This window comes from Giraffa tippelskirchi, chromosome 7 (genome assembly GCF_054371585.1).
Source record: "Giraffa tippelskirchi isolate mGirTip1 chromosome 7, T2T-mGirTip1v1.2.pri, whole genome shotgun sequence".
Lineage (NCBI taxonomy): Eukaryota > Metazoa > Chordata > Mammalia > Artiodactyla > Giraffidae > Giraffa > Giraffa tippelskirchi.
Window position 1 is genome coordinate 142,478,928 of NC_137281.1, and position 123,315 is coordinate 142,602,242.

The following is a 123,315-nucleotide window of genomic DNA, read 5'->3' on the forward strand; positions in this document are numbered from 1 at the left end:
AGAGCAACCGAGGTGTGGGAGTGGTTAGTTTTTATGGTCTTAGAAATTTCATAGGCTAGTAAGTGGGAGGAATGTTCTATCTTGGAGAAGGGGCAGGGATTTCTGGAATTGGGGCACCGCCCACTTTTTGGCCTTTTATGGTCGGCCTCAGAACTGTGGGGGCTTCCCTGGTGGCTCAGAAGGTAAAGAATCCACCTGCAATGCGGGAGATCTGGGTTCAATCCCTGGGTTGGGAAGATCCCCTGGAGAAGGGAACGGCTACCCACTCCAGTATTCTTGCCTGGAGAATTCCATGGACAGAGGAGCCTGGCAGGCTACAGTCTAAGGGGTTGCAAAGAGTCGGACACAACTGAGCAACTTTCACTTTTTCAGAACTGTCATGGCACCTGTGGGTGTGCCACTTAGTATGCTGATGTATTACATTGCTTATAACGAGGCTCCAGCTGCACTGGAAGTTGCATCTTCTGCCATCTTGGATCTAGTAGGTGCTAATCAGTTTTTATCATATTCTGTTCTTCTTAACGATGGTGTCATTCTTTGATGGTTTTGCCCTGCCCCCTTCCTTCTAGTCTCAGCACCAAGTTATATTTGGTCTTCCTACTGGTGCCATCACCTCAATATGCCCAAACTGGATTATCTATCAATTCCCTCCATCTTCTCCACCATGACACAGTATCTTCCCAACACACACACATACACACATTCCTTCTTCTCTAAAGATCCTTACCTCAGTAAACTTTATCACCATCCCCCCAAAACTAAACTCCCTTACTCCTACATCCACTTCCCAAATCCCACCAAGCTTTACCTTCTTAATACTTCTTTTCATCACCTTTTCTACCAGTTGACTTTAGTCCACTGTCATCTCTCACTTAGATTACTGAAAACAACCTTCTTTCCAGGCTCCCTACCTTTAATCCACTCTCTCCTCTTCAATCAACTCTTTATTTCTAAAACATAAATATAATGATACCACTCCCCTGATTAAGATCTTTTAGGGACTTACCTAAAAACTGCAAATTCCTTAGTCTGGCAAAAGAAGTTATAGAAAAAACTGCAAATTCCTTAGTCTGGCAAAAGAAGTTTTAGAAAAAACTGCAAATTCCTAGTCTGGCAAAAGAATTTCTTCATGTTCTGGGCCCTTCTATATTCAGATTCATCTCTCACCCATCCCCCTCAACACGATTACATTACTTTATTACATTACATTATCCTATTACATTACTTACAGTTTCCCAAAGACTTCTATACTCTGCTTCAGCCTCCAGCTTTTACACACATTTTTCACTCTGTCTGGACTCCTTTTCTTTCTTTTCTTCTCCTGGCCAATTCTTATTCATATTTTAGGTCTCAGTTCAGATATTTCTTCCTTCAAGAAGTTTGATCATCATTTGAGAAACATCTCTGTCTGCAAACCCTTTTCCAGGAACCAGCCTCCTCTCCCACCCTTCGCACGCAATAACAGCCTCCCTGGCGAATTCCATTTCCTAACCCCTGAGATCTCTGGTCCTTTGTTTATGTCTTTGTTAAAGCATTTATCACACTGTAATTGATTTTTGCACTCCTGTCTCCCCTTCTCATCAGCAAGCTCCTTGAGGACAGAGGCTGTGTCTGATTTCCATGCTAGAAATCTGCTTGTCCTTCCAGATCCCCACTCTGCTCTTCTCTGCCCTGCTGTGAACCCCAAGAAGCTGACTCATACTGACCACATCAATCAGTTGTCCAAGGAGACATATGTGCTGACTAAGCAAGACTTTACTGGGAAGGGGCACCTGGGTGGGGAGCAGCAAGGTAAGGGCACCCAGGAGGCTTGCTGTGCCACGTGGCTTGCAGTCTCGGGTTTTATGGTGATGGGGTTAGTTTCCAGGTTTTTTCTGGCCAATCACTCTGACTCAAGGTCCTTCCTGGTGGCCCACGCATTGCTCAGCCAAGTTGGATTTTAGAGAGAAGGATTCTGGGAGGTTGGCAGGACATATGGACTGGCATCTCCTCTCTCCTTTTGATCTTCCCCAAATTCTTCCTGTTGGTGGTAGCTTGTTAGTTCCACATTCCTTACAAGGACTTCCTGTTATAATTCATGCAAGCAGTTACTGACTTGCCTGGCCAGGGCAGGTGGTTTTGGTCAGTGATTTCCCTAACAGAGGGAAGTGAGGGACATCAAGGTTTTCATTTCACCAATGAGATGAGTCCTTCAACCTAAGGTCACATACAGCTCCTGCCAGGTGGCCCTCTCCACAGGAGTCTCTCCTGCTGGATTCTGGAAACATTCTCTCCTTTTATCCCTTCAGCCCAGGGTTGATAATACCATCCTGATGTTTCCAGTTCCAGGGAACTACAGTATCCGCTGTTTTCCTATACTCTATCCACCTTTGAAAATATCTCTCTATTCAGTTTAGTTCAGTTCAGTTGCTCAATTGTGTCCAACTGTTTGCGACCCCGTGGACTGCAGCATGCCAATCTTCCCTGTCCATCACCAACTCCTGGAGCTTACTCAAACTCATGTCCATCGAGTCGGGGATGCCATCCAACCATCTCATCCTCTGTTGTCCCCTTCTCCTCCTGCCTTCAATCTTTCCCAGTAACAGGGGCTTTTCCAATGAGTCAGTTCTTCCCATCAGGTGGCCAAAGGTTTGGAGCTTCTGTTTCAGCATCAGTCCTTCCAATGAATATTCAGGATTGACTTCCTTTAGGATGGACTGGTTAGATCTCCTTGCAGTCCAAGGGACTCTCAAGAGTCTTCTCCAACACCACAGTTCAAAAGCATCAATTCTTTCTTTATAGTCCAACTCTCACATCCATACATGACCACTGGAAAAACCATAGCTTTGACTAGATAAACCTTTGTGAGCCAAGTAATGTCTCTGCTTTTTAATATGCTGTCTAGTTTGGTCATAGCTTTTCTTCCAAGGAGCAAGCATCTTTTAATTTCATGGCTGCAGTCACCATCTGCAGTGATTTTGGAGCCCCCCAAAATAAAGTTGTCACTGTTTCCATTATTTCCCCATCTCTCTATTAACTCTCCTCAAATGACATGACCAATTACCCAATTTAAGTTTGCCAGGACTTGACTAGTTTCCTCTTTGAATCCCTTGCATCTAGGATGTAAATGTCGAATGAATGAATGAGTAAGTGAATGATTCAGTAAGGAAAACAACCTAAAACATTGACTAGCTTGGCTTAATCAACCTCCAGCTCATTTCTATTTTATAAGGAGAAGGGGGTGGAAATTCCAGTTGAGAATTTGGAACCAAAGTGAGAAAGTTTTAGGGTTGGCAAATAAGGAGATATGGGAGCCTATGGGCAGGAGGTGTGGTGGATAATTGGTAAGGAGCAGTTGGGCAGATAGATGTGCTTTTACAAGCAGCCCCCAAGCTCTTTTGCAGGGTTTTCAGGGGATTGGGTACATCCCCACTGTGAGCCCCCAAGAGAAGTCCATGTCCTGCGGTGACTTTGTCCCAGGCAGTGCCTATGGGTGGGAAGGGCTCTCAAGCCTTCTTTTCTTCCTCTTGGTCTCACCCCTAGAGAAGTGCTTAGAAAATCACTAGATGCTTCACTTCCTCCATCCTCCCACTCAAATCCAGCAGCCAGAAATTCAAACTCCAAAGGTGTGGGAGGGGAAAGTTCAGCCATTGTCAAAACAGGATAGACTGTACTATTGGGGACAGTGGGGTTAAGGCCACAGCCTGGGGCAGGATCTTCTCACGTGATTCATGCACCACACAACCCAGAGATGTCCTCCCACTGTCCTGAGGGCTGTGGCTGGGAGAGATCTCAGTGCTCATCAAACCAGTGGAACCTGGGACCCAGGAAGGGGAAGCAATTGCCCAAGATCACACAGTGGGTTAGTGGCAAAGGAGGAGCCAGAACCTAGGTCTCCCAACCAACAGACCTACCATCTCCCTGCTAAATACACCACGCTGCCTCCTGAGGGCAGGGGATGCCCCCAAGGTGTCAGGTCTCAGTGGGAGGGACAGGTTCACAATAGAAGGGGGGCAGAGGGGCCACAAGGGTCTTACACTGTGTGACTTGGGGAAGGGAATTAGCCCCGGTTGAGGCCTGGCTACACCCCAAGCCCTGTGCATGGTGCTGTCAGGGTTAAGAGCACTGGCTCTGGGCTCAAACAAATATGGATCTGAATTATGTGTGACCCTAGATAGATGAGTCAACTTTTCTAAGCCTCAAGTTCCTCTTCTGTAAAATGAAGATGAAAAGAATACCTCATAGGATTTGGGGGAGGATGAAACAAAATAATCCCCAGTAAGCACTTAGCACATTTGAAAAATGACACTGATTAAGCCAGCATGCAATATATGTTGGCTATTATTTTCATCTACAACAGTTGTCTTAATTCTCACTCCATCCTTTAGGGAGAGAGGACATAGGATCAGAAAAGATGTGACTTGCTCAAATTTATGTATCCATTTATATCTGTTAAGTTCCTACCAAGAGCCAGACACTGTTCCAAATACTGGGGGTGAAGCAATGAACAAAGCTGATGAAAATCCTTGCCCTCATGGAGCTTCCGTTGTAGTTGGGGAAGACAGACAATAAATAAGAAATAGAGCTGAATTGTAAAATATGCCAGAGGGTGGTGATAAATGCTGTGGGAAAGCAAAGCAAAGAAGGGGATGGAATGAGGGCATGAAAGACTGCAATTTTATTTTAATTTGATTATTATTTTTTAATTGGAGTATAGTTGCTTTACAATGTTGTGTTAGTTTCTGCTATACAGCAAAGTGAATCAGCACATGTATTCATATGTCCCCTCTTCCTTGGAGTTTCTTCCCCTTTAGGTCAGCATAGAGCATTGTGTAGAGTCCCCTGTGCTATATGAGGACTGCAGTTTTAAAGTGATTATGAAAGGCCTCCACCTGATCACACTGATCAAAGGCTTGAAGGAGGCAGAGGTGTAGTCATGTGTGTCTCGGGGGGGTGGGGGGGAAGCATTCCAGAGAAAGGAAAGCACATGTACAAAGGCCCTGAGGCAGGCAGCAGTGATTAGGAGGATAACCCGGGGGCTAATGCTCTGAAACAGCCTTAGAAAAATATTGTCGACTATGATTCTGGAAGCTTGGGTTTGAACCCAGAACTAATTCCCAAACCCAGGCTCACAAACACACTCCACCTTGCTCGGCCACAACACAGGCTCCCTAGATTATCAGCTGGTGTGATTGTGGGGTGGGGGGAGAGTCGATTCTGTTCTTTGTGTGGTTCAAAGTCAGATACCAGGAAGGGGGTGAAGAATTCCACTTCCAAATATGTGTAATATCTCTATCTTCAGAACCCCAAACCAGAATATAAATTCCAGTAAGTATAAATACAGAATATTTGAAATCAGGACATCTGGGACATGGTCACTATAAATAAGCAAAAATGCTTTTCAGTCCCGAAGATCCTCAGCTATTTCTCCTTTATCCACCCCTAATAAGCAGCACCTGAGAAACTTCTTTACTTGGCCCGAGGAAAGAGAAATTGGGGAAAGGGGAAACTTCCCAATCCTCTATATGCTGTGGTAGCAGCAAGGTCCAAGTAGATAGCACTCAGGAAGGGTGGCCAGGAGCCCCAGAGACCCAGGCCTGACTTCTGGTCCCTCTCAAGACCTTCTGCATTGCCTCCCTTTTCATCCTCTAGGAAGAAGCCCCTGGCCCCCACACCTCTGAGGGTATTGCTAGGAAGGATCAAAGAGAACCTCTTGAAAGGGCTGGTTCCCATTCCAGATAATTGCCAGGTAAACACTCAGTGTCCTTATGATGTAATGGGCCTGTGCTGGCAGAGCTGAAATTGCTCACTTTGGGGAGGGGCAGGAACTCTTCCAGCCATTACGGTCCACTAAGTAAGTTGCCTTTGCCAAGGTGAAATGGTTCCCTCGTGACTTGAAAACTGAGCTGTCATCTACCGTTTCATAAAGCATTTCAGTTCCCTGGGCCATGACCTTCCTCTTCCCTCTTCATGAAACATCTGCAGCAGGGCTGCCATACTTCGGGCCAAAAGACTAGGAGAACAGCAGTATTTCAGGAGGGTGGGAGTTCATGCCGAAGGAGGTTGGGGCAAGGGGAAGGTGGAGAAGAGATAGCCTGGAGCTACAGGAGGGGCCTCAGGGTTAAGACAGAAAGGACCCTGGGCCCTGGTTCCAGTCTGGGCATTTCTTGATTCCAGCCATCCACTGAACCACCTGTATCCAGCTCACAATTCTGGCCCTTGGATTTCTCATATACAAAGTGAGAAGGTAATTGCCAAGTTCATAGTCAGCTCTAAAACACCATGATGATAATCAGAAGAAGAAACTGCGTGAGGGTTTTTGTAATGGCTGGGATGGCTCACGGCTGGGCCGAGATGATCTGCCTTTGTTTCCAATCTGGAAGCCCCCTCAGCTGACATTATCGCCGCAGGATAGACCAAGACCTAGATGAGGTTTTCATCCAGGCGGCAAAAGCGAAACAAATGAAGCAGGCTGGTTGTTTTTACGTGGAGCTTGGAGGCCCAGGGGGAAAAGGTACAAAGAGGAGAGGGACACACACACCCTTAATCCCTGAAATTTTAATATCAGAAGATCATAAGTTGCAACAACAACCTGGTATCCCAGTTGGTGCCAACAAAACCCTCTCGCTTAATTACATGCCTAGAGCACTACAATTTAAAATCCTAGCAACGGTGTTCTATGCAATTAAAAACAAACTAACAAACAGGCCTTCCTTGAGCCCTAGTATTGTTAGTTTGTTCGTGCTGTTCTCCCATATCCCTGGTAACACTTAATGCTTTTCACTAAACAGCCTCCCTGCCCTGTTCCTCCAATGCCCACCCATCACTCTCTGACTTCAGACCAGAGACTCATGCTCAGCTATGGTTTACTGCCATGAACAATAGTTTTGTTTACTCCCAGCCCCAGCTGCCAGGTCACTGTGTTTCCATTTTTCCTCATTAAGGAGTAAGATCTTTGGTCTGAGTTGAGGATGCTGAGTGGATTTTGCATTATCACTGGCTTTGAAAGTGAGGCTTGAGCATCTAGCTTTGATTAGCCTCCTAGTCATTAAGCAGCTCTGTTTTTTCTGCCTTTCCAGGTTTTTGAGCAGAAATCTTGAGTGCCAAAGAGCTCCTGTCCATCAGCCAGAATCACAGGGGACAAAGAACTCTGAACCCAGCACACACAGTTCCAGACATCATTCCAACCAAATGTTAACCCCAACTACATATTCTCTTGAGAGCTATGAACAAGCAGCTATTGGGTTGGGCTTGAAGCTTAACATTTCCCCAACCTCCCCACCCCCTCCCACCCCAGCAAATGCTTCCATTTCACCAGGGAGCAAAGGAGGCCCCGTGAGGCTACCCTTAGCGATGGAATCTCCACATCAAATCCATCAGTAAGACCTGGGTGTTCTCCTTTTTTTCACCTAAGGTTAGTTAGTTAGTTCAGTTGCTCGGTCATGTCTGACTCTTTGCAACCCCATGGACTGCAGCATGCCAGTCTTCCCTGTCCATCACCAACTCCCAGAGCTTACTCAAACTCATATTCATCAAGTCAGTGATGCCATCCAACCATCTCATCCTCTGCCGCCCCCTTTTCTTTTTGCCTTCAATCTTTCCCAGCATGAGGGTCTTTTCAAATGAGTCAGTTCTTCGTATCAGGTGGTCAAAGTACTGGAGTTTCAGCTTCAGCCTCAGTCCTTCCAATGAATATTCAGGATTGATTTCCTTTAGGATGGACTGATTGGATCTCCTTGCAGTCCAAGGGACTCTCAAGAGTCTTCTCCAACACCACAGTTCAAAAGCATCAATTCTTCGGCACTCAGCTTTCTTTATAGTCCAACTCTCACATCCATACATGACCACTGGAAAAATCATAGCTTTGACTAGACAGACCTTTGTGGGCCAAGTAATGTCTCTGCTTTTTAATATGCTGTCTAGGTTGGTCATAGCTTTTCTCCCAAGGAACAAGCGTCTTTTGATTTCATGGCTGCAGTCACCATCTGCAGTGATTTTGGAGCCCCCCAAAATAAAGTCTCTCACTGTTTCCATTATTTCCCCATCTATTTGCCATGAAGTGATGGGACTGGATGCTGTGATCTTAGTTTTCTGAAAGTTGAATTTTAAGCCAAGTTTTTTACTCTCCTCTTTCACTTTCATCAAGAGGCACCTAAGGTGCCACGGCCTACTCTAGGCTGCCATCCTTTCCTGGGCGTTGGGCAGACAACTTCTACAACAGCCTCTGTTGACAGCCATGACTTTCTCTGCTATCCTAGTTAATCCACCCTTCACTCCACAGCCTAAAGAAGCATTTCAAAATTCAGAGTGGATGATGTCACCCATGATTGAAAACAATGATTTCTTTCTACTTAGGATGAAATCCAAACGCTTTACTATGGCCTCAAAGACCCCCATTGCAATCCTCTTTGGGTGGGTTCCTCATCTTTCAAATCCTGGCTTCAATCAGCGGTTCTCAATCAGGAACAAGTTTGGTCCTGAGGGACATTTAATAATGTCTGGAGTCATTTGTTTTTTTGTTCTTATAAATGGGGGTGGAAGGTGCAGCTAATGGCATCTAGTGGGCAGAGGCCAGGGATGCTGCCAAACATTCTACAACATGCAAAATAGTCACCAAAACAAAGAAATGTCTGGCCTAAAATGTCAGTGGTGCTGAGGCTGAGAAACCTTGGCTTAAATTCCTTTCCTCAGAGAGGCCTGCCCTGACCATCTTTATCTCAAGCTGGTTCCAACCCCATTGTCCTTCACATCACTAACCACAATCTGTCAATATGTTTTTGTTGTTTACATACTTGGATGCTCCGCCAGGTTAGAGACCAAGCTAGACAAGACATCTCACTTAGTAGATGCTCAATAAATATTCATGGAAAAAGAAGCACAGGAAGGAAGAAAGAAAGAAGAAAGGGCAACCAAGATTAAATAGCATCCCTTCCTACAGTTTCTGAGTCTCTTGTATTGTCATGCCCACCTTCATCTTTATATAGAAAATCTTCCAGTCAACTTGACCAATTGCACTGATGGTTTACTAGAGAATAAGCTTAGCGGATTTTGAAACATTTTTAAAAGTCTATGCTGGGTAGTGGCATGAAGATATGTAGATTTCTTCAGTATTGACTTGTTTTTTTCAAATAAGCCCCCCTAAGGGTAGGAACCACATCTGTTTCAGGCTCCACTGTAGACAAAGCACGTTGCATAAGGCCTGGCACATGGACAGTAGGTTCCAAACGATGTTTATGAATGAGTGAATGAATGAGTAAATACCAGAGGAGGGGACAGATAGATAAACTCCCAATCTAGAGGGTGGGGAGAGCTGATACCACCCTGCATCCATTTCTCTAGCAGCTCGTAGGCCCATTCAGAGAGCCAGCTCCCAGTTTAGACTCTAGTTCCTCCTCTTGGTGACCTTTAAAAGAGCATTGCCAATAAGCACTTCACCTCTGGAAGAGAATTCTGTCCTTCGTCAGCTGTTTCAGACTGGTCTTAAAGGAAAAATAAATTTGGCTTGAAGTTTTCCCAACGCCTATTTGTAGTCCATCACACAAAACCCAGACATTTATACTATTTTGTCATCCAGAAGCCTGCTAACTCTCTCAAAGGTGACCTTCTCTCCACCCCCACCCAAATAACTCCAACTCAGTCACCTCCTCCCCCACCGGGGGCTTCCAGGACCTGTGGGAAGGAGCTGCTTGCTGTGAGGTTACTACAATGCACTCCTTACTGGAATGAATCTGCCTACATTTCACTCCTAAACCCCAGAGATTAATGTTATCTTATTAACAACACAAAATGCAAAAAAGACTGAGCTCTTTTGGTTTAATCTGCTTAGTTTCCAAGACTTCAGGGAGCTTCTCCAAGGAATGTGCTTGGCTTTTGTTAGAAGAAGTAAAAAAAAAAAAAAAATCCAATATATTATTTGGCATAAATCTGCCTATTTAATTTAGATTGTGAAAACCCACTGATTAAGTCCCGGGCCTGTCACTTACTTACCTCTGAGTCTACAAATATCAATGCTATTAGGAAATCTCATACCATAAAACTACTGCAAAGCCCACTTTTATTCTGTCTCTCATTACTCACACACAGAGTCTGCTCTTTATTCTCATCAGCGCCATCTGGTGGTCACTCAAATCCTCTAGGACTTGTAAAAATACTGACGCCCCCAAAGAGTGCCTGTTTATATATGTGCTTTATATTTACTGTATTCGAAACTAAAACTGAAAAAAAATTTTAATTTATTGATTCATTTAAAAATGACAATAATAAACATATTAAGTTGTAAACACAAATTATCAATGAACATAACCATATTTTTTTAAAAATTTTATGAAAAGAGAGTCATTATTTTACATTTTTGCACATGTCTCTAATGTCTGGATTAATAAAAGGCAGCCAAGCTCTATATCTGCTTCTGCCTTCAGTCTGTTTCAGCATCTTGTTTTGGTTTAAACATACGAAAAAAATCTTGCCTCACACCAATATGTATTTGGAAGAAAGGGGCTTATTTTAATAGTCTTTCGGATAATTGTGGGTATTCTTCTCTGATACTATACCAAAACTCAACAAGCTATAGTTTCTTAAATGCCAGTTGGAATGTGGAATTTGAAACCACAAGCACGAACTTTTTATACTATGCTGTATTAGAGTCCATTGGTCTATCTTGGGTTTTGCATGGATTTCTGAATGCTTGATTTTATAACTTCATTCACTGTCATATGGAAAATATTGATTCACTGAGTTATGCAGAACTTCTAAGTGTTGACACATTTCATTATATGACATAAAAGAAATTACACTCATTAACATCACTACCAATCACATCAGAAAAATCTCCTAAGTATCAGCAGGCTGTCAAGCTCATGACAGACTCAAAATTTTCCAAAATCCTAATTTTTACTTGAAAGTTTGAATTTTATCATTGCAAACAAATACTGTCAGTTGTTTTCCTTGAAGTAACAGTCTCACTTTATTCATTTTCAAGAAAATATCTACCAAATACTCAAGCCTGAATAACTATAGTTGTCTTGATGATCATTCTCTTGAGTAAAACTGGCGTCCTATGAAAAAAAAAAAGAGGAAGCAGCCAGCCCAGCTGGCCACCCAATCATGTGTGTGCTTTCCCTTGAGACAACCCTTGTGTGTCTACAGGCAGCAGATATGCCTTTATGTGAACTTCACATGTCATCACATAGAAAGCTAAAAAGATGACTTCACAGTCAAGATGTCATTAAGTTAGTGATGTCCACTGTTTTATCACGGATGTTCTTCAGTGGACCTGACATCCCCGTTACTGTGAGTATGTGGTGGTGAAGAATACAGGGATTTCTGTCCAGTTTGGTATCACTGCCATGACAGGTGCTAAAAGATGCCGGCAATTTTACCCATTATTGTTTAAAGTCAACATTCAAAAAACTAAGATCATATGGTCCCATCACTGCCTGGCAAATAGATGGGGAAACAATGGCAACAGTGACAGAATTTATTTTCTTGGGCTCCAAAATCAGTGCAGATGGTGACTGCAGCCATGAAAGAAAAGCTATGACAAACCTAGACAGTGTGTTAAAAAGCAGAGACATTACTTTGCCAACAAATGTCCATCTAGTCAAAGCTATGGTTTTTCCAGTAGTCATGTATGGATGTGAGAGTTGGACCATAAAGAGGCCGAGTGCTAAAGAATTGATGCTTTCAAACTGTAGTGCTAGAGAAGACTCTTTAAAAAAAAATTTTTTTTTTTGTTTGGTTTTGATTGAAGGGTAATTGCTTTACAGAATTTTGTTGTTTTCTGTCAAACTTCAACATGAATCAGCCATAGGTATACATATGTCCCCTCCCCCTTGAACCTCTCTCCCATCTCCCACCCCATCCCACCCCTCTAGATTGTTACAGAGCCCCTGTTTGTGTTCCCTGAGACATACAGCAAATTCCCATTGGCCGTCTGTTTTACATATGATAATGTAAGTTTCCATGTTACTCTCTCCATATATCTCCATCCTCTCCTCCCCTCTCCGCATGTCCATAAGTCCATGTTCTCTATGTTTGTTTCTCCATTGCTGCCCTGAAAATAAATTCTTCGGTACCATCTTTCTAGATTCTACATATATGCGTTAGTATACAATATATTTATCTTTCTGACTTACTTCGTCCTAGGTTCATCCACCTCATTAGAACTGACTCAAATGCATTCCTTTTTATGGCTGAGTAATATTCCATTGTGTATATGTACTGTCAACTACAAATTGGAACTTACCAAGAGCATTGTTAACGACTGAACAACAAAGGCATTTGCCATGTGCCTCTACGGAGATTGAACCCTGCTGCTATAGCTGTTGACCTTCAACAGTCCCTGAGGGAGTTCAGGGTGGAGTGGGGCACTCTGTGCTCCAGGGAATCTGGTGTGACAGGCCTTTAGATAGTTGGATGTTTTTAGAAACATGATATGATATCAATCCTTGCATCTCCTCATATCTAGTTCAGTTCAGTTCAGTCACTCAGTCGTGTCCGACTCTTTGGGACCCCATGAATCGCAGCACGCCAGGCCTCCCTGTCCATCACCAACTCCCGGAGTCTACCCAAACCCATGTCCATCAAGTCGGTGATGCCATCCAGCCATCCCATCCTCTGTCGTCCCCTTCTCCTCCTGCCCCCACTCCCTCCCAGCCTTAGGGTCTTTTCCAATGAGTCCACTCTTTGCATGAGGTGGCCAAAGTATTGGAGTTTCAGCTTCAACATCAGTCCTTCCAATGAACACCCAGGACTGATCTCCTTTAGGATGGACTGGTTGGATCTCCTTGCAGTCCAAGGGACTCTCAAGAGTCTTCTCCAACACCACAGTTCAAAACCATCAATTCTGCGGCGCTCAGCTTTCTTCACTGTCCAACTCTCACATCCATACATAACCACTGGAAAAACCATAGCCTTGACTAGATGGACCTTTGTTGGCAAAGTAATGTCTCTGCTTTTAAATATGCTATTTAGGTTGGTCATAACCTTCCTTCCAAGGAGCAAGCATCTTTTAATTTCATGGCTGCAATCACCATCTGCAGGTATTTTGGAGCCCCCAAAAATAAAGTCTGACACTGTTGCCACTGTTTCCCCATCTATTTCCCGTGAAGTGATGGGACTGGATGCCATGATCTTAGTTTTCTGAATGTTGAGCTTTAAGCCAACTTTTTCAATCTCCTCTTTCACTCTCATATCTAGAGAAGCACTAAATCCCTTCATGGTGACATCAGACTCTCATGACTAACAAAAAACCTTTTGTAAACTGAGTGCTTCATGGTATTGAACTCCCCCTTCACCAGAACCTTATATATTGACTTTCCCTGACCGCTGCTTTGGAGCAGTCTCTCAGAGATATCTGAGATGCTGCCTCCTGCGCTGCAATCTTCATTTTGCCCCAAATAAAACTTAACTCACAACTCTCAAGTTGTACATCTTTTTTTAGTCGACAGTACCACAGCTTCTTTATCCATTCATCTGTCATTGGACATCTAGGTTGCTTTCATGTTCTAGCTATTGTAAATAGTGCTGCAATGAACATTGGGGTACATGTGTCTGTTTCAATTTTGGTTTCCTCAGGGTATATGCATAGGAGTGAGATTGCTGGGTCATATGTTGGGTTTGTTCCTAGTTTTTTAAGGAATCTCCATACTGTCTTCCAGAGTGGCTGTATCAATTTACATTCCCACCAAGAGTGCAAGAGGGTTCCATTATCTCTACACCCTCTCCAGAATTTACTGTTTGTAGACTTTTTGATGATGGCCATTTTGACCGATGTGAGGTGGTATCTCATTGCAGTTTTGATTTGCATTTTGGAGAAGACTCTTGAAAGTCCACTTGGACTGCAAGGAGTTCAAACCAGTCAATCCTAAAGGAAATCAGTCCTGAATAGTCATTGGAAGGACTGATGCTGAAGCTGAAGCTCCAATCCTTTGGCCACCTGATGCAAAGAGCCCTGATTAGAAAAGGCCCCGATGCTGGGAAAGATTGAAGGCGGGAGGAGAAGGGGACAATGGAGGATGAGATGGTTGGATGGTATCACGGACTCAATGGACATGAGTTTGAGCAAGCTCCAGGAGATGGTGATGGACAGGGAAGCCTGGCATGCTGCAGTCCAGCAGGTTGCAAAGAGTCAGACACGACTGCGTGACTGAACAACAAAATTGTTTTTGCACCTCTGGTGCAAAAAGGCACAGCAAAAAGGCACGTTCAATATTATTGGGAAAAGTTTTGATCTCAGACACCTGGAGTCAATGGACCACACTTTGAAAACCATTGCTCCATAGGCTGTGGGAGAAAGGCAGGAGGGACTGTTATATTCCTTCTCCAGGAGATCTTCCTGACCCAGTGATCGAACCCTGGTCTCCTGCTTTGCAGGCAGAGTCTTTTACCATCTGAACCACCAAGGAAGCCCAACATTATTTCCTCAGAGATGGGGTCAAGGGAAAAAAAAAAGCCCTGTGCCTAGAACTTATCTCCTAAAACCCTCACCCTAATGTTATTCTATAAAGTCTCCTTGTGGATGCACGCATGCTCAGTTGTGTCTGATTCTTTACGACCGTATGGACCTCAGCCAGGTTCCTCTGTCCACAGGATTCTCCAGGGAGGAATACTGGAGTGGGTTGTCCTGCCTTCCTCCAGGGAATCTGCCTGACCCAGGGATAGAACCCGAGTCCCTTATATCTCCTGCATTGGCAGGCAGGTCCTTTACCACTAGCACCACCTGGGAAGCCCCTTCTTTACTCCAGGGCAGACCAAATAGCACAGGAGGAACCCAGCTGGAGGCACCCATTCAACAGCCCCATCTCAGCACCAGGCTAAAATGTATCTTTTCATTTTCCCTCCCAGTTATCACCTAACCTTAATGAGGATGATAAAGAAAAGGTGACAAGAACAAAGAACCCTATGAGGCAGGAATGCTATTATAAGCAGTCTGGGAGAAGATAAAAATGACTTCCCTGGTGGCTCAGATGGTAAAGCATCTGCCTACAATGCAGGAGACCTGGGTTCAATCCCTGGGTTAGGAAGATCCCCTGGAGAAAGAAATGGCAACCCACTCTAGCATTCTTGCCTTGAAAATTCTGCAGACAGAGGAGCCTAGTAGGCTACAGTCCATGAGGTCACAAAGAGTTGGACACGACTGAGCAACTTCACTTTACATGGGCTGCCAGTAATCTTGGAATCTCCTTACCTTCCTTAACCAGTAACTATTTCAGTCTTACTCATCTTTCAAGTCTCAACTTAGACATCACTTCCCATCTCTCCTTCTCCATATATCCGATTCATGTGACCCTATGGACTGTCTGACTCTTTGCAACCCAGACTCCTCTGTCCATTGGATTCTCTAGGCAAAAATACTGGAGTGGGTGGCCATTTCCTGCTCCAGGGGATCTTCCCACCCCAGGGATGGAACACACGTCTCTTATGTCTCCTGCATTTTGGGCAGGCAGGTTCTTTATCACTAGCGCCACCTGGGAAGCCCCTTCCCCACTAGATGGTAAACTCCAAAATGGGAGAAGTCATTCACTCTCATGGGATTTAAAACACAGATGGGACATGTTTAACACATTGCATTTTTAAAAAGCGGTTGCCTTTAGACAGGTCTTGCCTCTCATTTGTCACAGTTCCTCACCCCTACCCCCGACTGCCTCTTTTTTGTCCTAAGAATGCAGCATTCATTGACCTGCCTGGCCCTGAACAGAATTGAAATCTGCCAGTCATCCTGCAAACCAGATTAGAGGGGGAGATCGATAAGTATTTATCAGAGGGATGATTGTTTTCTCTTCAAGTTGGGTAAAGCACAGAACAAGATGGGAGTCAGTGTTTCTTTAACTGCCTCCCTCCCTACTAGCCATGAACCTCAGGACTGGCCTGTCTTTATCTGTAGGAGTCCCATTGAATGCTTCTTCAGTGCATCCTGGCACATTTGGTGTCACCACAGAGACTGTGAGCTTCTAGGGGGCAGAATCCAGCCTCTCTTCCTTTCTTCCCTTTTCCTCCTCTCTAGCTCAATTCTCACTTGCCTCCCCCTTCTCCAACCCAAATTTGACCACTTAATTTGTCAGCCACTTAATTAAATTACAGTCAACTTCAACACCTGGGTAGGTGGCAGAGAGTCTGCTTGAAACAGGAGGAAAGGGGGCAGGATACAACCTTTAAAAGAATGACAGAACCATAGGACATGACAAAAATTGATTAGAGCCAAGTAGATCCAAGATCCAACTTCCAGTGAACCTGGAATCTCATTTTATGCAATACAGTATCATGCTAAATGCCACACCCACAGATACCATGACAATTGTGAGTCCCACCATAAAAGGTCAAAAAGTGGGCCGTGGCCCAATTTCTGAAAATCTCCACCCCTTCTCCAAAATAGTTGGGATAATTCTCCCATTCATTAGCCTATGAAATTACCGAGCCCATAAAAATGAACCACACTGTATTTTGGGGCCTCTCTCCTGAGATGGCCCACCCTCTGTCTGTGGAGTGTGTTTCTGCTTTGGCTGCTCTCACTCCATACCCTGGGGCTGCTCTTGCCTTTTTTTTTTCTTAAGTATTTATTTACTTTTCTGCACTGGTTCTTAATTGCAGTACGCAAGATCTTCAGTCTTGCTTGTGGCATGCGGGATCTTTAGTTGTAGTGTGCAAACTCTTTGTTGTAGCATGTTCTAGTTCTCTGACCAGAGATTGAACTTGGGCCCCTGCATTGGGAGTGCAGAGTCTTAACCATTGGACCACCACATAAGCCCCCGCTCTTGCCTTTGAGATGGACTGCATTCTGTCTATGGAACTCTAAATAAATCCATTTCTTACCTATCGCTTTGTCTCTCTTTTGCAGCGAGACATCAAGAACCTGTTGTTCAGTCACTCAGTCGCGTCTGACTTTGTGATCCCATGGACTGCAGCACGCCAGGCTTCCCTGTCCTTCACTATGTCCCAGAGTTTGCTCAAACTCACGTCCAGTGATTCGATAATGCTGCCCAACCATTTTATCCTCTCATCCTTCTCTTCCTGCCCAGCATCAGGGTCTTTTCCAATGAGTTGGCTCTTCACATCAGGTGGCCAAAGGATTGGAGCTTCAGCTTCAGAGTCAGTTTTTCCAATGAATATTCAGGGTTGATTTCCTTTAGGATTCATTGGTTTTGAAACCATTTACTTCAGATTAGGACTTGAACCCATGTGACTGGGACTCAAACCCAGCCAAAACTCATGGTACCTGGTTTCAGAACCTACTGAAGCTCAGGTTCTTGATGTCTCATCCAAGAAAGAATTCAGTGAGAGAAAAAGTGATAGGTAAGAAATGGATTTATTTAGATTCAGAGAGAAGCGCACTCCACAGACAGAGTGTGGGCCATCGCAGAGGGCAAATGCAGCCACGGAATGTGGTGCAGTTAGTTTTTATAGGCTGGGTAATTCCATATGTTAATGAGTGGGAGGATCATTCCAACTATTTTTGGGAAGGGGTTGTCAACTACAAATTGGCACTTACCAAGAGCATTGCCAACGACTGAACAACAAAGGCATTTGCCATCTGCCTCTATTGAGATTGAACCTCATGCTGCTATAGCTGTTGACCTTCAACAATCCCTGAGGGAGTCCAGGGTGGAGTGAGGCATTCTGTGCTCCAGGGAATCTGGTGGGACAGGTCTTTAGATAGTTGGATGTTTTTAGGAGCAGGTTTTATAAACTCAATCCTTGCATCTCCTCATATCTAGAGAAGCACTAAATCCCTTCATGGTGACATCAGACCCTGACTAGCAAAAAACCTTTTGTAAATTGAGTGCTTCATGGTATTGAACTCCCCCTTTAGCAAAACGTTATATATTGACTTTCTGCCACTGCTGCTTTGGAGCAGTCTCCCAGAGCTATCTGAGATGCTGCCTCCTGCGGTGCAGTCTTCATTTTGCCCCAAATAAAACTTAACTCACAATTCCCAAGCTGTACATCTTTTTCTAGTCGACAGGGTGAAGATTTCCAGGAATCGGGCCACTGTCCACTCCTTGATCTTTTGACAGTGCCTTGGAACTGTCATGGCGCCTCTGGGTGTGTCATTGAGCTTGTTAACTGAGGATCAAGGTCTTATCAAAGTTGACTTGTCTGCCATCTTAAACCCATTTAATTCTAATCAGTTTATGTTGCATCCTTGGGCTATGTTATTCTTTCAAAAGTTGTGCCCTGCCCCTTTCCCTCCTGTTACAATTTGATCTCCTTGCTTTCCAAGGGATTCTCAAGAGTCTTCTCCAGCACCACAGTTCAAAAATATCAATTCTTTGCTGCTTAACTTTATTTAAGGTCTAACTCTCACATCCGTATATGACTGCTGGAAAAACCATAGCTTTGACTAGATGGACTCTTGTCAGCAAAGTGATGTCTCCACTTTTTAACATGCTGTCTATGCTTATCCTAGCTTTTCTTCCAAGGAGCAAGCGTCTTTTAATTTCATGGCTGTAGTCACCATCTGCAGAGATTTTGGATCCCAAGAAAATAAAGTCTGTCACTGTTTCCATTTTTCCCCCATCGGTTTCCCATGAAGTGATGGGAAGAGATGCCATGATCTTAGTTTTTTGAATGTTGGGTTTTAAGCCAAGAACCTGAGCTAATCATTAAGTCCTGAGGCCAAGTGTGTGGTTGCAATTAGAAGACAGTGGGTTCAAGTCCCAATCTGAGTTCTGGCCAGGTTGGAGTTCTGGCCCATGGGTTCAAGTCCTGTTTGAGTTGTGTGGTTTCATGCTCATAAAAAAAAAGAATGGTTTTCCAACAGGAGGTCTCTGTTCCTGGAAGATCAAGTCTTACAGGTAGCAGAGAAGGGTAGCGTCTTAGGTGTGGGGATGGTCTGGGGCAGGGACAGTGTGGTAGGAGTTTGGGAAGGTAGATTGGGACCAGATGGTGAAAGGCCCTCAAGGCCATGCTAAAGAATGTGAATCTTCTCCTACAGACCTTAGGGTGTAACATGATCAAACCTGAGCATGTTTGCTAGAGCTGATCTATTGTCCTAACCCTCCCCCTTTCCCCCTTTCACAAAGACATCTCCAGTGCCACCATTGAGACTGCACAAGAGACCCTCCCAGTTGGGTGGCTGCAGTGTGAGCAGCCTCTGAGAGGAGGGGCAGGGCAGAGTGCAGAAGCCCACTCTTCACCATCACCACCCCACACCCCTACCTCCAACTTGAGCTGGTCAGACTAGATCGGGTGGGGACTGGAGGGCTCAGAGGATTAGCACATCCCAGCCTTGAATGAAGCACATTCCATCATCAACTAAACAGGGTGTGGTGTACCTTGGCCCAGCCCAGCTCCTTTCATGGAGGGGTGTGTCTATGTGTTGCAAACCTAAGAGGACATGACTGGCCCATCCACAACCAGACATTCCTAACCGGCTATGCCCTGTAGAAGACCTCCATGTACCTCCTCTCTTAGAACTTTCTTCGTGTCTCCTCACCAGGTTTTGTTTGCATTCTGTGGAGGAATTGATGAGGAAAGGGGTGAGGAAGAAAAGAGATTCCATTTGGAATGGGAAGCTGGCCCTGGCCCCAGCACAAATTTCATCTTCCAAGAGCAGGGCTTCTGCAGTTACCTTGCTGTGTTACTTGGCACAGGGGGGTCACCCTCAAAGTAAGGCTGTGGAAACCTGTGGAACATCTGCAGAGACCCCTGGGATCATGAGGAAGTACCCCCAAACTACTATAGTCATCATTGTTTTGCTGACTGTAAAACGAACATATACTCTTTGAAAAAGGCCTTAAAAGTTTTGAAAGTAAAGAACATTTTTAGGTTATCCATAATACCTCTCCATAGAGACATCAATAACTGACTATCTTTCCATCTGTTACTTACGCTTATCAAAGGGAATTTTTTTTTAAAGATGGAAAGGAAAGGAAGTATATTTTCTGTATTGGGATCAAGTTATTTTTGAAGTTTTTGCTATCCTGCCTTTTAACTTTTGAATGTTTCCCTATTTTCTTAATTATTCTTGAACAATCTGATTTTAATGGCTATATGACCTCACATATGGTTGAATCGTAAAATCAGAACCTAGTGTGAGGTATCACCTGGGGTCACTTTCCCACAAGAAACAGACAGGTGTGTACTGCTTGCTGTGAGAGGAAGCCATCTCATGCCTTTGTGCTCCACCATCCCTTAAGACTCAACTCAGATGTCACCACCTTGGTGAGGTCTGTGAAGCCCCAGCTCAGGCTAAGGCCAATTCATGGTGCTCCTGTAGCACCATCATAACACTGACCACCTTAAACAGGTGTCTATATATTTCAATCTCTTCCAGCAGACCATGAAGTCTTGCAGAATTGCCTTGTATCTGAACAAGCTGTAAATCTCCAGTGTCCAGCTGGCACCTGGCACAAAGATATTCAATAAATGCCTTGCAGAGATGGAAAGTTTAAGCAACCCCCTGTTGCCAGGCATTTAGACTGTTTTTAATTTGTAATTAGAAACATGCTCTCATATTCTTAGATTCCATGTTGACTGAGGAAGAGGGTAGAAGTAGACCCCCAAAATCTTGTTTGGGTCATTTGTAGTCACTAGAAGCCTCCTGTAAATAACACTGAGATGACTTGTAAACAAGTCTTTGCCTGCATCTGACTCATTCTTGTGATATGAAAGCAGAGGCTAGAATCAGACAAAGCCCAGCTGCACTGTTTGATAGTTCTGTGGCCTTGGGCCTGTTCCTTGACTTCAGTCTTCATTTTTCTCAGTATAAAATGGAGAGAATAATGGGATCTACTCTTAGGATGCTAAGATGTTGTAAATGAGATAATGCAGGTCAAGACAGTGCGAGGCTTGGCGCACTGTAGCTAGTTGCTACTAAATGAAATTTCTGAGTCCATGTTATAGAATTAATGCCACAAGATCAAACTGCTCTGCAGAAACATGGAGCAATTTATATACATACGTCTCTCATAGCATTTTTTTGAACAAGGAGTTGAGTCAATTTTTCATCTTTGTCCAGTCAGCCTGACAAAGGTCATATGGCCCTGGTCAAACCAACTTTGGAGTTCAACACAAGGTCATCTTTCTCCTCACAGTCTAAGCATCTAGCACCCACCCCAGACACCCTCCCCAGGTAGCAGAGAAAGGGTCTAAGAGGTATGGAGTGAGTGAAGGTTGAGGTGTTAAAGCATGAGCGGGTCAACATGGAAGTTCAGAAGCCACTTTTCCACATGCAGCTGAGTGATGAGAAACAGTGGACTAAAGAATGGCCCCAAACAAGATTCTTCTGTCTCTTTTCACCCTCAGCCTCACCCAATGCACAGTCACGGAAAGTGAGAACAAAGGCTGCTTTGTGGTGAGCTTGCTCCAGAAGAGACCCAGGAGGATTAAGTGGCTTGCCCAAGGTCACACAGCTGGCAAGTGCCATTCAGAGTATCAAGACCACAAGGAACCCATGACTCACAGCTGGCAAACCTTGTCCACAAGTGCACGGCTCCACTGGTGTTTGTCCTCTCAGTCGCACTCCCAGCTTTGCCAGGAACGTCAGGGTGGACGCTGATAGTGGGTGAGAGAGCACATCCTTGCTAGGAGTTCTGAAAGCCACAATTCACTAGGCTGGGCAAAGTCAGTTGTGCAAAGAGACTGAACTGCTTGGGTAGGCACCTGTTGGTGGGCCTCCATGGTCCAGTTGAGGGTCTCTAGAATCTTCAAGGAGGTTCCTCACCTACCTCCTCTTTCCTGCACCATATCTACCCCTCTCTCCAATTATTTTATCCCTACATATGGCAGTCCTTAAGAAATAGTTACTTGGACATCTTGTGTACTTATGAAGAAAAGAGGGGAAAGTTTACAAAGCACCACGGCAAACCAAAAGTCATGATTGTAACAGTTTTATTCAAGTCTGTGTGTGCTCTGGTGGTGAGACCAGGCTGAGATCAGCCTTACGCTGTAATACGATAAGAGGTTTAGCCATTGAACCAAGCCTGCTTGGCACCCCTAGTTAACAATTTACAGTACCTTGAAAAAAAAAAAAGCCTAAGAAAAGAACCTGGTAAGTTTCCTTCAGGACTTTTCTATTTTTAAATATTGTTGACAAATTACAATAACTTAAATCCCAAGCAAAATGGGAATTCAAGGACACAGGGTCAGCACACATGGACAGGACACCGGAGGAGCAGGGAAGGCCTGGGAATGAAAATTAGGAGCCACACACAAAGGAACAAAACCAGTGGGGTATGTGAACTTCCACTTTACCCAGACTCAAAGGCTCTAACGGGGAGGAAAATCCCAAAGAAAGGTTTTCTGTGAGTTAAATAAAACCCATCTCCAGCTCCTTTCCTTAACCTCCCTAGAAAATACTGATACAGTCTCAGACTAAATCTGTGTGTATGTGTGTGTGAGTGTGAGAGTGTGACTGTGTGAGCATGAGTGTGTGTGTTTAGTGTGGATCGTGAGGAAGATTAGAGAAAGAAGTGGACAAGTTCATCACCTTCCTTCTTTGCCACAACTGGGTAACAAGGGCATGTGATTTGATACAATAAAAAGACAAAAGCCTGATTTCAAGTTCCCAAGAGGCGCTACAATAAGGCTTCCAAACTTGAGAGGCCCAGAGGGATGTGGGTGGAAGCTGCAGTAAAGAGCGGTCAGTCATGGGGCAACTGTGGGCTGGAAAGAGAAACGAGAGCCCACAGGCCCTCGGTGATCCTGGGAGAAGAGCTGTGCAATTGACACATTCAACACCCCCTGAACAATCATGATGAGGAAACGATGGAGAAGGAAGTAGCAGGCACAGAGAGGAGGTCGGCTGAGCTCCAGGGAGATTGCAAGCCCTGTTGGGTGTCTCCAGTCTCAGAGGCTGGTGGTAGATTAGTCACAAGACAACTCCTCCTTGGATAGAGAACCATCTCAGAGCCTCGGCAGACCTAAGCTAGGCTGACTTTACCCCAGAGTGTCTAGACAGTGGCCTAAAATGTGATCAGGGGAAAACAAGAGATGACTTTGGAGCCAATAGATCAGCAACACTCCTTCCTAGGCCTGACCTTGGGCCTATAACCATCTGAATCTCGGTTTCCACATTCTTAGCTGGATATATAATATACTCCCACCCCACCCCCAGGGCAACTGCGTAAAAAAGAAAGAAAAGAAAAGAATATACACTTTCAGGACAGTACCACTCACCTAGAAGAAATATAATGGTTTCATATAATTTATTGTTAGTCCTCATACCCAGACCAGGATGAACCCATGCCTCATTCTGACAGTGATGAAGCAAAGAGCCATAGCCAGCATGGCCTCTGGAACTGGAGCGAAAGATAAATGCTGAGAGTAAAATAAAGATGACAGAGACTAATAACAGTAGCGGAAAGGATACCGATGGAGGTGACGTGATGGCTGACATTATGAAGGTCACTGAGGGCCAGGCAATAGAGTGCCTGTGGAAGGGAGTGAAAACGCCTCTGTCCATTTTGGTCCTTTCTGGAACTGGGAAAATGGTTTATTCACTTCTCTGCACATTCAGAGATGTCCCAGAGTTTTCAGATGAAGACTCTAAAGCATCCTTCCCGCTATAATCCCTTCCCTTTACACATGCACTCCTCTAAGCGGCCTCAGGGTTTCAGAGAGGCTGACAGGCAGCTGGGGGACATGCAGGAAAAGTCACCCCAGTCACAGGTCCAAGGTTGAAAATTGCCCTCGGTGTTTCACTGCTGTTAAGTCAACACATTCCTATGCAAACACTTCCAGAGTCACCACCCGACTCAGAACCTCAAAGGAAGGAAGACCAGAAAAGACCTAAGCCCACCGCACAGTTCTACCCTCAGAGTGTTCAGGTGAGGGACAGGAAGAGCTGAGACTAGGATAGGGGGAGGCACTCGCCTTGGATGTAAAATTTAAGGGGTCACAAAAAACACCAAAAAACCCCTCTGCTATCCAGATGAATCATATTTCAAAGCAATACTTTAAAAAATTGAAATTAATGAAAAATTCATGAACACAAAATCAAAATTTTTTAAAATGTCAGGATCTCTCAAAGCAAGTAGTTAGATGTGAAGGATTTCAGGAACACAGGCAACAGGTTATTGGACTGGCCAGAAAGTTCATTCACATTTTCTGTATTTTACAGAAACACCCTAACTAACTTTTTGGCCAACCCAATACTTATGAAACTTGGTCTTAGACTTCAGGAAGTGTAGAGAAAGACCACTATATCCGTGGGGCTATCATCCATCAGGACCCCTCTAGATAAACCAATCTGACCTCTGGGTTCTGATTTCCTGGACATCCACCCAACACAATTCAACAGGAAAGGCCTGTCTCTGAACCTCTGGCACTGTAGTCTGGTGTCCGTTGTGAGATTCCTATCTAGTTGTCAGGTTCATGCCTGCCCATCAGGCAGGTAAAACTAGATTGTGGGTGTTTGCGGGGAGGGTGGATCAGACCAGTCAGGAGGGAGACTGGGTCAGGGGACAGGCAAGTCTGTCTCCAAAAGAAACAAAGAGAGGAGTAGACAACCTCCTGGCTCTGCCAACAGCTGGGCCCTGAGACGCTTCTCTATTTCCAGCTGTGGTCATGAGTGAAAGACCCAAAGCCAGGCCACGGGCAGGAGATGCAGAGAACCACAGCCAAGAAGAATCAGAAAGGACCAGTCCTACTGGCTCCAGATCACAGAGCACCCCAACCTTCAGAAGAACAAATCACGGCTCCCTGGGCAGCCTCGGGAGGCCAGGGTGCTCCCCTACGGCCCAAGAGCTGAAATGGACAAAGGAGGGGGTGAAGCCTGTCAATAGTGCATCAGGACAAATGGAAAATAATCTAAGTGAATGTGAGGATCACCTGGGCCATAGGGCCAACCAGAAGCGCAGGGCTAGGTCAGGCTAATTAGATACCTAACCCCTGTTAATTAGCCTTAATCAGCCAGGACTCCAGTTTCTGCCTCCTGCCCTTCCAACGCCAGTGACTGCGGTGGTGGGTGCCGGGCAGCAAGGCCAGGGCATAGCCAAGGAATGAGGCCTCCTCGGAAGCAGTGGAGAGTTTCCCCTCCTGATGTAGAGTTTTACTCATTTGAGTTCCTGATCTAAGAAAACAATGACACATCTGACCAAAGAGAGATATTCGGGAATGTGATCCTCATAATAGCTGTGACTTGACAAGAAGGCATCTCAGGCCTGAAGCCAAGGAGAGAAGCAGGTGGTCTAGTCAGTCAAACCACACGAGACTGCCAATATTTGACTTTCAAACACACACACACACACACACACACACACAGAGTCCTCCACAAAGGGAAGCAACCCAGCCAGAGGAGGCTTATCAGTGCTGGACCAGGGGCCGTGGGACTACAGACTTTCAAGCTACAGGTGGGGAAGGCAGCATCTCGCTGGGCTCACACACAGCTGGGCTCAGAGATCCAGCGAGAGCGACAGACGTGTGCGACATCACACAACTAGTGGGTGGGTAGCTCTGATCACCAGATTCCTGCCGCCCCATTCCCTTACAAGGTACCATGGGCGGCTCTCCCCCGACTCCAGTCCACAGTCTCCAGCAGAGACCTTGCAAAAGCCTGGCACTACAAAAGCAGCAGCACCTGTCCCCTCCCCGAAATTCTTTAAGAGACAACAGTGTTTCTGACTTGCCCTCACATGCCTGAGTCAGAGGTGGGCTAAATGAGACATGTGGAAATGGTCAAGGCTCTGCATTCACAGAGGTGCCTGCCACACCCGCATGGACATACCAACCCCACAGTGTACCACTCACAGCCATCCTTTGGTACCCGCTGCTCTGCACTTTGAAGAGTTAGGAATGCTCAAGAGGGGGTTCCTTCCTTCTAGGGGAGGGGGCGGGAAGGACTCTCCCACGGGGGGCTGTGAGCAGGATGCTGACACAGTATCAGGCCTAGATGCTCTTGGGGTGGTGACTTGTGTCCTGAGCAACTGTGGTCTAAGGGAAGAGCAGTCTTGTGATGAAGCCCCCACCACGACATGTGTCCCATGGGCCAGCAGACCCTTTTCCAAAGATTGTTTCAGGAACTGGCCTGATTCCAGCCTCAAAACACATCAGACTCTGGGAAATGACTCAAAGAAACGAGAGGCCCTAAATCATCATTTTGATGCTGCCTCCAGATCCCTGTCTCCCACTTCCTGCTCCATAAGACACTCATGGTAGGGATGATCAGCCTAACGATTTAAGTGGGGGAATTAGGAGTGATGATCGTAAACACCAGGTGCCACATAAATACAGTGGAAAAGCATGTGCCTGACCACGGTCCCCATTAGTCATTAGGTCAACTCCAAATCTTGCCTCTTCCAGAAGCCAGAGGAGGTTGGTAAGTCCCCTAGAGGCAAAGGTGGTGGGGACCGCACCATCAACTTCAGCAGTTTGTCCTGTTCGCTGGCCGGGAGCCACGGGCTTCTCGGACCTGCTCTGATACACGCTCTTTTGCCCTTGGGAGGGAAGCAGGTGATGACTGCTCTTACAGGAAGGAAATCTGAGAGGGACTAAGAGACAAGTTCGAGGTCAGACAGCAAAAGCAGAACAGAGAACAGAGCCAATGCATTCAGTCTCAGAGCCGGGTGCCCGACTCAGCAATCGGTCCAAGCAGCTTATTAACTTCTCTTCACTTGGATCTTCATCTTTAAGCATTTCCCCTTCTCTACCACCAAGTATATCAAAGGTAGAAGGCAAATAACGTACTTTTGTAAAGGTTAGGAGGAAGGGTTAGCATTATCCTGAGTCATCCACATGTCTGGTACCATCACCATCATCATCACTATAGACTCTCCCGATACTAAAGGATGTGAAGCTAAGAGCATCCTTCAAAGCCTCTTAGACATAACATATGAAAATAACTGGGACATCTATTGAGCCCCTGGCAGTGACCTGGATCCCCAAGGACAGAGGACAATGCTATGTAAAATCAGTGGAACGAACTGACGAAGCCAAAGGGGCAGAGAGCAGTGTCTGTTTTCCATCACCATCTTCCAGGAAGGAGCACCTGCCAAGAGCAGTGGGAAGTGTCCGAGTAAAGGGAAAAGGGGGGCAAGCTATTGCCCCTGCAGGGGCTTGATCCCCTGCTCCCAAAGCTGCCGGGCCCATGACCATGGAGACAAGGGAAGGTGGGGGGACAGAAGGCAACCCAAACCATACTCTATAGGACCCCATCCCACCCAAGCCTTGCCCCAGAGAGAGAGAGAGTGTGTGGCAGGCGGGGTCCCCTCAGAGACACAGTTTGGAGGAGCTGAGAGATGGAAAGTCCTCCATCGTCATGGAAGCCCACAGAAGCATCTTCGGAATAACCTGCTTCTGCCTCTTGCAGGTATAGCTCCTCCCTCAGCAGAGCCCCAGCCTTCCCTTGTCATCCCCTAGGTGGATGAGGAAGAAACGGGTTCAAGCTGTCACCCAGCGGCAAGGGTTTACTCTAGGCCAGTTACACCACCACTTCCAAGACAGATGGCCGTATTCCAACAAAATGACAAAAAGCAGAAAATGAGCAAAGACTCCTTGCCTCATTCCAGAGCGCTGGCCAGAGCCAGGGTGGTCTGGACTACACTGTAGGCTGCACTCACCAGAGGACCAGTGAGTGGGGCCAAGGGTTTAGAAATGTGAAGGTGACTTAGGGCCTGGGGCCATGGAGAGTCCTGGGAAAGGGCACAGGCCATCTGAGAATGAAGAGCAGTCACTTGGTTGGCTGAGTTGATGGGATTCAAGCACCGCCCCCCCTACCCTCCCTGCCCAGCCAAGCAGTGGGGTCGGGGGCAAAAATCATCTCTTTCAGACTGTCTTCGCTGAACAAAGAAACGGAGAGAGATGAGATGTGACAGTAGAACCTTGGGCAACAAAACCAACAGCGCTTCCCCACCCAAAAGTAGGTGGGGCCCTTGAACCTAAGTGCCTGCCAGTGGGCTCGTAAAACAAGGAACAACTTGAAAACCAAGGTCACTCATTTTGTCATCCCCAGGGCAGGACTTCTAGCATAGTCACAGAGCGAGCAGTGATCAAATCCATCACTCATGCCAACATCGCTGCTCTCTTGTCCTGCACCCAGGCAGCAAATGCAAGGAACCTGCAGGTGGGCCTCCAAAGTCTGCAGAGAAACAGTCCAGGATAAATGACAGGGGAGTGACGCAGAGAGTCTTGGGTTGGGACAAGTGTGAACTAAGGACTCTACTCCTGTCAAGTCGTTATCCCCACTCAAAGACAACTGTTCACACTCGCCTCGGGAGCCGCAGGGTAAGAGGAATAGTAGAGACCCGTGTGAGAAAGCTCCAGAAGCTTAACATTCAAGTCAAGGAAATGAATTCCAGAAAAGTCAGGATTGGCCTCTGTTCCTTCCTATCCAACTCATGGTCTGGAGCCCAGCAGCAGGGGCTACCTGTGCACAGAGACAAGAGGTCCTGGTTGGTCTCCAACACTCGGGACTTGAAGGTAAGGGTACATGAGGGGCTCACAGAACAACTTACAGGTATCGTCACTCACCACATCCATTCACGCAAGGAACTACTAAGGGCTCCATTTTACTTGAAGGGCATTGCAGAATAATGACGGGTGAGCAGGAAGCCCCATAGCTCCAACTCCCAGTGTCTAGGACCCACTTCTATATGCTATTCTGGTGCATGGTAGAGATACCTCCCCACCAAACACATAACCCCAAATCCACTAATTCCAGGGACTGGAGGGCAGATCAAGGCAAGGGAAGACACACACAGATCAGATGACAAAACGGGCAAACACAAGAACTTTGTCTCTGGTTTCAGAACTGACACCAGAGATTGAGCCTCCCTGGGCGATTCCTGGGATGAGCGAGTGTTTGCATCAGAACCGGGTCTGACCGCATCTGGACCCCCAGGTAGGAGATGGGTGCTGTCAACACATGCTGGTTTCTGCCCTTCTTTGAGTGTTTACAAAAGGAACGAGGACAGACAGACTCTGTTACCCTCTTTACTGCAACTGACTGTATTTCCTAACTCCCTCCTCTTCCCAGTTCTCACGGAGGCAGGTCCCATACCACTGGGAGGCTCAAATAAATAAGTGGGGGGTGCACAGAAGTGCAGCAGGTGGTCCCAGGTCCCTCAATTCCTGTGCCCAATGCAGGGGCACTCTGCCTTCTGTCCTCCAGCCAGCACCATAGGGCTTGGAACACAGAAAAGCTCACATCTCACACCAAACGAGATTCTCATTCGTGAGTGTTGGGAAAGCATGTGGAAGAGCAGCAAAATCAATCAGAGAACATCCAATACTGGGTGTTTGGGAAGGCTGAACTCAGGGCTAACAGAGGGACGCCAGGAGGGCACCCCCTGGGGGGCTGAAGAGAGGGAGCAGCAGACAGATTAGGCTGAGTGACTCTGCAGAGTCACCCTGAAGGCGAGGAAGACTGTGGAGGGTGGGGGACATGCACGCACCCCTCCCTCCCCTACACAGCCAGAGTTGATGGCCACAGCCCCTCCAGTGGACCTGGGGAGAGGGGCCCTGCAGGGTGAGAAGCCCTCTGAAGGGGCCCTGCTTCCATCCCTTCCATCTTCAAAGTGCATTATCAGTGCAAGAAGTAGGGCGGGAGGCTCAGGGGGGTCCAATTCTGAGAAAGGGCTGTGCCAGCCAGCTCCCCTCCCCCTCTCCTCCCACATCCCCCCTTGCCCGCCCTCAACCCTTTGCGTGCTAAGACCAGAACTCTTGCTGGATCTCATAAGGGGCAGGCCTGTGTGTGTTCAGTTCGGCTCTGCACAGCGGCACGGTGCTGTCCTGACTCTGGCCCTCTGCGTCCAGGTCCAGAAGCGTCCGCTCGGTGGGCGGCAGCGGCCCCGCCTGGAACGGCAGCAGGGCTGGCAGTCCCGGCCGCTCCTCCACGGTGCTGCTGCTGCTGGCCAAGCAGGAGTCCAGGTTGCTGGGCGTCTCCGTGCTGGAGCTGTTGGCTGGGGAGGCGCTACGGGCGTGGCTGGGGGACACAAACCACCAAGGGTCCAGCCTTTGCCGGTTGGCTGAAGGACGTGGCCGAGGCAGAAACTCCAGGGTCTTGGGTCTCTCCAAGGTAGAGTCCTGCTGGGTGTTCCAGCGCCTTGGGGTCGGGGGAAAGACCACATTGGGGTCAGGGAGACGGGGGAATTCACCGGGGTCTCGGCTGGGGCTGGGGGTTTTCAACATTCCTGGGCCAAGAGACAAAGGGAGAGGTATCAGATGACAGACCACACTCATGGGCCATGCATGCCACTTACTCCCTGCCCCCACCCCGCCACCATGGCCCTGACCACCTGGGATAACTTGAGAAATGAGTACCTACTCTGTGTCATGCGGTCTGTTGGCAGGCATTGGGGGTGTAACAGTGAACTACAGACCATGTCCAGGGCACAGACCATGGTCCTTGTATCTTATAATAATGGGACAAATGAGGTCATATCTGTAATGAAACAACTTAAGGAAATGTCTGTTCATTCTCAGTTCATCCATTTAATAAACATGTGACAAGAACGAGGGCTTCCCAGGTGGCGCTAGTGGTAAAGAACCCTCTTGCCAGTGCAGGAGACATAAAAGACACAGGTTCAATCCCCGGGTCAGGAAGATCCCCTGGAGGAGGGCATGGCAACCCACTCCAGTATTCTTGCCTGGAGAATCCCGTGGACAGAGGAGCCTGGCGTGCTATGGTTGCACAGAGTCGGACACTACTGAAGCGACTTAGCACACACGACAAGGAAAAAGCAGGTATCAGAAACCTAAAGACTAGTAATCTGGGGGTCTCTTTTTCCAAAGAGGCCACCTGTCTGATTTTAACAAAAAAATCTGAGCAGGAGAAGGGCAAGCTGAATAGTAAAGTACAGCTGTCACTCACATTCGAGTCTCACTGAAAGGGTATTGCCATGCCCTCTTCTCCTATGGGATTTCAGGTGGTTTTTATGTCAGATAGAGGTCTTCTAAGGAGCAAGGGATGGAGCAGGAGTGAGAGTGTATGCTCAGGTGTCTCAGATGTCAGCCGGAGAAGGACAGGGTGTGCAGCGGCACAGCAGTTCACCTGGACGCATCTCCACGTCTGAGAGTCAGGTGTGAGTAAGGGATGAGCGACGCCGGCTGTGATGCCCAGCTGGAAGCCTGCCTATGAGTGTGTCTGTACTCATGCTCTGTACTCACACTGTAATGAGAGGCAAGAGCCGAGCTACGTGGCAGAAAATACCCTCCTGTGTGTGGCCGGATTCCTCCCTGTAATTGCAGTCTTCTTTCCAGGGGAAAAACAGAGCTGGCCTCCTACCCTTGTTGCACCCTGAAAGCACTGTCCCATAGGCTCCCAGACCCGGGGCCTGAGCATCTCACAGGAGTTCCGGTTGGATTCTCCCCAGATTCTGCCTGTCTGGCTTCCCCTCTTCAGGGAAGGCTCCCTGAGGCACAGGATGGACAGAAGTCAGTCCCCTCCTGCAGCACAGAGCAGCCTGTCTCACTGGTTGAGTCAGAGGAGGAACTGGAGGTCAGCCTGACATCTCCACTCCTGGGAAAAAGGCCCTAAGGCGGGAAGGAGGAAGGAGGAAGAGGAGGAGGGCAGGTCTCACCTGCTCCAGGGCCGGGACTCAGCCCATTGCTGGAAGAGGGGCTCCTGCTGGCTGGAGCCGCAGCCGGCTTGAGGGCCCCGTCGGAAGGAGTCCGCCGGTGAGCGCTGGGCTGCGCGGGGGCCGTGAGGGTGACGTGGGTGGGGGTCAGGGACTGCTTCGGGTCTCGTTTGAAGCGCTCCACTCGGACGTTGACCAGAGGGTTGCGGGTGCAGGGGCTCAGGGCCGGGGCCTCCACGGGGCTGACGGGCATCTCGTATACCACGATTTCATCGCTGTCGGATCTCAGCAGGGAGCGGGTGGAGTTGCACTCGGAGATGGAGGAGAGAGACAGCAGCGTCAGCGAGGTGGAGGGGTCTCCTAGCAACAGCACGGGCTCCTCCTTCTTGAAGAGCTTCCGAGATGGGGGGCTGGTGCTCCGGCGGGGCCGGCTGGCTCTCAGGAAGAGCCCCTCGCGCCTCTTCTTCTCCTCCCGGGCTGGTGGCTCGGGCTCCTCCGCGGGCAGCAGCTGACACTTGCCAGCTTCCAGCAGGTCAAACCCGAGGCCCGTGGCCGCGAGGACGGCCCCGCAGCCGAGCAGAGCCACCTCGCAGCGGCGGTTGGGGGGGCCGCCCCGCTTGAGGCTGTTGGTTGGCGTCAGCTGAGGGGTACTGGTGGCCGAGTTGACTGGGGTGGGCTCCTCGTGACCGCCGTCGCTGAGGGGGCCATCCCCATCTTCCCCACGAGGGAACGGGATACAGAGGTAGGACTGGTTGGGTGATGGCGGGAGGCGACTCTCCCCACTCCGTGGGCCTTCACTGTCCTCGTCCTCTGCGAAGACGAGAGGAGTGGAGGGGGAGCAGAAGATGGGAACTAGGCGGCAGGAATAAAAATCTGGTCTTTCTCCCCCACCCCAGGTCCCCGGCTTAGAGCTAGGGATCCAGAGGTTAATAATCAGGGGTGTAGGACCAGGAACCGATAGGACTTCACGCCTCCACACTGAACAGTGACCAACATGGGGAAGTCACTTTCCATCCCAGAGCCTGTTTTCCCATTTGTAGAAAAGGGGATCTGCCAGTTTGCTCCTTCTGTCCTAGAAGTGCAGTGTCAGTTTCCCAGAACACGTAAATCCTTAATTATTTTACAACTTGAAACTGGAAGGGAAGGGAATTCAAAAGGGAGGGGATATATGTATAACTGATTCATTTTGCTGTACAGTAGGAACTAACACTGGGCTTTCCTAGTAGCTCAGATGGTAAAGCATCTGCCTGAAATGCGGGAGACCCGGGTTCGATCCCTGGGTGGGGAAGGTCCCCTGGAGAAGGAAATGGCAATCCACTCCAGTATTCTTGCCTGGAGAATGCCATGGACAGAAGAGCCTGGTGGGCTACAGTCCATGGGGTCGTAAAGAGTTGGACACGATTGAGTGACTAACACACACACAGGAACCAACACAACATTGTAAAGCAACTATACTCCAGTAAAAATTAATTAAAAAAAAAAACGGGAAGGGACCTTGAATTTCTAGAATTGACAACCTACAGACTTGTCTTAAGACCAATTTCCTGCAAAGGATTAGAATCCTCGGCATGGATGAAGGCCAATCTACTCTATGGACTGACTTATTATGACCCTGGAATTCTAGAGAGAGGAGTACTTTCTGAGAGACAGCCCAGAGAAGGCCTTACACATTTAGTAATCACAGGGCAACACTGGAAGAGCCTCCTTGGAGGAACACTGGGGTTCCATCGCCATCTCCCATTCTATGGACTCCCCACGTTAAAATACAAGGAAACAGACCCAGGAAAGGCAAGTGCCTGATTCCACGCCTCCCCCTGTCTCACTGCCCTAAGGAGACTATAACCAGCCCCTTGGGACAGGAGGTCAAGGGCAGATTCCACAGCAGCGGGGGTGATGCGGGAAGACTCCCTGTAATGGGAGTAGAGCAAAAAGAGAGGGAATAGGGTGCGGGACCAAGAGTTGAGGAAAAGAGGAAACAGCCCCATGAAGCAGTGCTAGAGGTCTCTTGAGTCCAAGAAGCTCCAAGCTGGGAGTCCAAGAGCTCCCTGAGGGATCAGGGGAGAGTTAAGACAAAGGCAATGCTTACCCATCTCCATAAGGCTGGTGAACCCCGGCAGGGCTGGACTACTCCTCGGGCCCTTCCCCAGGTTGGGGGCACTGGACGACCACTGTTTGTATCCATCTACCAGGGACTTGAGGCTGAACGAGAGGAAATGAGGAAACTGTCAGAACTGGTTACTCCCTTCACCCTCAGCTCCGTGGGCCTCTCCCCATCTGCTTCATTACAGCAAAGCCCAAGAGCCTCAGGGTACAGGCAACAAAGCTTACTGCGCCCACCTGCTTCACTAACAGAAGTGCACATGCTCTAGGGTCAGAAAAGCAGAGGCATGACACACCCCTTCACATGCTGCCATGGAGCTGTGGGAAGACCTCCTGGGCAGGCTGGCAGGAGAATAGAAGGAATGAGGACTGCCTGGCCCTGGCCAGGGTCTTGCCTAAGCCCAACTTAAGGGAGAGGCCAAGATGCCACAGATACTGACTACAATACAACACACTGGTGACGTTAGAAAAACTGCAATGCTGTGATGCGCAGTACAAGGCAAGCACTGGGCAATGAGCTCGCAGAGATGGGCCAGGCCACTCCACTCACACCACTTCTCAGTTTCTCCTTCCAAGCCTCCGGCATGCTTAGGCAACTTTCAAAGCCATCCACGTTTCAAATACAAAAATCAACCGACAAAAGCTGCGTCAACCCAGTGCACTTTGGGACAGACCTATGTGGGTAGTACATAAGGCTGGACTCGAACCCTCGGCCTGTCTGGGAATGGAGAGGAAAAGGAGAGGAGCTGGCTTTCAAATCCCCATTATCAGCTCCCAGTGGCAAGTCAGTAACTCCAAGGACACAGACGGGGTACCCTACCAACCCTCTTACAGGACAGGGCATCAGAGGCCCACAAGCACTGGTCTTTTCCCTAAAGAACTGTGAAGCAGGCCTGAGGAATCTGTGGGCTATGATTGCCAAGGAGATACTGGGATTATAACCAGGGGCGGGTCTCATTTTAGGACTAGAGAGAGCCATTCAATTAAAGCCCACTCTTCCCGGCCCATCTCGAGGGAGGGGGAAGGACCAGTTTTTTCCCCTGCCTGCAGATCTCTGTTTCGAGTGCTATCAGAAATACCAGTGAATTAAAGTACATTCCAGACATCAGTGATTTCAACCAAAATACACAGCCAGAGAGAAATATGCTGCCAAACCCACAGCCTGAGACTTCTGACTGAAAATCTTATGAATCTCTTCCAGCTCTGGATCCAGGGAATTCAGATCAGCAGAGTCAAAGCCTGTGCTAAAGACCAAAGGATAAACAGCCATGTACTGACTCCCTAAAACGAAGGATGCTGGGCGAATCTTAACAACAGGAGTGGTCAGGGCAATGAGGAAACATAAGTCAGACCAACACAGGAATTTTCCCAAGGTGCACGATGGTACTGCTTCCAAACAAAAAAGTCAGCATGGTCTTGGCAATAATGAGGCTTGATTCTGTGGGGTGCACTGTGAGGACAAGGAAACGGGGTTGCGGGGGGAGAATTATTATAGTACATGTGATGAGGTGGTAAAGATCAGACTCACCCCAAGTGGAAATGTGGAGACTCTGATGGGGTACTTAAACCATTAGCTTTCTCCCGTCTCTGAGGGGATCTTCAATGAATAAAGAGAATCAGTAGCAGGCAACAGTGGGTACATGCCGCTCAGCCTCTCCCACCTGAGAACCCTCAAGGCTGGGCTCCTGTTACGTCGCCAGCTGCCCTCCCCTTGTTTGGTCTGCAAAGCCCACACCATGAAGAGATCATAACAAGATGGCCCTGCTGGAATGGCCACAGGTCCATGACCTCCCTATCCATGGGACAAACATCCCAGAGCCAGCCACAGCTTAATTAGGGGGGCTGTGAATCCATAGATAGCCACTGATAACAGACAGTGCATATGTTTCCTACAGAAACATACTGTTTTTTTAAAGGATGGAGATGCAAATTCACCTAATGCTGCTGAAGTCAGTACAGGTTTTTGTCATTACATATTTTCTTCAGTCAATAGGAACTAACATTAGAAATGGTATCATACGGAGGCTCTCAAAAATTCCCGACATTAAGTCTTTTCCTGAGACTGGGTAGATTTTATTTCTTCAATGGAATTGATAATCATGAAAAATTAAGTCACATATTTTGAACTACTGCAAAAGTTTTGAGGGAAAAATCTATGAAAGGAGGAAGAAAATTCCAGTTAATGTTTTGTGTAATGTTGAAATGCAGTGAATTTACTAGCAAGACAAAAAACACCTTGAAATGAAACAGAACCAGAGAAACTGTTGGGATCTGTAGCCAACCTGGTAAAGCCTACCTGGAATCACATGAATGTCATAAATACCAAGGGACTCAGGGTGACTGGGTTCCTCAGCCCCAGCTCAACCCCACTCCAGCCAAGGCTCAAGGGACAGACTGAGAAGTGCTTGCAGTTGCAGAATTTAATACAGCAGAGCAACCAGGGGACTCCATCACTGATTTCTTACACAGCTTAGGAAGGCCTGCCCTACATATCTAAATTTTCTGTTCCAAGGTAACTAGTGATTTCCAAACCCTGGCTTCAGAGTCCATCCTTCATGAATCAAAACTTATTTTCACCTTCTAACATAGCAAAATAGATTTTGGACATGAAATCTTAGTATTCAGAGAAATACCAAGGCCAAGGCCAGTTACAGGTTGAGGGCACCTTTAAGTCTAATAGTCAACCTTAGAAGCTCTTTGGAAAGCCACTAAAAAGAATGAAGAGGGCTGCTGCTTGTCCTTACACTCGGAAAAGTCAAGAAATATGGTTCTAGATTCTAACACAAGAATAAGAAGTATACCCCATCATGTTCATTCTTCAGGTTTGAAGCAGAACTGCATGAGAAGCATGGAAGAATCATCAGAGTAAGTATTTACATAAGTTTATTTACGTAAGTTTACTATGAGTTGCCCACCTTTTAAGGGACTTCCCAAAGATAAGCTTACTCAGGGTTAACTCTGTGAGACGGGTATGGAGAGAATCCCCATTTGACAGATGAGGATACATAAGACCCCACTGCTGGGTGTGGAGGAGTCAGGATTCACACCCAGGCAGCCTGGAGTCAGTGTTCACGTGCTTCACTACCACACTCCAATCAGCTGGTCTATGAAAGACCTGGATCCATGGGCCACAAGCCCACAGTGAGAACGCGAGCACATCCAAGGCAACAGGGCGTGCTGTGTGCTTTGCCCAGAGGGGTCTCACACACATCAGCGTGGCTAGGGGGTGGGCTCATAGAGAAGGGCTAGTGGCCCTGGAGTGACCTCCGCCTGCACCTCCAGGGCCGGGTAGCTCTGCCTGCCTCTGCTTCAGGGCGAGCCTCCGCTCAAGAGCCCTGTCATCTTGCCTTTCCTTCTCTCTCCTCTGGGCAGACGCTTTAAAGACAAGAGCCAGGTGTAAGTGAAACACTCAGGCAGAATTGCTCGCAAGCAGCAGATGCTTGGGCTACTTGCTACTCTAAACAGGACGCTCCAGGGGCCAGCAAACTAACTCGTGAGCTCCATCCTGCCCATCATTTGTTTTGGTTCAGTTTCACTGGAACTCAACCACGCTCATTCACTCACATATTGTCCATGGTCTGTGGCTGCTTCTGCATTACCAGCACGTGGGGCTGAGTACTTGCTACGGAGACCACATGGCCCACAAAGCCTAAAATACTTCCTACCGGGCCCTTTATGAAAAAAACTGTGCCAACTCCTGAACTAGGAGGTTCCAGGGAACAAGGCGATTGAAAAACCTTCCTGTAAAGATCAAGAGGCATGTAATTTCTTTGAACAAGGCGAAACACACAACAGAGAAAAAGGTATTCCACGCTGCATTTTTAAAGGATTTCTCATCATCTGGCTCTTACCCTTCGTCTCCTGAGGCAAACTCCTTCTGACCAAGTGTACTTGGTCCCCACGTCCGCCCCTTCTTCTTAGGGGCCCTCTTCTCCTCCTCCTCCCCCTCCTCCTTGGGGATGACAGAGCTCCGGCCCCAGGTTTTGCTGCTTTCGCCTGGTGTCACTGTGAATAATAAAGGTCAAATGGGATCAGGAAAAGAGAGAGGTGTCCCCCTAAACTAGCCTCTCCCCGACCAGCCTCACACACTCACATAAGTGGAGCTGCAGGTGTGGGGGAGTCAGACTGTGAGCAATTCTGTGCCCAAGTGGAACCTGCTGGGCATGTAAGGGAGTTCCCAGCCACACTCACTCTGCACCCTCAAAGTGCCAAATGTGGGAAAACCACCCAGATTCTTCCGAGTCCAATGGAAGGTGGACATTCTGGCCAGCCAGTCACCAGAGCTCCAAACAGACCTGACTTAGGGAACATATTTTATTTGGAGGGGAGGTGGGAATTGGCTTGGGGGGCGATGGTGGTGGTAAGAAAGTAGGTGGGAGAGATAAGGAGTAAAGATGATGTAGAAGTGACAAAATTTTGGTGAGAAAGTGCTGGAAAGCAAGGAAGTGAGGAGTTCAACACTATGGAGAAGGAAGTTAGGGACAGGAAAGGGGGAGCAACAGGCCTGGAGAAATATAACAGAGAGGGGAGGAGGAAGCTTCTCCTGACCCTGACACCTTAGAGCAAGGGCTGAAACCCAAATTCTTCAGAGACTGGCTTTTTATCATCAATGAGTGGAAGGAGCGTGTTAGTTGCTCAGTCGTCTTCGACCCCGCAACCCCATGGACTGTAGCCCACCAGGCTCCTCTGTCCATAGAATTCTCCAGGCAAGAATACTGGAGTGGGTAGCCGTTCCCTTCCCCAGGGGAGAGTGGAGGGAGCCAGTTACCAAAAAGCAAAGAGTTAGTGAGACTGAGGCAAAATACAGAGCACATGAAAAAAAGAATCCACTGATTTGACTTGATTTCTCAAGGAAAGCCAAAAATTCAGGTCTTGGGGGGTTTTGGGGGAGATGAAATCTCTCTATCTTTAAATTAGGGCATATGCCCTTCAACCTCTCCCTTCCACACACTAGGAACATATGGATATATGTGTGTGTATGCGTAAGTTCTTTTTAATAAACACCATCATAAAATAAAATTGGCTCAGATTTGGCCTATTGTAAAGTATTTGGCAAGTTTACCTTGGAACCTACACTTTGACAAAGCCCCTTCTTAGGAAGCATGGACAAAAGAAACACCATGATGCCCCAAATATGGCAGAGAGTGTCCCAGGTCCCACGTCCAGGGCACCTTCATCACATCCCAAATTACTCTGTTATTCACTAAAGATTCCGCCAACACCCACAAACCACTCTGCAGGTATCTGGCTAATAGTGAAAGGTAGAGGAGGCAGGGTCAAGTTCATGGAGAGACGAGGTAATGGGGGTAAGGGCTTGCATACATATGTGAGTGCGTGCATGTTAAGTCACTTCAGTCGTGTCCGACTCTTTGCAATAGTATGGACTGTAGCCCACCAGGCTCCTCTGTCCATGGGGTTCTCCAGGCAAGAATACTGGAGTGGGTTACCATGCCCTCCTCCAGGTGATCTTCCCAACCCAGGGATTGAACCTGCGTCTCTGAGGTCTCCTGCATTGGCAGGTGGGTTCTTTACCACTAGCGTCACCTAGGAAGCCCTCACACACGTGCATGTGTACACATATTGTCCAGGAGAGGTGGCAGAGTTATGACAGAGCCAGCCTGACCAGTCTGTGGTTGGACAGAGCAGGGGACAGGTGCCCTGGTGTGTTCTGGCCCCAGCTAATTTGGGAAACAGACTTACACTGGATGGCACGAAGGCGAGGGATGATGGTGGGGCTCGCAGGAGGACTGGAGCGGCTGTTGATCAGACTCTTCCTTTTATCCATGGTGGGCGAGGCCTGTACTGTGAACTTGTGCTGGAAATCTGCTTGGGGGAAGACAAACAGATGTGTGTGCATTAGAATTTTCCCATTATCAAATTCTTATGAACTACAGGGATATATGGGCTTCCCTGGTGGCTCAGTGGTAGAGAATCTGCCTGCCAATGCAGGACCCTGGGTTGGGAAGATCCCCTGGAGAAGGAAGTGGCAACCCACTCCAGTATTCTTGCCTGGGAAATCCCATGGACAGAGGAGCCTACTGGGCTACAGTCCACAGGGTCACAAAGGAGCTAGACACCAGCAACTAAACAACAACAACAGGGATATCTGGTCCAACACAGGAAATATAGCCAATATTTTATAATAGCTATAAATGGAATATAACCTTTAAAAATGGTGAGTCATTATATGTGCACCTGAAACTTGTATAATATTTTATATCAACTCTACTTCAATTAAAAAAAGTTCCTATGAGAGAACTGACACTTGCTGGCAGCCTTGAGGGGTGGGCACTATGTCCTGAGAAGCTCCTTTTCAACTGGGAAGTGTTCTCTTTTAGAATCATTTCTTTTTCCCATAGGGATGTGGCGGCTGGATGTATGTAGAGATGGAAGCTTCATTACCCAAGTGAACTTCATTAGACTGTTTTCGTAAAGCTGTCTATATAATGTGCATAGAGGTAGCAAGTACTTACTTGGAATAAATTTTTAAAATATCATGAGACCTTGTTGATTATTCTGTGTGTGTGCTTAGTCACTTGGTCGTTTCCGACTCTTTGCGACCCTTTGGACTATAGCCTGCCAGTTTCCTCTGTCCATGGGATTTTTCAGGCAAAAATGCTAGAGTGAGCTGCCATTTCCAGGGGATCTTCCCAACCCAGGGATAAAACCCACATCTCCTGTGTCTCCTGAGTGGCAGGTGGCTTCTTTACCCACTGAGTCATTGGGGAAGCCCAGTTGATTATTCTAGGTAATCTAATATAAAATACATAAACTACTCTGTCTCATACAATCTATTAGTACACATCTCCTTTTGTCAGGGACCAAAGCAGGGAGACAGATGCTTCTCATTAAGTGCAGGGTAACAGGATTAACCCACAGAACCTGAGAAAGTGAGGGAGATGCAGTTAATGGTCCAAATTCTAGTTTATTCCAAAGGTGTTTACATCAGAGCATGAGGAATGTAAATTGTACATTCTCTGAGTTTCTGGGCTTCATTCTGCCCATCTATCGAAGGGCTTATCATAAAGATCTGCCTGTTGGCACCTAGGTTTCCCCTCTAGACGGTGATCTCCCTGGAGCTGGGCTCCATGGCTTTCCTATCTGCTTCCTTAGCACACATCAAGATGCTGGCACATGTTGCTCCAGAGATGCTTAAAGACTCTGTGTTGCCTGAAAAAAAAAAGTGTGCAGCAACACTCACTGAATTTCACTACGTGGATTCTCTTGTCTATACCTAAACCACCATCCCAGTGCTTAAAATCATCTACTACTGCTCCCGTTACACTATTTTCCCTTGATTCCTTACACTTCTAATAAGCCTGCTTCCTGGGGACGGACAGGCTCAGAATACAATGAACTTTTTAATCTACATAAACACATACTTGAGTACTCACCTCCCTCCGTGGGTAGGTAAACTCCAGAGACTCTAATTCATAGTTTCTTATTTCTTTGCATTTTCCCAAGGTGGTCCCTACTGCAAATGTACCTTTGCTCAACTAATGTGTTTCTGAAAGGTTACGTGTAAATCCAATTCTTAAACATCCATCCTAATCTCAACTGCACACAGAGAACTAATTATTACGGAAACCCTGAGTTATTTTGCAGAGCCAGGAGTCTTCTTATCTCATAGGCACATACACACATTCACCCTGGGATTCTTTTACCCAATGACCTCTTCATTCTCCAGGCTTTCCTACAGTGAGATGTGCCTGCATGCACAGCCATGCTTTCTAGCAGACCGGACCGTGCCTGCCTGTCGGACCAAGGCCGTGGTCATGGCCTTGCTCTCATGTTCTCTGTGCAGTCACACTCCAAAACTCCCTTTGGAAGGGTGAAGCTTCTCAGCAGGCCAGGCTTTCCCTGGAATAGAACCCAGGGTCTCCAACCAGCTCTATAAGGAACCCGGGGTCTCATGTTTCTGAGCCCAGTCCCTGGTTCCCACAGACCCCCTGCCACACGAGCCCCTCAGCCCACTTGCGCTTCCCCCAGTTTGTGGGTGCTCAGTCACTTCAGTTGTGTTTGACTCTCTGCGACACCACGGACTGTAGCCTGCCAAGCTCCTCTGTCTATGGGGATTCTCCAGGCGAGAATACTGGAGTGGTTTGCCATGCTCTCCTCCAAGGGATCTTCCTGACCGAGGGATCAAACCCGCTGGTCTTACGTCTCCTGCACTGGCAGGCAGGTTCTTTACCACTAGTGTCACCTGGGAAGCCCTCCCCCAGGTCTCCGGGCACCAACCAGAAGGGAGGCTGATGCGATTTCCATCCTTGAGCTTCAGCCGGCTCTTCCTGAACTTGCCCTTGCGCTTCTTGACCCGGGGCTTCTCCTGGCACAACTGGTGGATGATGATGTTGAGCTCTCGTTCCAGAATGTCGATCTCCCGCTCGGCCAGCTCCTGCTCCCGGCGCCGCAGCAGCTCCTCCTGGTTCTTCTGCTGGAGCGCGGCCCGCGTCAGCTCCTCCTCCCAGGTGCGCAGCTCCTGCCGGGCAGGTAGAACCATCAGAGAGAAGGGGGCACCCCCCGGGGCAGTGGGGGGGCGCTCACCCGTGGGAGAGCAGTGCTCACAGCAACCTGGACAGCTCTCCTCTAATGCCCCACACTTCACTCTCTGGAGGAGATGGGGGGGCGGCGCTGGATAGCTAGTTGGCAAATGAACACCTGACCACCTCAAATGGTAAGGGAAGGCAGGCTCAGAAGAGACATCCTGAGTACACAGCTAGGGTAGCCACAGGCCAAGCCCTGCAGAAGGGGGCTGAGAGTTCCTGGTGCTGGAGAAGACTCTTGAGAGTCCCTTGGACTGCAAGGAGATCCAACCAGTCGACCCTAAAGGAAATCAACCCTGAATAGTCATTGGAACGACTGATGCTGAAGCTGAAGCTCCAATACTTTGGCCACCTGATGTGAAGAGCTGACTCATTGGAAAAGACCCTGATGCTGGGAAAGATTGAAGGCAGGAGGAGAAGGGGATGACAGAGGATGAGATGGTTGGATGGCATCACTGACTCGATGGATACGAGTTTGAGCAAGCTCCGGGAGATAGTGAAGGAGAGGGAAGCCCGGCGTGTTGCATCCATGGGGTCACAATGAGTTGGACACAACTTAGGGGCTGAATAACAACAATACTTTGACTGATTGATCAAAATTATCTGTGACCAGGATAAACAGTAGAGTTTAAGTAGAAAATATAATCATAATCATATAATTATGATCATATAATCATAATCATGTACTTAACTTTCACAGTCTTGGTTCTATTTTGATTTTTTTTTCCTGTTACATAAAGGAAATTTTTTAAAAACCAGAGCCAACTTAAGGTAATCTAGCTTAAAAATGAGCCTGCTGTAAATGAGTCACACTCCAGGCATCATCTAACATGCAAATAAAAATAAATACATTCCCAGGGTGGCTGTTCAAAAGGTTCTTGAGGCATGTCATCTAAATCTTGGTTCATCTGGTGAGTGAATCCACTGAGGCATGTGTTTGAAACTTTCATCTTATCTTAAAGGGCAACCATTTGCTCTAGAGGGGCGGAGACAGCCCAGCAAAGAAAAGCAAGAACATTTCCTGAAGTCTTTGCCAGGCCCTTGCTCTAGAAACACTACCACACTGGGTGGGAGAACCTCTCCCTTGTCTTCCCTTTGTCCTTCTGCATGAATTTATAAATAAACTCAGCACAGAGTTCCTAGGAAGAGGTGGGAGATTACAGCATCAGGAAATAGGAGAGAACCCAGGAAAGAGAATAAAGCATCTGTAAACAACTTTAAAAATCTGGATTCTAAACTATTAACACTGGTTACTGTAGGCCCATGATGAAGTGAAAAAAGGCTGTGGCTCAACTGGTAAGGAACCCCACCTGCCAATGCAGGAGATGCAAGAGATGCGCGTTCAATTCCTGGGTCGGGAAGATCTCTTGGAGAAGGGATGGCAACTCACTCCAGTATTCTTGCCTGGAGAATTTCATGGACAGAGTCTGGCAGGCTACAGTCCATGGGGATCCAAAGAGTCGGACATGACTGAGCGACTAACACTTTTACTTTCAGGATTGAAATGGGGTGGGAGCAGAGGGTTAAAACTTTAGAAGCTTTCATGTCAACAACCTGAGAGAACCAGCTCTAAAAAGGGGGGAGCTTTTTTTGTTTTTCCAATAATGCAGCCAGAGAAACACTCCTGTGATTGGAACTTAAAATTCTCAATGAAACGCTCTACTCTAAAAAGTCATTCTGCTCTAGAAAAAAATATAGAAATGGAACAAGGGCTAGAAAAACAGTATGTGAACACATACTGGGGAAGCAGAGCAGCAGGCAGAGAGCAGAAGACAGAACAGAGGCAAAATGGAAATAAAATATTCTGATGAAAGGAGTGTTTCATTCAACTTGCCTTTCATTACCTGCTAATGACCATTGAAGTGATAGAAAGAATAGAAATGAGAAGAGGATGAGCACTTTGAAGGTTGGCTGGTACAGGGTAGATTCTCAGTAGTTGCTGATTAACTATTGAGTCACTGAATGAACGAAAGAAATGAGGAGAGGAGAAGACAATGTTTATAAACGCAACCCTTCTTTATGGTAATATGGATTCATCACAAGTGCCTGAGAAATGAGCTTGAACTTTCGAACTTCTTTGATGAACAGATTGATTGCTTGTGTGCCCTCCAAATCCTTGGCTTTCTTGTTCCCCTGCTTTGTTTTCACCATCAGAACAAAAACACATAGAAGATTCAGGAAAATTATTCTTGGTTGGTTATTTGCTAATGGGAAAGCTATAATTAGTTCAAGCTACTCTCAGCCTTCCTAAGTCCTTTCTCCTACATGCTTTTGTCTAAGGAATGGCTTGGGTCTAAACTCCTTCCTTTAAGGGAATTCGAACCCCAGCCCAGAAACCAATCCACCCTCACATACAAGGGAGCAGCAGGTTGAGCTAACCTGAAGAGTGAATTATATGGGAAACCAGGACATTTATGGAGTACTGGCCTATGGCACCATATACCTGGAACCCCTCCAACATGGTGGAGGTGCCAATGTGTTTCTTGTGAAACACCTATTTGGGCATCAACTCCATACTATGTAAATCACATCTTTCACATACAATGATTTAAGAGGAGTCTCTCCAGAGAGAAAGCTCATCATCTATCTTTACCCTCACTTGTTGAACTCCAAGCCTTATAATGGAGACGTATCCAAGTTCAAGGCAAGGACTTTGAAACACAGTGGTTGAATCTGTGGCCTTGGGCAAGTTAAAATGGGCATCACATGTAATATGGAGGTAACAGCACCAACATCACAGGGTTGTATTACCTAAAACAATTACTAGCTTTTTATGCAAGATTATGTAAGAATTCATATAAATTACTTAGAGCATGGCATATAGCACATGCTCTACACATGTTAGCTATTATGAGAACTGGTTTGACCTTTCCTAGTATCTGCTGCTGCTGCTGCTAAGTCGCTTCAGTCGTGTCCGACTCTGTGCGACCCCATAGATGGCAGCCCACTAGCCTCCGCCATCCCTGGGATTCTCCAGGCAAGAACACTGGAGTGGGTTGCCATTTCCTTCTCCAATGCATGAAAGTGAAAAGGGAAAGTGAAATCGCTCAGTCGTGTCCGACTCTAAGCGACCCCATGGACCGCAGCCCACCAGGCTCCTCCATCCATGGGATTTTCCAGGCAAGAGTACTGGAGTGGGGTGCCATTGCCTTCTCCTAGTATCTACTTTCTGACAAAATCCAACTTTCATTTTTCTTACCGGTTAGTATCCTTATAATGTCATCAATCAAAAGAAATAATCGGAGAACTATATTCAATATCCTGTGATAAACCATAGTGGAAAAAATATGAAAAAGAATATAAACATACATATACACACACACACACACACACACACATATACTTGCATCACTTCTCTGTACAGCAGTAACAAATGCAACACTGTAATTCAATTTGTTTTTGTAGTTCAGTCACTAAGTTGTGTCTGATTGTTTTGTGACCCCATGGACTCTAGCCTGCCAGGCTCCTCTGTCCATGAATTCTCCAGGCAAGAATACTGGCCAGTCCCTTCTCCAGGGGATCTCCCCAACCCAGGGATCAAACCCGAGTCTCCTGCATTGGCAGGTGGAGTCTTTACCACTGAGCCACCAGGATAGCCTATAATTCAACTACACTTCAATAAAAAATAAATTTAAAAAACAAACAAAAAAAGGAGTTAGTGATTCAAGAAAGGTCAGGAACTCTGGGGTTCTTCTAGTTGGAATATAATTAGTAATTGAACAGTCTCTTTTAATCATTCAGCTCAATGGTCAGTGCGGATCCTCCCCTCTCCCAGGTAAAGAATTGTCACAAGCTCATTGCATCCCCCTGCAGAATGCTCCTTGCCTTGCCAAACAGTACCCTGGTGGCTCAGTGGTAAAGAATCCACCTGCCAATGCAGGAGACATGAGTTTGATCCCTGATCTGTGAAGACACCCTGAAGAAGAAAACGGCAACCCACTCCAGTATTCTTGACTGGGAAATTTCACAGACAGGAAATTCCACAGACAGAATTAGAGGAGCCTGGTGGGCTACAGTCCATGGGGCCACAGAGTCAGACACGACTAAACAACAAAACCAGGCTTAGGATTGCTACATTGCATCAAAACATTTACATCTTCAGATCAGCTCTGGAAATGATTTTTAAGTTATTTGTTTAGAGAACAATGATGATATTGGAAACAAGATGGTTTTGGTACCAGAAGGCCCTGGTTCAAGATTCTGTCTCCTCACTTACTAGTTGTGTGACTTTAGATAGATACTGATCTTCAGCTCTGAGATGCAAAAGTTAATAACACCTGCCCTACATGCTGTAGCAGGGGCCATAAGACTCCTGGATAAAACGGATGAAAAGGCCTCTTCAGACCTTGCAAGTGAAAGAACTGGGAAGCCATGAAGACAATTTTAGACACTACTATTATATTGCTTTCCGAATTTCCACAGTGGGGAGTGAGAATGGAAAGAAGAAATTAACCAAGTCTACCCATGGACATCCCTCATGCCCCGAGCTGCAGGTCCTGAGGAACAAGCAACATAACTGCTTTGATTTGGCTTAGCTTCCTCCGTGGCAATGGCATTAAAAGGGGCCATTCAGAGAACAGTCACCAAAACAAAAAGGCAGATCTCTAACGGGCTATGAGTCTCTGAACTCCTCAGTTGGTTCAGCCTTTGAGCCCTTTCCATAAAAACATGAAACATGCCAAACAATTTTGAGACTCATGGTATTTTTAGCCCATGTGCTGTTTCTGATCCTGATCCCCAAAGACACTGGCAGGATGTTCTGATAACTGTTCTCAGTGTTCAAGTATCCCTATATCCTGTTAACCCCCTTCGACAAGTCCATTGCAGAACCAAGACACCTTTCTAGAACCTTCTCATGATATGTCCAGCTGCCAGAGTGAGACATCCTGTTGGTACTTGCCCAGTGGTGCTCCTCCTCCAGTTTGGACAATGAAGTAGATACTCTGCAAGGAGAGCTTTGGGCTCATGACTTCCCTTACTTATTCCTGTGCGTGCATGCTTGGTCAGTCGATTCAGTCGTGTCCAACTCTTTGTGACCCTGTGGACTGTAGCCCACCAGGCTCCTCTGTCCATGGGATTGTCCAGGCAAGAACAGTGGAGTGGGTTGCCCTGCCCTCCTCCACTTATTCCTACCACATCCCCAAAAGAGAGAAAAACTCTCTTATCATTTCAGGTCACACTTGAGGCCTGAAGAACGCACCACATAAAGCCAGGAAGGAAAAAGCTGCTTTGATATCACAAACCAAGCAGGAAGGTGGCTGCATCACAGTCTTGCTCAGAGGCCCCAGTGGAGAAGGTCCCCTGAGTCAACGCATGCCTTCTGCTTCTCTTTCTTACCTTTTCTTTGGCCCTGAGTTGGTCAAACATCTCCTGAATCTCGTGTTTCCAGTCATCCTGCAGGCAGTGGAAGGAGTCCTTGGGCATTTCAAAGAAACCAGACTCCTCTATGGTAGTTAGCTGGTCCAGGATACTCGTGAAAGATGGGCGTGAATGGGGATCGGGATTCCAGCAATCTGCATGGAGCACATGAGTCAGGAAGCATGAACGGACAGGGGCAGACAGAAGACTTAGGATGTCATGTGACCTCATCTGACAGAAAACCACCTCTCATTTCTTCTTCCAGAAACAGAGAAACTGGCATTGAGGGAACCCCCAACAGGGCTCAGAAGATAAAGCAAGCTGCCCAGCATCACCATCATCAAGAGTGAAGCTGGAAACACAACGCAGCAACTCTGCACCCACTCTGTTCTACTCATTTAGCAGAAGAAAGGCAAGTCCAAAGAGTTTTTTTGCGTGAAGTACAACTACCACAGTTTATCGAGTTAGTATAATACATAATTCCGGGCGTGACAATGGGTAGGTACACCTTGGGCCTCGATTTCCCATAAATAAATGAGCTATACCCTTCCCCTCTTCGATGTGCTGATGAGATGAAAAGCACAGGCATGGGACCCAGAAAAAGTGAATTCTATCTACTTGCAGCTCAGTCCCTAACTAATGGAGTGGCCACCTATCCATTTAACCTCTCTCAGATTAGGATTTCTCACTGATAAAAATCATAGGGCCTAACTAGATGACTTAGAATTCCTCTCTTCTTAGATCTTCTTCGTTTCTACACGTAAGACACTCAGAGGTCTTGAAATAAAAGCTACTATTCTTTCTTACTTTGCATTAACTGATAAACCAAAGCACTGGATAGCAGCCTTTAGTTTCTAAGTTAAGTTGTATAGTCACTAGATGGACAGAAGGGACGTGGGTGATACCAGTGTAGCAGGGTGCTGATATCATCTTGAGCTAACTCTTGTAACCATCCTTAGGATTCCTCCTTGAGTGACTCCTATTTCACCTCCTCTTCCAGTTACTGGTCATGCAGAACTGGCCACAGTCTATTCAGCGCTGACAGAAAGGTAAAACAGCCTCCAGTTTTGTTCCAGCTAGGGGTCACTCACCTTCCATGAGTTTGGCAAAAGGTTCCGGGCACGTAGAAGGAATGGGAAGGGCCAGCTTGTTCATGGCCACTCCATAAGCGACTGCTAAGCCATCAATTCCCCGGAAGGGCACCTCACCAGTCAGGAGCTCCCAAAGCAGTACCCCATAGCTAGGGAGAGGAAGAAGACAGAAGTCACACAATGAACCACAGCTGTAATTTCATCGAAATAGCTCATGAGGCTTTGACGAGTATCCCACATCTTCTCCAACATGTAGGGAGACTAACAGCACAGACATACTGCCATAATATAAAAGGGAGGCCATAAGCCCTACTGGCTATAAGCAAAAACTCTTGAGTCAAGCACACTTGGTTTTAAAGTCTTATTCTTCAAATTCCTCATCTGTGAAGTGTGAATAACATGAACAGTTTGACAAGGCTATCATGAAATGAATGTTCTATTGTTTAAATCACTGCTTAAGCGCCACAGCTCTTCTGTGGTTGCTATTGTGAATGTAATAAACTGGATGAAGAGGAAGGCTCCCAGGAATATATTTTTTTCTGCTTTAAGAAAACTTCAGCGTTTGTCACAGATATATTATTTTCTTTTAAATTTTATTTAAGTATAGTTGATTAACAATATTGTGTTTAATTTCTACTGTACAACAAAGTGATTCAGTTCAGTTCAGTCGCTCAGTCGTGTCCAACTCTTTGTGACTCCATGGACTGCAGCACAGCAGGCCTCCCTGTCCATCACCAACTCTCAGAGCTTACTCAAACTCATGTCCATTGAGTCAGTGATGCCATCCAACCATCTCATCCTCTGTCATCCCCTTCTCCTGCCCTCAATCTTTCCCAGCATTAGGGTCTTTTCAAATGAGTCAGCTCTTCGCATCAGGTGGCCAAAGTATTGGAGTTTCAGCTTTAACATCAGTCCTTCCAATGAACACCCAGGACTGATCTCCTTTAGGATGGACTGGTTGGATCTCCTTGCAGTCCAAGGGACTCTCAAGAGTCTTCTCCAACACCACAGTTCAAAAGCATCAATTCTTTGGCGCTCAGCTTTATAGTCCAACTCTCACATCCATACATGACTACTGGAAAAACCATAGCTTTGATTAGACAGACTTCAGTTGGCAAAGTATTTGCTTTTTAATAATACACACACACACACACACACACACACGTATACTTTTTCATATTTGTTTCCATTATGGTTTATCACAGGATATTGAATATAGTTTCCTGTGCTATACAGTGTGTGTATGTGCTCAGTTGCTAAGTCATGTCCAGCTTGACCCCATGGACTGCAGCCCACCCGGCTCCTCTGTCCATGGGATTTTCCAGGCAAGAATACTGGAGTGGGTTGCCATTTCCTCTCCCGGGTATCTTTCTAACCCAGGGATTGCACCCATGTCTCTTGCACTGTCAGGCAGATAATATAATACTGAGCCACTTGGAAAGCCCATGCTATACAGTAGGACCTTGTTGTTTATCCATCCTGTATACGATGGTTTGCAATGCTAATCCAAAACTCCCCTCCCCTTTGGCAACTACAAATCTGTTTTCTACATCTGTGAGTCTGTTTTTATTTCACAGATATGTTCATTTGTGTCATATTTTAGATTCCACATATAAGTGACATATATAGTATTTGTCTTTCTCTTTCTGACTTACTTCACTTAGTATGATAATCTCTAGGTCCATCCATGTTGCTGCAAATGGCACTATTTCATTCTTTTTAATGGCGGGGTAATAGTCCATTGAATATATATACCACACACATCTTCTTACACCAATTATCTCTTGATGGGCCTGTGGGTTGTTTCCATGGCTACTGTAAACAGTGCTGCTTTGAACATAAGGGTGCATGTATCTTTTTCAAGTTACAGTTTTGTCTGGGTATATGCCCAGAAGTGGGACTGCTGGATTATATGGCAACAGATACATTGTTTGTTTAGCTTTAAAAAGGAGAGAGATGACCACCCGAAACAGATTTTTCTCCTGGGAAAGATTTCTTTCGGTGCCCATTTGGCTGAATAGATTCTTGCCCGTGACCAGCATGAGTGCATCCATAACAGTGAACTCTCTCTAATTCAAAGGGGCAAGTTTCACAAGGGTGGACTGCAATGGTGGAGTGGGGCAGGCTTCAAGTTCCCTCCCTACCTTTTAAGTCCACATGAAGAATTTCTTTTCATTTGTCCTTGGACTTGGAGAACTGGGAGTACAGAGTTTAGTGGAATAATTATCCTATGAATTCACAATCACAACCAGGCAAACTCATGTAGTGTTTAATCCTTCCAGGAATAACTCAGGAATAGAAACCATAAGGCCATGAGCAGTTGGGAGAGGGGCTTTCCTTATGTTTTCAACACAAACCTCAATTTTTTGGTAATACTCATCTGTAGTCTATAACCAACAAGAAGACATACTAATTTTAAAAAGAATAATAAACCCAGTAACTATTTGATCATGGTACCTTGTATGTACAGCATACTAAGACATTTACAAGTGTCGTCTTGAATCCCTACAACAAACCTGCAAGATAAATATTATCATTTTTCAGATGAGGAAAGTTAAGTTTTAGATAGGGTTAGCCACATCTATTAAGGGCATATATAGAGTAAGTCATAGTGGACCTGGACCAGTTCTCAATTCTTTCTCCCTAGAATGCCCTTCTACCATTTCTCTGCTTGGTAAACTCTGCTAATTATCTTTCAAGATCTGATTCAAATGCACCACCATTTATTCATTCATTTTAAACATCTACTATGCATCAAACTCAATGCCAAGCACTGGGATATAGGATAAAAATACACAGATCTTATCCACAAAGAAATCAGAGAGAGGAACAGATAAAAACACTACTTAGAATACAGAGAGAGAAGTCACAACAGAGGTACTATGAGGACACAAAGGAAGGTCACCTCTATCAGCCCAGGACAGAGGTAGGAGGCAGCTAGACCCTGAGCAAAACTCTGCTAAGGGAAGGAGAGAGGCCAGGGATCAGCATAAAAAAAGGTGTGGACTTGCCTTCAGAGGACTCCAAGTGGCCTGGTATGGCTCTAAAAGAAAGCAACATGCCCACCTCTGTGCCAGGGCATCCCAGGGGTCTCTACAGAGGGACCCTCAGAGTGGACTGGCCAGTCTCCCTGGACAATGGCTTTCTCCCCGTGAGCCCTCCAGATACTATAATTTTCTTCATGTATTTTGACAGGGGGAAAAGACATAGCCTAGTAGACTGGTAGTTACAGGTCTTGTCTTGTCCTGACAAGAAGTTGGATTTTAGTCTGAGACTGATGGGAACAATTGGACACTTCAGGAAGCCTTCTCTGACACCCCGACATGTTGCTCAGTCCTTTAGTTGTTTGTTTAGCAGCCTGTGGTCTCCTAAAGGGCAGGGACAACCGGTTTGTAACCTTTGCATTCTCAGAGCCTTGCCCAGGCTCTGGTACGCCTACAACCTCACATAGTGATGAGTGGATGTAAGAGTACGGGCACAGCCAGACTGTCCTGCAGGCTGCACCAGGGGCCACAGAGTAAGCCCCAAATATCATCAGGAACTGCACCAGGGCACTTCCTGCCAAACCTCTCAGGTGACTTATCCAGACAGCAGCCACACTGGGCAGCACCCATCAAGGGACCTCTACTAGTTCTCAGCATTGCTACCTAGATTCCATGCTAGAGTCACTCCCATGTACAGCTGTGTGTTCCTGGCACTACTGTCTACTTCTACTCTGAGGAAGAAAAGCCAACGTTCCCCAAACCCCTTTCTTCCACCTAGGCAAAGACAATCAATGTCCAAACCCTAATGACCTGGAAAAACAGAGTGTTTTCAAAGATCCAAATTTATCCTGTCTGTGTCCTCGAGTCCCGCCTGCGATGGTTTTTACACTGAGTTCTACTCCAGGGTGATGTCTCAGGCCACCTGGAAGCGGGAGGAGCCAGGGACCCTCCTCTCCAGCTTCCACAAGGGCAGCTCTGCTCTCGCCTGGCTTGGTCCTTTGTTCACCGGCATTCCACTCCATCTGAAGGGCTCTACAACAAGGAAAAGTGGAGAAGTGCTGCTCAAGAAAGACTTAGACAGACTTGAGTCAAATGCCTGCTTTACCACTTACAGCCGTGTGACCTTGAGAAAGCAAGTTCACCTCTCCAAACCTGTTTCCTCAACCGTGTAACAGAGCCGGCAATCCCAACACCTCACAGAAGAGTTGCAAGGAACAAATAACAATAACTACCCTGCGTCCCAAAACTGCCACCTATTGCTGGAAAACGCTGCGTGCTTCCCCATGGGAAGGGCCTGAAATGAGAAAGCGTCTGGAGGGGCACTAGTATTCAAGGAAGGAGCCCTTCTGGGGATGACTTAACCAAAGTGTTCCTTTGCCAATGTTCCTCTGTATTTTTATAGCAGAAGGTGGGTGATTTAAATGAAGGTTTGGTGTCCTTTTGGCAGGAATAGAGTCCAAATAGGGGACTGGAGAAACACCCATTAAGTGGATCTGAACCCCGAGGGAGAGGTAGACATGATTTACCTTGGGTGTAGCCTATTTTCTTGCCCTCCCAGGATTAAGAGAAGGTCAAGAAGTCTGTTCAAGACCATTTACAAGTGGCCTCCCGGTACCAGGTCAGCTAGAACTCTGCTTCAGCATCCCTTCCTCTGAGAGAACTGCCAGCTCCCAAAGGGCTGCCAGTAATTTCCCAAGAGTCCCCAGAGCCCAACCCCAAACCCTCGGGAATGTACCCTGTGTCAATCATTAACCACCTTCAGAGGTGCAGTAATCCTTTCCACTGTTTGGTAATGCTGGATGTGGGGGAGGGGTGTTTTTTCAAAGTGAAGGAAAGGCTTAAAGTCAACAGCAACCCCTCCTAACCAAAGGTGCAGCAATTCTACACCTGTGCTGGGCCGGGGCTGTTTTTCTTATTAACCTGCACGGACTTTAAGACTGTCAGCTCAGGGGTCCACTCTCTAACAGGAGACGGTGTCCCTCGAGTGGGCTCCTGCGCTTGGTCATCAGCTGGGACCCCACGTTGCAGGAACCACACTGACCATTTAATAATCGTGGCAAAGACAACTGAACTACCATACGTGAATGCACTTTGCAAACTGTGAGGAAGCATACAATCACTCTTCTTATTGTTAACCAGACCCTCATTCAAAATTGACAACATATTTTCTAATTTATTTACAAATACACATGTTAATATATTTATTGACATAATACATACTTATTAACATGGCAATATGGGGACTTCCCTAGTGGTCCAGTGGCTAAGGCTCTGTGCTCCCAATGCAGGCGACCCGGGTTCAATCCCTGGCTGGGGAACTAGATCCCGCATGCTGCAACTAAAGATTCCATATAGATCCCACATGCCCCAAACCAAAGATCCCGTGTGTGACAACTAAGACCTGGCACAGCCAAATAAATATTAGAAAAAACCAAAGAGCAAGAATCATAAAAAATACACAAAACCATTTTTTTAAAAAAGCTTGAGCACTCATGTAAAAAAGAATAAATACAAAAAAAAAAATGGCAATATGTTCATTCTGCATTACATTCAAAAAGTTAGCTTACAAAACAGAAGTGATCCCATTTTAAGGGATGGGTGGGTGATCATGGGAACAGGAATAAACACACCAAAATGTCATCATAGATTATCTTTAGAAGTACACTGTGGGTGATTTTCTTCTTTCCTTTCTTTTTCTCTTTTGTTTATCCATATTTTCTAATTTTTTTTTCTGCAGTGAACATGTTTTCCTTCTGTCATTTAAAAAACTTTAAATGACACCTCATCCTACACACCACAGGCAAGGAGTCACCATGGGACGATGACCTCTGACTGTCACCACTGCCCTCCCTGCACAGCACAACCAAAGGGAAGAATGTCTTCTTGAGGAAGCCTGGGCCATGCTCATCCTACCCCCCATCACAGCATGGAAGAGGTCCAGAGAACTATCCTTGAAGAACAGTGAGACACACTCTGCTGGCCCTGAGCACCTGGCAACTGCAGAGGCCCAAGGCCCTGGATGAGTTCAGCAGAGTGAAGGCAAGGTAGGGGAGCTCAAGGGAAGGTGGTTGGACAAAGGCTCAGCCCAGTACCTGACCCTGAAACCATGCCATTATCTTCCGCACTCAAGGCCCATAAGGCAGAAATGAGATAGGAATAAAATGATACCTGGAGGATATCAAGCTTGTTTTGCAGAAAACCAGGGAAACCACAGATACAGAAAACAACCTGCTGACAGCCTCCTTCAAGGCACACTGAGGGACTAGGACAACCAATAGTGAACTTAGATAATGAACTTCACACACCACAGGCTGAAAATCCACCTCACGTAATGTAGAGAAGCCCCCTGAATTTGCACATGCTACCCATGAAGAGGCATGAAGAGCAGTCGAGACTGTGCAGAGAACTCCAGAAACTGACATATCACTTTCCACCAATCATTTCCCAGCCCCTTCCCCTCTATTCCCTACTTCCACATAAATATCCCACTCAACAGCCAAATGATTTGTTGTTGTTCAGTCACTAAGTCATGTCTAACTCTTTGTGACCCCATGGACTGCAGCACACCAGGCTTCCCTGTCCTTCACCATCTCCTGGAGTTTGCTCAGATTCATGTCCATTGAGTTGGAGATGCCATCCAACCATCACATCTTCTGTTGTCCCCTTCTCCTGTCCTCAATCTTTCCTAGCATCAGGGTCTTTTCCAATGACTTGCCTCTTCACATCAGGTGGCCAAAGTATTGGATCAATTGATTAGGGAGACAGATCTGAGTACCGCTTCCTGCTTGGCTGCCCTGCAATAAATCCTTTTTCTCTCTGCAAGAGTCTTGGTTGGTGTTAGGTCTTTCCATTATGCAGCAGGAAGCAAGCATACTTGCTTGGTCATAACACAGAGTAAGTAATTTTTTAACAAACATTTCTTGAAGGAGTAATGCACTACAAGTCAGTTTGGGAACCACCTTTGTCCTGAGTTCCTAGACATGCTTTGGCCCTCTTGGGACATCCTGCTAGGTCTCAGGCATGATGGGCCATGGGCCAATCCCCCTGGAAGAGGGTGCCCAAAGGGCAGGATTAAGAGTACACAGATGGCGAAGTGGCTACAAGCACAGATTTTTAAGAGACACATATCTAGTTCAAATCACAGCTTTACCTCTACCACCTGAGTGAACCTAGGCAACTAACTGCAATCATCTAAGCCTCAGTTACCTCATCTGTAAAATGGAAATAATAATACCTACTTTTGGAGTCATCTCCAAATTAAAGACAAGCTGCTTGTCAAGGATAAGCTCTCTTTCCCCTTTTCTGTGGGATATAAATACAATACTTCTGGAGAAGTAACTGTCACTCAGATATAACGGTTCAGATATGAACAACATGCTGAGGGATCCTGAAAGAATCTGAGTTCCTAAATGATCTCAAGGTGCACAGCTGTTCCACCAGTTTGGACAGGCTGGACTACTCCTTGGAAAAGAAATACATTTCTTTCATTGGTAGGTCTCTTTGTAATAGCAGCTTAGCTTAATACATCAACTAATCTAATTAACCTACAGTCAAGCAATGAAAGTATTAAGTTGAAGCGTATGAAATTGCTGTTTTTGTAGGTCAAAAACAGTTGAATATCAGGGTATAGCTCAACCTAATGAGATCTGGTCAAATATTTTAAGGAAAGGAAAACTCTTTTCTTCACAATAGCTACTTAACCCTGTAATTAATGTGCAGGGAAATAAGATTCTATATTCAGAAGCTATAAAGCATCACTGAAAGAAATTAAAGAAGGTCTAAATAAATAGAAAGATATCCCGTGTTCATGGATTGGAAGACTTAGTATTACTTAGATGGCAATACTCCCCAAGGTAGTCTAAAGATTTAACACAATCCCTACAAAATTCTAGCTGCCTACTTTTCAGAAATGGACAAAAAGATCCTAAAATTCATGCAGAAATTGAAGAGATCCAAATAGCCAAAATAATCTTGAAAAAGAAGAAAGTAGGAAGACTTACACTTCCTAATTTCAGAACTTACTAAAAAGCTACAGTACTTAAAAAACAGGTGGCACTGGCATAATGGTAGACACATAGATCAATGGAGTAGAAATGAGAGTCCAGAAATAAACTCTTACATTTTGGTGAACTGCTTTTTGACACGGATGTCAAGACAATTCAATAAGGAAAAAAACAGTCCTGTCAACAAGTGGTGCTGGGACAACTAGATAGCCACAAGAAAAATAATGAAATTATACCCCCACCTCATACCACATACAGGAATTAAGTCAAAATGGAACAGAGACCTATGCATAAGAGGTAAAATTATAAAACTCTTAGAAGAAAACAAAGGTATAAAACTTCATGACTTGGTTTCTTGGATAGGACACCAAAAAGCACAACCAATCAAAAAAAAGCTGATAAACTGAACACCAAAATTAAAAAATGCTTGTGTTTCAAAGGATAACATCAAGAAAGTGAAAAGAAAATGCAGAGAATGGGAGAAAATATTTGCAAATCACATACCTGATAAGGTTCTTGTATGTAGAATACATAAAGAACTCTTTCAACATAAAAATGTAAGGACATATAACTCAATTTTAAAACTGGTAAAGGATTTGAACACATTTATTCAGAGAAGATATACAAATGACCAATAAGCACATGAAAAGATGCTCAAGATCATTAGTTATTAGGGAAATACAAATTAAAACCACAATGAGATACCACTTTACATCCACTAAAATGGCTACAATAAAAAATAACCAGTGTTGAGATGATATGGAGAAATTGGAACACTTGTGTGTTGCTAACGGTAAGCCATGGTAAAAAAAAAATTGTTTGGCAGTTCCCCCCAAAATTAAATAAATAATTACCATATGACTCAGAAAATTTCACTCTTAGGTATATACCCAAGAGAACTGAAAACATATGTTCACACAAAAACTTATACACAAATGTCTGTAGCAGCATTATTTACATTAGACAAAAAGTGAAACAACCCGAAAGTCCAACTAATGAATGAATAAACAAATTGTGGTATATCCATACAATGGGATATTATTCAACTATTAAAAAAATGAAGTTCTGACACATGCTACAACACATATGAATCTTGAAAACATGCAAATGAAGGAAACCAGACACAGAAGACCACATACCATGTGATTCCATTTATACAAAATGTCCAAAATAGGCAAATCTATCCAGACAGAAAGTGAATTAGTGGTTTCCAGGGAGTAAGGGTAGAGATAGGAGATATTGGGGAATGACTGCTAATAGGTATTGAGGGCTTTTTTGAGTGATTAAAAAATATTCTGCTTGTCATCGGTTGAATGGTAGCCCTGAAAAGGTACATCCAAGTCCTAATATCCAGAATCCTTATTTGGAACAGAATCTGCCCCAGAGTCTCTGGAGAGAGTATGATTTAACTGACACCAATTTCAGACTTCTGGCCTCTGGACTAAAAATTTCTATTGTTTTAGGCAACCAGGTTTGTGGTAATTTGTTAAAGCAGCTTTAGGAAACTAGTAACAATGATGATTAGTGTAAAACAATGTAAATTCACAAAAAAAAACCATTGACTTAAATATATTTTAAAAGGTACACCTTATGGTATGTGAATAATATCTCAATAAAGCTGTTATTTAAAATACACACACATATACAAGCTCACTTTACAACACAGTGAGAAGCAACAACTTCATAGACAGAATATAATGATGATTGATAAGTCCTTTAAAGGACGTATAAAGATGATCTAAAGTCTTTTCTTTTGTACACCAAGGTGATGCTACTGTCTCACAGCCACATGGATGCTTAGACTCTATAGATGCTCATCCTCCCATTAGTGGGAACAAGATTTTTAGATCCATGTCCTTGAGACCTTTTGGGTTGACATTAACTAGAAGGATGGTTGGTATAATCTTTAACTCTGCAGTTCTGGGTGCATGCCTGAGACCCATCTTCCCATTTCTTTATCAATGCTCAACAGACAAGACAGATCCTTAACTAAAAGCTTAACTGGATAACTGGAAAGGATAATTTCCAGCCCACCCAGAAAAAAGAGACAGCACAAACAATACTCAACAGCTGAAGAGCTTACAGTGAGAACAAGTTCATCAGTAACAGCCACTGATGCTAAAGAAGCCAGGGTGACTGTGGGGAAGGTCTCCAGGAGTGACTGGGTCCCCCACCAGCCTGTAGGTCAGTACACACTGCCCCTAGAATCTTCTGGTCTTTCTTAGGGGTCAGTCACCAACACAAAGGAGCCTACATAGAACTGGTACCAGCCACAGCACTGGAGGGACTTCTGGTTGATGAGGCATTAGAAATTGTCATTCAGCAGTGTGGACTTTAGTATAAATTGCTCTGAAGAGGTCACCCAGACCTTCTTAGGGGTGCCTGGGATTCTATACCAATTCTCCAAGTTCTGAGGCATCTGTGCAGTGAAAATACATCTGGGGAATGCTGACTGTTCACCTCTGGACCTTACCTCCACACGTCGCTGCCTTTGGAAAACATGGAGGCACGAATGACTTCAGGGGCCATCCAGGCATACGTCCCGGCTGCGCTCATCTTGGTGGTTCGGTGCCATTCCCGAGCCAGGCCGAAATCAGTGATCTTCAGAACCTTGTTGCTCAGGTCTCCGTTCTCCACCTTCTGGAGGATCAGTACTGGACAAGGAAAGGAATGCAGAAGAAACCAGAGAGTCTGCATTAATCACAGGAAACCACTCAATACAGAGCCTTCCTGCCAACCTCTGGGCCTCTCCTGCAGGCTCCATCGTGTGGCTACCATGGGTGGATGGTGGAGCCACCATCCTTAAACACCTAGGAGGTACTCATTCTGGTGCCAGGTATATTGCAGGCATGATCTTCAACCCTCACAACAACCTTATGAGGTAGATACTATTGCCATGGCTGCTCTAAAGACGAGGAAACTGCAGTGCCGCTAAATAAATTTTCCAAGGTCACTCAACTAATAAGCCAGGACTGAAACCCCGGCAGCCTGACTCAAGAGCCTTCTCTGTTACCATGACACCGTAGGGCCCCCTCACACCCCACGACAGATAAGCAGGGGATCACAGCCGACTCTCCTGGGGAGAAGCTCCCCGGGCTTCCCGTCTCTTCCAGGGCACTCCTGGGCTTTCACCACTCTCAAACCACCAGGAGTGGAGGTGCCTATTGGACTTCTAAGGTTTTCAGACAGTGTCTGAACAGTTTCCATGAGCCTCTGCAAGTGATTTTATTTAAAATCTTATGAAAGCATATCTTTTGGGCAGAGATTTTCCCCTTAATTTGAGCTCCTGGGACGTAAGGAAGCCGAGCCCCCATTTCCACAGCTGGGACATTTCCAAGGGCCCCTGGTTTAGCACCACTCTGAGGCCCAGATGCTGAACCACCTGGAGTTCAGAGCTCTGTGCACAGGATTTCAGAGAAGGAGGGAAAATTCTCTCTGCCATTCAAGTCTAAATGGGAAGAGCAAGAGAAGGGGGTGGGTTTTAGGACAAGAGCTGAAGGCAGTCCCTCAAGTCATTTAATTGTACTTTTCTTTTCCTGCCCCCTAAACCACGCCCGGCACACACCCACTAAACTGTTACACAATGAAAGGATGTGGGTCAAAGTTTTCTATGTCCTGTGTGCTTCCCAGAAAATCAGCAATAAAGAGAGATTGTTGTTTAATTGCCAAATCTTGTCCAACTCTCTGCGACCCCATGGACTGTAGCCCACCAGGTTCGTCTGTCCATGTAATTTTCCAGGCAAGAATACTGGAGTGAGTTGTCATTTTTTTTTTCTCCAGGGGATCTTCCTGACCCAGGGATCGAACCCACGTCTCCCACTTGGCAGGTGCATTCTTTACCACTGAGTCACCAGGGAAGCCCCAAAAAGGGATGCCAAGCAGCTATAGGGCTAGAAGCACAAAAGAAAACACCGCCAGCCGCTCCCTGGATCTAATGGACTAAGTTTCCTTCCTCCACACCCTCTCTCCTGCTCCCCTGACCCCTGACACACCTCCGTCCCACTCCAAGCTTCCAGCATTCTGAATGGGTGCAAGCCTTGAAATGCTTGGGAGATTAAAACAAACAACATTCTACATCTCATCTAATCACAAAAATCTTCCCAGATTCTTCTGTGCCTCTCTCCCCTTTTCTGCGGGTAGAGAGATAACAGACTAATAAGCACTCAGACTGCTGGGGAAGCAGCACCACAGAAGCCACCATGCCCTCCGCAGTGGCGGTAACTAACTGGTCGCTGAGCATTTCTCTGAGCCACCTGTAAACTGAAGACTCTGGGAGAGCCCTTCCCCTTACAGATCCAATGGGGTGACAGGATTGGACAGGTGGCTGGGACGGGGTGCAGTGGGAGGAAGGCTATGGTTTCACAATGCTTCATGAGTCCAGCTGAGCTTTCTCAGAGCCTATGCTGGAACGGGAAGGCAGAGAAGTTTAGATGCTATGACAGGAGACTGACTTTTAGAAACGGGAGGGCCTACTGAAGATGATTTTCTAAATATGTTAGTCTCTGGGTGGCTTAAGAGGGATAGCTGAAAGATGCAAACAGACAAGAGGCAGCCCAGGGCAGTTTGTGTAAACTGGAATGCCTTTAGACAGTGCCGTCCAGCCCAGTTCCACCTAATCTCCATGACTCCCTGCTGCCTTTCACCCAGATATCCTCAAACATCTGTTCGAACAGGTTGGGCCCCTGAAGGCATGGAAGTTAGTAATCTCTGGCCTAGGGGTCCTGCCCACAGCAAAGGAGAGAGGTTATAATCCTGGCAGTCAGTAATTCTAGCAGATGGCTGCAGTCAATGGTTCTCAAGAATAGTGTCCTGAAATACTGGTATCTACCAAATATGTATTACTATTAACAATCAGAGCAACGAAGTTTGTGAAAGCCGTTTTTTGGTAGGTTTTCAAATCTGAGATGAAACCCACATAACAGAAAATTAACCAGCAGCATTTAGTACATTTGCAATGCTATACAACCACCACCTCTGTCTAGTACCAAAATATTTTCATCACCCCCAAAAGGAAACCCCATATTCCTTAAACAGCTATTATATGCAGAGTACATCATGTGAAATGCCAGGCTGGATGAAGCACAAGCTGGAATCAAGATTGCCGGGAGAAATATCAAGAACCTCAGATATGCAGATGTTACCACTCTAATGGCAGAAAGCAAAGAGGCACTAAAGAGCCTCTTGATGAGGGTGAAAGAGGAGAGTGAAAAAGCTGGCTTGAAACTCAACATTCAAAAAACTAAGATCACGGCATCTGGTCCCATTACTTCATGGCAAATAGATGGAGAAAAAGTGGAAACAGTGACAGACTTTATTTTCTTGAGCTCCAAAATCACTGCAGACTGTGACTGTAGCTGTGAAATTAAAAGATACTTGCTCCTTGAAAGAAAAGATATGACAAACCTAGACAGTGTATTAAAAAGTGACATCACTTTGCCAACAAAGTCCATATGGTCCGAGCTATGGTTTTTCCGGTAGTCATGTATGGATGTGAAGAGTTGGATCATAAAGAAGGCTGAGTGCTGAAGAAGTGATGCTTTTGAACTGTGGTGCAGAAGAAGACTCTTGAGAGTCCCTTGGACAGCAAGAAGATCAAACTAGTCAATCTTAAAGGAAATCAACCCTGAATATTCATTGGAAGGACTGATGCTGAAGCTGAAGCTCCAATACTTTGGCCACCTGATGCGAAGAGCCAACTCACTGGAAAAGACCCAGAGGCTGGGAAAGATTGAGGGCAGGAGAAAGGGGCAGCAGAGGATGAGATGATTGGATGGCATCACTGACTTAATGGTCATGAGTTTGCGCAAACTCCGGGAGATAGTGAAGGACAGGGAAGCCTGGTGTGCTGCAGTCCATGAGGTCAAAAAAAGTTGGACGCAACTTAGTGACTGAACATTATCATCACACATTATCCCCGTTCTCCCCTATTTCAAGCTTCTGGCAACCACCAACTGGCTTTCTAATGTTTCCAAGGTTCATCCACATTGTAGCTCACACCAGCACTTTATTCCTTTTTTGTGACTGAATAGTATTCCATCATATGTATATATCACAATTTGTTTCCCCTTTTGTCCACTGATTGACATTTGGGCTGTTTCCATCTATTGATTATTGTTAATCTGCTGCTATAAACATGTGTGCACATATACTTGTTTGAGTCCCTGTTTTCAATTCTTTGGGGAGTATACCTAGGAGTGGAATTATTAGGATATATGGTAATTCTTTGTTGGACTTTCTGAGGAAGCACCAAATTATTTTCCACAGCAGGCTGAACCATTCCCATTAGCAATGTATGAGGGTTCCAGTTTCTCTGCATCCTCACATTATCTGCTATTTTCCTTTTTTTTTTAATTTTTCTTTTTGTCATTGTCATCCTACTAGAGGTAAAGTGGTATCTCGCTGTGGTTTTGATTTGCATTTCCCTAATGACTACTAGTAGTAGTAGTAGCAATGACTAATGACACTGAGCATCTTTTCTCACGCTTGTTGGCCATTTGTATGTCTCCTATGGAGAAATGTCTGTCATTCTGTTGCTGAGCTATGAGTTCTTTATATATCCTGGATACTAGACCCTTATCAAACACATGATCTGCAAATATTTTTCCCTCTCTATAGGCTTTTTACTTTCTTGATAATGGTCTTTGATGTACAAAAGTTTTTAATTTAGATGAAGTCCACTTCACCTATTTTTCCTTTTGTTGTTCCTACTTTTGATGTAATACCAAAGAACTGCCAGATCCAAATTCATGAAGATTTGCCCCTATGTTTTCTTCTAAGAGTGTTACAGTTTCAGCTCTCATATTTAGGTCATTAATCCATTCTTAGTTAACTTCTGTATTCCTATGAGATAGGGGTCCAATGCCAGTCTTTTGCATGTTACAATTTTCCCAGCACTGTTTGCTAAAAGGGAAAGCTTTACTTTTTAAAACAGAGTGGAGCATAGTTTCCTCCAAACATGTTTTCCTAGGTAGGAGAGAAAGTTTATATTCACAGCAGCTTACTTATCTACACCATTGCTGTGAGCCCATTCTAAGCGTCTACTGCTGACAAACACAGCTGCAGCAGTAACAAACTATTGTGATTTTACTTCTTGGAAAGCTTAAGGATGTTTTATCAAAATCGGGTGAATTCCATGAAAGCGTATTGTATAAACCTCACCTCTCATGTGGGGGGTGTGGTAGAACAAATGCTGAAAACTAACAAATACAAGTCAAAAGGGGTCTGGCCAGACAGAGAAAGAGAGAGAAAAAGATGTATTAAACTCAAATCCTAGTGATTAACCAGATAGAGGGACTTGACAGAGAAGGAAGACATCTCTTATCTTTCAGACATGGATGACAAGTAGGATGGTAGTGCCCCTAACTGGGAAGTTGAAAGACAAACCCATTTGAGGAAGCCAAGTGCAGTATGGGACATAATGGGTTAGGGTGACAGTAACAAGAGTCAGTGAGAATAGAAAAAAACAAAAACAGGCAATCTAAATTCCAGGCTTGACATTTTCCATGCAGCGCTTGTTACATTTCATAAACTCTGCATCATTATTCCTGATTCTATAAAATGGGGATAAAGATTAAAGGCAATACAGTGATAATGCACTCACCAGAGTGCCTGACACATAAATAGATAGGCACGCAGGACATTACAGCTATCATTACCACTATTATGATTAAGGGTCTCATATGTATGAGGAAATCATGGGACTCTGAGTTCAAAGTATTGAGAACCCTAGTGGAAAGCCTGGCAGGCCCTGACACATAATAACCATGCAATACATCTTTACTGTATAAATAAATGGGCTTCTCTGCTGGCTGAAACAGTAAAGAATCTGCCTGTAATATGCAAGACCCAGGTTTGATCCCTGGGTCGGGAAGATCCCCTGGAGGAGGGAATGGCAACCCACTCTAGTATTCTTGCCTGGAGAATTCCATGGACAGAGGAGCCTGGTGGGCTACAGACCATGGGTCGCAAAGAGTTGGACATGACTGAGTGACTAAATCAAACGGTTGATTAAATAATAATGATGGCTTAACCATTATTGATCACTTACTATATACAGACATAGCTCGTTTCATCGTACTTTGCCTTATGGATACTGCATCTTTTTAAACAAAATTGAAGATCTGTGACAACCCTGCATTGAAAAAGTCTCCTGGTGGCATTTTTCCAACAGCATTTGATCACTTCATGTGTCTGTGTCACATTTGACAATTCTTGCAATATTTCAAACTTTTTCATTATTATTATGTTTGTTATGGTGATCTGTGATCAGTGACATTTGTTCTTACTGTTGTAATTGTTTTGGGGAACCATGAACCGTGCCCACAAAAGATGGTGAACTTAATTGGTAAATGTTGTGTGTGTTCTGACTGCTCCGACAGCTAGCTGTTCCTCCATCTCTCTCCCTCTCCTCAGGCCTCCCTATTCCTTGAGACACAACAATATTGAAAGTCGGCCATTCATTAACTCTACTATGGCCTCTAGGTATTCAAGTGAAACTCTCTCACTTTAAATCAAAAGCTAGAAGTGATCAAGCTTAGTGAGGAAGGCATGTCAAAAGCCAAGACAGGCCAAAAGCCAGGCCTCTTAAATCAGTTGTTCAAATGGCGAATACAAAGGAAAAAGCTCTTGAAGGAAATTAAAAGTGTCATCCCAGTGAACACACAAATGATAAGAAAGCAAACAGGCTTATTGATGATATGAAGAAAGTTTGAGTGGTCCAGATAGAAAAATCAAACCAGCCATAACATTCCCTTAAGCCAAAGCCTAATCTAGAGCAAGGCCCTAACTCTCTTCAATTCTATGAAGGCTGAGAGAGGTGAGGAAGCTGCAGAAGAAAAGTATGAAGCTAGCAGAAGTTAGTTCAAGAGGTTTAAGGAAAGAAGCCATCTCCATAACATAAAAGTGCAAGGTAAAGCAGCAAGTGCTAATGTAGAAGCTACAGCAAGTTTTCCAGAAGATCTAGCTAAGATCATTAAGGCAGGTCACTCCACTAAACAGCAGATTTTCAATGTAGATGAAACAGCTTTATATTAGAAGAAGCTGTTACCCAGGACTTCCATAGCTAGAGAAGAAAAGTCAATGCCTGATCTCAAAGCTTCAAAGGACAGGCTGACTCTCTTAGGGGCTAATGAAGCTCATGGCTTTAAGTTAAAGCCAGTGCTCATTTACCATTCCAAAAATCCTAGGGACCTTAAGACTCATACTAAATTTACACAGATGGGTACCAGGCGAGCATGGATGACAGCACCTCTGTTTACATCATGTTTTACTGATTATTTTAAGCTCACTGTTGAGATCTACTGCTCAGAAAGATTCCTTTCAAAATATTACTGCTCGCTGACAATACATGTGACCACCCAAGAGCTCTGATGGAGATGTACAATGAGATTCTTGTTGCTTTCACAACTGCTCACACAACATCCATTTGGTACCCCATGGATCACAGAGCAACTTTGCCTTTCAAATCTTAAAATTATTTAAGAAATACATTTCTTAAGACTATAGCTGCCACAGTGATGTATCTGATGAATCTGCGCATGGTCAATTTAAAAATTTCTGGAAAGGATTCAACATTCTCGATGCCATTAAGAACACTAGTGATACTCAAAATACCAACATTAACAGGAACTTAGAAGAAGTTGGTTCTGACCCTCACAGATGACTTTGAAGGGTTCAAGACTTCAATGGAGGAAGTCCCTGCAGATGTTATGGAAAGAGAACGCAAATTAAAAGTAGAGCCTGGAGACATGACTGAATTGCTGCTGCCTCATAAAAAAACTTTAACAAATGAGGAATTGCTTCTTAATGGATGAGCAAACAAAGTAGTTTCTTGAGATGGAATCTACTCCTGGTGAAGACTGTTGAAATAACAAAGGTAGAATATTACACAAAACTTAGTTGATAAAGCAGCTGCAGAGTTTGAGAGGATTGACTCCAATTTCATTCTACTGTGGGTACAAAACCATCAAACAGCACTGCATGCTACAGAGAAATCATTTGTTAAAAAAGAGTCAAGCAATTCAGTAAACATCACTGTCTTATTTTAAGAAATGATACAGCCACCCTGATCAGTCAGCAGCCATGAACATTGAGGCCAGACCCTCTACAAGCAAAAAGATTATGACTCATTGAAGCTTCAGGTAATGGTTAGCGTTTTTTAGCAAGAAAGTATTTTTAATTAAGGTATGTACCTTGTTTTGTGGACATAATAGACTACACTCAATAGGCTACAACATAGTGTAAACATAACTTTTATATGCACTTGGAAACCAAAAAATTCATGTGACTTGCTTTATTGTGATACTTCACTGTGGTGGTCTGGAACCAAATCTGAAATATCTCCAACGTACATGCCTGTAGTGGAGTTATGCTCTTTACATGATGTATGTAAAGAGCTTGACATCACCTTAGTTAATCCTTAACCAACCCTATGAAGTAGGCATAATTATTTTCCCTATTTCACCTGTGCTGAAACAGACACAGAGAGGCTAAGTCAGCTGCCCACGGTGAGTGAGGGGTGGAGAGGTGTTCCAAGACTGGATCTCTCTTCACGTGTTGTGCCATCCAGAGGACAGAGAGAAATCCTATACGTCTTTATGGCTTAGCTCAATTTCCACCTGATCCCTAATGCTGTCATTAATCAACTAGTCTTCACTGCTCTCCTTTTTCACCCAAAACCAGTACCACATAATTTAACACTACATGCTATTTTTTTTTAAGATTTTTTTTTTTTGCTGCACCAGGTCTTACTTTCTGCACACTGGGTCTTAGGTATGGCATGCAGAATCTTAGTTGCAGCATGCAGAATCTAGTTTTCTGACCACAGATCAACCTCCAACCCCCTGCACTGAGACAGCAAAATCTTAACCACTGGACCACCAGGGAAGCCCCCTATATGCTTCTTTTAATTATTCCCAGCTGTTGCATGTACCTGTCTCATCATTCCCTCTAGAAAGTGATGCAATATAATTCTGAGAAGGCAGAAACTCAATTTTCTTTTTTCTGGGACTCATGCCAACGCCCCTCCAGGAACCAAGCAGAGAACCATGCTCTCAGAAAGAACCGACCCCTCACCGGTCCCTTATTTCACTGAAGTAGTCCCTGTGCATCTTCTCAGACTATCCACTTCCCCATCCTCTTGCTGCTGGGGCTGGAGGGACATCCCTCCTACATTATCCAGCCGTGAAGCACTAAGGGGAGCCAGGTGGGTAGCAGGTAAGACAACGAGACCGGAGAAAGGGGGAATACCTCAGCCAGGGTTACTAGTGAGGAATACATCCTGCTGCTGTCAGGCGGGTGGGGGAACACAAGGATAGATAAGCTAGAGATGTTGTCCTAAAGCGCCCCCTGCATGATGTATGCAAAGACACGTGACAAATCTGAGGATCAGCTCAAGACGACATGTGCTTCAACGGAGGGCTCACGTTTTACTATCAGCAGTAAGATAATCACGGTTTTCCAAACCTCAGCAAACCAAGGACACTATTTCCAGATCAGGCCACCACCTATATACCATTTACTTAGTATTTTTCTTTAATCGGACTTTTAAAAAATTATGAAAAGAAGAAATTTTATATCATTATTTTAAGTGGAAAAAAAAACAAATATTCTCCTAGTATCAGGTAACCTGTGCAAATAAATAAAACAAGAACAAAAATTAATGTTATTAAGTTTCAGCAGATCCTGCACTAGTCAAAGTTCTGAGCCTAAGGCCAGCTGCCTCTGTTAGAAAAGATTCCAAGGGTTAGAGAGGAATAAAGGCAAACTCGTACCAAAATGAATCTTGATCCCCGTGAACTCAGAGAGGGTGAATGACTTTCTATGGGATTTGATGTTCTCTAACACAGACCACCAAGAAGGATCTCAAGTCCATCTCCTGCTAGAACAACAGAGGGAGAAATGAATGAGTCAGGCAGGGGTGGCCCCAAAGGACGTTGTGAGTCTGACCAAGTATTATTTAGCTGGAGGCCAGGCTCTCAAAACTTGGCATAACTGAGGAGACTTTCCCATATGTCCTAATGGGAAATTGAGCTTTGGTTGACGATTTATCATTTTGAGATTTCTTATTAATTATTCATCTCCATTAGCACAAGGGACTTTTGATTTGCTAAATGTTCACCTTGGCGCCAAGGTTCCCACATCCCCAAGCTTTCATTTGGCTCAAATGATTCAACATCATTTCTCCCAGATTAAACAATAGGTCCAATTCTGTTTTGAGTGCTGTGTTTTGCTTGGTTTAGTCTTGTCTTTTCTTTTTTTTTTAAAAAAGCTTACTGTCAAATATATATACACATGGAAGAGTGTATAAAACACATAGGATTTAACAAACAAGATGAAAACCCATCTGACTCCATCCAGTCCCTTAGAAGCTCCACGTTCCTTTCCATCACATCCCTTCCCCTCTCTCCAGATATCTCACAATCTTGACTTTTATTGTTGTTGTTTAGTCACTAAGTCGTGTCTGATTCTTTGCAATCCCATGGACTGCAGCACGCCAGGCTTCCTGACCTTCACTATCTCTTGGAGTTTGCTCAAACTCACGTCCATTGAGTCGGTGATGCCATCCAACCATTGCATCCTCTGTTGCCACCTTCTCCTCCTGACCTCAATCTTTCAAGGCATCAGGGTCTTTTCCAGTGAGTCGGCTCTTCTCATCAGGTGACCAAAGTAGTGGAGCTTCAGCTTCAGCATTAGTCCTTCCAATGAATATTCAGAATTGATCTCTTTTAGGACTGACTGGTTTGATCTCCTTGCTGTGACTTCAATTACTCGCCCCTGTTATCTTACCCCCTATGTATACATCTGTGAATTAAGATGTAATTTAGTTTTGAAAAAGCAAGTGACAAGCACAAATGTAGGTAGGTGTACTAGTTTCCTGGGGCTGCTGTCAAATTAATACAAATATGGTGGCTTAAAACAACAGAAATCTACTGAATCTCAGATCTGAAGCAAGAATTCTGGTCCAAAATCAAGGTATTGCATGGCCATGCTACCTCCAAAGGCTATAGGGAAGAACCCTCCTTTGCCTCTTCAGGCTCCTGGTGGCTGCCAACAGTTCTCAGTGTTCCCCAGCTTAGGGCAGCATAACTCCAATCTCTCTATTGGCCGTCTGCCCTCTGTGTCTGTCTTGGGTCCTCACATGGCATTCCCATCACTGTGTGTCTCTATCCAAAATTCTCTCTTCTTATAAAGACACCAAGCATTGGACAAGGGCCAGTTCTCATACCACAGGACCTCATTTTCACTTGATTACAGAGACCCTATTTCTGGGAATTCCCTGGAGGTCCAGCGGTTAAGGACACCCTGTACTTTTGCTGCAGAATGCTTGAGTTCAACCCTGGCTGGGGAACTGAGAGCCCACAAGCCACGTTACATGGCCAGAAGAAAAAAAAAGAAAAAACAAAGACTATTTCCAAATAAGGTCACACCCACAGGTTAGAACTTCAACATGTCACTTTTAGGGAGACACAATTTGACCCACAATACAGTAAAAAATATTGCCTTTGCTAAACAAAGGCTCTCAAGGAAATAAGCTAAACAGTGCCTGGCCATGGTCCCGGAGAACTGACAAGAGCCCTTTCTGAGCAAGTCAGTAAGCAAGATCTTATAGGAGAGCCAGAAACAGTGTGCAGGTGGCCACAATGGGGACAGCTGACTGCAAGGAATTGTGGGGAGAGATGCAGACACTGGACATCCATCACAAATCTGTTTGTGGGGGGTGGGCTTCCTGTATTTTCTGTTTCTAAATTCACTTGGGCCTACCTCAGGTTCTTGGGGTTGGTCAAAGAAAATATTTTTGTCTATCCAGTCAACAGAGTTTCATGAGCACAGAAGCAAGACAGCCAAGTATGGATAGGCATCCCGACGAGGATCCCCAGGTAGTCATTCCTCAGGTTAAACTGACGGATCACCGGCAGTAGGCAAGTTGGAGATGACAGTCCTGAATCACACTTCGGGATCTAAACTGCCCCCCTCTATGTCCCATGCACAGCTCCTCTCCTGGGGTCTCGTTTCACAGTCCTCAGGGGTTTCCCTTCATTGTGTCCTGTACCCTGCTTTCTCTTTCTGCTGCTTTCTTCTCTTACTTTAGTGATAGGCATTCTCCAACAGCTCCTTAGAAAGAATGCACGGAAGGTACACTTTTTTGTTATAAAAGTTCTACATTCTATCCCCATACTTGGCATAAAAATGATGAGATTTTCCTTCAGCATCTTGAAGGCATCATGCATCAGTTTCTTGCTTCCAACATTGCAGTTCAGGAACCCGGAGCCACTTTGCTCCCTGATGCTCTGTATGTGACGTGTCTTTTTCTTTCGGGAAATTTTGAGTCTTTTCTTAATCCCCAGTGTTCTGAAATATCAAGAGGGATGTGCCTTGGGTGAAGACTTTGTGAGTCCTCTCAAATCTGAACACTCGTGTTCTTCAGTTACAGGGAATTTTCTTGAAGTATTTCACTGTTACTTTCTTCCCCATATTTCTCTATTTTCTCTCTCTAGAGCCTCTATTTGGAGAAGGAAATGGCAACCCACTCCAGTTTTCTTGCCCGGAGAATCCCAGGGGCGGCAGAGCCTGGTGGGCTGCCGTCTATGGGGTTGCACAGAGTCAGACATGACTGAAGCGACTTAGCAGCAGCAGAGCCTCTATTATTCAGGTCTTAGGCTTTCTTTACTGATCTTCCAATCTTCTTATCTTTTCTCCTCTACTTTTTCATCTTTTTTCTCTTTGTGATCTTCTTCCTGAAATGTCATCACTTTGTCTTCTAACCCTTCTATTAGGTTTCTCATTTCTCCTATCATGACTTTAATTTCTAAGGGATCTCTTTTTTGTTCTCTGAATTTGTTTTTCCAACTGAGAGGCAAGTACCTTTCCCAGAATAATCTCTGAGCTACAGCAAGGCAGAAAGGGAAAAATCAACAGATGAAGAACCAGAATGCCTGGGTTTCTGGCTTCAGGGCTATGCAATCTTCACCAGGCCCCCATGGCCCACCTCTGACCTTCTCAAGAGTCTATAATTCCTTGAAAGCTGTGATGGTCTCTCTGGAGGTCAGCACAGCTCCCCCACCCATCTGAGCTGCAGGCCAGCTATAGTTAAGGGCAATTAGGCCAGAGGCATTAGGCCAGAGGATTCTAGCCCAGGGAAAAGCTCCCCTCACCAGACCCAGCCAGGCCTTAGCGCGCCTGAGTCAGCACTGAAGACACTGCTTCCTGCAGCTCATTGTCCCCAGTGGAGGAAAGAAGACCTCCAGCTCAGCCCCACCCAGCAGCCCAGGGAACCGGCAGTAAAACCCCACATCAGGTTCGCTGTGGGGCTGAATCAGCTGGAGCCACGTGAAAGAGCCTCACTTCACCGGCCACTCGCCTGCAGTGAGAGCACGGCCAGCACCCAAGCCCCAGCCTCTCCCGCACCCTGGCCCTCGGCCCACTCTGTCCCCCCGGGCGAGTCCGAGAGAGGCCAGACAGACCTGCTCACCGAGGCAAATGATTCACCGCCTAGACTCCCTGACTCTCCGCCTTGGGAGAGGTGTGGCGTTGCTGGGAGATGGCAGGGAGATGCCGCGGCTGCTGCGGCCCCAGCCGGGGTCAGCACTGTCAGCAGACCTGCACTGAGTTCCACGGGCACAGCCAGCAAAGAAAACGGGGCTTCCCGGCAAACACCGGGCGCAGGCAGCCAGAAATCCCTGCCGGGCGAAATACAGAAAGATGGAGAGAATCGGGTGCTTGAGAATTTAGGATCCACTCGCTCTTGGTACAGAAGAGGAAACCAAAGTGAAGGGACGTGTGCAGTGCACTCCTGGCAAAGCCAGAGAACTTGGTACAAGGAGGGACTTTGTCTGAGTGCCAGGGCAAATCTGAACTGTAATGGCCCCCCTCTGTATGCTGAAGAGGCCTAATAGGTGTTCAATGAATAATGGTCCTGAACGAATGAATGAATACCAACTATCCCCAAAGATTTCTAATTAAGTCAGTTAAGGCAGTAGCCCCAAATATGTGTTTGAGGACTGGTTACACTGGATTCACCAGAGGCTACAGCAATTACTCCTGGTCTTTTAAAATATGTCCTTTCAACAACAACAAAAAAAAATGTCCTTTCAGCCTAAAAAAAAATGCGATTATGATGGCAGCTGTGCTTATAGTGTGTGTTGATTAAGAAGAAAACACTAACCAGAGCTCATGTTTATGGGAGCCTTCATGTGTGCAGGGCACTAAGTGATTCATATGCATAAAATTGTCTCAACCATTCTGGAAGGCACTGCAGATATGGAGAGTGATATGAAGAGAGGCTGGTCCACAGGTGGCAAGAGGTAGGGACAGGACATAACCCAGGTCTGAATAAAAGCACAAGGAGAGCCCCAGACTATCAGGGTATATTAAACACCCTGGAGAGAAGTGTTTTTAAATGAGTTTGCATTTTATCAACACAGCAGCATCTACACATCTTTTAAAAACAGAAATATGAATACTCACACTTTCTACAGTGCATTTAGATTCAAAGGCACCTAGCGGTAGCCCCCTCCCCCAAGGTCTGCACTCCACCATTGGGAATCACTGACGGCCAGGCTGCCCCCGGAAACCCATTCTGCAAAAAAACAGCTGGTTACTGCCCCTGGGAAAAGGGTCCACTCGTCTGCAATCATCTCCCATCCAAAAAACAGGTGTCTCAAAGCCTCCAACTCCAGAGGGCTGGTTGGGTGAGCACCTCCAAGGAAGGGTTAAAAGAGAAGGACAGAGTCAGCGGCATTTGTGAGAAAGAAAACAAAGTGAAAACACAGCAGAAACGAACTGCCACATTAGCAATCCTGGCAACGTATCATGAAAGGACTAACAAGGGATTATTGGTAGGAAAAGAGCTTAAAATGTGTGACCCAGACTGCCAGTCGCCCTGCAGTGGTTATGCTCCCCTCCTCCCATAGTAACAGAACCCTCCGTTTCAAGATGGGCACCTGGCCACGGATAACATTAACATTTCCTGGGCACCTCGTTCCAAGGTACAGCCAGGTGCCTAAGAAGTATCATGTGACTGCTTTCTGTAACCTGTCTTAAAGGACATTAGCTCAGGGCCTTTGGCCCTTTTCATCCCTTCCTACCCTATGCTGCCTGGAACATGAATGTGATAGCTGGAGGTCGAGCTGCCATCTGGGACTAGGAGGAGAAGATCATGCCCAACGGCTGGCAGAGGTATGGACAGGAAGGAGTCTAGGACTCATGGAGCAAAGATGCTGTGCCAGCCATGGATGGTCTCCTGTTAAGACCTTTACAGACAAGAGAAACAGATTTATTTCAGCTACTGTTACTTTGGGTGTCTGTTTCTCATAGCTAACCTAATCTAACTAATACAAAGTTCACTTTCACTACTATAAAATCTTTTTATAGCAAAATAGAAATAGACACATTAAAATTGAAAATCTAAACCAAAAGCCACATTCCAGGCAATAAAATCTCCATATGATATAGCCAAAGATTTGGACAGCCTCTCCAAACTGCTATAAAATGATTCAATTTGAAACGTGTTTCAGCTGCATATTTTTTTTTTTTAGTAGAATGTCATGTTCTATAATAAGTGTTGACTTAAATCCTTCCCCCCCAAAAAGCCCACATGTATAGAGGGCCCATATGCATTGTGCTAAGTACAGAGTGTTCAAATATAAATAAAACCAGTACCTCCCCTCAAGAAGATCACTAGCCGGGATGAAGATTCAGGGAGTAAGAAAGGCTAGAGCAGGAGAGCTTTATTTTTTATTATGACCCTTGTGATATAATTTGGCTTGTCAAACCAGATAATACACATGCATTACTTTTAAAATATGCATATATTGTTGTTGTTGTTTAGTTGCTCAGTTGCATCCAACTCTTTGCAACCCCCTGAATGGCAGCACATCAGGCTTCCCTGTCCTTCACTATCTCCTGGAGTTTGCTTAAACTCATGTTGATTGAGTCAGTGATACCATCCAACCATCTCATCCTCTGTCATCCCCTTCTCCTCCTGCCTTCAGTCTTTCCCAGCATCAGGGTCTTTTCAAATGAGTCAGTTTTTCGCATCAGGTGGCCAAAGGATTGGAGTTTCAGCGTTAGCATCAGTCGTTCCAAGGAATATTCAGGGTTGATTTCCTTTAAGATTGACTGGTTTGATCTCCTTGCGGTCCAAGGGTCTCTCAAGACTCTTCTCCAGCACCACAGTTCAAAAGCATCAATTCTTTAGTGCTCAGCCTTCTTTATGGCCCAACTCTTCACATCCATACATAACTACTGGAAAAACCATAGCTTTGACTATATGGATCTTTGTCAGCAAAGTGATGTCTCTGCTTTTTAAAACACTGTCTAGGTTTGTCATAGTTTTTCTTCCAAGGAGCAAGCATCTTTTAATCTCATGGCTGCAGTCACTGTCTGCAGTGATTTTGGAGCCCAAGAAAATAAAGTCTGTCACTGTTTCCATTGTTTCCCCATCTATTTGCCATGAAGTAATGGGACTTCAAGGAAATCCAACCAGTCCATCCTAAAGGAGATCAGTCCTGAGTGTTCACTGGAAGGAATGATGTTGAAGCTGAAGCTCCCAATACTTTGGCCACCTGATGGGAAGAGCTGACTCATTTGAAAAGACCCTGATTCTGGGAAAGGTTGAAGGGAGGAGGAGAAGGGGACGACAGAGGATGAGATGGTTGGATGGCATCACCAACTCAATGGAGATGAGTTTGAGTAAACTCTGGGAGTTGGTGATGGACAGGGAGGCCTGGTGTGCTGTGGTCCACAGGGTCACGAAGAGTTGGACATGACTGAGCAACTAAACTGAATGGGACTGGATGCCAGGATCTTAGTTTTTTGAATGCTGAGTTTCAAGCCAGCTTCTTCACTCTCCTCTTTCACCTTCATCAAGAGGCTCTTTAGTTGCTCTTTGCTTTGTGCCATTAGGGTGGTGTCATCTGCATATATGAGGTTATTGACATTTCTCCTGGCAATCTTGATTCCAGCTTGTGATTCATCCAGCACAGCATTTCGCATGATGTATTACACATATAAGTTAAATAAGCAGGGTGACAATATACAGCCTTGGCATACTCCTTCCCAATTGTTCCATGTCTGGTTCTAACTGTTGCTTCTTGACCTGCATACAGGTTTCTCAGGAGGCAGGTTAGGTGGTCTGGTATTCTCATTCTTAAAGAGAGTTCTTATTCTCTTTAAGAATTTTCCACAGTTTGTTGTGATCCATACAGTCAAATCTTTAGCGTAGTCAATGAAGCAGATGTTTTTCTGGAAGTCCTTTGCTTTTTCTATGATCCAAGGGATGCTGGCAATTTGATCTCTGGTTCCTCTGGCTTTTCTAAATCCACCTTGTACATCTGGAAGCTCTAGGTTCACATATTGTTGAAGCCTAGCTTGAAGGATTTTGAGCATTACCTTGCTAGCATGTGAAATGAGCACAATTGTGCAGCTGTTTCAACATTCTTTGGTACTGCCGTTCTTTGGGATTGGAATGAAAACCGACCTTTTCCAGTCCCGTGGCCTCTGCTAAATTTTCCAAATTTGCTGCCATATTGAGTGCAGCACTTTAACAGTATCATCTTTTAGGATTTGAAATAACTCAGATATTTAAAAGATACGTAGAAGGCAATTTAATAATATATGTGACTATATACTAAGAAAATATTAGTATACAAAAATACATAATTTGATCATAGTCCTTTCTGTTAAGAATATGCTACCTATCTATCACATAGAAAAACACCTGAATTCTATGGGACTGGGACTTGGGGTGACAAGCTTTTCTCTATGTTCATCTATATTGTTGAAATCATCTAAAATAAGCACATATTTTTTGTTTAAATTTTTAAAAATTAGGTGATTTAATAATACTAATAGCTACCATTTCTTGTATACCTGCTATTGTCCTAGGTACAATACAAGTACTTCACATACAGCACCTCATTCACTCATCACGACAACCCTGCAAGAGGGGTGACATCCTTATTTTACAGATTGGAAAGCTGGGCTCAAAAGTTAAGTAACATTCCCACATCTAGGCAGACAGAGAGGCAGGACATGAACTGTGCATTGACCTCTATGCCCATGCTCCTTCCCCTGTACCACACTGCCCCTCCCCTCCGGGGTTCCAATGTTAAACAGATCCATCTCTACAAGCCCTTGCATCTCTATAATGCTGGTCTCTCCTACATCAGTGTACAAACCACATCTGCATTTGATGTGTCTTGGGGCAGCCTCAGATCATAAATTAATTGGGCAGACTGCTCACCTAATCCTATGTCCTGTATGGACAGAGCCACTGCTAAGGGCGGTTTTCTCTGTCAAGTTGATGGTTACTTCTCACTGGGAGGGACAGGGAGGGATAATTGTGTTCAGAGCAGAAGAAAGCTGGCAGAGAAGCCCCAGAAACTAGGAGTCAAATGTAATTCTATCTCTAAGTCCACTGTCCTTTCCACTAGAAGCTGGGGGGCGAGGGGGGAATCTCTAAAGCTAAACCATTTGAGCATTGCTCTAGATGCTTCTAGAGAAGGGAACCTGCCCTTTATATGTAAATGGGAGGGCTTTAGAAGTGAAGCCTGTACATATTTGGGGAACTAGAAGCTACTCAAACTAGGACAGCTTTGACAAGGTGAGGTGGCAAAGGCTTGCTGGGGGACAGCCTCTCACCAGCCCTAATTCAGGGTACAGGTGTGCTAGAAGCACCATGGCTAGCATGTTAGCTTGAGGGTTGGGACAAAGGTCTCATGGGCAGGACAAGTAACCCTCCTGCGCCAGGTCTGACACTGCTTCAGAAGTTGTGAGATTTGTTTTGGGTTGTACAGGCTGACTCTGCGAACTCAATACCACTCAGTCACAGCCCTCTAGATTGCACAGCTAGGAAAACCACCAGTAAGGTCAGTGGAGAGCTGGGGAGAGAAAATGAAATGTTCAAAAGTGTGAGGATAAGAAGTCATAAAGCAGAAAAACCCTAGGCTCTGAAAGTTCCACTATCACCCCTGGACCGTCATCCTCGAGACAGGTGAGACAGGTGCTGAGCATAGCAGAGGGACCAATATGGCTGTTCATTGGAGCCCAAAACAAAATGTGCTTGATCCAGGATCTCCACTTCAATTTACAGAATCCTCTCCCAGGGGCCCTTCAGCCACGAGGCTGTAAGAACTATAAAATGCCTCTGACTGACTCATCCAGCTGTCCGCCTGACTCTAGGTCCTGGTGCTTGGCCCAGGGCAAAAGTCATTAACCCTTTCACAGACGAGTCTTCAGTTCCTGCCCCCACCCATACCAAGCCATCATCCACATCTCTTTTTCCTATTCTAAAATGTGTGCCTGATCCAGTGATTCACCTCCAGACCAGCAGAAGTGCCCCCCAGAGAGTGGTAAGAAAGGCTGAGGTTCATACATCAGAAAGGCAAAGAATAAGCATCAACTCCAAAACTCTGCACCTGGGGTCCACCAACAGGGAAACGTTACTCATTGCTCAAACACCCCAGAAAGGACAATTCATCATGTTCAAAAACGGAGGAAAGGTTATTTTAGACAGGAAGATTCTCCTTGCTCCATCACACTCCAGGGCTCAGAAAGACTCCTATCAGACCAGCCTGGTGCTATTAACAATGGTCAGGGTATCCTGGATGGAATTCTGAAGCACAAGGAACAGCCCCTCACCAGAGGGCAACGTGCCCCAACTAGCCAACTCTTGACATGCTGGACTCTGTCCACAGACCTTAGGGCCCCACCCCAACTAATTGGAGCATCCACCCTCCTCTCCAGGAAGGAGCCAACATGGATGGAAAGTGATTTGGTTAACTAGTCTCTAAAACACAACCTACACCCAGGATCACAATGAGAACTGACAGAATACCCAGGCTGTTACTCCAAGAGATCAAGACTCATCCCTACTAACATTCCTGTGTGAAAATCCACTGAGTTTGGCCAGTAAAAGATACCAACTGCTTCGGTTATTGAAAAAGTCAGCGGACACTTAGATAGGCAAAGGGGGAGGAACAGAATGGGATGAAGAGATGATCTTATCAAGGAACATAGGATGGCACTTCGCTCATTCTCACATTTCTATGCCCATTCGTTCTGGCTACAAAGCTACACCTATGACCACTTTCATCATCATTACTGGATTTATGTATTTATGGAGCACTTCCTACATGCCAGGCACTGTGCTAAGCATTTCACAAGCACTATCTCTTTTAAAAACCTCAAGAGATGGGCAGTGTTCTCATCTCTATTTACAGATGAAGAAACTGTGGCTGAATCAAGTGAGAATCTACCCCAAATCACACAGCCAGGAAGTGGCAAAGCTGGATGAGTGGCTTCAGCTGCCATGTGCATGATGATGATCTGATTCTGCCCTATTTTATTTGAGCACCTCCTGTGGAATAACAGGCAAAGGAAGAAACTCCTTGGAAGAAGGTCACAAAATATACATCTGCTCTTGCAACTGTAAAGAAGGGTCAGGGCTTAGTCCATGGGAGAGCATCAGAAGGCCACTCTAGGGAGGGGGAATAATGTGATTCCAAGCCAGAGAGGAGAAAAAAACCTTGATGCCCCAAAGAAATAGGAAAGAGTCCCTTGTAGCTGGAGCAGAACCTTCATGAGGGGAAAAAGGAAAAGACGGAGCTGGAGCACTGGGCTGGGGCAGGACCGGAAGATGCAGGCCACACGGAAGGGCTGGGATCTATCCGGGAGACACAGGCAGTTTTTAAGCAGGGAAGCTGTGTGAGCAGATTTGTGTTTTAGTCATACAACCAAGGCTGCAGTGAGACAAATGGAACTGAAGAAGCAAGAGTTTGGCCGCAAGGACACAAGAAGTAACCTTTTAACTGTTCATGGAAGGTGATGAAGAATGAACTAGACACTGGGGGTGGGGATGACGGGAGAAGAGACAGAGTCATTAATTACACTAAAGGGAGACGGAGTGGCCAGCAAGTCCTAGGAAAATCATCTGGCTTTGCATGACCCGCTTGCTCAGGCAGGAAATCTGTATGTCATCAGTCTCATAGGAAGGGACCAGCATTCAGTGAGTACGGGGGGGCTTTTAGATGCTCCATTCCCCTACCTCTGTGCCAACATCTGCCCACCCGTTCTTTCCTTCCATCAGGGACCAAAGCTGCCCATCTCCCTCTGGCCTCTCCACAGCCACCAAGGAACACGGTTCCTTTGCTTTCAATTGTAACCACCAACTCACACCTTACTAACTGTCCCCGTCTGGGCCACATGCCGCTCCACAGTCCAGACACGCTAAGACCAGACATTACTTGCCAGAAAAGCTCCATGCTGCACTGGTCTGGCACAGTGGGCCAGCCCCAGATGCCAGGGCCCTGCGCTTCACGGTGTCAGCCAAGGGTGTGCAGCCTAAAGCTTAGGAAACGGCCAGGGCTAAGAATCAGGCCAGAGGGGATGGATTTGACAGATGAGCTTCCCTCGGCTGACTAGGGTGTTCCTGGGAGCCGGTCCTCAGTCAGGCACCTGGGCCTTAAGATAACTAACAGGAGTGCGACACAGAGGCCTTGGTTCACACCCCAAGAACGCCCAGGGTTCCAGGCCACTCCCGACTGGCTGGCCATGTCGTGACGATGTGCCTGGGGAGCAAGGGAGAATCACATGTACACATGTGGACCAGCACTTGAGAAGCAGCTCAAAGCACCAGGCTTCTTCGTAATGTGCCCACGTCTGTGCTTGCCACATGATTCAACAGCAAGAAGGGTGGCCTTCTGCTGCCTTTTGGGGCTGGAAGATAGAAGAGAATCTGGTTGGGAATCACTCTATTGAGAGACAGACAGTGGCTCCAGTAGCCACAGCAATTCATCAGCCTGTTTTGAGCTATTTTTCAGTGACCCCTTGACTAGCCCCAGTTTTCCCCAGAAACTCCCCTTTCATCTCTTCTTTGGAGGTTGTACCCCCTTCTTATCTCACTCATGCTGCTGAGGAGAAGTTTTCTTACAGCCAAGCTTCCCGTGATTAAAACAGAAAAACTGGTATCACCTACCTCCCTGACCAGAGTCGCCAGCACATGTTTGCCGAATACCTTGCTCTCACCAACATCCTAAAATATGACTATTTCAAAAGTCAGATCTTTTGGGCACCTATAGCCCACAAATCTAAGATCCACTTAGGCACCTATAGACACTGCCATCTTGTGCAAATTAAGCTCAGATAACACAGCTGGGACTCCAGCCCTGAGCTCTTCCAGACACAAATGGCAGCAGCAGGAGACAGAAAGCCAGAGACAGAGCCCCTACGCAGCCACTTTCCTTATTAAAATCATCTCCAACACCCACCTGCCCTGAATATCCCTACCACCCAGCTCAAAGTGACTGAGGACAGTTGCCAGATCTCTGCCATGCCTGGGAAGCACCCAGCTACAAACTAGATAAAAACAACTAAAAACAGAGTCAGCACATCAGACTCTTGATGATTTTGTCAACAAAGAGTCATTCTTCTTTCTTGGCATGTTGGAGGGGGGGTGCTGCTGCATGACTGGCTCCCTAAAACCTTGTATCTTCAGCTCTGCCGTCAGAATTCCCAGGGCAGGCATAGCAGGTTGATTTTCCAAATGGCACAACACCTCCCATCTTAAAATGCTTCCTCCAATGAGACCCAACACCCCTCCCACTGAAAGATGTGTCCATGTGGGCTGTCTGTGAACCTGGGTGGGCCTGAGACTCCCTTCCACCGCCAGGAAGCAGAGGAAGTGACATTGCGTGACTTCCAAGCCAGACCAGAGAGGATGACGCAGCTTGGTCCCTGGAGCACCTGTGCTTAAAGTCTTGAGCCACCACATAAGGCTGAGAGCCCTGAGACACCATGCTCCCGGAGGATAATACACCGGCAACCTCACCAGCCACCCCAGCCTTCCAGTCCTCCCAGCCCAGGCACCAGATACGGACACAAACAAGCTATCCAGATGATTCCTGCCTTCATCTGCAGCCTCACCCCGAGCCTTCAAATCTTCCCAGCAGAGGGAGGCAGAACAAGCCATTCCTACTGAGCCCTCCTTTCCTGACCCCAAATCTCCATGAGTATAATGAAATGGCTCTTGTTTGGGGTGGTGTGTTCTGAGGCAACAGGCATGGAAGCAGCTGGTGACATACTTGTGAGTCTATTCTCAGATCTGCTGCCACCAGAGAAACAGCTGCTCTTGGAAACAAAATTTTAAGAAAAAGAAAAGTTCCCTTTTATTGAGCATTTACTTTGCACCAGGCACTGTGCAAAGGGCTGATGTACAGAATTTCACTTAATGCTCATTCTGGTGCTGTGAGTTAAAACTAGGATTATCCCCACTTGACAGAAGAGGAAATGGGCTCAGAGGCTGAGGACCTTGCCCAAAACCAGGCGTGCCTGACTCAGAGCCCCTAACGCTGTACCACACTCTGCTCTTCAGCCATGCAGAGACGGAAGCTGTTTGCATAGGGAAGACTCAGTTCCTTACCACAGACAGCCTGGCTTTCCTGTTCAGTAGGCCAGATCTGGGAATTTCCTGAAGAAGCCAGGTAACAGGGGCATGGCATCGACAAACACCAGGCCTTATCTGAGCAGGGGCCGGCTTCCTTTCCTATAAAGCCATTGCTGTGGCCTACCACCCATTTGGGCTCCCCAAGTGGCACTAGTGGTAAAGAACCCGCCATAAGATATGCGCAAGTTTGATCTCTGGGTCGGGAAGATCCCCTGGAGGAGGGCATGGCAACCCACTCCAGTATTCTTGCCTGGAGAATCCCATGGACAGAGGAGCCTGGCGGGCTACAGACCACAGGGTTGCAAAGAGTCAGACACGACTGAAGCAACTTAGTGCGTGCGCACGCACACACACACCCCACCCTTTTACTGATTCTCCCTGAATCCCACTCCTTCTTTAAGGTCTATCCATCAAGGCCTTCCAGAGAATTCTCCATACCCCTGCCCGTCTCATATACCCCTGGCACACTATTCCATACGGCTTCATACTGTTCTGGTTGTTGGGGGTTGTTTACACCACACAGCTCTGAGGATGGGAAGAAGGTGGTGGAAGAGACATCTATGTAGGCATGTGATAAAATGACTGACCCATCATATTGCCTACGGCATCGTTATAATAGCAGACATAGCCGTCTCCCACAAGGACCTGTTGGGCTGAGAATCATCACCCAGGCATGACACAAACACTCCAGGCTCTGCGACCTGTGCTTCACACAAGGCATCAAGGGGAGAAAGGATCTGAGGGTGGAGAAGGAAGCAGCATGTCACACCATAGAGACCCATCACCATCACCTTGCGAGGGAGGGAGCCCCAGCCACAAAGGCTCAAAGCAATGGGAGCTGCCATTTTGAACCCCAAGTCCTTAATCGTCCTAGAAAGCTAACAGACACAGATTAAAGTTTCCTGTGAGTCATTCCTCAGCCTCTCTGCCTAAGTAGGGAGGGACCAACCTCCAGACCTCCTCAGGTAAGACTAGCTTTGTTCTGACTCACCGTCTTCCTGTCGGTGCTATGGATGCTCTTGCTAGTACCTTCCTTCCACCTCCATGCCCACTGGGATGGGTGAGACAAGGCGTGTGCCTGCACCTTTCCAGCCTACCTCCAAAGAATACTGTACTTCCTCTGGGATGGAGCTGAAGATCTTACTATAGCGATAAAACTCAAGACCACATAGATTCTCAAGGTGATGCAGTTCAATTTCCAGGAGAAAGCCAGCCTGTTCCTTCCTTCCTTGGTACCTGGGAAGGTGGGCATATTGGGCACAGCCAGAAACTGCTGGGAATAAGCTCCAATGCCTTATGTGCTGTCCTTTAGGAACTTCTTCCTTTTTCCTGAGCAGGGACACTTACTCTTCCTGGAAGGTCATTATCGGTAAGCTTCCCATTCCCAGTCACTTCTCCTATATACTACATGTCAAATCAAGCACCAAAAAGCTCATGATGGGCCTAAAACTGGCCAGATTCATGGTCCATCCAACCCAGAGCCAGGCAAATAAGGCCAGACTCACATGTTAGAATCAAGGGGCAGAGATGTGTTCAATGGCCAGAGGAGGATCCTAAAGTAAGTCCAAATTAGGTGGACTTGACTTATTTTATTAGGCAGAGGGCTCATATGGTCCACTGCAACACTTCTTAAAGCCATTTTTTCCTCCCACTCATTGCCCTTACACAAAGAAGCCCACAAATTTCTTGCTTAAAATTCCATTTGAAAAAACATTTCTGTTGGGCTGAATGTGCAGGATTCTAGTCCTTGTCCCCTTCCCTGTCCTCCCATCACAAAAGCTCAAAAGTACCAGTAGCAACAGAGTCAAAATTCTCTGTGTGAGGCAGGAGAAGGGGATAGTTGGGAAGCTTCACTTATAATAGATCTGTGCGTGCATGCTCAGTTGTGTCCAACTCTTTGTGATCCCATGGACTGTAGCCCTCCAGGCTCCTCTGTCCATGGAATTTTTCAGGCAAGAATACTGGAATGTGCTGCCATTTCCTCCTCCAGGGAATCTTCCTGAGCCAGGGATCGAACCCACATCTCCAGCATCTCCGGCATTGGCAGGTGGATTCTTTACCTGTAAGAGTTTGGGCACTATTCCCTCAGTGATCAGTCCTAATCAGGGCAGTAAGGAATGAATGGTGAAAAGTCTACAGCAAGTCCCCTACATACAAACCTTCAAGGTGCCAACTTTCAAAGATATGAACGTGTATCTGGTTCCAGCAAGGAACCAGAGCCTGTGTCATCAACATCAGGTGTGAGTGAAATTGCAGCTCGCCCTCCATCTCCTACAGCTGAGGATTCTTCAGCTCTACCATCTTCCACCCCCTCTCCCACCTCCAGTCAGTAACTCTTCTTGCCTGTGTGCTTGATGCCAGACCCAGTATTCTAGCTGTTGTACTGTATTACTGTACTTTTCAAGGTACTGTACTATAAGATTAAAAATCATTATTCTTGTGCTTGTCTTTTATATACTATTTGTATGAAGAGTATTATAAACCTATTACAGTACAGTACTATCTAGCCGATTATGTTAGTTGGGTAACTAGGCTAACTTTGTTGGACTTAAAACTGGCCTTATGAACGTGCTCTCTGAAGGGAACTCATTCATATATAGGGGACTTATTGCGACTTCTTTTTCACAATATTAATGTAAGAATATAAGCGGGCACCACAAAGCATGCCTAGCAATCTGTCTTCCACGGGGCATGGAATTGCCATACTGGTGCAACACGGTCCATCTGGTTACACACTCAGCTGCAAAAGCAGTGCCCCAGGAAGGCCTGCTTACCTCCCAGATGACACGGAGCTAAGAGTTGTGGCATCTGAACAACCACGAAGGGCTGTGCCATTAACAAATGTGTCCAGACACCTTCTGAATGTTGACATTATTCTTCTGGTTAGAAATTTTTAAATTCCATAAACAAGCATCTGTGAAGTTATCTGGAAATCTACAGACACGTCCTTTGTTTAACCAAACACAAAACCGTAACACAAACACAAGCAAAACCAAGATAAAACCAATAGGGCAGAAACTTCCAGAGGCGTCAGAGGCCCCTGAGCTGGAAAGGTACACAATCACCTCCCTGCAACTCCAGATGTAGGGACGATCCGCCCCACAAAGCCACAGGATTAGAGTTCAGGCACCATCATTCTCTAGTTCTGTTCTTGGGCAAGGCATTAAACCTCTTTCAACCTGTTTCCTCTACTGTTAAATGGGGGTGATTACCACCTCTGCCTGGTGTACCTTAGATACTGTTCCAAATCAAACCCTATAGCACCAAATACAAAATATGATTACTCCTCATCCTAACTCTAAGAATACAGGGGGTGGGGAAGGTAAGGGGACGTATATTGCTTCACCATGAATAACAAGCTAAGGGAACACAATCAGACAGCGCCACAGCACATTCATCACCTTAAATCACCCTAGAGAAGCTTTTACCGGGAAAATGTAAGTTGATTTTCCATTACCATCCATGGGACTTGATGGAGTATCCTTCCATATCACCAGCTGCTATGCACTTGGGACAGACAAGTAATTTAATCCAAATAATTAGGAGGGGTAGGTCTCCTATGGCATTGGGGGTAGGGAGGGGAGAAAAATTGCCAATGGTAGTGAGATTATTGATCCACCCCTGGGCCTCCTATACCTAAGTTCAGGTAGCCAGGAGTTCACTGCTTAAGATATAAAAATTATTTCAATCTGATTAAAAAACGGGCCAGGATAGAAATTTTTCCTAAGAAGATACACAGATGGCCAACAGGCACACGAAAAGCTGTCCAACATCACTAATCATCAGGGAAACGCAAATTAAAACCACAACGAGGTATGACCTCACACATGTTAGAATGGCTATGATCAAAAAAAACAAGAAACAATAAGTGTTGGTGAGGATGTGGAGGAAAGGGAATCTTTGTGCACTGTTGGTGGGAATGTAAATTGGTGCAGCCACTATAGAGAACAGCATGGAGGTTCCTCAAAAAAATTTTAAATATAGAAGTACCTTATGATTCAGCGATCCCACTTCTGGGTACATATCCAAAGGAGATGAAATCACTATCTAGAAGAGATCAATTAGCAAGCTACATAAAAAACCAAGTGTCCATCTTTGGATGCACAGATAAAGACGAAGTGTATACGTATTATGGAATATCATTCAGCTATAAAAAAAAAGAAACTCTGCCATTTGTGCCAACATGGATGGACCTCGAGGGTATTACACTAAGTGAAATAAGTCCGAGAAAGACACAAACTGTATGATCTCACTTACCTGTGGAATCTTAAAAAAGAGTCGAAGTCATAGAAACAAAACAGAATGATGGTTCCCAGGGGCTGAGAGGTGGGAGAAATGAGATGCTGGTCAAAGGGTACAAACTTCCAGTTATAAGGTAAGGAAGTTCTGGGATCTAATGTACAGCATGGAGACTATATATAAGCATAAGCATATAAGCATATAAGCATAAGACTATATATAAGCATATAATCCTTGAAAGCTGCTAGGAGAATAAATCTTAAATGTTCTCACCACACAAAAGCACGGTAATTATGTGAGGTGATGGATGTGTTAACTACTCCTATTGTGGTGATCATTTTGCAATATTTATGTGTGTCAGGTAATCATGTTGTACACCTTACATGTACACAATGCTATATGTCAATTATATCTCAGTGAAACTGGGGGGAAAAAAAAGAAGAAACAAAGGTTTTTTTTTACGGTTTTTTTCCTCCTGAAAATTAAACCACCTAGAAAAACAGTGAATACTGTTATCCTTCTACGTAACACAGAAAAGAAAATGACCAAGTTCATGTTGGCAAGCAGGAAAGACAGACTTCACTCCTCAGCTTTGACCTCTGGGTCCTGTAAGTTAGTCATTGCTGATTCCCTGGTTGGTGTCAAGAGCCTCATGCCACCACTGCCCACCACACTGGCTGGAAAGCCAGGCAGGGTAATTGGCCATTGTCAGGGTCTGGGAGTGGCTGAGAGAAAGAACACAGTCATGAGATTCAGGAACCCCAAGTGGATGGCTTTTAGGCAAGCCACTCAACTTCTCTGGGTCACAAAAGAAGGTTCCTTTAAGCTCTAACCTTACCAATAAACACAAGAGAAAATTAGGGTCCCTGGAAACAGAAGACTATCTCTGTTTTACTCAACCATGGCCCTTTGCCCTTCCCCTTGGATTCTGAAGATTAACAGAAGGCAGGAACAAAAAAATATAAGTGTCCAGACAGTATGTGAACTATGACTATAATGGTAGAGAAGATGAGGTTTTGAGCAAATCATATATAACCATTAAAACGCCAGATTTGCACAGTGGAATCCAGGATAACTTTTTTTTTTTCAATCATCATCCTTCTTCCTGTTACACTGCTGTATCAGGCACATCAGGTTGGAAACAAGTCACCAGGATTTGCAGGGAAAGGTCTTACCTATAAGATCCATCACTGCCTCTCCCTTGCCCCAGGTTTGGGGTGCCCCAACTCTGCTCCCAGGGATGGACAGACAGACGGAGCCTTCAGAGGTGGGCAATTCCAGAGGCAGACATTAAGCTTCTGACTTTCCAAGCAACTCCAAGGAACCCTTTCCCTAGGGTCCCAAGCTCCTGAAGAGTTTATGAAATGGATATATAAAAGCCAAGGCTGGACAACCATAAAGGCAGCTCACCCAGTAAAGGAGTTTGAGTCCATCCAGAAAGGAAGTAGGAGCAGAAAAGGCAAGATTTCACAGCAAAATTGGAACTGCCGACGAACATCTGGACTGCGATATGTAAGCCCTATGGTAGGCAGAGTTGGGGAGCGGGGAAGGTAGGAGCAGGGAAAATGGAAGAAGGAAAAACAACAACACTTCTGCTGTCAAGAATCCTAGTGGGCAGGATATAAATTAGGAGACTGGGATTAACATATACACACTATATATAAAACAGACACCCAACGTGGACCTACATATATATCGGTTCTCCAGTGGTTAGGACTCTGTGCTTTCACTGCTGAGGAACTAAGATCCCACGTCACATGATGTACCCTCCCCATCCCAAAAAGCTTACTGAAAAAAAAGAATCTATAGTGCAACTGGAGAAAATATAAATAAAATACTGAAAATACAAGTATAAGACAAATCATACTTGAAAGTACAAGATCACTAATTGTGGATGTAAATACCGAGGGAATACAGCTGCTGGAATTACATACTACTGATCAGTAGATGTATGTACCACTTACTCTGTGTTGGGCACTGCTAAGAGCTACACCTACCTGATTTTATTTAATCCTCACTTCTACCTAGTAAAATGAAGGAGGCGGGATTATGATTATTCCCATTTTACATTTGCAGAAACTAAGAGAGTACATCCTTTTCCGAAGGTCCCAGCTAGCATCAGAGTGAGGACTCAAAACCAATGTCACCTAGAGCTCACGTGGGCTCATCTCCAGTGGAAAAGGGGATTCACCTCTCAAGTGTGGGCTCTAAAGGAGGAGAGCTTGAGTGTTGTCTGGAGAAGGTCTCTGGGGGCAAGGGGATTCATGTACGGGAAAAGGCACAGGGCTGGAATCTGTGGTGATCAAAACCACAAACATTTCTTGAGGACCTTTTAAGTGCTGGGCACAACCAGATTTGGAAATAAAGCTGCAATACCAAGAAGGAAAAGGGGTAATCATACTCCATTCTCCTTCCAAAAGAAGACAATAACACTCAAAATAAAATCTCTTTCGCCCACTCTGAATATTCCAGGGTCTCAAAAGAAACTGTGCCACAAGACTGCTACGTTGATTTGGGGAAGTTGGGAGGGGGGTGCGAGAAAGGGCATTCCCTTTGACCTTGGCAGCAAATGAAAGAGCGAGAGAAATATATTGCCTTCCTCCTGGGGCAAAAGCATTTTAATTATCAGCTGAGAGGCCAGCAGAGCCATAAAACTGGCCAGCTGTCCCATTCAATCAGGCCAAAGGCCATAACAAGACAAGGCAGCGTTCTCAGGGGGCCAAGCGCTGCAAGTTAAGGCTGGGTCCGGAGACAGCAAGAGGCCCGCACACAGGAGGAAGGAGCATCTGGGGATCGGTGCCTTCCGTGGCTTCAGCTGAAACAAATCTGCCCATTTTGGTGGAGAAGGAAATGGCAACTCCAGTATTCTTGCCTGAAAAATCCCATGGACAGAGGAGCCCGGTAGGCTACAGTCCATGGGTTCGCAAAGAGTCGGACACGACTGAGTGACTTCACTTTCTTTTTGGTGAGAGGGATAAAACTACCCCTAGCTGACTGGGCAGAAAGCAGGGCTTTCTGGCTGCCTAAATCCCCATAATACTTTAAAAAGGGAACCCCAACTAGAGCCTGTGTCTACCTAAAATAACAAGGGATAGAAAGAGTGGGGAAAGGAGCAGCCCTTCACCGAGTGTGATTCCAGGTGATACCTCCATGCTAAGTTTCTTCAGTCGTGTCTGACGCACTGCGACCCCACGGACTGCAGCCCGCCAGGCTCCTCTGTCCATGGGATTCTCCAGGCAAGAATACTGGAGTGGGGTGCCGTGCCTTCCTCCAGGGGAGTCTTCCCACCCAGAGATCGAACCCACGTATCTTACATCTCCTGCATTGGCAGGCAGGTTTCTTACCACTAGCACTACCTGGGAAGCCCGGGTGATACTTGGCGCACATCATATCAGGACATCTTAAAACAGCGCTGCTCTCTTTTGTCCTGTCCATGTGTTACAGATGAGAATCCTGGCGGTCCAAGAAACACGCCCAACATCAGGGGCACAAGAAGTAGCCTAAATCCGAGTCTCTCTGACTCCCAAGCAGTGGTCCTTCCATGAGACCACATGGCTCCCAATGTCAAGCTTAAGGGAGAAATACTTCTCAAAACCTTTGAGTTTCCCACAGAGAGCGAAAATCCTGGGAAAGTTAGGAAAGAAGGTGAAGCGTGATCCACAGCCTTAACACTTCTCATGTCTGTGTCTCATGGCCACTTCTAGTGTGCTGCATGAGCAGTCTCCCACACTTCTGTTGGTGATGGGCACAGAGGCACAAGATTAAAACCACTTAAGTGGTCTAGGGGGCTTCCCTGGTGGCTCAGTGATAAAGAATGTCCCTGCCAATGCAGGAAACACGGGTTCGATCTCTGGGTGGGGAAGATCCCCTGGAGAAAGAAATGACAACCCAATCCAGTATCCTTGCCTGGGAAACCCCTTGGACAGAGGAGCCTGAGAGGCTACAGTCCATGGGGTTCACAAAGAGTTAGACACGACTTAGTGACTAAACAACAACACCCAGTGGTCTGGAGCCCCGTCTGAAAAAGCCTTGTGTTGTTGATTCAGAGAAGTGAGTGGGAAACCAGCCGCAGAGCTCTGACAGGCCAGGATACCCCTCGCTCAGCTCCAAGGACAGAGGTGGCCTGTGACGAGCCGTGTCCTGCTTCCAGAAGGAAGGCTGCCCTTAGTGTATTGTAAGTCCCTGGCATGATTCATGTGGCCAGTGCATCTTGTCTCAGCAAGGCCATCTGCCACGCTCCAAGCAGCAAAGGGGGAAGGGAGAACCCATGGGCTCCGGTCACCTATTTCCCCGCTGAACCGCTTGGTGAAGACTCCTCATAGGGAGCTCTGGCCCCTGCAATGAACCCAGTAAGTGGGGAGCCTAGGTGCACTGTAGCCAGACACAGATTTAGACAGAGCATGGGGTCATCACCCACCCCCAACACACACACATTCACACTTCAGATCATGTAATGTCAGCCCCGGGAGGGAGGGATCTCAGAGACCATCTCATCCAAACCTCTCATTTCACAGATGAGGAATCTGAGGCCCAGAGAAATGACGAGCTGTGCCTGGGGCCACTCAGCCCAGGGGGCACCTGGTCAGGGCTCCTTCCACTGCCCCATCCTCTTCTTACCCAGATGCCCAACTAAGAAGCTCTCCTTTCACCATAACCTTCTCTGAGCCTCAGATGAGTATAAGCTGTAACCCTCTTCTCCCAAAATTAGTGTGAGCTGTAACCCTCTTCTCTCCAAACCTACACACATTTTGTATAGATCGTTCCTTAATAAGAGGAGCAAGTGTGGTTCAGCAGGAAGCTGACGGGGGTCCTGACACAGACGTTCAGGTAAAGAGATGGGTGACCTGGGAAGAAGCCACCTTTTTCTCTTGCCTCAACCAGACCACTGTCACTGCTCTGTGTCCCAGTTTCCCATCCATAAGCGACCCGGAGCTACCTCCTGGGAATGGGGGAAAGCACCAAGTCAGGAAGGGAAAACTTTCCAAGAGCCATGGGGGGAAGGAGACACAGACAGGCTCTTGTCTCCTTTGAGATCCCGAAGCACAAACCTTGACCCTGAGCAATGACAGTGCCACAGTTCAGTTCAGTTCAGTTTAGTTGCTCAGTCATGTCCAATTCTTTGCGACCCCATGGACTGCAGCATGCCAGGCCTCCCTGTCCATCACCAACTCCCTGAGTCCACCCAAACTCATGTCCATTGAGTCAGTGATGCCATCCAGCCATCTCATCCTCAGTCGTCCCTTTCTCTTCCTGCCCTCAATCTTTCCCAGCATCAGGATCTTTTCCAATGAGTCAGCTCTTTGCATTAGGTGGCCAAAGTATTGGAGTCTCAGCTTCAACATCAGTCCTTCCAATGAACACCCAGGACTGATCTCCTAGGATGGACTGGTTGGATCTCCTTGCAGTCCAAGGGATTCTCAAGAGTCTTCTCCAACACCACAGTTCAAAAGCATCAATTCTTCGGCACTCAGCTTTCTTTACAGTCCAACTCTCACATCCACATATGACTATTGGAAAAACCATAGCCTTGACTAGACGGACCTTTGTTGGCAAAGTAATGTCTCTGCTTTTTAATACGCTGTCTAGGCTGGTCATAACTTTCCTTCCAAGGAGTAAGCGTCTTTTAATTTCATGACCGCAGTCACCATCTGCAGTGATTTACAGGCCACCCACAGAAAAGGGAGATGGCTACTTAGCTGTTACCAGGTTTGGGAAGGTTGTGGGGAAGAGAAGATAGAACAATTTTCCTGACTTTCAAGGTAACCAAGGCTTGAATCAGAGGAAACAGAAGTAGCGGGGAAGGAACAGAAGAATGGTGTGGAAATTCACAATTTCCATCCTTCATCCAAATCCTTTCCTGCCCTGAACCCAACACTCACCATGGTGTTCTCCCCAAGCTCAGGGCTCAGTCATAGTCCAGAAACACCTACCAAGATCGTCCACGCAACACAATCCTCTGCCGACTCCAGCACAGGCTCTGCAGGTACCTACATGCTGCCCAGGGCCTGGGCTTCTCCCTGCACCTGAGTAAGTTACAGAGCAGAACCCAGGGTCGCCAGAGGAAGGACAGGTGGACAGCTTCCCCAAGCAAGCTGGGCGGAATGAAGGCAAATGTTCCATGAAGAGGGCAGCTCCCTTTGCGAATCCTAAGAAGGGGACCAGAGCCCCTCCAACTTCAGGAAAGGGCTGAGGCGAGAGAATCCATGGGGAATGTCCAGGCACCAGCACCTTCTGGGGGGCCATGCTTGCGCTGGGCTGGTTTTAGGTCCTTCTTTGTGACCCCACTGGGAACTCCTTGAGGGCAGGGCCGTGTCTGTTATAGTCCCAACACTAAGTGCTCAAAATGACACACCAACGAGAACCAGCTCTGCACAGGAGATGGTCACGTCCAGGTGAAAGGGGGAAAGCAAGGCTTCCAGGCAAAGTTGAAGAACTGAGAGGTGCACATGGCCAGCAGGTCAGACCTCCCAGCCTTGCCCGCTGAGTCATACTCACCTGGATGGTCATTTGCTTCATTTCTGCTTTATTCACTTATGTATTTATTTTGACTTGCAGAATGTGTCTCTGTACCCACAGAAAATGCACCCATCCACTGAACACAATACTTTAGGACATGCCTGGTATACCTGCTGGCTAACCTTAGAAAGAGCCTCCTGCTTAGCACTGACTCCAGAGACAGGCTAACAGGAAGTGGCCAGGTGTGACTTGAGTACAGGAAAATGAGTAGGGTTTGGACAGGCAGAGAGATGAGGTGAGGGTACCTCTGAAAGCAAGCTTGATTCCACAGCAACAGTAAGTGTGATGAGGGCCCAGTGGGTGGAAGTAATACACAGTATATTCCAGGGGAAAGACGAAACTGGCCTGGCTAAAGGGAAAACTCCTTCAGAGGAAGAAGAGGGAGATAGGACAACAAAGACCCGTGAGAAGGTGACTTCTGAAAAGAGGAAGGCTAGCTGAGTTCAAGCTGACATTTGAAAAGGCGTGGCTAGTCCCAAACCAAATCCAGTTCACTGCTGACCTCTGCTCCTTCAGCTGTGAAATTAAGAATGAGTTCTCATCCGTTAATGACATGTGGCCACTAAGGTCCAGTGAACAGAGTAACATTATTCTTATTATATAAAACAAAAGCACTACACTAAGTAAGTAGTGGGGCAGTGAAACACGCCAGCTACCCCACAGCGGAGTGCGGGCCACGGTGCAGCTCTGAGGAGTCAGACCTGGTCTCAGGACTGGCAGCGAGAGCCTAGAGGAACGGCTGGTCACTTTGAGCCTATGCTTCCTATTTGTCAAATAAAGATATTCACAGTCTTCACTCTACAGGGCTGCTATGAAAATTAGATGAGAACCGACATAAAATGCTTAGACAGGGCCTGACCAAAAGAGAACACTCAATAAGAATTAGTTGCTTGTTGCTATTATTACTATTATTATTATTTAGAGGTTTGGTGATGATGACTATATACAGGTTTGGTTTAGTTAATATACTATATCTAAATACTGTAGATGTTGTTGCTGTTTAGTTGCTAAGTCATGTCCATCTCTTTAGTGACCCCATGGACTATAGCTGGCCAGGCTCTTCTGTCCATAAGATTTCCCAGGGAAGAATACTGGAGTGGGGTTACCATTTCCTTCTCCAGGGAATCTTTCTGACCCATGGATCTCCTGTTTGGCAAACAGATTCTTTACACTGAGCCACCTGGGAGGCCAAAAAACTGTAGTGGAAAACTGTAAAACCTTTAAATATCTTGTGGTAGAAGAATATTTATTTAATAAGAAAGTGGTCACAGTATAGCAAGTTGGCAGTGGGGAGAGAAAGCATGCTACAAGCAATGTACTTATTGGGATTTCCTGTGTAAGATTTGGGGATCCCCAGGTTGCTCTAGCAGTAAAGAACCCGCCTGCCAATGAAAGAGACATGGATCAATGTAAGAGATGCAGGTTCGATCTCTGGGTTGATCTCTACCAATGTAAGAGACGTGGGTTTGATCCTTGGGTAAGGAAGGTCTCCTGGAGGAGGGCATGGCAACCCACTCCGGTATTCTTGCCTGGAGAATCCCAAGGACACAGGAGCCTGGCAGGCTAGAGTCCATAGGATCACAAAGAGTCAGACACAACTGAAGCAACAGCATGCATGCACAGTTAAGATTTAGGGGTGAAAAGAAATATGCAAAAATGCAAAAAAAAAAGGAAAAACACACACTGCGTTTAGCTCTATGTTCTTCCATGTTTTCTCAGGGGAGGAAAGAAGTTAATAACAAAAGTAATACCACTACCTTCACTTTGAGCAAGGCTTTTCATTTTCCATCATCTCATTTTTATACTAATTTTATTTTTAATAGCCCCTATTAAACTGTTATTTTGCCAAATGTCCTTAAGCCAAAACCCTGAAATCCACTTACCTACCCCCAAAAGGACAATCTTTCCACTAAAAGACCATCTTTTACTAACATCTTTGCTAACAATCAAGTGGCTGGTTTTCCCCAGTGTGAGGAGCAGAGACACATAAATCTACTTTTATAGCCAGGACTTCAGTGAGTAGCTTAAAGAAGAGATGTTTAAGTTAATGATGCACTGTGGTAGAGTAGTAGAAATCATCCCCTTAAATCAGGAGTCTGCGCCACACGTCCCAGCGCCTGGCTAACCCTGCTTTATTGGCTGTATAATGCTAAATATCTAATAAATATCTAAGATAACACTTCTTCCCAATGCATGTTCCCAGATTTCATGGTAAGACTGCCAGCTGTTTCCCCACCATCCATGTTCTCTCTCTTCCTTGATATCAGAGCCTGATTATTAGCCAGGATCCATGCCAACCCAGAATAAAACCCTCCACCGCCCAGTGGCCCCTGCGCTAGCCATGGCTATGGGACTCCATTCTGGCCACTGAATACACACAGATGTGTTGTGCTAGATTTCTGGGAAGCTAATGGGAGACGACTCAGCCACGGGAGCAGCTTCCCCTGTGCTTCTGCTTTTCCTGCTCCTTCAGGCCTGTGACTCAGACCAAATAATTGGCATTTCAGAAGCCATCTTGGATCCTAAGGCAACCCTGAGATGCAGTAAAGAGATGTGGAGATGCTTTAAACACCCCGGCCTTCTTTTCAAACACAAATGAATGTATACCTTGTTTTAGCCACTGTTACTTTGTTTTGTTTTTTCAAGTTATGTGCATTAAACCAAAACTTATTTCAGATGATACATGAACAACCTAAGATGGTCTATGATACACATATGTCGTAAATAGCACATGACTTTTTTAAACGGATGATCAGGATATATAAGGCCTTTTAATAAATCACTTTTTTACTGAACCTTCTGTAACAGTTAGATTTTATCACCAGCTACTTTCTGTTTTCCACAAGACAGCCCCTATGTGTACCTTACTCTTTTCTCTAGTGGTTCAAAGTCAACTAACACATATAATTCATAGAATTCTGCCCTCATATGACTATGAACAAAATATGACTCTCTGGAGCTCCTAATAAAAACCAAGAGAAACAGGCCAGTATCCCCAAATCTGCAAAACACAAAGAAGTTACAACTCTCAAACTGGAGGCAAAGAAGTGATGTAACATTTCTAAAATGATCTTCAAGTCATGTACACACAGCAATGGAATAAGAACAACAGTGTCATCAGGGTTCATATCGGATAAATTCAATCACAAACAGCCACCCACAGAAAAATACCAAGGAGTTACCTCAGCTCACATGTGAGATTTACAGCAGGCATCAACATCAGCACCAACGCAGCCCAGTGGACTATGGACATTTCAGGGCATCAACTGTCTTGCTGGGTGAGGTCCTTTAAAATAGTACCCTATGTATGCCCTGACACCATGCACTGTACCTGCAGGTCCCCCTCGGGAATCCTAAAACCCACATTAGGACAAAGGACCAGGGATTTGTCTCCAAGGAGACAGAATGAAACTCAGGTCCCCTGCATCTCCTTAGCAAGTTAGCTTTCCCTTCATAAGAGTCTAGACTTCCAAACATCAATCAGAAATTGTAAAACCTTATATACCCAGATGTAAAACTTCATAGAGGAAATTATTAACTTTTACAATCACCCTAGTCCAAGTTTTTAAATGGGCTCAGTTATGTAAGATTAGTGCACGATGCCTAATTCACCCAGCACGATAAGGATATAAGAATGGATTTTTTTTTAATTCAGCTTCTATATCTCATTTTCTACCAACACATCTGCTTATTCTCACTCCATCATCCAAAGCAATCTCTAGGTAGAAATTTTTTTTTTTTTAAGTCAGCAGAAGTTTTAACTTATTTTATACAATTAAAGGGCTTTCCTGGTGGCTCAGATGGTAAAGAATCCACCTGCAATGCAGGAGACCTGGGTTCAATCCCTGGGTTGGGAAGAACCCCTGGAGGGAGGGAATGGCAACCCACTCCGGTATTCTTGCCTGGAGAAGCCCATGGACAGAGGAGCCTACAGTTCATGGGGCTGCAAAGAGTCAGACATGACTAAGCACACACACACACACACACACACACATTTAAAGAACAGAATTTTTCACAAAGGATGAGCATAATCATACAGTAAAGACAAATAATAGAACATAGAACAATTTTATGGACTCTGAGGGAGAAGGTGAGGGTAGGACGTTCTGGGACAATAGCATTGAAACATGTATATTATCATATGTGAAACAGAACACCATTCCATGTTCGATGCATGAGACAAGGGCTCAGGGCCGGGGCAATGGGATGACCCAGAGGGATGGGATGGGGAGGGAGGTGGGTGGGGGGTCCAGGAAGGGGAACACATGTAAACCCATGGCTGATTCATGTCAATGTATGGCAAAAACTATTACAATATTGTAAAGTAATTAGCCCCCAACTAAAATAAATAAATTTATTAAAAAAAAAAAAAAAGACAAATAATGGCAGAAAGAAAAGAGAAACCAGATTTATTCTATGGAATTTAAATCCTTCACATGCATTATATCCAAAATACATATCTAATGCTCCATATTCTCACCAGGATGAAATTTGCTTTTATTAAAGGGGAAGATGATGCATGTAGATGAGGTAAGGGTAACAAATGCTATTCTAAAGTAAGTTAGAAAGTATATTTCTGTATATATGGGCCATATACGCTTTTTAAAATGTCTGGAAAAATATGTCAGATGCAATATATACACTTCCAGAAGGAAAACATTATGGGTGAGCCTTCTTTTTGTTTATCTACACTTCCTAATTTTTGTAGAACAAAAGCACTTACTACCTATGTTATTTAAAACGTATTTTTAAAAGTTAACAGATTCACAACAGCATCAACACAAAAATAAGCCACATCTGGAACAGCTAGGAGCAAAACAAGGTCTGAAGCATTTCTGGGCTCAAAGCTGAAGGACGCAGAGCATGAAATTCCTGGGACCCCAAACTCCTAATACCTTCCTCTCTGGACAGGATGCCCAAAGTGACTTTAGGCATACACCATTTACCAAATTGTATCCTCTCTACCATGCAGTTTAGGCCAGGGAAAGTCCAAATTACCACACAAAAGAAGCATACTCCCAGGGCCTGCTGATTCAGCCAAGGAAAGAGACTGAAGTTTATGCCAACCCACCATTTAATTATGTCTAACACTTGCTTTACAATCCAGTTTATGGGTTCTAGATGTTTAATAAACAGTTACTTCTCAGTTCCCTGCTGTTAAACACTATGTAGTTATGACAATTAATTAATACCACCTTGAGGCTATCAGGAGAGCTGTAGGTCTACCAGTGAGGCCGTGTTCCCCAAGCTGACACGGTCACCTGAACGGGCCTCACAGCTTAAATGACATACCTGCTCTCTCTTATATCCCTTCTCTGGTGGGAACTCAGGTTGGATAGTTCAGACAGAAATGCAAACAGATGGTATTGGTTTGCTTTATCTATTGTTTCACTGAAGAGGAAAACTCCTTTTGTGATCAGAAGCACCCACCCTTTCCTCAAAATGGAAAAACGAATCTATGTGTTTTGTTTGAACAGTATATCACAGAGTTACACACTGCCAACCATGCCTGCTAATTGGGTTTTTGCTTTTTTTGGTATTTTTTTTCTTTTCTTTTTTTTGGTAATTTTTTTTTTTTCCTTTTTCTTTCTGTTTTTGGCTATGCCATGTGGCATGATGGATCTGAGCTCCCCAACCATGCCCTCTACAGTGGAAGCATGGAGCCCTAACCACTGAACCACCAGAGAATTCCCAAAGGATGGACTGGCTTTAAGCAGGGCATTTCACTGCCCACTAAGATTCCTGAGAAATCTACTCCAACCCAAGCTATGGATCGAGTCTGAAAGTGATCTCAAGCCCTCCAGCCCCCACCTCTCCGTACTCACTGTTGCTGGATTTAAGGTCGCGGTGGATGATGGGGACAATTGCCTCATCATGTAAGTAGTTCATCCCTCTGGCAATCTGCACGGCCCAGTTCACCAGGATGTCTGGGGGAATCCTTTTCCCAGATAACACTCTATTCAAAGGCCCTCCACGAGCAAACTCCATGACCAGGCAGAGGTTGGGTTCCTTCAGACACACCCCCCGAAGGGCAATGATGTTGGGGTGCTTCAGCATGGCAAAGAGCTTGGCCTCCTGGCGGACGTTCTCTATGGTCTGGCTGATGTCCTCGTCGGGATCGTGGCGAGCTGCTTTCACAGCGACCTCATCCCCTATCCAGAAAGCACGATAGACCTTCCCAAAGCCCCCAATGCCGATAATCTCTTCCAAGGTCAGCTCCGCAAAATCAATCTCTAACACTGAGAAAGAAAAGGAAAAAAGGAGCAAGTCAAAAACATTTGAAAAACACCATTTAATCACCCATTTACCTGGCTGGGTAAACACAACAAGCTGTCTGTTCACTTGGCTTTTCAGTCTCCCCACGATAAACTCCCCAAGGACAGGAAAAGTGGGTAACATTTTTTTCTGTGGCCAGCGCATTATCTTTAGTGACCAGCGCATAGTAGGTGTTCAATAAGTATTCACGAAATAACTTCTACTTGGAACTTCATGAAGAATACTGTACGGAGATCAACCATTTTAACTATGAGGAAAACTGGGGGAGATCAATTGTTGTGTGGCTTAGTCACATTTTACTGTGTATACACTAGGTAGCAAGAAGCATACAATACAGTGCCAAGGCAGACAGAGAACAACCAAACTGTAGCGTAAAAGAGCTTTGGTGGCGGTACGATCCGAAGATGAGGGAAATCACTCACTCCCACCACAGGACAGGGATTAAGAGGGTGAGTGGGGAAAGGATTCTCAAGGAAGGAAACATCTGAAATGGGCCCAAAGAATGAGGGGGAGGGATCTCATCAGGAAATGAAGACCAAGGTGGAGAAGACAAGCCAGGTAGATGGAAAGTCATGAGCAAGAACATAGGGCATGAAGCACTATTCACAGTAGCCCCAACATGGAAACAACCTAAATGTCCATCAACAGATGAATGGATAAAGAAGATGTGATACATACATACAATTGAATGTTACTCGGCCATAAGAAAGAATGAAATAATGCCACTTGCAACAACATGGGTGGACCTAGAGATTATCATAGTAAGGGAAGAAGTCAGACAGAGAAAGACAAATACCATATGATATCACGTGCACGTGGAATCTAAATTATGACACAAATGAACTTATCTACGAAACAGAAACAGACTCAAAGACAAAACAGACTAGGAGTTGCCAAGAGGGTGAGTGTATTGAAGAGGGATGGAGTGGGAGTCTGGGGTTAGCAGATGCAAACTAGTATATACAGAATGGATAAACAACAAGGTCCAACTGTTCCTACAAGGGAACTGTATTCAGTATCTTGTGATAAACCATAATGGAAAAGAATATAAGGAAGAAACTAAGTATATGCATAACTGGATCACTTTGCTATACAGTAGAAATTAACACAACATTGTAAATCAACTATACTTCAATAAAGAGAAAAGAAAAAAAAAAAAGAACATGGGCATGAAAGTATATAGCCTATCTGGAATTTCAGGGAGTCCAGGGCAGCTGGATTATATGCATTAGGATAGATGAGGCTCAAAGCCTTGCTGGGGTCAGATTTGTGACTTAGAAAGGAAACAAACTCTTGCAGCTATGTGGAATGTAACAGCAAAAGGGACCACTAAGGAGACCACTGCAGTAATCCAGGCACACAAGCACAAGAGTCAAATCTCAGCAGCCATGAAGACTGGAAATCAGGAAAAAAAATCAGGAGACCTTCAAACCTTGGTTTTACCAGGACTTGGTGATTAAAGTGTGCAAGAAAGGGGAGTCTCCAAGGCAACATCTTACCCCTGTCACAGCTCCATCCCTGAAGTCCCCAATGTCACCCCCACCCTCTCATTTCCCATCCCAAATCCAGTTTGAAGCTACCATACTTGATTCTATCTTTAGCTGTTTGGAAAGTCTTCCCTGGATAGGGAATAATAACCACTAGTGATTATGAATCTTGAGTTAGATATGGTGTTGGTATACAAGTGAAGTGCTATTTCATGCTTCTCTCATGAAAATCCTATTCTCTGTCTTCTCAGTCTCTTTCCTTGTCTTCACCCAGCTGACCCAGCTGGTCTCAGGTCTCAGCTTAACTATCAATCTCCTAGAGGAACTTTTCCTAACCCTCCTACTAAGCGAGGCCAGGCCCCCATCAAGCACTCCCATAGCAGTCTCTATTGGCAAGACTCAACAAGGTTATAATTACTTGTTCAATGCCTATTGTCCTGCTAGACTGCAAGATGCATGAAGGCTGATCCTCTCTGTCTGACCCACCACTGTCCTTTATGTGCTGAACATTCAGCTGGTGACCAATAGACACTAACGTAAAATGGGGGGAATATATTTCAGTATGAAAGAAATCAACCTCAGATCTGTGGGGAAAAACCGGAACTGAACCTCCTGAAATGAACACAGAGAATAGTCACACTGCTTAAAAAAAAAAAAAAAAAACTGAACAAAAAGATCACGTATTTCTGAACTCTTGGCAAGACTGAAAGAGGAGATGCCCACTGCAGACTGTTCTTTTTTATTCTTAGCCAGCTCCATAGTGTCTCCATTCTCCATTCAGATGCTGGTGGTGCTCAGAACTAGGTTCCTGCTCAGTTATAGCACTTCCCTTCTATCTAGGGCTAATATTCATTTATATTTTGTAATGCACCTGATGCGAAGAGCTGACTCATTGGAAAAGACCCTGATGATGGGAAAGATTGAGGGTAGGAGGAGAAGGGGACGACAGAGGATGAGATGGCTGGATGGCATCACCAACTGGATGGACATGGGTTTGGGTGGACACAGGGAGTTGGTGATGGACAGGAAGGCCTGGTGTGCTGCAGTCCATGGGGTCGCAAAGAGTTGGACACGACTGAGCGACTGAACTGAACTGAACTGAACGCACCTGGCAGTCTGCACAAAGAAAACTCTTAGGAAGTTAGTAGGACTGCCTTTAAGTATACAAAATATGTGGCCCATGTGCACACTCAAAGTTCCAATTGTTCAAGATTATCACCTCAGTAGCTAACACAACATTGTAAAGCAATTTTCCTCCAATTAAAAAAATTTAAAAGTTTTGTGAGAACAGAAGTAAATAAACGACAGCAACAACAACAGATCATCACCTTATCTAGCACCCTTCTTGAAAAATAAACAGTGTGTCCTGCAGATTAATGATCTACACCCACTCTACAATCCTCCAGTATACCTTTCAGTACTACAGAGGCTGGAAAGTTTAAAAACTACATTTCCCAGACTTCTTGACCAAGTGCTGGTTCAGCCAATGAGATGCACAAGATTCAGAAGGCAGAAGTGATATGGAGACCATCTCCTTGCTGCTTCTCATGGTAAACATGGCTGTGGAGAAGTGGGTTTTCTATAATATCATGTCAATGTCCAACTATTGGGCTTCCCCAGTGGCGCTAGTGGTAAAGAATCTTTCTGCCAATGCAGGAGATTAAGAGACGTGGGTTCAATCCCTGGGCCAGGAAGATCCCCTGGAGAAGGAAAGGGCACCCTACTCCAGTATTCTTGCCAGGAGAATCCCACGGACAGAGGAGCCTGGGGGGTTATAGTTCATGGGGGTAGCTTATTAGTTTTGCGGATGTGGAAAGGAATGTTGCAAGGCCAAGTAGTCACCTAATCTCCAGAGAGCAACTACAACAGGGTGTTGGAGAAGTCAACTTCAATGGCAACTCCTGATTCTGTACCTTCTCAGGGAAGCGCCAGCTTGTCTGGTGGGCCAGGTCTGCAATGGACTGGGAGTTGGTCTCATAGTTCTAGCCGAGAGCCCCTTCTCCCCGCCCTTCCAACAAATCTATAAGCACCCAATTTCTTCTACTAAATTGTTTTCTGCTTAAAATAGCTTGAGTGTTTTTAGGTCCTAAAATGAAACCTGACTGATTACTAATTCTTGTCTTATCTATTACATGAATAAGAAAAAATATGCCTACGTCAAAAAGAGATTAGAACTTTCCTGGAGAAAAATGTAAGTTATGTTAGGAATCCCTTGGTCATGGAGGGAGCACTCATTTTTTTTCCTACCAGATTTTTCATGGATGAAAAGGTAGGTGCCTATTTAATAAATGCATATCTTATTCCTCAGATATCTGAATTCTCCTTAAGGAAATTAAGTGCTGTATTTTCTTGTGTATCCACCCTCTTCTTTCCTCTGGTCTGAAGCATAGCTGTGAACACACAGGAGGTGTTAAATATTTATTTAAACATTTATCATCATTGTTTAGTCACTAAGTCATGTCCAACTCTTTGCAACCCCATGGACTGTAGCCCACCAGGTCCCTCTGTCCAAGGGATTTCCCAGGCAAGAATACTGGAGTGGGTTGCCATTTCCTTCTCCGGGGGATCTTCCCAACCGAGGGAATGAAGCTGTGTGTCCTGCATTGGCAGGCAGATTCTTCACCACTAAGACACCAGGGAAGCCCCTTATTTAAACATACAAGGACTTAAAAGATGTGATTCTGAACAAGGGTGCTGAAAGGACAGCTCCTCTGATGGCATTTCACAGAAGACAGAAAACCTCTGTGGGTAAGGCAAAGCCATGATCTCTCTGTCTCTGCATAGAATATAAACTCTCATGTTCTTGCTATTTAGTCAAGGAAATATTTTGACCAGCCTTCAAGAAAAGTATAGAAGAGAACTTACAGGCAGACAGAAGACAGAACAGTGGGGGATGTAGGGAGGGTCCTCTCCTTTCTCTTCCCTGTTAGGAGGTCCTTGTGGATAGAAACTAGACTATCACGGAAGCTGAGAGCATGTGGGACTCCTTCCCTTCCCTGATCCAGTCAAGACCTGGTTTTAAGTAAGAATCAGGTCAAGTCTCATGCAGCACATATTTCGGTTTCTGTAGAAGAATATTTCCAGGAATACCAGGAAAAAAACCTTATTTCTTTCAGTCTTGGAGTCAAGACATTATTCCCTCTCAAATGTATCCTTAGAAACTAAACATATTGGCACATTCTGATGAGTTTGGGGTAAGTGAATGGTACACACATCACTCATTTAAAAATCTTAACTACATCTGAAAATACACCCTTATATTTCTAGTGAGTGCAAGAAAAAGAAATGTAAATCAATCATATCCTTAATTTATGCCCTGCTTGAAAACAAAAACAACTCAACTCGCCTGTAAAAGAAACTTTTTCTCAATACCTATGGTTATAGATCTCCAAAGTTGATATAACTGTACATTTTCCATCTTTCACTAAAATAAAGAAGATGAGCAAGCTCCTGGGTTATTTATATTTGTCAGCCCCACAGAGAGCTAAACTCTAATACCTACATTGGAGAAGATAAAAGCACTCTATGAGTGTTGGATGATTTATAATATGCTTCCTATATATTTTCCTTGTCACAAGATTTAGTAATTTCCTCCTCTTCTGTTTTGATTAAAGTCTGCAACAAAAGTTTCACTCTGAAAAGCAGTATTTGAAACTAAAACTGAACATTATTCATGGCAACCCACTCCAGTATTCTTGCCTGGAGAATTTCATGGACAGAGGAGCCTGGCTGGCTACAGTCCATGGGGTTGCAAAGAGTCAGACACGACAGAGTAACTAACACTTTTGCGTCTTCTATTCACTATCTAATAGCAAAATTCATGTCCCAAAGAGGAGGTTCAAAAAACTAACTGGGGAAAAGTTGTCAAAGGCTCGATTTCATTCAAAGTCTTTGATAAGGTCATCAATCACCTTTATTTTCTGAGTGACAGTAACTGAACCAGTGGACACAGCATACAGACCAGAAACACTTGATCAGATCAGCAACTTCCTTTAGCAAAGCTGCTGCTGCTGCTACTGCTGCTGCTAAGTCGCTTCAGTCGTGTCCAACTCTGTGCGACCCCATAGACGGGAGCCCACCAGGCTCCGCCGTCCCTGGGATTCTCCAGGCAAGAATACTGGAGTGGGTTGCCATTTCCTTCTCCAGTGCATGAAAGGGAAAAGTGAAAGTGAAGTCGCTCAGTCGTGTCCGACTCTTAGCGACCCCATGGACTGCAGCCTACCAGGCTCCTCCATCCATGGGATTTTCCAGGCAAGAGTACTGGAGTGGGGTGCCATTGCCTTCTCCGTTTAGCAAAGCACTGCACTTAAATTATATATTTACATCACCAGTTCCCCTCATGCGTGACTTTTAAGTACCTCCTCACCTTCTCATTTCTGTATCCCCTGGTATTTAACACAGTATTTCTCTTTCACTAGGCACTCTAATTGGTTTTTGATTAGAACTAAATTTTCTGAATTATCAAGAATTAAGCCCAGTCAAGATCAGAACTCCCAGTGTGGCTAAGTAACTTAACAAGACCTTCAAATGCAATGTTGTTCAAGTCAATTCTTTCAGTAAGTACAACGTTTCCTGATTTCTCATCATCTGAGTTTTAGATATAGGAATCTATTCTATCCAAGGTAACTTTTGTTACCGTAAAGGTGAAGTCCTGGGCACCCAAATGAGAAGGAGCCTCTAACATGGTGCAGAGTGGACCTATCTGGCTTTCTGTGCGTGGATTCTTCCAGCCTCGGTCAGGTTCACTCCTGACTGCTCTGACAGCAGGAGCGCAAGCTACTAAAGAAACTCAGTTCCTGCCCACGAACCTCAGAGCTCTTCTGCTCTGACACCAGATGTCTCTGAAAAACAAATTACCAAACATCACCCACAAAGAACCTCAAAATATGATATGTTTAAACTACACTACTTTCTAAGATGCCAGGCCAACACCTCTTCCAGTATGCGACCAAGTTCATCTTCAACACTATTTGGGACACTATATGCTAGGACCTTTAGCCTTCACCTTTCCAGCACTAGTGCCAAAAAGATGCAACAATTTAACTAGTCACCTCCAGGTATTATAAAGATCAAATAGCAGAAGCAGGAAGTTTTTAACTGAATAAAACAGACAGAAAACAAAGGAAGCTAAATACTTGAATGTCAATTTGACAGTCAAAACAAGGAAAGAGGCTATGATTTTGATACTAATGGCTGTTATTTAATAAACATGTTAAGATATAATACAATTGTTTGGGTGAAAATAAGTCATAGGACCAGAGAAATAACTGTTACAAGTAAAAGTTTTAAACTATTTAAAGTTATCCCTCGGTAATGATTTTTTAAATCAGCTAAGGGGCAAAGTACATAAAACATGGAATAAATAAAGATACATGTGTACTAACAATACTTTTTTAACAGGAAAGAAATTATGGAAACCCTCAAATACAAAATAGTGTAAACTGTACCGGGAGATATTTACATCTTTCTTCTAAAACTGCCTAGCATCGCGGATTAAAGGATTCTAGTGGCAAGTTAACTCCTTTGAAAAAACAAAGAAAAATTCATTACAGGGTGTGGAACAGGGGGCTCCTGGGAAATTGGTGAAAACCAGGACACTGGAAGAAAGGCCCTGGGAGGGACCCCTGGGTATAGTTCCCCTGAGATTTGGCAAATACCAAATATAGGCAAGGATCTAGGGTGAGAAGAAAGGAGAAAATATATTGTCTAGGTGTTAAGGGGCTGGGATTTAACCACTATACCCTGTGCTCCTGATCTCTCTGGGGAGAATGACATACTTTTCCCTCTCTATCACTTCTCCACTCATCACCTGCCCCTCCACCCACTCTCTCTCCCACACACACACCCTTCTTAGCACATTATTCAGTGAGACTCCTAAAGGTACCACTTTTGAGATACAAGATTAGGATCGAAGAAATCAACACGGTATTTCAAAGGTGTTTCAGAGGCTTCCGGGACTTGTGAACCAGCTCGGCCCTGAGGGAGACACCACCATCTCCTTTAAAGCAAAAGTAAGGGGCGAGGACAGGCGATAGAAGAGGTCGGGAAGGTCCCTGACTTGAGGACTAAGGTTATTACAGAAACCACCAGCTTGCCTAAAATCCTGCCATATTTGGGGGGCGGGGGGCTGTTGGGGATTCAGGATGTGGAATCAAGCTGCTGCTGAGGTGGTCAGGTGAAGGTGAAGAACCCCAAGCGCCCGAGGTTCCAGGCGAGGCCTGCCTGCGGTGTTGTCTATCTTACCCACTGCACCCACGAAAGCCCGTGCAGCCCGAGCGCGCGCGCGCGCGCACACCACACCCAGGTCAATCATTGCCCACCCCAACCTAACCCTCAGGGAGGTCTCCCCTCCCTCCGCAATCATCCCCAGGCCTCCATCATCCCCCGCCCCACTCCCCCGCCGGGCTCCCGGGCCCGCCTTCGCCTTACACTGAATGGGCGGGTAGCAACTGGGGTCCTCGCCGCCGGGCTGGCAGCGGCTGGAGAAGGCGCTGCGCGGGGTCACGTAGTTGCTCGGGAAGATGCCCACTCGCTGGTTCAGCTGCCCAGTCCACCAGCCCTCGTCGCCGGACACCTGCGAGTCCTTGGACAGCACCTCCACTACGTCGCCCAGCCGCAGGGTCAGCTCGTCCTCGCCCGCCGCCTCGTACTCGAACACGGCCGTCCAGTAGGGCAGCGGCGCGCCGCAGCCCAGCTCCCGGGGGGCCGCCACCGCCTCCTCCTCCTCTTCTTCCTCCTCCTCGGCCCCGGCCCCGGCTCCATCCTCCCCCGGCGGGGCGGCAGCGGCGGCGCTCGCCAGGCAGCCGAGAAGCGCTCTGGAGGGCTCCATGGAGCGGCCGATCCATAGGGTGCGGGGCTGCCGCCGCCCGCAGGAGCCGCCGCCGCCTATTGTTCATGCGGCTCCGCAGAGCTGGGGGGACACCCCTCCCCCGACGGCGGCCTCAGGTAAGGCCGGGGTTGGCGGGGCGGGGAGCGCCGGATCGCTCGGGGCTGGGGCCGGCCGTGCGCGGCGACAAGTGCGTGGAGCTCGAGTGCTCACCGCAGCATTGGGGCGCGGCGGGCCAGAGCCTTAGCCTTCGCGATCGCCCTCCTGGGGCGGCCTGGCTACCTCCGCCGCGGGTAACCTGCTCGCGCAGCCGGTGCCAGCAGCCGCCCGCCGCCGCCGCCGCCCGCCGGCCGCCGCTCCCCGCTCCGCGCTGCGCCCCGCCCCCTGCGCCGCCCGCACGCCCTGGACCACCTGACGCGGACCTGGCTCCACCCCAGCCCTGCGGACCCGAGGGGGCGGGGCCCCGCTGCTCCCGGGCCCGTCCCCCCGGGCTATCCTATCTTCTCATTGGCCGCCGCCGACCCCCGCCAGCCATCCACCCCGCCCCTCTCCACGCACCCTGCTTCTACGTCACGGGTCCCCCCGTCCCCGTCCCCCGCCCTGTGCGGGCTCTCTCTTTCTCAAACCCCAGGTTGACCCATTTCTCTCTCTCATTGGCCCGCTGCAGCTCCAACCCTTGGTTTGAGCTACCTGTCCGTTTCCTGGGAGTGTTCAAGGAAGAGGCTGCGACTTCATTGGGCGCCTGAAGAAGGATGGGTGGTTCCGCAAAGGTAGAGCCGAGCCCTCCTCATTCAGACCAAAAAGGCTGAAGGAGACCGCTCCCTTTGTTTGCTGCGAAGGGGTAGGGACTCCCATTGGGCACCACCTGTGTTCTTGATCTTAAAGTGAGCTTTTGAGAGTGAGCGGAGGAGAGGCGAGCTGGGTAGCGCCCTCTGGGAGAGCTCTTTCTTCTCCAGCTCCTTCTTACGGTTGGATTCTCCCTTCTCTTGGAGATGCTTCTGCCCCAGTCCCTACCAGGTGGATCAGCTTCGACTTCCCTCCGACTGAATTGCACCCCTACTCCATCCATAACCTTTCGTCTATTAAGGCCTTCAGGCCCACTGGAATGCTCTTTAGAACTCTTAAAACTACAGTTCTTACCCTTTATGAGGACTGCATACAGCTTGCCGTTCCTTGGGTTCTTGTAGGAAGAGAGTCCAATATCATCGATTTTTAGAATTCAGACGAGAGAGAGAGACCACTTTATTGGGGCTCAAGTTGAGGGTGGGAACGCTGTCGGTGAAGTGGGCTTGGTCTCTCTGAAGAGACTCCATTTTTATACAAATCTTGAATTTCTTTCACCTGGGGGAAGAGCACCTTGGCTCGCGGTAACCTCTGTAGAAATCAGATGAAGAATCAAAGCTGAATATACACACAAAACGATACTGCAGTTTATGAGCAAGGCAGACTTTCCATCTATATTTTTGTTATCCTCCACTTCTCAAACCTTAAGAAAGAGATCAGTGGCGCCGATATAGATTTTCAATGAGAAGATTCTGTGACTTTTCAAAATAAGCCCATGCTGAGAGGTCCTGCCTGATCTCTGCTAAAGTTTTCCCCTTCCGTGGTAGAAATAGGCCTGATTTACTTGGCAAGTTTAGTGCTTCACTGTTTTTGTTGTTGTTTTTTAATTTCAGTTTGGGGTTAATCGTTAGACAAACTGAAGACAGTGAGGCAATTTGAAAATATAACCATGGCCGGCATCTCCAGCTTTGCTGCCACCAGCTGCAGGATCTTGGGCAAGTACTAAACCATCTGCTCATCCTTAAAGAGAAGGGGTGATCTGGAAGATCTGTCATCTTACAGACCTGAGATTCTGTGGTTTGCACATCAGTGTGACTACACTGTATGCCAGGAAATGGCTACCTACTCCAGTATTCTTGCCTGGGAAATCCCATGGACAGAGGAGACTGGCAGGCTGCAGTCCGTGGGGTCGCAAAGAGTCAAACACGACTGAGGGACTAAACCACCACCACCCATTTCAGGTCTTGAAGAAGGGAGGGTAGAGTGTGGTCTAAAGATCAACTGGAGTAGGTCTTGAGAAAAGACTTCTGAGTAAATGTCCTAAAACAGTGTTCAGATTCTTCTTGTACATAGAATTGGTGAACTGGAAAAGATACAGATGAGTCTTTGCATATATTCTCTAAATTTTGTTCGAAATAAAACTATGCCACTCCTAAGCAGAAGAGAGCAAGCAGGGAGGGGGTACAGGCATTTTGTGTTTTTTAAAAACACAAGAAAAAAGATCTTCTTAATAAAAATTTAATTTGGAAGAAGAAGAAATTTTCCAAAATGGTATTAACAGAGAGAAACAAACAGAAAAAAAAACCTAAAAAGATGTAGAGAATAATCATCAGTGGTGATCTCTTTCAAGTGGTAGAATTATGAGTATGGGCAATTTTTATTGTCATTTTGCTTAATATTGTGTTTTACTATACAGTTTTTATCTTGACTCCTCCCCCACCCAGAGAGAAGAAAAAACAAACAAACAAAACCTTGGGATCTGTCTCAGTAGGAAAAGTCTAATTCCCCACATAACTTAAATCTTGGATACCATAGCATGTGTTTAGAACCTCATGAAGAGTCATTCATTCATCAAACATTTCAAGAAGTCATTCAGTAAATATTTGTTGAATGGATAAGTGCTAGGGAGTCAAATGAGGGAAGATCCTTCAGGCTAAAGCTGTCTAGCAGAGGTTGTCTAGCCAGGTTTTATGGAAGAGGCAGAATTAAAGCCAGTCCGGGAGATGGATGTGGGGAACAGGGAGGAACCTGCATTCAGCAATGGAGGGTGAGCATGGACCTAGCCGCAAAGGTGGGGAAGCCTGAGTAAGCCCAGGGATGGAGTAAAAGGATGAGACAGAACTCTGAAAAGATGGGTTGAGACCAGATTTGTTGAGGGCCTTGTAATTACTTGATTCAGAGGAGTAAGTATTTAATTCATTATTTATGATTATTTACTATCTAGCTTGTTCACTATGAGGGCAGCAACTATCTGTCTGATTCTCCACAGTTGTCCCAGCACCTAAAGTGCATTTGGCACATAATTGGCTCTCAGCACTTGTTTGTGACTGAATGACTGACTTGAATACCAGACTGAGAAAAAAGTCTGGGTTTGGTTAAGCAGACAAAAGGTTAGCTCGGAAAGCTTTTACATAGGGCTGGGAGGTGATCAAATGTTGCCATCTCTGAGGATGAGAATAGATGATGAATGGATAAGGAGGTGCTTAAGTTGGGCATCGAAGGATGTATACAGCTTAATTAGCGGAGACTAGGAATCATGAAAATGGAAATCGATGCAATGGACAAAAATAGCCTTAGAGGGCTTCCCAGGTGTCTCAGTGGGTAAAGAACTGGCCTGCAAACCTAGGAGATGTAAGAGACATGGGTTTGATCCCTCAGTCAGGAAGATCCCCTAGAGGAGGGCATGGCAACCCACGCCAGTATTCTTGCCTGGAATCCCATGGACAGAGGAGCCTGGCGGGCTATAGTCCATGCGATCACAGAGTTAGACATGACTGAAGCAACTTAGCACACAAAAGTTCTTAGTATGCTTAGCACCCACTAGATAGTTAGCTTATTTATTTTCTTCTTTCCTCTGTCCATCCCCCACAGAAACACTCAAGGGAAGAAATTAATTAATGGCACCCTAGGAAACTGCAGAGGCTTCTTGACTGGGAGTTGAACCAGGTCTTTCCCTTTAAAAAAAAAAAAAGGAAGGAAAAAGGAAAGAAAAGAGAGAAAGAAGGAGGGAGGGAAGTTTGGAAGGTGGGGAGGGATAAAAAGCAAACAAGTATCACAGACTGATGGTTAAAGTTTGGGGCCTTGGATTTTGACTGAATCGGAATCCATACTCATTGTTTGCCATTAGGAAAGTTAACCCCCTGGTCCCCCCAGATCCCTTGTCTGGAAATTAGAGATAATACTATCTCACTGGGCTCCGAGAATGATTAAGTGACAGGATGTATATATTATGTGCTTAATACCGAGTTGTCAGATAGTACTAGTGATTATTCAGTTCAGTTGCTCAGTCGTTTCCGACTCTGAGACCCCATGGAATGCAGCATGCCAGGCTTCCCTGTCCATCACCAACTCCTGGAGCTTGTTCAAACTCATGTCCATCAAGTCAGTGATGCCATGCAACCATCTTATCCTCTGTCGTCCCCTTCTCCTCCTGCCTTCAATCTTTCCCAGCATCAGGGTCTTTTCCAGTGAGTCAGTTCTTCACATCAGGTGGCCAAAGCATTGGAGTTTCAGCTTCAGCATCAGTCCTTCCAATGAACATTCAGAACTGATTTCCTTTAAGATTGACTGGTTTGGTCTCCTTGTTGTCCAAGGGACTCTCAAGTCTTCTCCAACACCACAGTTCAAAAGCATCAGTTCTTTGCTGCTCAGCTTTCTTTGTAGTCCAACTCTCACATCCATACATGACTACCATAGCTTTGACCAGATGGACCTGTGTTGGCATAGTAATGTCTCTGCTTTTTAATATGCTGTCTGGGTTGGTCATAGCTTTTCTTCCAAGGAGCAAGCATCTTCTAATTTCATGGCTTCAGTCATCATCTGCTGTGACTTTGGAGCCCAAAATAATAATAGTTATTATTATTTGAGCCCAAATAAATAGAATTTATTTATTTTATTGATAACTGAGCCTAAATAAATAAATAAAACTATAATAATAGTTACTATTATTTGAGCCTAAAGCTCGATTTTATAAATGAATATCACCCTCTCCTTAGGTTTCTGAAAAGTGTTTTTTAAAACTATTAATTTAGAAAACAGAATAGTCACAGATACAGAAAACACACATATAGTTATGAAGGGTAAAGGGGGGAGGGATAAACTGGGAGAGTGGGACTGACATATATACACTACTGTGTGTAAAATAGATAATAAGAGCCTACTGTACAGCACAGGGAACACTACTCAATATTCTGTAATGACTGAAAGACTCTAAAAGAGAGGGTGTATGTATAACTGGTTCACTTTTCTGTACAGCAGAAACTAACTATACTTCAATAAAAATTAAAAAAGAAAAGTATTCATACTTTGGTGCTAAAATCCCTGAGGCCAATCCCTTAAGCTTTTCCAAGAGTCAGCCAAGCCCTCTTACCCCTCACGTTACACCATTTCAGGAGAGGAGCCCTAGTTCCTGATTCATAAACCCCCTTTGCAGTCATATGAAATTCCATAAATGTTTCGGGACACTGTGTGGTAGGGTTGATAGAACAGAAGTTGGAGCCAAACACTCAAGTTCGAATCACTGTCACTGTCACTGTGAACAAGGCACTTCATGCCTCTGAGTCTCCATTTCATTTGTTGTAAAATGATGCTATTGTGAGAAGTAGATGAAGTCAGAAGCACTCCTTGCAGTACCTAATACATAATAGGTGCTCAATAAATTGTAAATGATCTATCGCAATCAACAGTATTTTAATTCCTATCTTCTGAGAGTTTGAAACATCAAAATGGTGAGATATCTTCCCTCTTTTCTTCTCCCTCCCATCTCGTACAAACACTTCAGTTCAGAAAACAACTGTACTATGGCAGCTATTTAAAACGTCTCGTCTCTGGAGACTGAGCTGCATTTTATCAATGATTAGAGTCTTTTAATCAAGGAATAAAGATCAAGCAGTATTTCTGCTTCGTTCAGCCTTGTTGCAGACCTAGCTCTGTGGGACAATTCTCTATGAAATTACACCTCTTATAACCATGCTGGGTCTGTAAGGATTTCCCTTAAGCCTTTTAGTCAGGGACCCCAAATAGATTCAATCAAAAGAGAATTAAAGGGAAAATTATCCATACCACTGGCGTCTTTGAAGAACATGTAATGATGGGAAATGATCGCACAAAGTGAAAAGAGAAAAAAGAAAACTATCTGTTGTAATCTTAAAATAATTTAAAAGTAAATTGGGTAAATCAAGAAAAAGAACTGTATATGTAATATATCTCTAATTCTATGGAATATTTACTTACATTAATATTATTGAAAGAAATATATCAAAATGTGAACAATTATCTCCAGTCTAGATAATGGGGTTAGGAGTGATTTTTTTTTCTTTGTCCTGTACTTTTCAGTATTTTCTACCATTAAAATGTACTGATTTTCTAGTGAGAAAAGTACTTTGTGACTAATAATTATGAAAACTATTAAGAATGTGAAAATGTGCAGAGTATAACCATAAATGGAAAAATAGTGAAAATCCCTTCATAAAATTTGATCACAAATGTGTGAGTGTTAAGCATAGTTCCAGAATTTCATTATTGATTATTTCTGAGCTGAGTGGTAGAGTATGGGTAATTTGTATTACCTTCATTTTACTTTTGTTTTCCATATGGCTAAAATAAGCCATGCGATACAATTGTAATTAGATTACAATTAAAATAAAGAACCAAAAATATTTTTAGGGTATAATGAAATAGATTTCAAGCTGAAAACATTGTTGCTAGTTGGAGAGATGGTAGAGCAGGGGAAAAAATAGACCCTGAGAATAACAATAATAATTACATTAATAACAGTAATGATAAAGGCTACTATGAATTGAAGGCATACTGTATATGCCATCACTGTTCACAATCTCTTCTTATTTATAAGTCTTTAATGACTCTTCCAGATCAGGCCTGGGTGTTCACTGAAAGGACTGATGTTGAAGCTGAAACTCCAATACTTTGGCCACCTGATACAAAGAGCTGACTCATTTGAAAAGACCCCGATGCTGGGAAAGATTGAGAGCAGGAGGAGAAGGGGACGACAGAGGATGAGATGGTTGGATGGCATCACCAACTCAATGCACATGGGTTTGGGTAAACTCTGGGAGTTGGTGATGGACAGGGAGGCCTGGCGTGCTGCGGTTCATGGGGTCACAAAGAGTCGGACACGACGGAGTGACTGAACTGAACTGAATGACTCTTCCAAGCAAACAAAAATTCCCTAGAATAAGTCCATTGCTGAGAAGAAAATGGCAACCCACTCCAGTATTCTTGCCTGGAAAATCCCACAGATGGAGGAGCCTGGCAGGCTATCGTCCATGGGGTCGCAAAGAATCAGACATGACTGAGTGACTTCACTGTCTTTCTTTGCCTATCTTTTCCACCTCCTGGAGGGAACATTCTTGGTTATGTACAGACAGATATGTGGCTAGGTACTACAGAACTAATTTAGCTTAGCTGTGGCCTTACTCATTTAACACTGGTATAGATTTCTTTTATTCCTCAGCTTTTCAAATTGGTGACCAAGACTCGGCTGAAAATTCAGCTCACTGTTTTGCTTTTGAGATTAATGTCTTTTTATCAGAAAACGATCGATTAAAAATTTTTTATATTTGTTATTTAAATAAACCAGCAAGATCTGATGAATAAGCTACTCTCATAGTTGTTGAAAAGTAGCTTTCATGAGAGCAAGAGCTGTTTTGGTTGCGGACGAAGCACAGCAATGCTGGAGAGCTTGGTGGACAACCTCGCCACCGTGTGGTATTGAAGAGTATGGCAGCCATTTCTCTCTCTCTTTTTTTTTTAATGACTTTTTTATAGTTTTAAACTTTAAGAGCTGTAAGTAAGCTTCATGATCCATGGATAGAGCCTCTTCAAATGTTGTTGTGAAAACGAAAACCTAGACCATGGATATCACCGGGGCTTAAACTCAAATCGTCAGACCTTCTTCTGACCTCTCTTGCCGTACAACTGCTTTTACTTCAAATTCAGTCAGGGGTTCGATGCATAATACAGGGTGCTCGGGGCTGGTGCACCGGGATGACCCGGAGGGATGGGATGGGGAGGGAAGTGGGAGGGGAGTTCTGGAAGGGGAACACATGTACACCCATGGTGGATTCATGTCAATGTATGACAAAACAAATACAATATTGTAAAGTTTAAAAATAGATAAATTTAAAAACTTAAAAAAAAAAGTTCACTCAGGGACTGGCTGCAAGTCAGTTGCAGGGAACCTTAGCGCCATCTAGTGCAATAACTCAATTTTACATCCAAGGAAACAAACCTGTTCAGTTGCTAAGTCGTGTCTGACTGCGACCCCATGGACTGCAGTACACCAGGCTCCCTGTCCTTCACCATCTCCCTGAGTTTGCTCAGATTCATGTCCATTGAGTCAATCATGCTGTCTAGCTATCTCATCCTCTGCCGCCTCCTTCTCTTTTTGCCTTCAATCTCCCAGCATCAGGGTCTTTTCCAATGAGTTGGCTCTTCACATCAAGTGGCCAAAGTGTTGGAGTTTCAGCTTCAGCATCAGTCCTTCCAATGACAATTCAGGGTTGATTTCCTTTAGGATTGACTGGTTTAATATCCTTGCAGTCCAAGGAATTCTCGAGAGTCTTTTCTAGCCCCACAATTAGAAAGCATCAGTTCTTTGGCGCTCAACCTTCTTTATGGTCCAACTCTCACATTCATACATGACTGCTGGAAAAATCATACCTTTGACTAGATGTACCTTTGTCAGCAAAGTGATGTCTCTGCTTTTTAATATGTTGTCTAATTTTGTCATAGCTTTTTTTCCCCAAAGAGCAAGTGTCTTAATTTCATGACTGCAGTCACTGTCCACAGTGATTTTGGAGCCCAAGAAAATAAAATCTGTCACTACTTCCGTGTTTTCCCCTTCTATTTGCTATGAAGTGATAAGACCAGATGCCATGATCTCAGTTTTTTTAATGTTGAGTTTCAAGCCAGCTTTTTCACTCCTCTTTACCCTCCTCAAGAGGCTCTTTAGACAAATGACTTGAAAAGGTCTACAGATAATGGTTTTAGAAAAGGCAGAGGAACAAGAGATCAAATTGCCAACATCCGTTGGATTTTATAAAAAATGCAAGAGAGTTCCAGGAAAACATCTATTTCTGCTTTATTGACTATGCCAAAGCCTTTGACTGTGTGGATCACCACAAACTATGGAAAATTCTTAAAGAGATGGGAATACCAGACCACCTGACCTGCCTCTTGAGAAATCTGTATGCAGGTCAGGAAGCAACAGTTAGAACTGGACATGGAACAACAGACTGGTTCCAAATAGGAAAAGGAGTACATCAAGGCTGTATTGTCACTCTGCTCATTTAACTTATATGCAGAGTACATCATGTGAAATGCCGGGCTGGAGGAAGCACAAGCTGGAATCAAGATGGCCGGGAGAAATATCAATAACCTCAGATATGCAGATGACACCACCCTTATGGCAGAAAGTGAAGAAGAACTAAAGAACTTCTTGATGAAAGTGAAAGAGGAGAGTGAAAAAGCTGGCTTAAAGCTCAACATTCAGAAAACTAAGATCATGGCATCTGGTCCCATCACTTCATGGGAAATAGATGGGGAAACAGTGGAAACAATGACAGACTTTATTTTGGGGGGCTCCAAAATAACTGCAGATGCTGACTGCAGCCATGAAATTAAAAGACGCTTACTCCTTGGAAGAAAAGTTATGACCAACCTAGACAGTATATTAAAAAGCAGAGACATTACTTTGTCAACAAATGTCCATCTAGTCAAGGCTATGGTTTTTCCAGTGGTCATGTATGGATGTGAGAGTTGGACTGTAAAGAAAGCTAAATGCCAAAGAATTGATGCTTTTGAACTGTGGCATTGGAGAAGACTCTTGAGAGTCCCTTGGACTGCAAGGAGATCCATCCAGTCCATCCTAAAGGAGATCAGTCCTGGGTGTTCATTGGAAGGACTGATGTTGAAGCTGAAATTCCAATACTTTGGCCATCTGATGCAAAGAACTGGCTCATTTGAAAAGACCCTGATGCTGGGAAAGATTGAGGGCAGGAGGAGAAGGGGATGACAGAGGATGAGATGGTTGGGTGGCATCACCGACTCAATGGACATGAGTTTGAGTAAACTCTGGGAGTTGGTAATGGACAGGGAGGCCTGGTGTGCTGCAGTCCATGGGGTCGCAAAGATTCGGCCACAACTGAGCGACTGAACTGAACTGAACTGAACTGAACGGCTAATTCTGTGTCCCTTATTTTCATTTCCTCATCAAATATTTACATTTGTGTCTACTATATGGCAGGCACTGTTCAAGGCAGTAGAGATACAATAGTGAACAAAAAATAGACAAAAGTTCCTTCATAAATCTCATCTTCTAATAGGAGAGAGAGAAAATAAGATAAGCAAGTACAATACATAATATAATATTATAGAGGGATCAAGGTTAGGAAGGGGGAAAGTCAGGGGAAGGAGAGAGAGGGAAATAAAAATGTTAGACGAGATTATATTTCAGAGTGACCAGAGAAGGCCTCTTTAACAAGGTTGACTTTTGAAATAAAGATCTGAAGAAAGTAAGCAAGCCAGCCATACAGATATGCAGAAAGAGCATTCAGGCAAAGGAAACAGCAGTGCAAAGGCCCTGATGCAAGAACGCGCCTGTATATCAAAGAAAAGATCAAAGAGACTAACTTACTGTGTATGAGAATTCCAAGGTAACAAGAGGCTGGAGCAGTAATGGGGGGCCAGATCATGTGCACTTCCCAGTCAAAGGAGGACTTTGAGTTTACTTTTGTGAGCAAAGCAAAGAAGAGCCAAAAGCGTTCCTCATCACCCAGTTCTACAAGGGTGAAGTCCAAACCCCTGGCAGTCACTCACACACTCGGGGCACCATGAGAGGAATTCAGGATGCAAAACAGGATGAGGCACTTGTGCTTTGGATAAATGGACCACTGGATAGTAGACGCATGTCTCAGGAAGAATTTCCCTGAGCCTGGATGCTTGTGTCATCAATAACCAGAAAAGCACTAAAATCATTAACTTGAGATATCCGTTCTTGGTGACCAGCAACCATCTTTTACCAAGATGGATGCTTGACTGCATGCATTCCCTAGGCCCTAAAAATTGTATATAAATGGACTCCTCCCCTACTTTAGAGCTGTTCCTCAGACTGTCTCCTGGGCGATAGTCCTCAGTAAGTCCCTGAATAAAACTTAAACTCTTATGTTGCATGTTTTTCTTTAAGTTGACACTTTGAATGAGATGGGAGCCATTGAAGAGTGTTGAGCAGAGGAGATGTGTGATCTGACTTACTTAACAGTAATGCCCAGGCTTCTAGGTTCACAATGGGCTGCAGAAACAAGGGCCGGGACATGAGATGAGGAGGCTCTTCAATAATTCTGACACCAGATAACAGCTGATTAGGCAAGGGAGGTGATAAGGGGTATGGTGAAAGGTGGTCAGGATTGTAAAATATATTTCGAGAGTAGAGCAGCTAGCTTTGCTGGTGGGTTGGAAGAGGTGGAAAGGAAAGAGGGCTTGGGGCCTGAGCAACTGATAGTGTATCGTTGACACTAATGGAGAACAGAGAGCATCTCAGAGGCTGGCTGTTAGACATGCTCAGTGTGAGATCACTGTCCCACCCCCAAACGGAGATGTCAGGAGGGCAGCTGATTATGTAGGTAGGTCTGGAGTTCAGCCAAGAACTGTTAAGTAGTAACAGTCTAGTCCAGAGAACACAAACTCCATAAAGTGACTAAGGGCACCATAATGATCAGAAAACATTCAAGCCCAAATAGTAAAGTACTTCCTGTTTTAGCATCCAGATTTCTACCCAGAAAAAAAATTTTTTTTTCATTGAATGAAAGATTCTTTAAATTCTATAGTGCTTTATAATTTCCAAAAGTTTCACACACATGATTTCATACAGCCACCGTAATAACCCTTTATTTCCCCCACTCCTAGACTGCCCCTCCTACCCACACTGGTAACCACTAGTTGGTTTTGTATATATGTGAGTCTACCTCTTTTTTGTTTTATTCACTAGCGACTCCGTGGACTGTAGCCTGGCAGGCTCCTCTGTCCATGGGATTCTCCAGGCAAGACTACTGGAGTGGGTTGTCATTTCCTCCTCCAGGGGATCTTCCCAACCCAGGGATCGAACCAGCGTCTCCATGTCTCCTGCACTGCAGGCGGATTCCTTACTGCTGAGCCACTGGGGAAGATCCGTGGTATTTTTTAGATTCCACATATAAGTGATATTATACAGTATGTGTCTTTCTCTGACTTATCCAAAGAAACTTTTTTAAAAATGGCTCTGCATCACAGAGTTGAAGGCTGTTCACAGGCGTGACATAAGTTTCATGACACTGGTTGGTTAGATTTTTGTTGTTGTTGTTAGATTTTTAAGATAACATCTGTGTGTTCTCTGGGTTACAGGATGGCGCCCCACATGGGGCCAGTGGAAGCCCCAGAGGGCCACCTGTCAAATCAGTGGAACATCAGGGAAATGATCTTGGGCTTCTTGTGGGACTAAAAGTGGATCAATTCCAATTTTAAGACTTCCCTTCTTTCCTTTTTGGTTGGTGTTGATGCCTGGATCAGGGGCAATTGTTTGCAGCAATGTGATCTGTCTCTTAATTATTTTATTACTTGTCCTTAACTGACCCACCCACTCTGTCCCACTCTATCCTCCCCTAACTTTATACATATTGAAACTGATATTTTTTTTCTTTTGCATCTTGTCATCTCTTGGAGACAAAGTGCCTGTGTTTGAAGCCCAGTTCTGCTATGACTTGCTGTGTTTTAGGGCAAGTGACTTAACCTCTCTGCTAAACCTCAGTTTCTTCAACTGCACAATGGGGTTTTAAAAAAATCATACCTACCTCCCCAGTGCTTTTCTGTAGCTTTATTGTGGTATACCTGATATACAAAGAACTGGACATATTGTAATGTGTACAGTTTGATACATTTGGATGTATGCAAACACCCACGATCTGTAGTGGTTTTAAGGATTAAGTGAGGTATTTCCAGGTGGCCCTAGTGGTAAAGAACTCACCTGCCAATGCAGGTAGACTAAGAGATGCGGGTTCCTTCCCTGGGTCAGGAAGATCCCCCGGAGGAGGGCATGGCAACCCACTCCATTATCCTTGCCTGAATAATCTCATGGACAGAGGAGCCTGGAGGGCTCCAGTCCATAGGATTGCAAGGAGTCGGACATGACTGAGCATGCACGCACAGCATAATACAGGGGCAGCTCTGAGTGCCTGCAGCCTAGCGAGCCCTCAATAAAGGCAGATGGGATTATATTACCTCTTCGGGCACTCAAAAAAATCCTGTAAAGCAGCTATTCTTTCTAAGCAACTTTGTTAATAAGGAAACTGAGGTTCAGGGTAGCCATTCAATGTGATGAGGCAGTAATAAGTCACAGAAGCCCTAGACCCAGTCACAGGTAACAATCTTTGATCCCCAAGTTTGTCTCTCTTGAATCCATTTCCTCCAGAGGGTTGGGTTTTGTGTTAACTTTCTCACCAGGTCTTCTGGAGTCCACTGGCTTTGTCTTTGTGAAAAGACACACCGGGATGGGAGAAGAACAGCAAAAATGACCTTTCTCAGGCACATTACAGTGTGTCAGGCCCGTGCTAAGCACTTCTCAAGCGTTTCTCATTTCATCTTCACCAAAAACCTATGCATTGAGTACTTTTTAATAACCCCTTTGTATATAAACTGGGGCCCAGAGCCGTTAAATTACAGGAGTGATGTTGTTACCAAAAGACGTGTGGTAGGTCTGGCTGCTCACTGCCCAAAAGCCAATAAACAAGCCAGACTGGTGGAAAGGAAAGTTTGCTTTATTTCAGAGGCTGGCAACTGGGCCAGGGGGAGGGCAGACATCTGCCCAAATGCCAATTCCCCCCATCCCCACCAGTGGCAACCAGTGGGGCAAGAGCTTTTATACACAGAATGAGGGCAAGAGGGCTGCATGCAGAAACAGCACAGTCATCTCTGGTAGTCATCCTGAAACTGGTCATCAGTGGTCTGACCAGCATCATATTGATTATTTTAGGTACAGTTAATCATCAGTTCAAGGGTCCATTTGTTTCCATTGAGGCCAATTCTCAAAATGGTAGCAGCTCATGTCATGAGTACAGTCTGGTCATCATGTAGTTAACTTCTTCCACCTAGAGTTTTAGTATCTATCAGACAGCTCACAGGAGATGGCTCAGAATATCATCTAGAGCCCTTGAGAAAGAACTGAAGTCCTTGACTACGCTTAATAGCTACATTTTTATTACTTGGTCTCCTTTGACTGTTTTCCTTTGTTTTCACATTTCTTACTTCTCTGATTAAATTTATTCTTTGTCTAAAGTTTTCCACGGACAAAAGGCAGACACAGGACATGGTGGGGGGCTGGGCAAGGATGGAGGTCCTGCTCTGTTTCCGTGTGAGTTGGAACAAAATCTCAGCCTCACCCCAGTCTATACATAGGAAGACTTTCAGCCGAGCAATTTGTTTTGGGCAAAATCCATCAGGCTGTAGAGGTTCCCTTTGGGAATTCCATTCGGATCGGAGGAGGCAGATTGTCCCTTTATGATAACCTGTCCCCAGGCCCTACTGTGGCTGCCAAACAGCAACCCCTCTCCCCCCCCGCCCTGCAAACTCAGAGGCTGTGCCAGCTCTCAGCCCTGCGAGCCTGGGGCCAGGCTGAACCACTTCATGTGCAGTGTAGCCTCCAGCTCAGAGAATCCCTGGTCCAGAGAATCACTCCAGGCACAGGGGATGGACTGAGGATGTCTGTTTGGGCCCGAGGAGGGCACAGAGGACGTCTGAGGTCTGGACTCAATCCCACAACCGTTTACACCCCTGACCAGGAGCTTGCAGGCCTCATCCACCCTCTCGTGTCAGGGCTGGTAGTCTGCATTTATTCCTTGCCTCTTGGCATTTAGATTCCCTTCCTCCACTTCTGGACCTCCAACACATCATCAGTGGAATTTCCTGTGGTTAAATGGGACAATTTTACTCACTCAGACCTGAAGTTAGATGTGGGAGAACAGAAACCTCTGGGGGTTTAGCCTAAGCTTGTGGGGGGGCGCGGCTTGAGGGGTTTGTTTTTAAATATTTATCTAGGGCATGCAGAACCTTTAGTTGCAGCACATGGGATCTAGTGCCCCGACCAGGGATCAAACTTGCGTCCCCTGGTTTGGGAACATGGAGTCTTAGCCACTGGACCATCATGGAAGTCCCTGAGCTTAGGTTTTGATGTAAGCAACCTGGTGTCCTTTCTTCCTCTCTTCCTTCCTCTCCCTCTTGCCTTCCTTTCTTCCTACCTTCTTCCTGCCCCTCCTTCCTTCTTTTTAAAAAGGAAGGCAGGATCACAGCATGCAGTTTGAGCAAGCTCCAAGGATCTCCTTATCCCACCCGAGGCCACCTCCTTCTGGGTGAGCTGGGTTTGGAACACTTTGCACCCTTCAGTTGTCTTTGGTGTTGGGCGTGGCTGGCTGTGACTGTTCTGCCGCTAAGTCCAGCCACTGGTTGTAAATATATGTCCTAGTGCCTATTAATAACTCACAGGCAGCACACGTGTCCCCTGTCACTCCAGCTACTCCAACAGTGATCCCCTCTCTGCCCCGCTCTCCTCCCACAGCCCCACGTGCGCAGGCCGAGCCATCTGTGCAGCTTGTGAGCTACAGCTGGGTCTGCAGATGCCATCTGCCCCCTCCCTCATGTGCCTCACCCTCTGCCCTGTGTTACTCCCTTCTGAGGCTGTGGCACCAGGTCACTAAGACGGGTAGGTGAGAAGGCAAGGAAAGAGGAAAGTAAAATAATAGCAAGTGATTCTGATAAACCCTCCAGCCCTTAACTTTCTTCACCGGGGTTCCTCCCAATCATTCGCGATGAAAATAATGGTCCTGGTTCTCAGAGCTTCTAAGACTGGTGGTTTGGTTAAGGAGCCTTTCCACTGGGTAGGCTTGCTTCAGCTTCTCAGGTGGCACTAGTGGTAAAGAACCTGCCTGCCAATGCAGGAGATGTAAGAGACAGGTTCGATCCCTGGGTCGGGAAGGTCCCCTGGAAGAGGAAATGGCAACCCACTCCAGTGTTCTTGCCTGGAGAATTCCCATGGACAGAGGAGCCTGGTGGACTACAGTCCATAGGGTCACAAAGAGTCGGACACAACTGAGCAACTTAGCACAGTACAGGCTTGCTGCAGATACTGAACCCACTAACAGCCTCGGAGGTCTGTCCTCTTGTTGCCTCTTATTCAGTTTGCTTCTTGCCTGACTCA

At 45.5% G+C, this 123,315-nt stretch overlaps 1 protein-coding gene and 1 long non-coding RNA gene across 4 annotated transcripts; one reads left to right on the plus strand and one right to left on the minus strand.

The window, feature by feature from the left end:
• Positions 1-28,831: 28,831 nt before the first annotated feature.
• MAP3K9 (mitogen-activated protein kinase kinase kinase 9) lies at positions 28,832-107,649 on the minus strand. 3 transcript variants are annotated; one of them, XM_081508884.1, is made up of 12 exons: positions 106,898-107,649; positions 98,531-98,944; positions 58,983-59,163; positions 48,523-48,671; positions 47,411-47,586; positions 41,769-42,009; positions 39,231-39,353; positions 37,382-37,535; positions 35,059-35,127; positions 33,517-33,629; positions 31,434-32,240; positions 28,832-30,044 (listed from the first exon to the last, which is right to left on the minus strand). In XM_081508884.1, the coding sequence occupies exons 1-12, from the start codon at positions 107,295-107,297 to the stop codon at positions 29,560-29,562; spliced, it is 3,312 nt and encodes a 1,103-aa protein (XP_081365010.1). In that variant the 5' UTR covers positions 107,298-107,649; the 3' UTR covers positions 28,832-29,559. The 3 variants fall into 3 exon arrangements, with proteins under 3 accessions (XP_081365010.1, XP_081365009.1, XP_081365011.1); XM_081508883.1 differs by having other exon boundaries at positions 31,434-32,282; XM_081508885.1 differs by lacking the exon at positions 35,059-35,127 and having other exon boundaries at positions 41,829-42,009.
• Positions 31,993-84,402, plus strand: LOC145513234 (uncharacterized). Its single transcript, XR_014059226.1, has 7 exons — positions 31,993-32,172; positions 34,732-34,903; positions 36,353-36,395; positions 41,887-41,998; positions 47,697-47,843; positions 54,244-54,550; positions 83,941-84,402. It is a non-coding gene; the product is annotated as an uncharacterized LOC145513234 (long non-coding RNA).
• Positions 107,650-123,315: the final 15,666 nt, after the last annotated feature.

Excerpts from the sequence above, each read along its gene's own strand:
- MAP3K9 (XM_081508883.1), bottom strand. The coding sequence starts at position 107,297 with ATGGAGCCCTCCAGAGCGCTTCTCGGCTGCCTGGCGAGCGCCGCCGCT. Across the intron at positions 37,536-39,230 it reads TCGCCTTCGTGCCATCCAGT|TGACACCAGGCGAAAGCAGC; the intron begins GTAAGTCTGTTT and ends TATTATTCACAG. Across the intron at positions 30,045-31,433 it reads GAGTCCCGGCCCTGGAGCAG|GAATGTTGAAAACCCCCAGC; the intron begins GTGAGACCTGCC and ends CTCTTGGCCCAG.